General features: G+C 41.4%; 2 protein-coding genes and 1 long non-coding RNA gene across 7 annotated transcripts in view; all 3 read left to right on the top strand.

Annotated features, from left to right (window-relative positions):
- Positions 1-411: 411 nt before the first annotated feature.
- kiaa1549lb (KIAA1549-like b) lies at positions 412-61,487 on the top strand. Of its 5 annotated transcripts, none has more exons than XM_086185394.1 (22): positions 412-944; positions 23,919-24,284; positions 27,150-27,641; positions 27,739-27,854; positions 33,874-34,093; positions 34,334-34,467; positions 35,007-35,175; positions 40,670-40,729; positions 43,452-43,603; positions 44,065-44,236; positions 44,778-44,941; positions 45,329-45,364; positions 46,609-46,799; positions 49,807-49,937; positions 50,779-50,903; positions 51,653-51,882; positions 52,802-52,934; positions 55,411-55,791; positions 55,878-55,972; positions 56,262-56,410; positions 56,510-56,661; positions 58,512-61,487. In XM_086185394.1, the coding sequence occupies exons 1-22, from the start codon at positions 722-724 to the stop codon at positions 58,773-58,775; spliced, it is 4,155 nt and encodes a 1,384-aa protein (XP_086041520.1). In that variant the 5' UTR covers positions 412-721; the 3' UTR covers positions 58,776-61,487. The 5 variants fall into 5 exon arrangements, with proteins under 5 accessions (XP_086041520.1, XP_086041511.1, XP_086041498.1 ...); XM_086185385.1 differs by having other exon boundaries at positions 46,579-46,799; XM_086185372.1 differs by having other exon boundaries at positions 23,919-27,641.
- Positions 61,488-68,224: 6,737 nt separating this feature from the next.
- On the top strand, positions 68,225-85,983 carry LOC147269469 (uncharacterized). Its single transcript, XR_015111444.1, has 5 exons — positions 68,225-68,454; positions 69,219-69,337; positions 72,771-72,888; positions 83,438-83,523; positions 85,670-85,983. It is a non-coding gene; the product is annotated as an uncharacterized LOC147269469 (long non-coding RNA).
- An 8,819-nt stretch (positions 85,984-94,802) lies between these two features.
- The window catches only part of spon1a (spondin 1a), a 57,856-nt gene continuing 49,662 nt past the window's right edge, over positions 94,803-102,996 (top strand). Inside the window, exons 1-3 of the mRNA XM_086185308.1 lie at positions 94,803-95,254; positions 96,048-96,154; positions 101,638-101,771. Coding sequence (XP_086041434.1) covers positions 95,023-95,254; positions 96,048-96,154; positions 101,638-101,771 — 473 coding nt within the window. The 5' untranslated portion in view covers positions 94,803-95,022. The remainder of the gene's footprint in view (positions 95,255-96,047; positions 96,155-101,637; positions 101,772-102,996) is intronic.

The following is a 102,996-nucleotide window of genomic DNA, read 5'->3' as shown; positions in this document are numbered from 1 at the left end:
GGGGTCATGGTGTGAGGACAGTCGGGCTTGATCGCTTTGGCAACGCGATTTGTTTTTTTCTGGATGTGTGGTGACATCTAGTGGAAAAGAAGCGACACTACAATAAACTGTACCCAGACGATTCTGGTCCAGATTTCTTCATTCCTCCGGGGGGAGCCGATATGGTCTACCTTTTTGGTTGTAAAGGCGAACTCAAACCATCGTACTGGTGTTTAAATCCACCACCAACCCTCCTCCTGCGCAGCCCCGTGATTGTGTGCACCAGCAGAGGTCATCGTCCCACCGACCGCTGCTCAGCTTTGACTTTCTCCAGACAATTACCAGCGCAGATGCTAATTTGCTTAGTTTGACCGGGGGGGGGGGGGGGGGGGGCTTTACATTTTCCATCCAGCTGCTGACATGTGTTTTTATTTGGGCCTCGTCGTCACCTGAGCTCACCTTAATGTCTCATGAATCAAGAGGACGCGTGAATCCGGCAGTTACCGCCGACAGCTAGATGTCAAACCTTTGGCAAAGTGTGCGCGCCGCCCTGCGCCACACACGGATGGGTGGACCGAGCGGAGCGGGGCGATAGGGCGCATCTCTCCACTTCCCTTCAACGCCGCTTTCCCCCCTCCAGCCCTGGACACACGACGAGACCGCGGGCCCGCTGTGTTTCCCATCCGAGACTGCTCCAAATGCATTATTTACGACCGAAACTTCAGCAACTTATCCACTGGATATGGCTCCCGCTTTGAGGAGAACAGGTCACCCCAAAGTGGTGATTGTGGGAGCCGGAGGAACGGACCCCGCAGGTACCAGTGGATGCTCGCCTCTAAGGAGGGATGTAGAGGGGGGTTGTTTGAGGACCAGGTGGCGAGCCGGAGGAGCGGGGATGCTGGCGAACTGTCTTCTGTCCGTGGGAATGCTTTTACTTCTCGTCCGGTGCGCTTTGGCCGCAGAGGGTAAGCGCAGCGCCTGTAGAAAACCTGCTAATAAGATGCATTATCATGTGTCACATCTCCTGTCTGTGGATTGTGAAGTGAGCATCTTTTGTTCCACACAGGCAGCATTTTGTAATCCGTACATTATCTGCTGCTTGGTGCATGATAAAAAGGTCCTCCTGGTTGCCACTACATCTTTTTTATAGGGGAAAAAAACACCCCAACTAATCTGTGGTCCATCATCCCTGGGGGAACACAAGCTCTCTACATGCAGAATCTGCGCAGTCAGGGAATAAATGGGTGCTACAGAGACTGAATTCTATCCCTGAGATGATCATATGTTGTGTGATGTTGATGATACAGGGCTGCAGGGTGCTTGTATGTGGTGCAACTCTCTCACCTGTCAACTCTTTTGTCTCACTGATCACATTACACTGCACAAACCTGGCTTCTCCTCTGCAGCTCAGCAGCAGCAGCAGCAGCGGCGGCGGCAGCTCTCATTACCTCAACTTTGTCTCTCATTTAAACTTTTTGTTGTTCTGCATTTGTTTGTATTCTTCCTGCCCGAGGTCATTAAATATTGTCTGTAATAAGCTGAGGGGAGTTATTTTGGGAATGCGGTGCAGTCACAGGGCAGTCAGTGTTTCAGAGCATCTGGGTCAGCACTAATGACACTTCTAATGTAGCCAACTGTAGGTTTATTGGTCTCCAGAGGTTGGAGAGGCAGCTGGGGTGAGGTTGGCTGACAGGAACCCTTGAAGGAAAGACCTGATCTGCTTGTTTACTGATTAGCATGCAACAAACCCCACCTTTGCTCATCTTAGCGTGTCATTCCAAACACTAGTGAACAAAACAAGACGCTTCTTGCAAATAAGTGTGTGTATCTCAGCCCCATCATCTCCCTTCAGAGATATGGATGTTGTAGTCTCACCTCTGCTGATGCACTGCTAGCTCAGTCTCCTCCTCTTCTCCTCCCTCCTCCTCCTCCTCCCTCCTCCTTCTCACAGTCAGCACATCCATTCTTAAACATATTGAGCCCAGCAGCAGCAGCAGCAGCAGCAGCAGCACCTGAATCAGACCCTCCACATTCGGTGGAAATGGTATCCTTCAAATAGACCTGCAACAAAGACCAGATAAATCTGATTCATCATTCGAAACCAAATTAATCTCCAGTTATTTCGATTATCCGTTGATCCTCTCAGTCTTCTTTCAAGCAAACATGTCATACATCTGTGGTCTCCTGGCTCTTACATGTACAAATTTGTTGCTTTTTAGTCATTTGTGACTGAAAATAAAGAGCTGTTAGAAGAAGAATTTAGAGCGCGTCACTTCAGTTTCAGGGAAAATGTAATGAGCAATTTTCTTGACATTTGATAGACTAAACAATTCATCGAGCAATCACGGAAATCGTCAGATGAATTGATCCTGACAATAACCGCAGTGATGAATCCGCACATAATGGGGATGCAAAACAGAGTTGTAAAACAGGGATGCGCAGTAATGTTAACACATTATACATCATTTCATTCAAGATATCTCTAACTTCGACGGTCTGTATTCATATCGGCTAGGTTTTGCTCAAGCCTTTTCTATTTTGCTCATCATTCCTATTATTTATTCTCAAATTCACAATTTTTACATGTGTTTTTCAGGATGTAAAGACTATTGTCTTGATAAAGATAATATCGCCACTCATAAGTATCCTCTATCGTCCAAATCAGTTGCAAAGATGTCAGATCTCCGCGAAAACATGTGCAACAATCACATTTATTTGGTTCTTCGAGGAAAGAAAAGTTACATGAAGTTGTGTATCTGGTGAATGTGCAGCGCGCGCGCGCACACACACACACACACACACACACACACACAGGGACATTCATTTCAGCTCAGTGCATCTCTGTTTGACGGTCATCTGATGCAAACGGACCAAACAAATTGAACCAAAACCATAAACTTGACCAAAACCTGAAAAAAGGAGCCAAGCTCTCATTTACTGTCACCAGTGTGTGCTGCTACTGGTGTGTGCCGTGAATAATGCACTCTTCAAAAATGATTCAGGTCATTTGTACATCTCAACTATATGACATGTTAGTTTGTGATGCCAGTCAGCCCAGTACGACTCTCTTAGATGATCTTGTCTGTCAGTATTGACCGGCTACAACATGCCTTTGGTTTGGAATCAGCATTTCAAGTTCAGGAGTCGTCGCCTTGCAGGTTTCTGCTCCAACACACCTGATTCACATTAAGGCTCGTTATCAGGCTCTCGATGTGAGTCGTGTGTGTTGGAGCAGGGAGCGTCTACAACATGCAGGTCAGTGGTCTCCAGGGTTGAGCTGGTTCAGTGGACTAGGGAACACACGCTAGATATTTTAGCCTTTCACGTTCAATGTTAAGTTTGCCTCCATTGTGTTGCATCTCTCTTTGTCTCCTTCCTCCTCTTCCTCCTCCCGCTGATTGTTGTGCACCTGAGAGAAATCAGCGCTCAGGGGGAGATAGATGTTTTCGCCAAACAAAATATGTAGACTCCTATCGAATATCTGCAATTTTTAAGAAAATACCTTACATATCAGATAAAAATTCAATTGATTTTTGTGATTGACACCTCCATTGGATTTGACTGACTTCTGTATCTTTAAGCCGATATTGTGATACTTATCAATACTGGGGAAAAAAAGTGGCTCAGCAAGTTTTATTTTTTCCCCTCTCACTCAGCCCTGATGGACAATTAATGACTGTATCCGTGACTTTTGGATGAAAAAAGCCATATATATATATATATATATATATATGACTATTAAAAACAAGTCAAATTTAGTTATTTTATTGAAGTAGTTTTGGCTTCATTAGTAATTAATCTGCTGGTTGTTTTCTCCACTCATAGTTGGTCTGTACAATGCCATAAATCATGTACAATTCCCTAGAAGTTGAATTTTATTTTGATATATTTGTTAAATGTACCAAAGCAGCTCTCGATATATTCAGAAGAGTTGACTTCTAGTTTTTACTCCATTATAATCACACTTGTTGTTCCTTGGTGTTTTTGGTTTGTTTCCTATCCTTTTGATTTGCGCGTTTGTGAATTTTAATTTTGAAAAATCACTTCCCTGTGTCTGTTTGCTGTACTTCCTCCCTCCTCTGTTTTCCAAGCTTCTCTGAGTGGTTCACCTGTGTCTGGTTGATGTCACCATTGGAGTTGGTTTAGTTTCCTGTTACAGTCAACATTGGATCGTCGTGTCACTGCTGTTGATCCCTCTGGTTATTGTCATATATCCACCCGCCCTACGGTTTGCGTTTTGTTTGTTTGTTGTTTATTTTTTTGGGTCATGATTCTCTGAGCTCCTTTATTGTTTCCCTCTGATTGGATTTTCCATCACCACCATAAAACTCTGACAGCCATTGCATCATGATATCTTTTCATAAATACTATTTTACACTGTCTGGTGTTGGCATGTTAGCTGCTGCTGGAACTGGAGCTGCTAACTACCCCTGTTTGTATGAAAGTGTGAGGTTTATTGAATGAAAAGCATCCTGGATTGCAGTGAGCCTCCCTCCTTCTCCCCTTCTGACTCACGACTTCCTCTCTTTAATACGCATAACCAGTAGTACCGCATGTGGTTTCTATGGGAAAGCCAATTTTTTGTCTCCCCCCAGCTGAGTGTTAGAAGACAGTTGGGTGTGGGTATCTTGTGTAACGTGGCTGCAGAAATGAAGCTTTTTCATGCGTTTGGATTGATCTTTAATTAACTTGCAGGATCTTGTGTAGTTTATAGCTTTCTTAATAAGCACAGCAGCAGCTCAAGGACACAGATAATGCAAATCTAAGTGAAGGCTCGTTTCCACCGTCAAACTCTGTTTACTCCTGCTCCTAAAAGCTGCCCGTTACTTATGAGTTCTGACAGCTTGCCTTTGACAGGAGGTAACCTCGCATATCTCTGGCTGTATGAGACTCCATTCCTGAGTCAGTTATCACTTTCTGCTCGAGAATTCATTAAAAAGCAGCACAACTGTAGAGTTCGAAGTCTATTTGCAATGCTTCTGGGGCTTTTACCTGTAAACTGACTGTTTAAATGCATCAGTTGATCAGGGAGCCGCACGTCGTTACATTTAGCATTTTTTCCTCTCTAAATTATGCTCCTACCTGTGTGCTTTTCTTTCCAGTATTGCAGTTTGCTCTCTACATCTGCAGGCTTGGTTAATTCCCAGGAATTGTTTGTAAAAATAACAACCGTGACTCATTCTTGGTCTGGTGACCTGGCTCTGTGAGCTGCAGATTGTCTTTGCACAAAGTCGACGTGATTTCCCTTGTTTCACCTCACTGCAGTGATTCACTGTACAACAGCTAATTATGTTGTGGGTCGGCATGTCGCAAGGGCAGAAGATGTGCAAACAGTGATCGTTTGTTCTCTCGTTATAGCTTCAGCTAAGTCGTACCACGAGGAATTCGTCTTTTGACTGGTGCTCAATCATCATGCTAACACTCGTCAAAAAAAGCGATGACAGATTTCAAAACGGCAGCGTTTTACTCAGATATCCTCATCCGTCTTCATGTCATGGAGACGTTTCAACATGGAGACTGTGTGGGTTCCGTTCAACATTATGCAGCAGTTAGCAGTCCCTATAATGAAATATGCTGAAAGGGCAGAAACCCACTATCGAGTAATTAAAAACATATTAGTCCTGCAAATCATTGTGGAGAGTAAAGGCACAATTTTGTTATCAATCCGTGCTATAAGTTCCCGAGGCTTCAATTTATTTTAAAGAAAGTCCAAAGGTCTGCAGTGAAGTCATACTTCTCCTCTTGTAAACGACATAGGCATCATTTTAGAACACTCACAGATGTGATGATAGGAAAAGGCAAACAGGGCCTCTAATTAGCATTGTGGACCATCTGCCTCACATTATCCCTTGTAGTTCAGTGTAATCAGGGAATATTGTGTGTGTGTGTGTGTGTGTGTGTGTGTGTGTGTTTTTATGAGCAATCTCCATGTTTACCTCCAGTATCTCTCGGAACCTTAGCAACTTTCTATTCTCGCATCTCTCCCTCCTGTCTTCGGTGCAGGATGAAGGCAGACAAAGGTTTGGCTCGGCTGCTGCTTTGGAAACGACAGCAGGCTGCACAATAGCAGCATGAAAGCAATTATTGACCTCAGGCCTGATTCACCAGCAGTTTTAGGAATCTCTAATCCCAAAGTATAGCTTTAAAGTTCAACAATTTTATCACAGAACTAATGTTTCTGTCATTTTTCTAGCAAAATTCTCAATGTCTCTGTGGGTCTTAATTGTGAGGACGTGTTTTTTTCTTTTTTTTTTCGTGGAATTGTAAACTCTTGTAAGTGTCCAATATCCAAGGTATTTGAAGGGCTTAAGGGAGTGATAATGGGCATTATTGCAAATTTGCTGCATTTTAGAAACAATTAATTGAGAAAACACTCAGTGGATTTATACACTAATGGACAATGATCCTCAGTTGCAGGCTCTTGACTCCAAGGACTGAATAGAAACAATTTATTCCATCTTTAAGACTCGAAAACCGAAGTTGCACGCAAAAGGAAAACACTAATTTGTGATATGAGCTTATTTGCCATCTTCTCCATAGCCAGACAGGATAGATGCATAAATACCATTTACTTCTGTGATTCCTGTAGGGAGCTGAGACCTGTTGGCTTAGCACAGTAAAAGATGGGCAGGTTAACAGAGCTCCATCAGAAGTCATCAAATGCACATTTCCCCAAGATGGTCTTTGCCTGTGTTGATAGAACTAAGCTTTTGTAGAACATTTGCTATGAAATCCTATCAAATTGCTAGTTAATGTCCTGTTAGAATTGGGAACTAGCTGGAACTACTCTGCTTAAGTAGTTTTCCTGATGCAGCACCTCAAACATTCAGCCACCAAAACAAACCGTTTGGTCATTAATGCTGGACAAATCAACACCCTGAACAAGATATTCCATCATAAGGAGAGACTGAGAGAGATATAACATTTATTACATTAATAAGATAGTGTACACTGTTTAGATAGAGAAAACAAGAGGCAGGATGGAATTTCCCTCAGGGTCCAGACGCTGCTGGTGGAGGAGGAGGAGAGTGAGTAGATGGCTATGGAAGGTCTTGGATGAGTCACCAGGAACATCGGGGATATTTCCAGAACCAACTGAAATATGGGAGGTGGCAGAGTGGAGGTGTGTTGCACAACAATAATATTCGTAATAGACAATAGCAGAGATTGCATTATATTTATAGAGCAGGTATACTTAGTCTATGGGTAGGGATGATGAAGTGATGGACTGAGAGAAACGTCATGCGTCACAAATTTGACAGTTGGAATAATCAATTGGAAACGTGAGTTGGCCACGAAGTCATTTATGTTTGCTCTTTCAGAATAGAACAGGATGTCTAGTCTAATCAGAATGGAGTTCTGTGAATGTCTTCTGGAAAAGAGGAGAGAAATACTGCCACTGTTGTTGTGTGACCATATTTATGTACATTTTTAAGCAAGAATGTAGGTGAAACCCTGAATGTGTGGTTGTTAAAGCTTAACATTTGCAAACCTAACGGTAAGCTTTTTGTCTTTGGACTGAGTCTTGACCAGTCACAGCTGCTGGCCATGGTAAGTTAGTTGTCCCTAACCTCATATCTTAGAAAAGTTGTGTTAAACCACTAGAGACATTTGAGTCAGCTCTTCCTGTCCCATAAGTGATGACTGCCCAGTCAAAGACGCCCAGCTAGCATGGCGAGTGGATGCTAGCTGGGCTCAGCCCTCTGGTCAATAACAGACCTGCATCCCTAAATCCTCCCCGCAGTGGTGAAACAAGAGATACCATAATTTATAAAATGAGCTTGGAAACTAAAACCTCCATTGAGCTAGCACTTCCTGCTTCTAGAAAACTACGACAAACTACTGGCATTAGCTTGCCATTACTTGCTGTTCGCCAGCTGCTGCAGCCCTGTGTTCTGCAGAGTTTGCTGTGATTATGGCTGCAAATATGAGACTTGATAAACATGTTGCAGTTGTTTAATAAACATAACCTTTTAATTTCACAGTCTTCATAAAAGACAAGATGGTGGATGCTTCAGGAAATTGGTCCTGCAGTAACTCCATCCATTTTCTATACTGCTTATCCACTGAGGGTCGCAGGGGGCTGGAGCCTATCCCAGCTGACACTGGGCGAGAGGCAGGGTTCACCCTGGATGGGTTGCCGGTCCATCGCAAGGCCATCAGGAGCAATTAGGGGCTCAGTATCTTGCTCAAGGATACTTGGTACCGGGGGAAGTGAGTGTTGGACCAGCGACCCTTCGGTTGCTTGACGGCCACTCTACCTCTGAGCCGCGCTGCAGTAACTCATGTAGCCATTTTAGGTTGTCTCGATGAATGGGACATTGTTGGTCCGTGCCCTCTTTCTTTCCTACCACAATTATCAAAGCATTTCCACATTGTCATGTAAATTAGGATATGCATTCCTTTGTGGACTCTAATTGGATTATGTAGACATTGGAGTTTGGATGGGAAAATTCAATGTTATTATCTTTCAACTTCCAGTACAATGGCATTGTGATGGCGATAGCGTGATATTGTTTTGCAGGATGTCATTGTTCAATGGAAGTATTCGGAACAAATTCTTATAAAACAAAACCTTTGTTTTTTTCAGATGACTTCTGCATAGTGTAACACTCTCCATTCCATTTTGATAATTACAATATACAATTTTAAATACCATTTCACTGCCAAACATTGTTCCATAAATATCAGAGAAATATATGTGAAGTTAATTACAGCCACATCACCTGGGCCTGAATTATTCTGTGCTTCAAATTTATTCATGGAATTATTCATTAGTCCATGTACTTATCAGTCAGTCTTGGACATTACTCATAACCCAGTCCAAAAACCTGCATCGTCCCCAGGTCAAGGCTGTAGAATGCGATGGCCCTGAAACGTCAGTGTCGCACTGGTATTACCAAGCCTATGATTTAAGATCACAGTAACATCACAGATTCAGAGACGCTCTGCTGTCTAGCTTCCACGAGCAGGTTGAGAGAGACGGCAACCCATTTGCTGCAAAGACGGCAGCGCCAGTGCAATTTCAAGAGTACTGACGAAGGATAAGCTGAACTCGGAGAACATAAAAGACAGAGTTCATGAGTTTTTGAAGCCTTTCTTAGTTCAGTAATCAAGATCAGTGACCAAGTTTTCTTTGGATTTTGTCAAAAGTTCCCCAGACAGAATATTAAAACAGTTTTAGCTCATATTCTTCCTCTTATCGCATTCGGAGGTAGCTAATTTGAATAACGTTCACAGACTAAATTAGGGTATGTTGTGAGGCGATGGGTGCCACTAAAATTTTAATGCATAGAAATGTAGTCACAGAGAACCTTTTTAAAAAGTGTCATACATTTTCAATCATGGGCATTTTTAAAAGGGAAATTTTCCCACAACTACAAACCTATAGCATTTGTTTGATTTTTTTTGGGGGATTTAAAAAAAAAATGCTCTCGCTTTAGTGCTTGGAAGTCACCTCGTAAGACTTAAAGTGAGAGGGGTCATATCCCCGCAGGCTGGTTCATTCAGGGATAATCCGAATGTCTCCCTGCTGCCTCTGGAGAACCAACTATTTGCATTCAGACATACACAAATAAAGCATCTCAACTGTAGCAAATGTCTACAGAGCCAGTTTCCCTTCATCCTTCACGGGCGTCTTATTAGCCCGTCGTCAGCCCCATCCCCTCTACACACACACACACACACACACACACACACACACCATCGTTTCAGTACATTTTGTCTGGAAGGATCAGTACTTTTGTTTTTATATTTAATGCTTTTAGACATGGGGTTGGTTTATTGGATGTTTAATGTGATGTAACATTCAGTGTATGGCGACAAGGTGTTTGCTGCTGAATTACAGTACTATGCAAGACGTGACGACAGTAATTAAATTAGTACAGTTTTCTACCGACTAGTGCATGCATGTGTGTGTGTGGGGGACGTGTGGTTTTGTTGCCTGTGGCCCCCGATGCACTTGATTTTGAGTGAAGGTCAGAGTATGTCTGCAGGATTAGATCATATACATCTCCGTAATGACACGGTACCTGAGAAGACGGTGAACGCCATCATGAGATACAGATGGCAGCCATTTAGTTGTGGGTGGCGAGCATTTCTATCGTGGTGCACATGTTTATGTCTCAAAAATGACAGAATATCCAGTTTAAGCTGAGTGTGTAAGGAAGAGACAAAGAAATCCCCCAAAAAATTCTTCGGAAAATTGAGGTTTTCTATGTGTTCAGCTTGAAGGTAGGACAACATTCTCTTAAAACAATGTTGTTGTTGTTTTTTTAACGTTATGCATCTTATTATTTTTGAATATTATTTTTAGGCCCAGGGCTGCACGGTGGTGCAGTGGTCAGCACTGTGGCCTCACAGCAAGAAGGTTCTGGTTGGAGTCCCGGCTCAGGCACGGGATCTTTCTGTTTGGAGTTTGCTTGTTCTCCCTGTGTGGGTTCTCTCTGGTACTCCGGCTTCCTCCCACAGTCCAAAAACATGCAATTGGGGACGAGGCTGATTGAATACTCTACATTGACCGTAGGTATGAATGTGAGTGTGAATGGTTGTTCGTCTCTCTATGTTGGCCCTGCGATGGACTGGTGACCTGTCCAGGGTGAACCCCGCCTCTTGCCCGTTGACGCTGGGATAGGCTCCAGCCCCCCCGCGACCCTTAATGTGTAGGAATAAGCGGAAGATGACGATGGATGGATTTTTAGGCCCATGTTAGATGGAGGTGGTAGAGAGAGACAAGAAAGAGGGTGAAACTGAGTCCCTCAACTCCTGGGTCACCGCTATGCCCTTTAGTTCTCTTTTCTGCAGCACATTTTGTTTGTGTTTTATGTATGTATTTTGCATATAGAGCTTTGAAAACTTTTAACCTGGGTTAAACACCATGTTGGTTAACCAACCTCTCACCTTGAAAAAAGATTTGAAGGATGTTTGTTGGGTTGTTCAGCTGAGTTTAATGTCTTGAAGTCGCACACACTCTTCAACTGATGAGTGAGTCTGTTTAAGACGAAAAAGAAGAAATAACCATGAGGACAAGTAGTTGTCTGTCTTTAGCTCTACCCGAAATCATGTGACACTGAAGGAGTCCATTAGAGCAAAATGTTGATGTATAGTAATCTTGCCTATTTCTCATTCTCAGAAGAACCTGCTTGGAGGAGACTACAGTGGCTGGCTGAGCAAACAATTTTGAAAAAAATGGCTCCTGTGGAGAAGTCCATCCTCTTAAATAGTATCCGTCTGCCTGCCATTAAACTGGTCTGAAATATATCTGCAATACTTTAATGGGCTACTCTAGACAAACATATAGACCTGGTCAAAATATGGTAAGCCTTTTAGGACATTTCTGCCAAATGAGATCTGAGGAGAAGACAAAGCAGATGGTTCTGTCAGCTCTTTGGGACCTCCAACTGTTTGCATTATTCTCCAGCATCTTGGATGGCGTCCAGTAGAATCATTGAAGTACCTTGAGAGTGCCTGTTTTATTGAATTGTTAATATTTGTGCCTTACAGAATTCATTTTTTATTAATAGACTCTGAGAGTTGTGTTCATAATACATTCAGGCGTTTGCCCAGACGTTTGTGAACTGTGAGACTCAAACGTAGACGAGGAGTTTTTGTTGACCTCAGTTTGACACAGAGGGGAGAACGTAGCCTCAGACAAGGCTGAAGGTTACCTCTGGGAGATTTGTCTTTCAAAAAGTTGAATGTATGGCTTTTGTTGGTTTGTTGTGATACATGTACAAATCTTTTAAAGGCTCTATATTATGCCCCTCTCCCAGATTAGTACGTCCATTCTTGGAGCGTATTCACCAACATGAGCAGGTGTTTATGGTCCAAAAGCTCCTTGTTCCAGCTCTACAGGCCATGATTCCAGCCACTTCAGCCAGTTGGTGTGAAACCGGTCTTTTGGGCTCTTGCAAACAAAAAGACGACAAAAACAAAATTCCCCCCAAAAAAACTCTAACTTTAAAAAAAAGCAGCTTTACTGTTCAAGACTGATGTTGGGTTTTCCTGCCAAAACTATGTTCTTGATTTTTTTTTTTAAATTTAAATAATTTTACAATGTAATAAACCCTTCTGCATCTGGATGTGAGCAACATTATCAAAAAACTGTTCTCACTTTCCGTGGAGCATCTGGTTATTTGTTTACTATCAGATCTTTAATCTGGTGTCGCTCTCTGTCAAAATCTTCTCTCTAAAATCTATGTTGGAGTCATGCATGGCTTTGGGAACTCAGGATTTTTGGTTTTTAAATTCCACCAAAACATTAAATGTGAGTTGCACAGGAACTCTTTGTTTTCTTGACTGTTCTTGAAATGTCCATATTTAAATGAATGACGGTTATTCTACAGTTACGATCAAAAACAGAATAAACTAAAGAAGACGTTGTTTTTAAGAAATAATATAACTGAAAAAGATTAAAAGTAGGTTTAGAAAGAATCAGAAATAATCTGTAGAATAACAGGGAAATCACCCCATGTAGTAAAAACATTGGTACGGTCCTTCAATAGATGCTACAATGTTCTATCTGCTCTTGTGTCGCGTGATGCAGATTCTCTCACATCATACCTTCCTTGTACAAATATCTCTAAAATGAACATGCAGACGTGTTCATAGCTATTTTTGACCTCATTAAAGATGATGATGATAATGGGATGTCCAGGAATCACGGCAGCAGCAGCAGCAGCAGCAGCAGCAGCGTGATGCAGCCACAGGCCTTGTTCCACTGCGATGCATTCAGGATGAAGTGGAGGCTTTCGTGTGAGAGCTCATCCATCATCCTGTCTGCTGGAATTGGGGGTGATCTCTGTTTGCACCAACTGTGCGGGGTGTCAAGGCTGAACGTATGATCGCGGTGATGTGAAGCATGAACGATGTCAGCGTCGTCGCTCCAACATGTGGTGTTGGACCTGCTGTGCAGTTGAGCTGCCACATGCAGCTGTGTCCTTTTTTTTAAAAAATTCTCACCTGCTACATCAATTTCTCTTCCTTCTTATGTTGCCTTCTAAAATGTAAACTTATTACCATCGTCTGTTTATCTTCTGATTTTACTGTAATTATTGATATTATTTACAGTCCTAAAAGGCTGAGAAAACAAGCAAACATTTGTGTTTGCTAGAGGCATTTTAATAAAGAGTTTAATGAATTACCAAAATTAATGTTATGTTTTTCAATGTTTTGATCCAATCCATTAATCAATAATAGTATTTGATTTGGCTGGAAGTGGGCAAGTTTATTTTTGCCTGATGTGTTTTCCTTTAAAACATCGGGAAAGATTCAGGAGGGACCGTGATGTCCTTGTGTCTCCAAAGGTAAATCAGGTTAGTTTGTGCCTTGCAGCTTGTAGTGACTCCAGATTACTGAGCCTTGTGACTGTATGTGACATTCTTGTGCTCAAATGAAGTGTGGATTTCAGAGGAGAAACTGGGAGATTAACAGGACTTGTTATCCTTCATTGTCCTCTTTCCTCATCCTCATCCTCGTGCCTCGCCAAACCTCTGCTGTGCCGAAGTCGACCTCGTTAGATAAAAATCCCGTTACACATCAATCATGTTATTAACATTACTAACGTTATTTATTCACACAAGCATGTTGTCCTCTCGTAATCAATCCCATGAAAGCAACATTAAAGGGTAAATGATTTTCATTTGGGTTGAAAGCAAGAGTTTTTGGGAAAATGTGACTTGGATTTTCATTAAAAATTCTTAAGTGCGTGCGTGTGTGTATGTGTGTATGTGTGTGTGTGTATGTATATATATATATATATATATATATATATATATATATATATATATATATATATATATAGTGACAGTGTACATGTACATTTGAATAAGAGGTTGGTGATGTTATAAACTATCAGTGTATATTTACAATCGCATATCAAGGTAATTACATAGGTTATTGTTTTACATGCTAGATGAAGAAATTTGTGGACATAACGGTACTTGATCACAATTGAATATTTTCATCTTTGAGGACTTCCAGAACAAAAACAACTCTATAATTTCCGCACCAAATCTCTACCAATGGGGTCGTTTCTACCGACACACATTGTCACACCGCCAAAGCCTCCGTCTAGTGCTTTGCTCTGGGGACAAACGTACCTCACAGTTGTCCAGGAGAGTGAATCGTACATTCATATGTTGGCAGGAGGAGCCTTGACTTCCTCTGAAGTGTCTCTAAGGGTCCAATTAGATAGTCGGAGGACGAATCATGTGATCGTTCTCTATCTGTGATTCCAGAGTATTCTAAAGAAGTCCCGTTTCATTGCTGCCAGCTCTGTCGCAGCAGGTGACCACGAGTTTACTCCACCCGCTCACAACCCTGTGATGTGATGGACATGTGAATAGAAGCCTGCAGCCTCACTGAGGTCACTCTGCAGGGACCGAGGCCCTTCTTAGTCATGTGTTTGTCTTATGTCTATGTTATTTCTGAATGGAAGAGTGACGTGAAATCTGGAGCCTTCTATCAAGGGTTGATTTCCATATTTGGCCCTGATTTGTCATTATTCATCCAAACACTATGACAATATAACAATCTCTGTACTTTCAGAGGTACTACGGCTTATCACTGAAGTAGTACCCTCTTTTTTTGTTTTCAAAAACGTAAATATATGCATATTATGGTCCTAGGAGGTAGTTTAGAACATAAAAGGACTCCTGCTGTATAGCTGTATTGAGAGTGAATGATTCCATGAATCAGAGTAGCTCCAAAAACAAAGGTAACAGAGATGCAACATCAACAAACAATTCAAACTTGTGTTTGAACGTACACAAGTTCAATCATATAACTTTGTTTCACATTAACACCAGTGAGTAGCATCTTGTCTGCTGCCAGGCTGATGAGTGAATGAAGCCAATATCGGCTGATATCGATGTAGAGCTGATAAAAACAATGCATTCCTAGTACGCAGCGCTTGTGAATGTGAAGGTGATCTCTTGAATAATTGAAGATCTGGTGTAAGTCATAATAAGTCTCAGGATTTTCTATTTTCATGCCCTTCTAGCATGGATTGAAGGCGTGTTCACACGCCAAGAGGCGACTCTGAACTCAGTAATTCATGATATGATGTACTGTGTATACGGTATGATAGGATGCCAAACGTTACCTCAGACAGTATTCATCTGCAATAAGCGACATATATGTTCAAAACTACATACTCAGGAGGAGACCTTCATGTTTGTGTTCCCCCAGCTGATGCCCTCCCTTGACCCCCACCTGTCGTTTTACAGCCACAGCCCGCCATGTCAAATGGTATCTGTAATCCCCAGGCCCATCGCAGTCCCAGCAAGTCCTCGTCTCCTTCTGTCTTTGATATGCACAGCCCCAGGAGATGGCCATGAGCCAGTTTAATGCAGTCACTCTCCCTCTCTGTCTTACACACTGAGTCTACATTAGGCTGCAGGACACGACTTTATCCGAAGAGGCAACGGCGTACAAAGCATTTCTTCAGATTAATCAGACATACCATGATATAATTAAGCTGAGTTTTATAAGCCTATAATATGAGCAATAAATATACTTAATCACTGGAGGACGTTGGCATGTTATGCTGTAAATTTTGGATTTGGACAAACATGGTGAAATGTAACGTACTCTACAGTTGTTTCTGCGGCGCTTCCATGTGAGAGTATGTATTTACATGTACTCTCATCTCTACCTGTCACAGGCTCTCTGTTTTCAGTCATGACAGCTCCAGGCCAGCACCTCCTCTGGGCACGCTGGCGAGGGGAAAGATGACTTATTTTTGCTGGTTTGAATGTAATAGCATTACTCATACTGGCTCGCTTCAATGGTTTACTGGGACACCTTGTGGGTTTTTGTTTCACAGGGGACATTTAGTCATTAGCAGGAAAAGCACAGGTGTAGATATGAAAATTAATTATCAGTGATTTTTTTTTTTTAAGCTTAGGTTTCATGACTTGAGTGCTGTGCATGCAGCTTGCTGTCACACTGCCATGCTTACTGGGACCCTTGTAGAAAACGCACAACTTCTTCAGATAGGAAAAGCAAAAATGTTCGTCCTGATAGATATTTATCACAACCACATGCAGGTAATTTTCTTGTAAATTCTCCCTCCAGTCAAATGGGTTATTCTGCTTGTCCCTACAGTTGAATTTTTGAAGCGGTTTTGAGATTGTTGGAGGCGGTCCCATAAGAATGATATGTGACATCGCAAATTTGTTGGAAGCTGATCCTGGTCCAAAATTCATCAGACACTGTGGGACTTTGAAGCCTGTAGCATGCAAATCGTAAGAAGGGTCTTTGTAGCGGAGTAGGTGACATCCAGTGTCCAGCAGTTAAACATGTGAAATGACTAATATTTGTATTTATTCGCAAGGTTGTGAGAAGCATTATTTAATTTCAAATTAGAATTGTTTTTTTTTTCTGCACAAGCACTTTATATATGTGTAGAAGGGATCGTTCCATTTTTATAATAAAAAAATCCTATGGGTTTTTTCTGTTTAATGCAACATGTTTTTCTGTAAATAGCACATTTCCAAACACCAGCATATCTATAGCATTGCTTGATTCTGAGTGTCTGAAACTGCTGGTGCTCCACTTTAACTCCATTTTAAGCAGTTGAACTTTCCAAGTTAAACTTTGGAATAATGTTTTAGCAGACGTACAAGATTGCTTACTGAGAACAATAAGGCTGCCATTGTGCTTGGACTAATAGGTGTCCTCCACACCTCCTGTCAGTGCCAGATTCCTCAGCTCAGACGAGCACTGGGATCCAGTTTACCAATCTTTTCCACATAGAGCAGAAATGGCTGTTCACTAATTCATTTGCTCCTGCTGTTTTAACAAGCCTGATATCCGCAGGCTGCTGGCTAGATAGCATAAACACACAAGCTCAACGTGCACAACAGTGCACACATCACCAGTCTGTTCCTCTCTGTGCAACAGTGACATTCAGTCTGAGCTAGTCAGCTTGCCACCTGATGTTTGGAGTGCATAATGTGCAAATGTTCACATATGTGAGTCACAACAACTAATATATATCTATATATATATATATATATATATATATTAAAAAAAAACACTAGTCAGTTATGTTACTGTTTAGCTTCCTTCCTTTAAGTTCTTCAAATGGAGTATCCAGTGCAGTGTTTTTACTTCTGCTGAGGCTGGAATGTGATCACCGATGTGATCATAAATTAATGAACTGATGATTCTGATGAAAATCCTGGATCTTGAAGACTGTTCTAGGTCTTCGACCGGAGCTATTGTTTATCTGTCATAGATGAATTTTGATCACATTCCTCAGTGATGTTTAATCAGGGAGACCTATTTTTGATGTTTTGGAGGAAAATTTATGAACAGATTTTGAAGATTCATATTCAAAACCATGCAGCCGCCTTGGCAGAGGCCCAGCCCTGTTTGTTTCGTTTGAATTATAACTCCGTGTTCCTGATACAATAGTTGTTGATGTGATTGTTTTTGTAGGAAACTCATCTTCAGATAAGTAATTGGACTTGGACACACACTGTCTTTTTCTCTCTAGAGTGAAATACTTCTGGAACCTCTTGCATTTATTTGTGTTTATGATTTGACCGTTCAGCAAGTTAATATATCTTGATGCCTGAGCTCGGTTTCTTTACTATGAAACTAGAAGAGATAATGGTTCATCAAGACAGCTTTGCGGTTGCACGATAGTAAGCATGTTACAAGTGGGCACTTATTAAATCTGGAGACGGTTTTGCAAATTCTGCTGTCAAACTGCATGAACAGACTAATGCAGTACAAGCACAGTTCTGAGTCACTCAGCGTGGTCACTCATTAGTAAAGGAGACATTTGGAGAAAAGTGAAATCCTCAGGACACATTCACTGGGTTTATGTGCACAATTGGACATTTAATTGGACTGCTGTCTTCCTCCCAATTTACAAGAACTGGGGAAGAATCAATTTATCGACATACGTCCACCTCCAGAACAGCTTACAGCTGCTTACAAAATCCGGCTTTTTTTTTTTTTTTCCAAGAAACCTTTTTCATCACAAACAAAAACAAGTTAGCAAGTAGTGAGCATAGCTCTGGTGGAACAGTGGCCCTAAATTCATGGATGGTAAAGAAAAACTGATCTGTCCCTAAGCTTAGACCTTGTCTCCTTGTATGTCCGGTAATGCATTGTTTTCGTCGAGCGGTTACTGTTCAGCCTCTGGGTTAAAAACAGAAGTGGGATTTGCAGAACATGTACAGAGCACTGAGGCCAAAGTCTGGCAGATTAAAGCGTGTACATGCCAAAGGTGATCAATTTCACAACTGCATTATAAAGTTATGTTTGATTTAAGACAAGGTTGATTTTTACATGTAAAAGTCCTCACACAATACACAGCAGTATCGTATCACGAGAGAAAAGATGTGTAGAAAATTTAAAAAAACCCAAAACAAAACGGCACCTTTCAGGAAGTACGGAGGCCCAGAAATCAATACGTTTTGGCTGCTGTTCCTCTGTTTTTGCCGAAAGGGTTTTGAGCCAGTGGATATATGATCTCTCAGGTGAGACTGGGAGACTGGAGAGAATCAACCCCCGTCCCCTTCCAGACTGTTTGCTAAAAGCCCTGAATAATGTTGCTCTTGTATTCTATGATCCATTTCCTGTGTGGAAAACAAAGTGGCACTTCTAACAGGATTTTCATTAAGGAAGCAGATACAACAGTGATACTTACTTAGTTATTCAACCAATGCTTTATTGTTTATGAAATTTCTTTTGTGTTACAACTCCAAAGCCAGTTTCTTTCCCTTAGAACTGAGTATAACAGTTAAATGGAGCTGTAGGTGAAAGGCAGAGACAAGCAGAGTGGAGAAAAGCTTCTCTGAGCAGTAATACGAGCGGACATTGTCAAAGAATAAGTCATGACTACAGCATCCCCAGCTGCACCAGGACACAAGTCAGTATGTCGGCATGTCAGCCTGAAAAACACAAAGGGCTTTAGTGTCAGTAGATAGGCTGACTTATCTGGAGTGAGACAGAGAGATGGAGGACTGGAAAAAAATGTGTGTTTAGGTTTCCATCAGTCAATTTGTTGTGTGCTGGGTTTTTTCCTCTCAGAATTTGTTTATCTATTCTTTTTATCAGGGAAAAAGGAGATTTCTGGTGTTGGCAGGCTTCTACAATGTCAGAGACGTGCAAATGTAGATGTGCTTTTATAACTGTTATGAAACCCCCAGAAACTAGATGTATGAAGGAATGGAGTGAATTACTCCATCAGTTTTCACTTCTGCCAAGGAGTTAGTGTAACAACTGTCATGTGCTAGTTTTTCAGGCTGTCTCACAAACCTGCGGCCGGATTTTGAGGAAACTGGTGGAATGCTGGGTAATATAACATTTTGATCTGGATCAAAAAGTAGGTCCTAAAGATTGTTACAGCCCGTAGCGGTATTTTTTGATGAAAAAAAGAATTTCAGTCACATTACTGAAGTTCAAGTGAAATCTTCTTGTTTGTGTTCTGAATCTATAATTTTGCATATTCTGTACCCACATAGCCACTTGGGTGGAGATACACACTCTCTGATTACTTGTTCAACTTATATCTCTTTATTGTTTCTTCTTCTCTCTACAGTTACTTTTTGTCTCTAAACATTGATTCCCAGTTCTCAGCTGATTTCATCATAAATCTATAAAACAAAGTTCTGGCGATGTACATAATTTTAGATCAAATCCAAAGTGTTCATATGGTTACAATCTGCGCAGAGCTCTGCATCTACTCCTGATTCTCAGCTGTTATGAAAAAAAAATCAGAGAAACAATACAGATACATCATGTACTGTATGGCTACTTGGCCTGATGATCTCGAGCCGAGTTTAACTGCAAAGGTTGTGGCATCGTCCTGAAAGACACTCAGAGGGTCAAACCGTTCCTGGACCTCCAGCACAAAGTAATGATGTGTTCTTTGGCTTGAGTGGAGCTCTGGAGACACCTAACTGACAGCAAATCAATCACTCAGCATCAGAAACATTACCCCCTTGTTGGAGGTAATGAATGGGTGGATGAATGAATGAGCATCTCTCTTAATACCATGTCCACATCTCTGCATGCTTGCAGGGTTAAGTGTTTGTTGGGCTGTGTTCCAGACTGCTGATGCATGTCTCATCCTGCTGTGCCGTTTGCAACCTCGGAAGAATTTTTTTAAAAAAAGCATCGCAGCGGGTATGTATGTGTGTGTGTGTGTGTGTGCGTGCGTGTATGTGTGTGACATCCTCCCTCCAATCCTTACCGTCACCTCAGCAGTGCCTGGCATCACTGCCGCCACCCTCCTCCCTCCACAGACAGACAGGATGCCTGGATACCTCTGAGTCTTCCCTCCAAAGCAATCATCTTCATACTCTGTATTGGACAACAACAGCCCAAAGCAATAGTATATTCCTTTGCCTTCCGTAACCAGACTAAACATAGCAGGGACATCTGAAGCACTTCCTCAGAAACAATTGATCATGCCTCTAAAATGTGTCTCTGTGCTGTCAGGGTTCCATCCACCTCACTATGAATTATACTCCCTTGTTTACCAATTTCTGCACATAGGAGAACAAAAACAGCTCAAAGCAAAAGCAGAAGCAGTGTTTAATGGAGCAGCATGAGCCCTGCCAGCATCATGTCTGTATCCTGGTAACTCTAAGATAGTGCTGGCTGCAGAGGGGCTAAACGGTGTGGAAATGAAGTCTGCAATGTGTGCGCTGTTTCAGGGACAGGTGGAAATCCCGCAACCTAATAAAGACCTAGACACGTGTTTTTGATCAGATCATATGTGTCAATCGATCCCTTCTAAAAGGTGATCGTCCCATCGAAAATGTGCAGTTTACCCCAAAATGAACTATTTCTGCTCTCAAGCTGATGGAAGTTTGCGTCAAGTTTTTTTTTAGTCCACAAACCACTGCTGGAGTTTCACAGGAAAAGGCCAGACAACTGAAGTGAATAGTGAACAATTTTCAAACTTGGAAAAAAATGAAATAAATCCCCCAAATCCCTCCGTACCGCTCGTCCAAAGCAGCGCGAGTGTCCTGAAGCCTCGACTAACCCAGTTATTTTGAAAAACATCACTGACGGCATGTTTTGGGCTTCACGTGTGCGCAGCCCCAATTTAAAAAAAAAAAACGGTTTTGTCTGATCATCAGAAAATAAAACAAATGTCAACATTTGGAAATCAGCTGCAAATGTTTGTTAGATATCTATCAAGTAAAAATACCAATCACTGATTAAAATTGTTAATTTTTCAGTTATTACCTACCTGGCTTCATTTTTTCAGCTGTACGGTCCTTATATTGTCACCCCTTCCTTAAATGTGCAAGTAGACATATTACTTGCAGTAATGTGACCGTGTATTATTATGCTCTCCAGATGGAAGCCTGATAGTGTAAGGAATCATGAAGATAAAGTGGTTTTGTCAAAACGCCCTGCAGACATGTGGGTTGAAGATACTTCATTGGAATTTTCTTCCAGAATGACCTCAGATTCAATTGCTTTGGTGTTCTTATGCTGCTCTTTACCAAGCGACTGTGCTTGTTTATCTTGTCTTAGTCGTGGTAGGTCTGTTTTTCTTCTTTGATTCTCTCTCTCTCTGCAAACCTTGTCCTTTCCGGCCCATTGTTGAAACTGTCCCATATGCTTAGCTCTGTCAGAGCAGGTGGTGAAGCACAGGTGGAGCCCACAACTCCAATAGGATTGGCTTCCATCCCACAAATTCAATTCATGTTGCCATTAAGCAGGGGGAGGTGGGCCAGGACCCTCCCTTTCATTCAGATCAGCCGGTTATTGACTGAGTGACATCATTGTGGCCTTGAAGCAGGTCACACATCCTCTTATGTTTGAAGCTTTTCATGAATACAGAAATATATTTCCTCTCTTCTCACTCTTTGTTTTACATCATCGGCTTTTAAAGTGGCTTAAAATTGCAGGAGCAATTTCACTAATCACATTTACCACATCAATCATTTGTTTACAACGGGAATCAAGTGCTTTCACGCATCTAGCATGTCTTTAAGGAATGAGTGCTGGCTGTTAATAAAAAACATTGTTTTATTAATGTGAAAATACATTATGAAAAGCATTATGTCAGTTCTCTTGGTGACATGTAGTCGTACGTTTGAGTTGATTTGGGGCAGCGACTGGTTCTCCTATCATTGCTTGGATTTAACAGTCCAAAAATATAGAAACAAAAAAATATTTTTAGATTGCACTACAGTGTTGGCTACACCGCCTAAGGCTAACCACCATGCATGACATTTAGAAAGCGTGGACTCAAGAGCCTCCATAACTTCCAGTATGTGCTGGAAAATGTATGATACCTGACAGGAAAACAGAACAACCAAACATGCTCAGTGTTATTTTGCAATCCAGTTTGTTGAAAGAGTCTGCCTGAAGTCAGGTCATGTCTCTCCAGCTAGCAGGAGTTGTATGTGAGTGTTATCTGGCTGCACTTCAGCAAGGGAAACATGCGGGGGGACTGCAAAGCTTTGTAAGTGGATGAAAGAATCCCTAAGTTGGAGCCGAAATGAAAGGTGAGAAGGGGACAAGAATAAAACAGAGACAACTCTGCACTAGCCAATCACCTCCTGCATCTTCATGATTGTTACTTTCATTGAAACTGCAAATCCACCTCCTTCTGGATTTTACCAAGCCATGATTTCTGCAAAGGCAGATCCCACTTCGAGTCCATTGTGCTGTTTTATCGGAGCTTTACTTGCATAAACGTCCACCATCTCTTGAATAATTCTATTATTTATGCTTTGAAGGCTGTCTCTTTGTTTTTTCTTCGCTCCTGTGGGAACACATAAATGTCTGCCCTTGCTGTGCTTTGTGATACTACATGAAAGATGTACTGAATCCATAAAACCCTGTGTGTGTGTGAGCGTGTGTGATTAATTTTCACCTTGGTACATAGATTAAAATGACCATCATATAAGTATCCAATGAAAGCACTGTACTTCAAAGTCAGTTGTGCATTTGTCACAACTTTAGTGGTTTGTCAAACACCATCAGCAGTCTGTGGACTTTTTCAATGTTTTGAGTGACGAAGGTGTTCCTGTGTAACAGCACCTTTATATCTTGCTTTTCAGAGAAGGTCATTCTTGTGTACATGCTGGCTGAATTAATAGGAACACAGATTATCACGCTGACAGTTAATAGGAATATCAGCACGCCATTTTATTCTTGTCTTTTGTGGGGAATTGACAGCTGGCATTTACAGCCACTTTGTAATATAACACCCTTTATAATGGGTTTATAAGTTGTAACTAATGACCTTCTTGAATGTTAATTATTACAGACTCCTTTGAAGGTTTTTCAGTGGAACTGTATTGTCCATGCTTCATATTTTGTAGCTGTTTTTATTCCATTTGGCCAGCAAATCTTTGAAAAATCCACATCTTCAATCCACTCTTTACAATTTCAATATAGACTTGATTATTTGCTGTAAATACTGTTTGCTGCTGACTATCATTTACAACAGAAGATTTGATGGCTTATTAGGACGTGAAACAGCCACAGTTATCTATGGCCGGATTATCTACATTGTTTGTATTATGAACAAATTGAATTCCTAAACACAACGGGCGTGTATTACAGGATTAGAGGGTGTGCGAGGTAACTTCAGGGTCAACTTCCTTCTGCTTCAGCCAAATATATCACAATGGTAACTTTGCACTACAAACCTAATCTGCTGACTTGATCGAATAAATAGAAGACCACAGTCTCCTTCCACTCGCAGTGTGGTTGTTGGGGTTTGTCAGGCCAGGCAACTTGAAGAAACCCTGGACACTTGCTGATCTCGCTCCTTAGTACTGCCCCCTGTTACAGAGAGTTTTACACAAGCTGATGTTACGTCTGTAAACCCTTTTTAGAGAGAATTCTTGAATTTTGTTGTTTTGCTTTTTCAAAGATGCAATTCTAAACTGAGAGAACTGAGTTTTGAGCTGACATCTCTGACTTCTCTGTTGTGTTGACAGAAAGAAACACCTATGATGCCTCTGGCTCTTTACCAAGCGACCCAACAGTCACAGCTGCTCCTGCTCATCCATCAGCTGACACGTCGCTGGCCAAGGAGATGCCTTCCTCTGTTGTGCACTCAGATGGTGACTCAGAATCTGAGGGGGAAGGTTTATCAGGCCGGCCTGCCTTTTCGTCTGTCTTAACTGTCATGGCGGGAACTGTCAAACATCCTGTGAGTGTTGCTCATAGTAGAACCTCACCAACTATCACCAGGGATGAGACCCACACCACCCAATGGCCTTCACACAGTTCTAGCCAAGGCTCAAAGATATCCTCCTCATTGCCATCAGCGGGAGCCAATAGAAAGCTCCCTGGGAGCTCAGGTCAGACTTCCAGCATGTCCACAGCTGCCCTGGCTTTATCTCCACCATCAGCTGACCCATCTCATGTGTCTGTTAAACATGGAGACAGGATTGTCTCATTGTTTTCTACATTTTCATCGTCACTGTCGTCATCAGCTCCATCCTCCTCTGTGTCACCATCTGTACTGTCTGTGTTTTCTCCATCATCCTCTACTCAGGGGAGCAGCAAAGCTTTCTCCTCTCAAGGTCAAAGGATAGAGCTCAGCTCCGTCCCTCAGACAGAAGCAGTAAAGTCTCTGAGTTGGACAGAAAATCCAACAACTGCGCTGTCCTTCTCACATTTACTTCTTAATCTACCAGCCGCTACGCAAAGCACAACATCTGCCCCATCTCACTTTCATCAACGTGATGAAGACCCATGGCATAAACATGAAATCCACGGTGTGAATGGAGGATATTTAAGTTATGTAAGCACAAAAGTGAAAGGTATTTCATCACATGTCACTTCCAACAATGGACAAATTCTTTCAAAGAATTTACACGGAGCCACTCAAACACATAATCCAAGTATGAACTCGGATTCGACCAATAATGGTGAAATAGGCACCTTATTACTCTCCGATCAACCAAGTCAAACTGATCAAAGGCAGCCGGAAGCTTCACGAAATCCCACATCAGTGCTGCTGTCTACCCATCCTAAAGGCTATTCACTTTCTAGTCATGTCACAGAGCAGGTGCTGAATGGAATAACATATGCAGAAAGAAAAGAAAAAAAGAGGGAGGAAGGGAACCAGACTTTTGTTCACGAAAGAGATGCAATCACATCACCGCTACTTTCACATCTTGTAAAATTTTCTGCATCATCAGCGATGATATTTAGCACCTCTGGATCTTTTTTTACAGTTTCCTCTGAGACCAAACCAGGTACAACATCTCTCTCTGAAAGTGCAATCAGGAGAATAACACCTATCTACTCTGGCACGGTGTCACCGGAGCATACATCTAAGCCTGCTGATTTACTGATGGCAGCAGGTCACAGTAGCCCTGGAGTTCTTGCCATCAATATAAGTTACAGCCGGGGAGAGACAGCAGGAGCAGAGCTCAGATCTGTTCCCTCTCAAGCTCACTCCAGTTTTTTACTTTCACTCGCACAGACCACCAGAACAGGAACAATCTCCTCCACAACAGATTCACCTCTTTTACCACGTAATGAAGGCATGCAGGAATTTGCGACGGTGACAGGGTCCACAACTCAGGAGCCCAGAGGATGGACGACCCCAAAGATATTTTCTTCTAACAGCAGGACATTTCTTTCAAGTTCAGAGTTGCCAGATTTGACCTATAAAACAATCCACAAAAGTCTTTCACGCACCACTCGTCCTCCATACTTATCGCCCTTGTTTCCCTGGAATGGCCCGAACCAAAACAACACTGATGATAGCACCCACAGTGAGGATCACATCTCCGACCAGCCAGAAACCTCTCAAAGACCTTCTCAAACAAGATCTCAGCTTCCTTTTTCACACACATTTTATACACCTAACAAATCTGGTAAGACAGTAGTGTCAACAGATGAAAAAGCTTCTGATAGAAAGTCACAGAGAACAAATATCTCTGAATATTCAACCATCAATGGGCAAACAAATGCAGTTAACATAAAAATATCAACACTCCCAAATGTTCAGAGGACACACACCAAGAGGCAGGCTGAGACGAGCTCAGACATTAACTCATTCCCTCTTTTATTTAATGGACAAGAATCTACTCTGATCAGGGCGTTATCTACAAACGGTGTCCCGTCAGAGAGTTTCCCATCTTTCATGACTACAAAAGATGTTTTGATATTGAATAAAGGTTCCTTTAAAAGTACATTTCCTCTGCTAACTTTTAATGCTTCCTTACAAACTCTTAAAAGTCTTCCTAGTAAAGACGGCGTCATGCTCATAAACCATTACCTGCAGTCTCCTCCTTCGTCTGGGTCAGAAATCATCCCAACACGGAGAGCAAACAATTTCGCCCGCTCTCAGGGACCAATCACCAGCAGTGATAAATCACATTTTTATTTAGGTAGACAAACAACCATACCCATCGCTTCCCATGCTGCAACGACTTCGTCCAATAATGGGCAAAGTAGCACAGAGACATTAAATGCTATTTACAGCTTCGGCACTAAAATTATGGCTGCATATACAAAGCCAGAGCCTTCTCAAAGCCGTCCCTCAGACCAGGCACGGCCTGGCTTTGATAGCGCAAAACCACGAGTAGATGGACAGCAGTTAAATTCATCTGATCCAGTAATAGTCAGCAGTCCATCATATGCATCTTTAACATATATTAAAAGCAAATTAGGATCTAATGAAGTGAATCAGAATTTGTCCCCAGTTCATTTCAGATCTGCTGCGACTGCCACCGGAGGCACTCCATCAGCTTCAGATGGTTCTCTTCCCTTCTCATACCCACCTAACAACTCTCTAATGTCTCTACGAACCACCGCTTTCACCTTGCGCAACAAGCGCAGCTCCCCTCAGGGAGATGTTGACTCTTCTACATTTGATACCGCTCTCTCACGTTCAAACTATCCAGTGCAAAGTTCTTCTGATTTTGATGTTAAAGTATCTTCTTTTTCTTCTTCATCATCTTCAGAGACGTTTGGTAGTATCACAGCTTCTCAGTCTTTCCCTGTGAACCTCACCGCTTTGCTGTCTTCTGAAGCTTCATCATTGTCATCATCAGCTGGTAAAATCCAGACTCCAGCATCATCCCCAAGTGTAGCATCATTATCTCTGTCCATTAAAGCCCCCCCGCCCACCTTTCCACCTCTTCCACCCCGTCAGACCCCTGCCGTAGAACGCTTGAAGGAAGTGACAACATATTTTGTTCTTACAGCCGTGGAGAGGGATGACTTAACCGTCGGAATATCCAGAATGGTTGCGCCTACATTTCCCAAAGAAAAAGAGGCCATTCCAGCCCCCTCTCAATCAGCTGGATTTACTCCTTCTGTTGGGCCCACTGAGAGGACACCTCAGGTATCACCTCTGACCCCTCGACAGGTCACCACAACGGCCTCAGTGAAGCTTACCACCACAACTGTAGCTTCAACCACTACAACAACTGCAATCCCTGACACTACCACGCCCTCCATAAGAGCCACCCCCAGAACCCTGCAGACCACCACACTACAGCCTACACCAGTCCCCAGGAAAACTACAACCAACATAACCATCAGGGCTCAAACTGGCAGGCGAACGTTCACACCACCCATCCCCAGAACAAGTCCTCCCAGAGGGAGCACCACCATCTTCATCTCCCCTTTTACCACCACCACGGAAGCTCCACCGCAGCAGTGCAACATAACAGAGAGAATGTGGGTGAGAACAGGTAAACACTTTTATTACACTCCAGAAAAATGCCAGAAGTTGTGTTTTTCTTTGTTTTATGCTGTTTTTCCTTTTTTTTTTCTGTCAATCTCTCATAGTTGTCTCCATTTACGTGAGAAGGAACCGACTTGACAGCATCCAGAGGCAGAATTTACGCAGAGGACTAAGTCAAGGCCTCCGAAAAGCTCTAAATGACAGCTCCGCTCAGGCACAGGCAAGATTATTAATTACCCATTTTAGTTCAACTAATCAATGTGTCCCCCTGTCTGTGAATATGGGTTTTTTTATGGGCAAATGAAGAGTAGCATCATTGGTTTTATACAGACTTTATTATCTGCTCATACAAGGATGGCGAAATGTGAAATCCACACTTTATTTTTGAGGGTGTTTTTATATAGTTTGTTTGCTGCAGTAGTTCAAATAAGAGTTAGTCCACTTGGAGCTTTTTCCCCATGGTTTGGTTTCTTTTCACACAGAAGAGAAACAAGATGTGTCACCTCAAAACTTGCGAAAGCGTTCACTGGGCTTCTAAGTCTGATGTATCTGGGACGGGAGTAAGACATGAAAAATACAAGATCTTGTATTCTGGACTAATCCTTATTTTGACAACTTTTCATTTGCACATATTTTCAGCTTTTTTCTTCCACGTAAAGGCTACAGTTCGCGGGTCTTTTTTGTTGCATCCAAAAATGCAAAAGCGTATTTGATTGCAGGAGCTGCTCAGCTCAAAGATGCAGACTGCAGTTGCAGTTAGGATTATGTTCTCACTCTATGCACCACACCTGAGTTGAGTTGTCCTGCACCAGGAACTGGACTTGGACCACCTCTTTACCAGGTCTCAGTCTGGTTATTTTTGTGCACATTTGGATTGATTGCTGCATTGGCCCCTGCACAAAAGACTCCGCACCCAGAGGACAAACTGTAAGGTTCAATTCAACCAAAAGTCCACACATACACACACTGCTGCCAGCTAAAGTAGAGTTAGAATCCCAGTAATTACAGATACATTTTCAAATAAATTCATAAATAAAAATAAGTAAACAAATAAAAAGTGTCATACAAACCTTGTTCTGGTTCGGTGTGCTGTAGGATTATAACCACATCAGACTCTGTGAGTTTAGTAATAACTGACATACAGTGTGCCGTTTGATGTGTATAATACATTTCAAATATAAGCTGAGAATTGACATCCACCTTTTTTCTAGTTCTGGAGCTGCGCAGTCTCAGCAAAAATAATCTGTCAATTTTCTTGTCAACAGATTCAAATGATTCTCTCAACACAAATCTGCAGTTTTACTCGTGCGGAGTCATTGGACACTTCAACCAAGGACCCTCATGTAGGCTACAGGAGAAGAGATGAGGATTAATATAGAAATTGGGTTGACTGAATGTGTCCCAGATGGCAACAGATGATGTCAAATATTTGAATAGCTGTACCAACATTAAAAGAATATGTAGATCGAGACTGTAGAATTGCTGCTGCTCTGTTTTCTTTATATTTGCAGCGACGCGAGAGTTCATGGAATTTATTTAGCAAAAAGAACAATCATCTTTTTAACATAGCAGACGATACACCAGATTTGGCTTTCCACATTTTCCACATTGCAAAACTGATTCAAATAGATCCAATGCACCAACTGGAGATCTTTGTGTTTGTGGATTACTCTTTTTTTTGTAACCGGTCTTAACTCCTACTGTGCCAAACTCTCTAATACCTCTGTTCCATGTGACTTTGCATCAGGAGCACCTCTTGGCTTCGAGGGGCTACACAAGCAGGTGTCAGTGATGATGAGAGTGTTAGCGTGAGACTGTGGGGAGAGAAAAGATTGTGAGGGAATAAGGTTGGCTAGTTGTTTGGAGCGGAGACATCGTGCATCGCTGCTGTACATCAGCCTTGTCACCGTATTAGTCCAGGCAAGACTGACTTGAGAAATAACAGATACAAATAAATGGGGAAGTTCCGTTTTTTTCTGGATACGAAGCGCAATCACATTTACTTTTCTCATCAGATTTCAACTAATCATTTTTATGTTGAAGGGTTTGCTACTTTTGTTGTGTTTGTTTTTGATTTTTGTTTTATATATCTGTAAAGAAGTTTCATTTCATGTGTCTCAAATTTCATGTCATTTTCTCAATAAAAATATATTTTTGAAAAATGGATTTTATAAACTAAAGTACTTGCCCTGGAAATATTGCTGTCATAAGGAACCATGCTGTTCCAACACCTAGCAGGAACTTTTGCATACTAAGCGAGATTCGAAGTAATTGGATCAGTTTACACGTTTTACTCTAAACCTGTGAAAAAATGGTTCCAATCTAATTTGGCTGTAAAAACCAGCAGCACCGCTCTGACAAAAAGAACAAAGCAGCAGTTTGATCCCTCCTTCCCCTCCATGAAACATTTTCTCTACCGCTAGTCTCCGGTGGGTTGAAGTGACTTTAGAGTGTTGCAATTTTGAGCAAGTGTTAAATGAATCTATTTGTGTGCGAGTGTGTTAAGGTGTATATCTGCAATCCAGTGAAATGTCTCTGCGTTTTGTGTTTCTCACTGTGGTATCAAATAATTGAGATCGAGGCCTGCGTATTTGTCCTGCCTACGTGAAGGTCAGTGCTCTCACATGTTCGCCTTTCTCTCTCGCTCTAGTCTCTTAAGGTGCTTTGCCTCGCTGCACTCCTGTCACCCATTTGCTCGAGCTCCTTTTAGTAGCACTGCTCTGTCGTCCAATGGGAAGCAAGCTGTTGGCAAGGGAAATTGCCTCAGTGTTTAATTATAGGTTATAAATGGTTGGGAGGAGAGCAACGAGCTGATGCTAAAATGATGATGGGACACAGTATTCAACCAGGAGAATGAACCTTTTAAAAGACATTTTAAACAGTATTCGTTACTGTTTTATATATCGTGTTTTCTGCGACTGAAAACTTTTGAATGCCAAAATAACTGTTGGATTAAACTATTGGCAGTCTATTGTGCTCTTTGGCATGGAGTTAGCAGGTGTGTTGCCAATCTCTGGCTTGCTGGAAACTCAATCTCTCAATAACACCTTCATCTGGGTGAAGCCTGAGAGGATGAAGTGATAATAAAGGGCTCTTTTCACAGCGCTTGTAACAAGGCTGAATTGTGAGGATGCAGAGTGGAGACTCTCAGCTACAAAAATCATAGACTTTCAGTTTTTTTGCCAGTAGCTCAGAGGGCTTTAGATAACAAACCTGAATTGTTTCACCTCGTTCACGCTCACGTCGACTTTCATAGCAGCTTTCATTGTTTTGTATTTTTTTGGTTTCAGTTCACCAAAAGAAGTCTTACAATCCCATACATGTTTGCAAGTGTCATGACATACACATGAGAACACAGTAATACTCCTCTGCCTCTTTGTGGGGATGAGAAGGAACATAGGCCCCTTTGTCCTAAAGACCTTATTCAACAGTCACTGCCTGTTCATGCATTGTTCATCTTCGGTCTCCTCTCTCTTCTACAGAACCTCTTCAGTCCCTCCTAGTTCACAGCACATGTTACAATTTATAACCACATTTCCTTCTGATTACTTGGTTTGGCAAATAGTTTGAATGAACTCCAGCGACCTCAAATCTCCATACCTCCATACTCATTGGGTAGTTGAGACCACTGATGCTGCTGAAGCAACCATGTCTTATAGTTAGTTAAACTTTTTTATGCTTCATTTGTAGTTGCAGAGCTCAGAAATGACTATGTTTACCTGCTGCTTCTGTCCACCATGCATCATATATTCAGAAGCCTACCTGCCATATAAATGAAATACAGTACACTGTGTTATATGCCTTCTCCTTTAGCAGGATATCTATAAACTATTGGACTGACTTTAATTAAATTTGGTGGAAAGATGATTAATATAGCAAAAAACAAGTGGGTAACATTTGAAGGACATCTGGATCAAATTGTGAATCCTTAAGATTGTACCAGGCCATTGGCAGAATAAAGCTAATTATAGTTTTGGATATGTCACAGATGAATTTTGAGTCCATGTAAAGTTGTTTAAAGAAGAATGTTTCAGCTTCTGGATATCATCCTGATTATATGTATTGATCCATCTGTGATTCAGAAGATCATTTGTCAATATAAATAGCACTATGCCAGAAAAATGTGAGCATATTTTGATGAAATTATCTGAGGCATGTTACAGTACACAGGCGGTGGTGGTGCAGTGGCACCTCACAGCAAGAAGATTCTGGGTTCGAGTCCCGGCTCGGGCACGGGATCTCTCTGTGTGGAGTCTCCATGTTCTCCCTGTTCCTGTGTGGGTTCTCTCTGGTACTCCGGCTTCCTCCCACAGTCCAAAGACATCAAGAGGGGACGAGGCTGATTGATACTCTAAATTGACTGTAGGTGTGACTGTGAGTGTGAATGGTTGTCTGTCTCTATGTGTTGGTCCTGTGATGGACTGGCGACCTGCCCAGGGTGAACCCTGTCTCTCCCCTGAAAGCTGCTGGGATAGGCTCCAGCCCCCCATGACCCTTAACAGGAAGAAGAAAATGGATGGATGGATGGATGCTATAGTACTTCAATAAGAGAGATGCGTGCTGAGCTCCTGGAGACAGGATGGATCTCCTATTACAGTGACATTGATAATACTGGAATTGATGCTACTGTGTTCATGTGCTGTTTCCACATCAGATCCTTGGTGATTGAAGGTATGGGCTCTCTGAGTGCTGTGTTCTATGTGTCCTAAATATCAAATAAAATCCATCCATACATCCATTTTCTTCTGCTTATCCTGTTCGGGTTGCAGCGGGGCTGGAGCCTATCCCAGCAGCCTTTAGATGCGACGCAGGGTTCACCCTGGACAGGTCAGCAGTCCACCACAGGGCCAACACATATAGACAGACAACCATTCACACTCACAGTCACACCTACGGTCAATTTAGAGTATCAATCAGCCTCGTCCCCTCTTGATGTCTTTGGACTGTGGGAGGAAGCTGGAGTACCAGAGAGAACCCACACAGGAACAGGGAGAACATGGAGACTCCACACAGAAAGATCCTGTGATGGAGCTGGGACTCAAACTGACAACTTTCTTACTGTGAGGTGACAGTGCTGACCACACCATGCTGCCATCAAATGAAATATTAGATGAAAAGCATGCACTTACTTTCTAATTTATTATGTATACCTTGATAACACAATTACGTTACAGCAGTCCTGCAATAAATCATCTCTTGATGAGAATTATAATGGTTTTATTGAATTTGCAAAGGTGTTCATTTATTGTTTTTTTGTCATTTTGAGGCCAGTAATTTGTTGTGCTATTGAGCCATACCAAGAGGTGTTCCTGATATTTTATCTGTCTTTTATCACCTCGAAAATGACCATTAAGCTAAATAAACAGCTCTCTCAAAAAGACTCAGTCGAGTCTATTACAACCCCTTTGCACCGTGTGCTTGACTCCCAGATTGTGCATCGTTTGCTGAGTAGACTTGACACTGACTTGACTGTTTAAACAGAGCCCCTCATCTTTAACATGTCACTGGGTGATCCAGTCATCAAGAACATGTGTGGTCCAATTTTGATTATAAAGATCAGTGACTTAACACAAACTTCTCTTGATGACTGTTTGTGTTTAGTCAAAGTGCCATGGGGGCATTGGAAAACATTTCAGGGCTTCCCAGGAAACCTATGATATCAAAGCTAAAATTTCCCCTTTCATTTATGGTCAAATTAGCAAGTTCTGATGCAACAGTGGAGTTAAAGTGGAGGAACGACGCCTGTCTCTTTTAGCTCTCTACATCGACAGCTCAAATATGATTAGTGAATTCCTCTCAGACTAGAAATGGAACACTCCTAAAATGTTGTCCCTTTCCTACAGATTCTACATTCATATGCAGTTGTCTGTTTATAGTGATAAGTGGCTTCTGAGCAGTGCTGTACTGTGACAGATTAATTAGCAAAGCCAGATAAGAAATGTCTCTTCATAGCAGAGTAGCACAAGAATTACTGTAAGTTAGAAGTAGTCAAAGCAAAGTGCAGCATTACAGTACAAAACTATGTCACTCAAGATTTAGTCATGGAGGCAGGTATCCCCTTTATATGGGTTGAACTGCAGTGTCACTGAATTTCATTGTTTTTATAAGACTTGCAATCATTTTCTAACGTTTATTAGCCAGAAACCTAGAGAAATGTACTGCATCTGAATGTATGTTGTGATTAAAAACGTGGAAAATACAACCTATTGCTGTTCAAACACACTTAATTTTTGTTTCAGCTGGAGACTGTATTCGGCTCTCCTAACATGACGGTGGCTTATCATGTGACTGGAGGGGACTTGGTTTACTCCCCCTCCGTAGTGCTGGATGGTTTGGACTCCTACGGTCGCGATAAGCTGATTGCAGACCTGCGACAGTATCTTCCCATGGTCACAGCCTTGCCCCTCCCAGTGGCATCGTGGAGACCAAGCCCAGCCACTGGCTTCCAACTGAAAACAGGTCAGGATGAAAGAAAAAATAAGTCGGGGATTAGCTTGAGACTTACTTTTATTTGTTCCTGCTGTTTTTGTGTATCAGAGCTCCTTCAGTAGAGAAGAAGAAAAATACAATTGGGTTGCACATCAGAAGAAGAAAGGACAATATTGCATGTTGTGAATTTAAAAAAAAAAATGTATAAAACCTGTAAACCTTTTACCTCAGTGTACAGATTCTTCAGCTCATTCCATTTTCGTCCTCCAGTTCTGCAGTTTGTGGGAGCGGGCGATGATCCGCGCTCCTGTCGGTTTTCTCAAATGATGGAGCAGAGGCTTGAGAAGGTGTTCTCTGAAGCACAGTCCAAAGTGCTCAACACCAATAGCAGACTCTCTGTCCAGGTACTCGGGTGAAAGTGTGCCACCTTCCCTGTCACAGTCTGTAGAGAACTGAGTCTTAGCAAAGTGCTGCAACTAAAAGATGCACCATGAAGCGACCGTGTGGTTTAGGTGATAGTGAAGCCACAGCCTGATCCAGACTCTGCATCATTTGTGCTAAATAATTCCGTAGTTTGTTTGGTTTCAAAATAACAGCTTCTTCTCAGATGCAAATAAATCATGTGTAGGGAGGCAGTGTTTGTCTTAAACTGACTGAGCTGCCACATTAAACTGCATCATATATTAAAGCCAATTTGACAGTTAGGCTTCAATGAAAATAAATAAATAAAAATACTCCATTTTATGCCTTGCCAGTGGCCCCTTGGGCTTTGGGGTGATTTTCATATTTTATTATTCAAGACAAAAATTATATTCAGTGCGTTCAACTGTCTGTCATTTATTCTACAAGATTTGCATTTATCTTTTAGATTTTCTCAATGTCAAAGCCGTTTGTGTGACTATACCTAATCTACGTGTTCTCGTCTTTCTCTGGGCCAACTCAGATTCTGAGTGTCTCCCAGGCAGCCGGTTCTCCTGCTGTGTCACTGGTCTACACTGTGAAGAATGGGACTGTCTTCCTGAATGGCACCACTGCCTCAAACCTCCTTGGTCGGCTGTCAGCTGAGCTGGTGGGCTACTTCCTCTTCTATCCACCACTTATCATTGCTGAGCGTAAGTCAAAAATTTGCATTCTGAAATATATCTGTTTGTCAGAAGCAATTCCACAGCCTTATAAGGAGAGATGTCAGAAGCGCTTCTCATTTTCTATTTGGTATTTTTTGCTCTTCAAATACAACTTGGATTCGATATAAAAACAAAAAACAAAAACAAGTGCTGCTTTGCATTGTTTTTCCTTGAAATTCAAGACAAATATTTCAAGCTGTGTCTCTCAAAGAATGCTGGTCATGTATTTCTTGACTATTCAAAATGATACACTGATTGACTTTAGTAGTGGAAGGCAAGACCCGTCCAAGTGAAAATGATTGTTTTTCTGAGTATTGTGCACACTCAGACTGGACTATTTATCTATTCAACGGTACAACTCAGGAATTCAATTGATAAGCCTGACTGACATGCAGTTCCTCTCTAATTGGATATTTGGGACTGCTCTGTTGAGTTGAGACACTTTTTACAATCACAGTAGTTTTTTAATGATTGAGTCACTCAAGATAGTTGATGGAAAGACACAACTAAGCCATTCCTTTCATCTCAGCTTCCTTTGAGGTCACACTCTGCCTCTGTCTGTGCTGGAGCTGCACTCAGAGGAAAACAAATGAAGAGTGACAGGGAATCAGCAGGAGTCTAAACAGTCCTCCCAGTAGAGACCCGCGTGCAGCCTGCTTCCATCACCCCTATAACTGGGAAAAGAACTGTAAACTGCTCAGTGGAGGGAGATATGGCAGACTCTGCATTCTGAGGTTGAAAAGAAGTTACTTCTGTGATACTTCAGTGATCCCGCGGGGAGAAAGTCCCAGCTTCTTCACTTCCTTCAGAGCGAAGTCATATTGTAGGATCAGCATCAAAACTAAACTCCTGTAACTGCTAGGGATGTAATCTCATGCACAACGATTCTCGCAAACTGGGCCACATGGCCATGATAAGTGGGAGATACACATGGCCAGGCTAACAAAATATATACTGGTATCAGATCAGAGCCGAAATGTTAAATGTAATCAGTGAAATAAGAAATGACGGCGAGAAGACAAGCATACATGTACACGTAGTCACACAAAGCAATAGAGATGTCAGGGAGAGGAGGACTCAGTTATGAATCTGCTGGATCAGGAAAGGATGCATCATGACTTATAAATTCAGAAGTCAAGGTTTTTAGTCTCCAGACAACAAACTAACCTCAAAGTTATCAAAGTCATAACGGTTCAGCAGCATTTCCAAAGGTTTGCAGTTTCAGGCTTTGAAATGTCAGAGTTTTGTAAATTTGTGGTGCAGTCTTAGCTGATGTAACCTTCATAAGGAGCGGGTTGTCTCCCAGAGAGAGCCTTCAGGTTTCTGGTGCTTCAGCTGGCTCCAGCTGGTTTCCTTGAGTATGTTTTCAGACGCATTTTTACTAATAGTGCCCTTTAAGGTAGTAGAGTGGCTGTGGGAGTGGTGGGAGGGTGATTGGTCTAATCCCTATCTGAATTGTGTTGAAGTGTCCTTGAGCAACACGTACTTGCTCCTGATATAACTATTAGTGTATGTATGCGTTTGCTTAGCTAGCACTGCATGTAGCCCACATTTGCCAATAATGCAGGGATGTGTGTGAATTAGAGTTGAGTCGTCAGAGGAAAAGGAAAGCACTGTAAAGCCCATTCACAGCCGCCATTATCATGAACACAGTGAACTTCGCTTAAGAAATCATGAGGAGGAAACTGATGAGGATGAACAACAGAAAGATATAAACGGTATCTTCTTTCTGTTATGAGCAGGGTGAGATCGCTGGATGATGGACGAGTTAGCGGCGCATCGTTGGGACTTGTGTGTGTGTCAGAGTGACATGGCTACAGGAGGATACTCTGGAGCCAGTTGCTACTAACCACAGCTTTGAGACAGTTTGGGCAGACAGGAACTGTAACCTGTTTAGCCTCATGAAGTGCTGCTCCTTTTAGTAATAACATAAGTCACATAATATGAGTGGTAATGTTCCCCCAGTTGGCAGTGTAAATTAATGGTCAGTTAAATCCATATGCAGTTATTTGCACTTGTCTGTAAAAGCCCATAACAGAGCCTGGCTGGCAGATTAAGCCTGACATTTGGAAACTACCTGAACCATCTGCAACATTTGAGATTATTTACTCTGTGTGTTCAAAAGCAATGCAGAAACACGACTTAATAAAAAGACATGTCTCTGGTGGATTACGGCATTGCTGCAGTGTGTACTCGACACACTATACAGGTGTGTGTTTTTTGGCCAGAAGAAGGTTCTATTCCTCAGCCATATTTATAAGAGCCTTCACAGCGGGGAAATCTGACCTTTGAAGGATGACACCGAAATTGGGACGCAGCATTAGTTTCACCTAGCTGTTGACAGATGGCAGATCTGGTTTGCACAATCGAGTATCTTTGCTAAGTGAGCATTAACTCAAAGCTCCAATTTAATCATTCGGTTCGAGAGCAAAGAAAGAGAGAGGGCTTACAGGTACATTTTGGAGAGTAGAAAGTGACCTGTAGAAAAACTCAGTCAGACATGAGTGTGAAGGGAGGAATGGAAGAGTGTGTGAGAGAGCTTTTGTTCTGTTTGTTTTGTACCTCAGTACCATTAGTGACGTTACCACTGTTCACAGGAGGTGTGAGCATATGCTGGCAGCGGCTGCCTTCTCACTTCAAAGCCAATTATTGCAGTAAATAATTAACAGTGGGGGATTCTCCTAACACCTTGGGCTCTGCTCTGACAGAGAAGGCCCAGGATCTCACTCCACTCTAAAGCGCCTGTTTGTTGCATCGAGTACACCATCGGTCCTGTGGAGCTTGTGTAGGCTGGATTGCTGCGTTCAACTCTTTTACTCCCCTTCTGCTCTTCAATGTCTCTCAGGTGGAATATAAGTGGGGCTGTTCTAAAAATTTCTTTTTTAAAACTGTCAATAATGATGTAAATGTAAATAAATGATTTAAACCAAAAAATGTGATACAGAATTATGTTGGAAAAAAAAACTAGATTTCAAGTCAAAGGTTCTCCCGTCTAACAGGCTCATAAGAGTGGAAGTCAGTGTCAGACCCCCTCCTTGATTAAAGGTTGCTGCTATAATAGAATCTTGTCAAATTCAGTAAATATGAGACAAACAGCTGGTGGTTGTAAACAGCTGCAGCTCTACAAATAGGAAACAAACATAAACTCCAAAGTGCTTCGACTGAGCCACATAACACACTCCAGCCAGTCAACAGCAGGGGGGCTCATGCTCGTGCTGCTCCTGCCAGCTACTCTCCTACTTCCATGTCCTCACCCGATCCACCATGATGGTAATTAAGCGTGAAGGACAATGGAGATATTACCTTGCCACATTGACATGTTCATATTTGACTTGCTACAGCAGACCTCGCATTCTGTGCCTAAGTATTACACGTCTTAGCTTGTGTAACATTACTCCTCCTGATCACGACGGCGGTGCACATAGATGCAGCATTGTGGTGCTCCATGAAAAGTGGGTTGTGCTGCACTGCAAAGCTGCAGCATGATATGAATCAGAAATAGATGGAATCACCTCATGTTTGATGGCAAGCAGATAACTGCAGAGATCATTGAGGGCACTTTGGATGACAGTCCCTGGAGAGAGTAGCTGGAGGCGGAGAGAGGGAAACAGAAGCAGGTAGCGATAGCAGGACTACAGTTTTGCTGCGCAAACTTTTGCTCTGATCCCCGTTTTCGAAAATGTTTGATCTCTTTCTGTCTAAACGATTAAGCTATTACCGTCAAAACACAAGCACCTTCACATCAAAGTCTAACTTGGGTTTCATCTGTGTTGATTTTGTGTCTGGAGGGGTCACCCTGGGTTCTCTGGCAGTGTTCAGACCTGCGTTAACATCCATCCTGAATGATCTGATCACAACTGCTGGACAGCTGTGAAGACGCTGATGATACACTGAGATATGATCACTCAGACAGACTGACTAACTGATGACATCACACCACCAAACACTACTCTCTACTAAGAGCACTGAAATATGAAATGAAATAGGGAAAGTATTTGTGAATATTCTCAGTTATCCAGGTCATCGTAATCCTCAAAAAAAATGATCAAACTAGGCAACTGGACTCAATCCTAAGAAGACGATCTTCACCTACAAGAGGATTGAGTCCAGTTGCCTAGTTTGATCATTTTTGAGAAATAGGGAAAGAGAACAGATTTGCTCCATGTGCAAAGAAGTCTCTAACTGTAGCCGCTCATTTGGGTGATTTTGCTTTTAAATTTTTTACCCTGCTGTTTACCTGGTTTTCATGGAGTTGATGTAATGTTAGCCTTTTTGCTACTGAAGTTTATCCAAGAATCCATCGAGGACATGATCGCTTATAGCAGTTGAAGTATTGACTTTCTGAGCTTCATTTTGCTGGCTATATTGAATATGAATTATACCCATAATTTGACTGCAGAAAAGAGCTGGGGGCCCATATTTTTTGACATTATGAGCATTTTTAATTTTTTCAATTCCAGTTGCGTAAATGCACAAGTGTTGTTGCCTTGACAATGTACATACATGACTTTGCTTCCGAAAGAGCACCCAAGGGAGATGTGAGTTTCTCTGGCTGCCGTGTTTAAGTATCACCAAGCTTTCTCAAAGGTCAGTGACTATATTCCGCATAATTCAAACTTTTAGACAATGTTTTTCAACTGATTTTACTGACAGCCCTGCAGCCATATCCATTAACAAAACCAAAGCCTGTACTCTTCCTCTCCCAAGCTCTTTCCCCCAACACTCCTGTGTCCTCTGCTGTTATGGCTGAGTGTACATGAGTCTGCTTTCACAGACCAATGATACAGCATCCCCCCAAAACACTGCACCAGCCTCCAGCACAAGAGCTTAATCAGGCAGGAAATAGATGTGAAAGAACATAGCAATGACCAGAGCTCAAGCAGCTGAAAGCTCTCCTTGCCTCTGTATTTGTCTGGCATCGAGTGATAATGAGGCTTTTTCGAGATTTTTGACACACAAAATGCAGAAAACTGTAAACTGCTCCTCCTTCAATAAAAGATTCACAGGGTTTAGTCATTTTACCCACATTTATAAGCACATATTCTCTAAATAATAAATGCCTCACGACCAGGAATGCCACTTGTTGGAATGATAATCATGCTGTTGCTGCAGTGAAAATAAAACAATCCTGTTGTTATTTTTCATAGTTATATAGGCATTTTCAGGTTGTAATCCACTGATTAAAAAAGAAATTGGACTGACAAAGCTCTATGTTGACACATGCAGATTAACACCATAAACAAGGGAATGCTTTTTTGTGTCCAGTGGGATAAAATGGTCCCACATACTCACATTTTCAAATAGACAAAAAAAAAAAATCAATCTTTTTATGTGAAATATACAATAGACATGAAATGAAAAATCAGATACATGCATTAAAGATTGAAGACTAAATTGAAAATCTTAATCCTGAAAGAGTCATGATTTTATGCTAAAAATGTTTTTTTCAGGGAGATACAACTGTGTCTTTATTTCCTTGCAGCTCTGGAGTATCACAATCTTAACACCTCAATTGCTACGAGAGACTTCTGGGTTATCACAGGTAAGATGTTTTTGTTCTATTCTATTCTATTCAGTGCCTTAATGTCAAGAGCTTATTGTGGGCTAACTTTTATTTCGTAGAATGCATCAGTTATATGTAGAATCCTCACTTGCTGCAGTGTGTTCATTTTCAAGGTAATGAGAAAATGAAAATTTTATCTTCATCACCAACTTCACAATAAAACCACCTACTGAGGACTCATTTGTTCATGTTGCCACCTTCACCAGAGGTAGACAAAAAGGTAGAGACCCTTCTCTCCTTTGTGTGCGCAGCAGAGAGCTGAGACCCACAGAGACCAGCTGACTGCTAGTTAGCTCGGTGCAGTAAATGGTAATGGGTGGTAACCTTCTTAAAATGTCACAAGCTGGATAAGGTTCACGATCTTGGCTTGTCCCGCGATAATATTCCTCTCAGTCATGATTAGAAGAGGCAGTTGCTCTATTCGTCATCAACAAACATTTTGTTTTCGTTCACTGAGGTAAAATGGGGCTTTCGAGCTGCAGCGTGAAATTGCTACAGTAGTCCCGTCTGTGTATCTCATAAATATTCATATTAATGTCTCATATTTTTAAATTGTTACTTCATAGTGAATGATTATGCACTACCCTAGAGAGATCGTCTTAGAGAAAAACGCACTCCATGTCTTTCGAAGGAGGAATGCTAACTTCTCCCACCCACTGCCATTCATTGTGCTAAGCTAGCCAGTGGTCAGCTGGTCTCTGTGGGTCTCCACTCTCTAATGCTGGCCAGAGGAGAGAAGGGTCTGCTTGTCTGGCTCAGGGGAGGATGGACAATAAGCATATTTCTCAAAGATGTTGGCATGTTCCTTTAAGCATTTATGTAGCCTGTTTAAGAAATCCATAAATCTTAATCATCAGAGAACTTTGACTAATTCCACTAAACAATGGAGCAAGTAGTTTTAGTGGGCTGTTTTGCTGTGTGTATTTTTTTCTTTTGGCTTTATGAATCCTTCAAATATGGAAGAGCATCAATTCATCTCAGTGTTCAAGGGCACACACAATGGCATGTAATGAATGGGCCTTTCAGATCAGACTGTGTGGCTCCTAACCTTGCACTCCCTGTGATGAGAGGCCAAGTCACCACAAGGTCATCTCCTTGATAATAGGATTTACTCATACTGAGCAAGATGTACAACCTACCAGATATGTTGCTTCGTAACTCTTGATGAAATGGATCGGTGTAAATCTACATGAGGTGATTATTGATCAATAGGGGACACGATGTCTCTGAAACAAACTTCTTCATTAATCTTTAGCTTATCAAGTCGTTTTGGGAAACAACAACTTGACAACATTTTAAAATATTTTTAACTAAGTTAGATTTGTAGAAGTGGCAATACTCTTTTGCAAGAGACACGTGAAGAAAACAGCAGCATTTAAAGCAAACTTAAAAAATATGCTACCTAGGAATACTGTGGTATATAATTTGAATACAAGAAGGATAATAATTCAAACACATCAAATGACGTCACGTCACATGTTCAGTGTCAGGGTTTAAGTAGGTGAGATATCTGAAAGAGAGACATCTCCTTACTGTTTTTATGTTTCATGCTTTTAATTCAACAAAATAAATCAGATTCCAGATGCCAGTTACTGCTTATGTATCCCTGCAAGATGGAAAATAGCGAAACGTCATGCTGCCTAGTTCTGTGTGGACCTTAGCTACAGATAATAAATACATATATGATGAGTGCTGCTGCCACTGCTGAGCAATATGAAAGTGCACAGATAGGAGGGGAGCATACCAAGAATGGACCTACATAAATAAAAAAATATGAGTACCCCTGTCTGAGAGGGCTAATTAGAACCATTCCCAAACCTCAGAGTAGTATGATAGACAGGATCTGACATGTACAAACACTGGGCAGATGCATTCAAATGTAGAAGCAAGCATTCACTTCCTTAATTCAATAGAAAAGCAGGTCTTTTACCAAAAATAAAATCCTAGATTTAGTTTTAGCTTCACACATGTTTCAAAATGAGCTTTCAAGATTCAAGATTTCTTTATTGTCAATATGCATGTACAACAAAATTGAGACTGAGTGTCCACTCACTGGTTGGATTAAAAAAGTCACTTATAAGGCTGTGAATGCTACTTATAGATACGAAATAGTGTTGCATATCAAAGAGAAGTACCTTCTCAACCATTATCAGTAATACAGTACACTAGAGTGCAGGTGCCAGGTGCACAAGACAGAGGATGCACAGACTCGAATGCCGTATATTCATCAGTTGTGAAAGTCTCAAGTGCAACTAGGAAACATTTGGAAAAGATGAGGAATTTAACATTTGCTTCCAACTAAAAATATCCAATTATATTTTGATTATTTAACATTTCACCCTGCAAACTCATGATTCTTGAGGCAGTGACTTAAGTCTTTACAAACTTCACTTTTTTGTTGTCTGTGACTGAACAAGGTTGAATGAAGATTGTAGATAATGAATATATAAGTATAAATGAGTTTGTCCTCAGCATAGAAGAGGACATAAGATTTGGGAACATTTGAACTCTCTTTCTAATCAAAACCTCTCATAGGCAAGCACAGTCATGGGGATTGTTTTGGGTGCTGTACCTTTTCATAAATACATCTATGCCTTTTTCTTTACCCCTGTCTATATCTTCTTTTTGTTTTTATCCTTTCACCAGCAATTCCCTTTTATAAACCGCCTCCCCATCCTCTTTCTCTCATCTACATTTGCAGTGATCCAAGATGTGGACAACGGTAGCCTGGAGGGACAGTACCAAAGCTTTGCCAGTCTAATGGAGCAGCGGCTTGCAGAGTTGTTTGTGTTGGCAGGCCAGCAGGGCACTCGATTCAGACGAGCTACCACTGTAGGCAGCTACACCGTCCAGGTAAGAAACTTGCCCAACAGTCCACGAGGAATGACAGTTCTCTGTAGGAATAAATAGACTTTGATGCATTTGGTTACGGAGAGAAAACAGTGGCTCATTATATATTGGCCAGGATAAAGGTCTGACAGAGGCAATAATCCAATATGGTTTTGGCATATTTCATGAGATACGTACTCCTTGTTGCCAACTTCTTCCTACACTTTCTTTATTACTTGTGGTCTGTCCCTGACAATAAGGGTATTTTCAGCTCATCTTTTGATTATTGCTCATCAGAACAAGCCAGTGGTTGAATGTTTCACTTAAGAAATACTCTCTGATATCCACAGTACTTCTCTAATATCTAAAACATGTTTTTTTGCTGTGTTTTCTATCTGTAATGTAACCAGGCATGCAGTAACAGCTCATACTGAGTGTACTGTAGTTTAGGGAAACATCTATCCTTCTTTGTCTTCTCTGATCAGATGGTGAGCATCCGTAGGGTGTCAGGATTGAAGAATCCAGCAGAGATGACTTACTACATCCAGCACAATGGCTTTCCTTTACTGGGGACGTCAGCTGCGAAGGTCCTTAACACGGTGGATTCTCAGACCATGGCGCTCACCCTGGGCTACTTTGTTCAGCTGCAAGCAGAACGTAAGCACAGCATCCTAATAGCACTGGCAAGTAGACAAATAGACAAGACATTGACAGACAGACAAAGAAACCAAAACACATGACTCATGCTGAGATTAGAAAGTAGAGCTGGTGCTGGGCTGAGGGGAACCGAAGAAATGGTTGAGGAAACTTTGCTCTCTAATCTCTGAAATGCTGCCTGCAGGACACAGTTTGTTTGGGCTGCAATGCTGTTCATGGCTGAGAGAGACAGAGAGAGAGAGAGAGAGAGAGAGAGAGAGAGACAGAGAGAGGGACAGAGAGACAGAGAGAGAGAGAGAGAGCTGCATTCTCATAGATTGTTGCCTTCAATAGCTGATGCAGGCACACTATACATCAGGTCGTGCTGTCACTCAGCATGTTTTTGAAAGATGCATCTGGATGTTTTAGCAGGAAAAAGCAGGCTATTTATTTTACTTTTAGTCAACCATTTAATTAACAAACTCTCACTGTTGTTTATTTCATTATGCTGGATGTCATGTGATAATGAAGTGCTAATGGTGAACATCTTTTGTTTTTTCAGCTGTGGTCAAGAACCCTCCCAATAACCTTTGGATACTGGCTGCTGTGTTGGCCCCCATAGCAGTAGTGACACTTATTATCATCATAATCACTGCTGTGTTGTGTAGAAAGAACAAAAATGACTTCAAGGCTGATGCCATCGGCAATCTTAATCCACGAGCTAAGGTACCTTCCTACCTTCCTGTCTTGACGAGCAGGGCTATGTCGGTGTGCCTGGTTTCTAGTAGTTACAGCAATATGTGTTCAGGTCCTGCTTCCTTATTTATTCCTTACCTAAATACAAATGTAATGAAAAACAATGAAAAAGTGTTATTATTATTATTATTATTATTATTATTATTATTATTTAAAAAATAATTTAAGCATTTCTGCTTTATTTTGATGGTTTCTTTTCTTTTTGGAAAAAACTGCTGTTTTTCCAAGCTGGAGGTGGCATGAGTCTCCATGACAAACATTCCTTCCCTTTTCATCTGGGAATGATAAGAACATGAAGACAGAAGTCTTCTATTTGATGTAAGATAGTGTTTAAGACACTTTTTTTCTTATTTTCAGATGGCGTATCGGAGAGATGTGGGCTATTATCACCAGGTATCTACCGCTTTCTCTTTCTACCGTTCCAGTTGTAGGATTTGAACGTCATTCTGGACAGAAACCGACTACAGATAAAAACTAGGGTTGAGCAGTGAAAAGCTGGTGCTAACTGTTCTTAAAGATGTCAACAGACAACACGTTTGATAGAAGCTTAACAGAGAGTGTTTATTATGGAGATAGGGGATTAGGACAAGAGTGTGAACTGACACTTGTTCATCCTCTTTTTTTCCACCAGTGAACATCTCTGTAGACAAATGAAAACACAAAAAAACATCCTTAGAGCATCCCAGCTTTACTGACAGACTACTGTTGGAGTCTGCAGTTCTGCAACTTTTCATCATGTAAGAAACACTGAAAAGCTTCACTCCATTAGATTGAAAATGCAATTTAGTTGCTGCTAAAAAAAAAAAAACCAAACAAAACGTTCACATTCCTGGCAGAGTATATAGCCAGCTCTCCCTAATGAGTAATTTAAAAACCAAGGAAAATTCTTAAAATGCCCCAAATAGAGTGATTTCATAATTTCCCCAGTGATGCCAGCAACAGTGGTGCTTTTAGTTTGTGACAAAAATGTACATCTTCACACTCAATATGTGTGTCCGATAGTCGCGGAGAGAGAGTGAGAGCGAGAATGTGTGTTATTGAGGGGAGTATCACATATTGATTTGGCACAGCGGCTTGGCTGCATTGAAGCAGTGATGTGTATCTGACAATTTATGACACTGCCACGAGAGCAGTGCTAAATATTTCAGTGTGTGTGTGTGTATGTGTGTGTGTGCATTAATGTCTGGCTCTGGACTCCTTTAGTCCCTATCTTTCTCTATAAATGGTCATTCTGCGTTAGGTCGACGTCTTCCTCCTCCTTATATTCTAATGTGTTACAATGTTTAACTTCATTAGTTTATTTCTGTGAGAGTCTGCAAATCTCATCGTGTCACTGGCTACTGTGAGTCATTTATTTGACAAGAATTTGGAAAAAAAAGATGAAAAGGGCTCCAGTTTAATCTGTACTTATCTATTTCAAGGCACAGCAGCAGTAATCCGAGTTCTGTTCCTTAAATCCTCTGGACACTTCTAAAAAGATTCAGCTATTTTCAGATGTCTGTCTACATGACAGTTCTTCTGGTTGTCTTCTGTATATTTCTTTGTCTCTTCTATCAAGAGTTTTTGTTTCTTTGATAAGGATATCAGTCTTACTTCCTTTTTTTAAGTCCTCCATTTCCTCTCCACCTGCCCATCAGCCCGTCCAGGGGTTTGACTATGCCAAGCAGCATCTGGGCCAACAGGGAGGGGATGAGGAGACCCTGCCTGTCAGTCAGGATACTTTAGTCATGTCCCTGCAAATACGGGACACACCACTTTCACTGGAGAAGGCCCTGCACCACGAGGGCTCCGTCAACAAGAAGAGCCTCACCAGTGACAAACACAAAAGGTATTATCATGTCTGTACTAATCCCCTGTAACCTGTGTCACAGAGAAGACGAACTTACGATTATGTACATTCTCGGTGTTCAATACTTCAATGGACTTTGAAGGTTACAAAAGAAAGTCCAGATGGAAATGATAGCACTCTCTCTCCTACTCTTCCAGGTTCTTTGCATTTATAAATATGTTTCTTCACTTCTGGGTCACCTCTTTGTGACTCCAGAGTATAGAAAGAACCAGCTATGTATCATCAGCTCGAAGCTTATAGCGCCCCATGGTCACCATACACAAACAACTGCAGAATTGTTTAAAAAAATGTCATTTACAAATTCTCAAATGCGTCAACCGGTATAATCCAAGTGTCCCTTATATAAATGTAATAATATAATCACATCAGAAGTCTGTGTGATGTAGCCCTAACTGAACAAGGTAAAGATGGAAAAACCAGTGTGGCATTGCTAAGTTATGATAAACTGAAGTACAGACATGTTATGTCTTACTGAGTTACTCTGAAGTTAATTTAGAGTGAATGATTTACAGTGAATCATATTCAAGATTATGATTATTCAAAATGATAAAGGCAAAACTATTTATCCTCTTTCCTGCCAGGTTATCTTAAGTTTGTCAAGCTCAGCTCAGCTCTACAGTATATAGTTAGACTTGGCTAAACTTTCATTACACTGCGTCACTCGCGTCAGGAGGAGAACAACCGGATGATAATCAGATGCATCACGTCTAATAATTCAGAGCGACTTTAAAGTAGTACTTTAAAGTTTCACCTTCAACAGAGAGTAAAGGCACGCGTTCATCCAAAGGGTAATACATTTGTCTCAAGGCTTGGACCATCTCATTCAGAGAGCTCTCAGACAGAATAAAAACAGGCAGAATGATAAAACACAAAGATCCCGCGAGCCCTGTCCTGTGTCCTCACGCCACTCTGATCCTGAATGATAGAACAGAGATCTGAGTTCTGTGAGCAGGTGAAAATGACCCTTTCCCTCATCTGGCAGCCAGCACTGCTGTTTTTGAAATGAATCAACATGTTGGGTCAGGAGAGATTGTTTGGGGGGGGGGGGGGGGGGGCAAATATGGCGTAATTTTAAAAAAAAATCATATAAGACAAAGACATCAGATTAAATTTATGTGACAGAATTCATAGACAGGAGGTGTAATTGTGATTTAATGTCTCCATTTATATCTTTTGTATGCAGGACAATATCCTTGATTAATGGGAACCAATAAATTAAATATACTGTGCCCGAGTCACTCATCGGTCATCACCTAGCGCCAGTCTGATTTTTGCAACTGAATGTGACCGTATAACGACAAGAGGGTGGAGCTCCTCTATCTCTATCTCTGATTGAGCCCACTTTTTTCGTGAGTTGTCAATCACAAAGCTACTACTCCCTAAAGCACACCCTGCTTTATCGTCCGTTTTACTCTAAATGGGACCATAATTTACAAAATGAACATCATGCTGCATTGACGAAGTCTTAAACCTAGTCACTGAGAGCAACTCATTCAGAAAATGCTCACTGATCCAATAAATCTAGTGACAAGGAGGGTCGTTCTCTCATACACCTCCACACAACCAGAATAATACTAGTAACCAGGAGGGTCGACCCCTGCCGCACCTGGAAGGTTTCAAGCACTTCTGCATTTGCTTCTCAATCGAGAATTTCCATCTTCATCTGTTCCACACTCTGTATGATAGCCTGGTAGACTGGTAAACCTTTACTAGCTACATGAACAACTTCATTTCATCAGTGATTGTGCACTGCAAGATTAAAATCTGTGAAACATCAACAGGGAATCTACCTGCCAAAACACCTATTATATATATATTTGTATAAATAAATAGTTTTAATCTTCTTGATGAGTCAAAATGAAGCATTTCAGCTTTCACCTGTCGGATGAGGATGTGAGGTTACATTTTTATAAGATCTTATTTAACTTAAAACATATAACAGGTTCATAATAAATCCTGGAATATGGTATAACTAATTGATTTAAACAGGCAGATGTTATTATGCGCATTGGGTAGAGACAAATCTAAAATTATGCATGCAGGCATGCACTTCACAATTACAGCTAATGCGTATTTTGCTCTTGAAACTCATCACCATTGATGTCATGGTCACACATCGATTAACCTCTAAACACAACCTCAACCGTCACAGGATAAAACGTGCAATTCTCTCATGCAGCCAAAGCAAATGTATTCTGTACACCTCAATTAGTTATTACACATTGCACGTCTTTGTTGAGGATTTGACTGTTGCACGGAGCATTCTGCAGCACCGCCTCAACCAGAGCTGGGAGGGCAGCCGCTGCTCCACTGTCTCTCTCTTCTGTTATCATTTTTACCAGACAATTAGGGGATAGACTATGGTGCTTTGATGTGACTGTCAGCCTCGTGGTCCTCTGAGCCACGGCTTGATCAGCTCTAATTCCAACCACAGTGCAGCGTTTGAAGCGAGTGAAACGAGAATTGGATAAAGCAAATGTTTGTCCAATTAATGGACAAAAACTCTTCTTTCACCCTGGACAAAAACACTGGTTTTAAAATACAATTAACCCGTAGATGTACATACAAATTCATATTTAGACGCGTATAGCGGAGACACACATACAAACACAGACAAAACGATGAATATTGATAAATGAGCTCGACCACCTGATGGCTGTTAAATGTTTTTGCGTGTCATTGCAGTTTCTAGCCAATCTAAGGATATCATTTGTATCATTCCGCTGTGCATCCAAAAATAACAAAATAACGGTTCTGATTTGATTTGAATGATATTCTGTGTTAGCAGACTGCGTTATGGTCGAGTTAATCAAGGACAGTTTTTCATATTGCCCAAAACTAACAGTAATAACACATTATGTTTACTGATCGCAGTATTGAGAGAGGGAATAAGGTGAGGTTGTTAAAGGGAGAGATGACATAACCTGGCTGTGAGCCCAGCTTTCCGAGAGCTCACCGCCTTTCTTGTTGCTATGGTTACTTGCAGCAAGTTGCCGAGTGAGGACGGTTCCGTCATCAGCAACGAATCAGAGAAGCTGAATTCCGGCAGGGGCTTGACAGTGCCGAAAGTCACAGCGCAGCAGAAACTGACAAAGGAGGAGATGTGCAAGAGGGATGGTGAGAATTACACGCAAATATTACAAACAGTTAATTCCACAGTTCAATTGACAACAAGGTCATTTGTGCCACAAATGCCCCAAACATCATGAGAAACCTTTAAATAGTCTCATGTTCTCAGGTGCCTTAAGAGAAATGCACTGCCACTGCAGCTTTTTTTTTTTTTTATAGCCGTAAAGGTAGCCACTCAGCAGTATGCAGAGATGGACTCGATGAATATGCATGAGCCAACCACATGACTGACATGATACAGTATGTCAGACTAGTGGAGGCTGTGACACCCAAACAAATACAAACACTGTAGAAAGAAAACAACTAAGTTTCACCTCTGGTGCCCTTCTAAGATGCTCAGCAGTTTAAGTTAAAAGCGTTGAACTATATTCTGTTTTATTCTTGTCCACTTATATTCCACGTGTCAAGGGTGTGATTAGTCAAACTCACATACTCTGATTCCAAATTGCATAAAGCTATGATTTTCTTAATGGGTGGATTTGAATTATTCATCAGCTGAGTTAAGAGGAGCCAGTTTATCTGTTTCAGGATCAGGGATGAAATTTCAGTGTCAGTTTCTTTCATCTATCAGTGAGATGTGATACCACAACTTCGGAAGCAATCTTTATGATCTATTGTCTCCATCTAGTGCTTTATTTGCTGACACAGATGAATGATGTTTGACATAATCCTGCAGTATTAGACACAAAGAGGGAAGGTGGAGAGAGGAAGAGAGGGGAGGCAGGGATACAAAGAGGGAGTGTTACAGTTTGTTCCCCTTTGACTGACAATGTAATGATTAGAGGTATTTGTAGTCTCTTTATGAGTGAACTCCCTCTCTGTTCTTCAGATCCATATGACACCTCCTCTGGCTCCCTGCAGCTCATTTCCATAAAGCCCATGGCGGCTCAGCCCAACTACTCACACCCTGCATCCTCTGACCGCAGTCACGACTCAGCCATCGTCAACGGAGAGGTAATACACGTGCATAGGGTGCTGCTGTAAACAGTCATAAACTCTCTCTTGTCTGCTAAGATTAGAACAGAGATTATTTAGTGGTATAGTTTTTACAGTCGTGCTCGCAGGGATGAGCTTCATGAAATCCAACCACAAAAACACACGAACAGAACCTGCTCCAAATTTTGAACCACTGTTGTTTTATGAATTCAAATCAAGTTCGGACAACTGTGTGTGTGTGTGTGTGTGTGTGTGTGTGTGTGTGTGTGTGTGTGTGTGTGTGTGTGTGTGTGTGTGTGTTACACTTGGCATACACCAAAGAGTGTACAAAACTTTCAAGGTATATTGGTACATATAAATTTAGAAAGTGGACAAGAATTACATATTTTAAAAAGTAACAACATACAGTATATGCTTACTTGTAGTCACGCCAAAGTATAAGTTTATGAACTAAAAAAGGATTGAAATTAAAGTAGACTCGCTGAATACTTCTGTATTCACCTGTAGAGTAGTCATCCTCTGTGTACTGACATTGACTTTGTACCGCAGACAAATTGTGAGTGTGTTTTGTCTATTTATAATGTATACTTGAAAGTGAGCTCATCAGAATATATCTTGGTTTTTGAACATCACAGTGTCATGAACCCTGTGATTGCTTATCTGCACCTTTCTTTTAAAGACAAAGCAGAACAATACCGCAAGAAAAACAAAGGTGTTTTTGTTTTGATCTCCCCATGCTCCTTTGCTCGCTGCACTCTTCTTTGCAGGTGAACTTGGCTCTGAAGCAGAAGTCAGACATCGAACACTACAGGAACAAGCTGAGGCTGAAGGCTAAGAGGAAGGGCTATTATGACTTTCCCTCCATAGACGGCAGCAGCAACAGTCGAGCCCTGTCACAGAGGCAGCTGCACTGCCGTGAGAGGGCAGCTGGTGAGCACGGCGGACCGCTGGAGCTTGACGATGAGCGAGGTTCCACCTATGTTAAATCTCGCAGAAGGTGAGAAGAGAGTAGAAAAACAAGTTGAACCGGTTTATGGCTGCTGAGCGTAAATAGAAAAGATCATAAATGGGTTTGAAAAACCCTCTTCAGTTCTAACTAATTATCTTACATATACATCAAACTGCCTTGGTAGTTGTCTGAATTGTTTGATCCTAGCCTTGATCTGCCATTATGAAGCCAAGAGGATCGTTCTGCTTCTTCTTCTTCTGTGTGAAAGACTCTCATCGTCTTGGTTACTGAGGATTCAGGTCAACGGTGCTGTCTTTTCACACTATTTAAAACCACATTAGCTGACCTCCAAAAAAACAACTGTTAAAAATTGGCTTGTTTACTGCTGCCTCCCCGTGCCTGCATGGGTTCTCTCTGGGTGCGCCTGCTTCCTCCCTCAGACCAAAATGATGCAATTTATTTTAAGTGGAGACTCGAACTTGCCGTAAATGTAGGTGTGGATGTGAGTGTGATTGATTGTCTCTACATATCAGTCCTATGATTGACTGTCCAGGGTTTGCCCCGACTTTTGCCTGGTGACAGCTGGAAGAGGTTCCTGCTGTCCAGTAAACCTGTACAGAATAAATGGTTTAGATAACGGATGCAGGCTGGTTTACTTGGAGCGACAGCTAGATTTGAATCCGGACAAATATATAATTTACATTTTACTCAAGAACTCCATCATAAACGGCTTATTAGGAACATTTTGAATGATGTGGATTGAGCTACATTCTTGATTTGCGTATGACAATTTTAAATGATTATTTTATCTGTAGTTCTTCTTCTTAAAGCAGTTTGAAAATAAATCCACTTGTTCACCATGTCCACCATAATGAGACAGTTCATTGTATTGGACCACGTCACAACCCCCCCAGGTACATTAAAGACATGGCATAATTGCTGAATCTAGTCTAACTCTGATTGGCAGGCACTCTCAGGTAGGGCAGACAGCCTATCGCAGCAGACAGAGCCTGAACAGTCCCAGTCCTGGAGGAACAGAGATCGACCTGCTTGTGATGAGGGAGAGACCCAGGAAAGGCATCCGTAACAGTGGCTATGATGTAAGTGGCACGTCTGCTGAAGAAGCTTTAAAACCACCCTGGAAAATATGTATATCAAGGAAAGTGTAATTTCGAAGTTAGATTTTATTTTACTTTTAAATAATAGTTTACAATATTTTTTACGCTGTACACACGAGTAATACATCCAAATCCCATGTGGTATAAATTGTATTAATGATGGGGGTGTATTAGTTATGTACAAATGTTTTTTTTTTTGGGGGGGGGGATATATGATGCATATAAATGATATATTAGATATAAATTATGTATTTTAGTTCTTTTCCAATAATTGGCTGCTCCTTGTTACCAGCGATAATAATAACCACATGATAAAAATCTGTGTCAATTATTTTTTTTTAAACTAGTTGCATGGAATGTAAAAATAGACAAAATAATTATCAACTGGCTTGGTAGTGCTAAATCTGTGCCTTACTGCCCTATTTAAGACAGCCCAGCCACGAAGACAGAAACCAGACTTTTTCTGCCCAGGTGTGGTTTCAACTTTCACGTGTGCCACAGCAAGCTGAAGGAGGAGAAGTGCTTCATTCATAATTAAGAGTTCAGATTTATATGGTCCTGTCGTTTTGATATATATAATGCATCTCAGAATGACTGCTTCATACCAGCTGTCTTTTATTTTGCCGTTATGGTTCTTTGGATGTGATAAAGTCAGATACTAGCTTGTTAGCTCTCAAGAGTTTGCAAGTTGACCACTCCTAAAATTGTTTTCATTTTTAACTTACAGGAGTAAACTGTGTTATCCTAGCTGCATATGATTGTGTGAAATTATATTTTACTGAGAATGATTCTTTCTTTTCAAAAGTCTAAGTAGCTTACATCAAAATAGCCTGCGAGTACATCTGTTTGATTGCAAAACACAGGCATCTCGGGCTCTAGATTGTTTGGTCATCTGGGCAAAATACCACAGGTCTCAAACAAAGGAAGACACAGTGTGCTGTATATTATAGGAATAGTGTGTGACCTTTGTCTCCCCCCTCTGGAATTGGGGGTAATCACAATAACACTGAGAATGCGAATGAAAGTTGAAAGTTGCTATCCACCAGTGAGAGACCCGGTGCTGTGTATTTGTAAAGCATTGTAAGGCACTGTAACTGATTTTTTTTTTTTTTCGGTGCAGAGTTAGTTTTGATTCTTTTCTTTTTTTTTTCCAGTAACCACTAAGCCAACATAGCCTACCTATTTTCTAAAGATGGTTTTATCAACCTGCTAGCTAACTGTAATGGTTGCACATTCACAGCCCACATACTTCCACTGGCTCGTTTTCAGAAATGGTCACAAAAAAATTTCATATTTAAAATATACAAAATTGTTAGAGTAATTTCCAAGGTGAGTAAAGCTCGTCCTAGTGAATGTGACTACAGACACAAATTAAAAATGAACAAAACTCCACTTGGCTGGCTAAGATAAGCTGAATGAGTACTCTTAGAAATTGTTCTCATTTATATGTTATAATTAATGCCATTTATAAAGAAGGTTCTTGACAGGATTTCAAGATGATGTCCTCTTATTGTCATAAGCTAGGTCAGTTAGAAATATGACACAATCACCTGTTAACGCGACACGGTCCGCTTTTTTAGAACTCTCAGCCTTGTTGATTACAGCAGGACCAGTGTAGCAGCAGGCCCCTTGACTGCAGATGGAAGTTTCTCCCTCTCCATGTTGTAGGGAGGGCTGATTTATGAGGTGCACCGCACATGGTCTCTTGTGGCTACCATTTATTCGTACAGGAAGTAGGGCAGCCTCAACTCGTGTTCATTTGTCACCAAATATAGGGACCAGCTACATGGAGATAGAGGTTTTGAAAGGGAGACAGAATGGATACCAGGAAAAGAATTAAAATGTGAGAAGCATGGAACAGGTAGATGAATAAAAGAGAGTAAAAGTGTGGAAGCAGCTGCTCTTCTAGTCACCAGGAAAAAAAATTTGGTGGGCACTGCGTTCAGTCAGCCAAGTAGTTCTGGCTATGAGTCTGATTGTAAAATTACAATATCTTTTCATTTTTATATATTTTTTTTCATAAGGAATACTATAATGACCCTAGTTGTATTAATAAAGGCAAATAGTGCATATTAGGGTTTTTGACAGAGGTTTGCTAACATCTCCCTTCCACTACCATTCACTGCGCTAAGCTAGCACGCAGTAAGCTGGTCTCTGTGGGTCTCATCTCCTTACTGCCCACACAGGAGAGAAGGATATCTATCTTCCTGTCGGATTCTGAGTAGGATAGTGAATTAAGGTACGTCTCAAAATGTGTCTTGTTCCTTTAAAGTTGCCATGAAAATGGGGCACTTCACTTAAAAATGGGTCTGCATTTTTAAATCATTATTCAGGTATGATGGATCATGTGTTCTTTTTTTTCTTTTCTGGTTAGATACTATATCATTGTGTTAAACAGATGTATGATACGAAGAGGCAACTCAAAGTTATTGTTTCTCTTATAAATGTTTTGTTTTAGACCGAGCCTGAGTTGATAGAGGAGACGAATGTTGACCATTTAGTGGGTCAGAGGGGATACATGTATGGCCGAGGCTTGAAAGGCCACTCAGAGACATCCACCCTGAGCTCACAGCCGTCCATTGATGAAGTGCGACAGCAGATGCACCTGCTGCTGGAGGAGGCATTCAGTTTAGCTTCAGGGGGACAGTCCACATCCGGAAGACACTCCCACCACCACCACCACCAACCTCCTCCTGAGCAATACAGCCCTGCACCGCCTCCCCTTCCCTATGCAGATGTAGTGACCAGTGCCCCGGGCACTATTAGCTGTGGACAAGGAGGACTGCAGTGGGTTCCATCTTATGGCACCGATATGTATCAGTGCAGTGTGCCCAAGCCAGTAAGTCGGATGAGATTATTTCCTCTCTCTTTAGAACTGTGTTAAGAGTTTATGTAACCTTAAATACTTTTCGCTGTCTGTTTAAGGCCTTTCGTTTCACTCAGCTTCCTGATATGGGGATGAGCTCTCCACCCCCTTTACCACCTCGCACTGGACCTCCTCCCGGGATCTCTTTAAGACGGTAAGACTCAATAAAGTCTGATGTGTACGGACTCTGCAGGTAGCACCCTGGAGCCTAATAGATACTCTATCACATTTATATTCAGGGAGTCAATATTCTCTTGGTAATGTGCTGTGTCCAGGGTGATTTTAGGCCTTGTATTAATTTTAATATTGAACCAGTGCATTGCAAGATGGCAAGAATGTTAATAAGGTTTTCATTTGTCCTCATGGTGTGATTCTGCCCTCTAGTGGCAGTACCTTAGTATTGCAGTTTCCATTCATGCCTCTGCAATCTGTGTCCTACTCAGTTCCATTTCTGACTTGGGGCCCAAGGGAAGGAGCACTGAGACATCTGTCACTGAAGTACAGAGTCCACATGACAACAATCCATATGGGCCAACCACTAGAGCAGCACTTCCATCTATCACTGCAGAGCAGCCTGTGTCCAATTACTCAGGTGAGCCAATAAGGAGCCAAGGTGACTTTGCATTTTAAAAGGAACCTATAATATGCTTTTCTTGAAGGAGGACATTCATTCCGTCTCTCCTCTCCTCAGGAAACCCAATAACAGCCGTCTATGCCATCCCAGCCACCAGGACTGGCTACTCGGAATATTTTGTCTCCACACCACCCACCTCCTACCACAGTCCCTCCTGGATGTCGTATCCACCTGAACCTGAGGATGTACCACCACAGTGGGCAGACTCTGTAAGGGATGAATAGAAAACATACAGTCGTAATGAAAGAAAAAAAAAATTAGATAGCAAGTACACAAGCAATTTTCATGCATTTATCCCTGCGCCCCAACATCTTTTTGTCCCAATAATGAGCCTCTTTTATTTCACAAATCAAACAATTTTAGTGACTATTGTTACAAACAGACCAAAAAGCTATATGCTAATGAATTTGAAAAGAACTGAATCTGTGCCTTACCACCCCTATTTAAGACAAGACATGTTTTACTTTGGTTTTGGCCTTCAAGTGAAGGAAGAGAAGTGCTTCATTCATAATTAAGAGTTCAGATTTATATAGTCCTGTCGTTTTGATATATAATGCATCTCAGACTGACTGCTTCGTACTACCGCTCTTATTGTTCCATTATGTTTTTTTGGATATGATTAAGTCAGAATATTAAAGCTTCCCAGAGTGATGGAGCAGACCACTCCAGAAAGTGTTCCCATTTTGAGCTTTCCATTTGTAAAAGGTAAAAAAAAACAACCCAAAGAGAAGCTGTGATAGAGTTCCACTGGACTGCCATTGACCTCTCAGGCCTGTCCAGCTAGAGCTGAAAAACACAGTTCATTAATTACGTTTGTGACTTTTTTAAACTTCAAATTACATCATTTTAGAAACCTTTTTTCTTACTGTTGGCAGTTTACCAATGACCACTTAAATAAGAACAATATGTTCTAGACTTGAGGTGCAAACATTTTTACTAAAGACTTGAGAAATAGGTGTGTTGTTCTCATTTGCTAACGCTGATACCAATACTGGGTTGTATCGCTTCACGTTGCTTCTTAATTTTCACACAAAATACTTGGTTAGTCACTTGAAAATATCACTGATCACAAGACATTCTGATGTGCTTTTTCAGTTTTTAAACATAATAATTCAAGTTTCTAATCCTGAGAATATCTACCGTATCTGTGGGTAGACAACTCCTACTCTAACCCTTAAAAGAAAGAGGACGTGCTGATTGCTTTTAGTCTTAAGATTCGATTGCTCTCTGTTACGCAATATTATTAAAACAGTCTTACACAACATCATTAAGAGCTCTTTCGTGCTGGCCATCTCCCCCTCCCTCCCTCCACCCCCCCACAGAGACTTAATTTCTCATGTCCTCTATTTTCCATTAGTTTATTTGGGCATCCAGATTGATGTCAAACATGTTTGAAATTAAATCTGCGTGACTCTCACTGGGCAGTTGTGTGTTTTACTGAGCTCACACAATGTTAGATACACTGTTGTCTTTCATGGTTAGAAGAACTGAATATTGTGGAATAATAAACAAGTCACAACTTGAAAATGGGCAGGCAAACTCTGCTGTTGAGTTCTCAGTGCTCTGAGTCATTAGAAGCGACAGAATTTTTTTTACGTCCACGGAAGCTCACAATATCTCTTGGCTTTTTAGCAAAAACATCCCCGTTACTGTCGAATTACCATCAGAACTGCAAACAAACATGTATCTCTGTTGTTACTTTAAGCTGTTCCACACCTCTCCAGAGGATTAGAGTCGAGGATTTTCCAAACACAAGCGTAGCTGCGCACATTTGTGAAATTTGCGTTTTTGTGTGTGTGACTTAATTCTAACAGTTATGTAAAATTCAAAGTAGACAATCATTCATTACATTCATCCATTTCTTCCTTTGTTATCTACTCCATTGGTAGGGATTTTTCCTAAACGCAACTGTGAATATTGTCCCTTATCACCCATTTACGTGTGTCCTGAGTAGAAGTGCAAGATGTTCGCTCACTTTTTAGACTGTCAGCCTTTAGTTTGTTTCATGAAATTAGGGAAGTCACTGTGATTCCGGTGTCCTCTTTACTTTGTTTTCCAGGTGCCCCTGCCAGGGTATGTAGAGGCTTTTCCTCATCCTCGCTACCCACTGGGGAGTCCCACCAGGCTCCCCCTGCAGTATACCCAGGCACTTGAGTCACAACCCACTGCCCCTAGCACAGCCCCCCAGCAAAGCCTGCCACAGGTGGGGAAGGAAATGAACAGCATGCCCCTGAGCAGCCTCTCCACCTCTGCACTCGTGCAGGCGATTCGGCAGGAGGTGGCCAAGCTGGCGAAGAAGCAGAACGACATGTTTGAGTTCTAGTCTTAAATCTGCTCTCTTGTGTGCAGGAGAGTGTCAATCATGCATTTTCCTTCAGCAGAGTCACACCAAGGTGGTGCTCTGATGGACTGATTTTTGATGTTTGTACTGTAAAATGAACTGATCTATGATTGATTCATTGATTTTCCTACACCCGTGTTTTTTTTCAGCAGCTGACACAATGCAACATGAAAATCACATTTTTTAAAAAGAAAATCCCTCCCCCACTAATGATGTCCTAAGTTACTACACACATCCCCTTGTAGATATGTCAATATGATATGCTTAATATGGAAAAGATAGCATTTTTTCCCAACATAAGACATTTTTGTTCATTTGAAACAAGACTAAACGTAGCATTGTCGTCTGAACTGAGAGGACCAAATACTTCATGACAGATGCTCAATTATAGACCATCGTGTATATGAGCATGTACAGTATAATTATGTATTTGATCTTTTATAATCATCAGATTTAAGAAGACTGGTCTGCTCAAGCTACAGAGTATCATATCCGACTGCCTCCTCACACTTCAGAGTTCAAGGAAAAACTGATCATGATTGGTTGTCGAATAATTTTGAGAACACCTGCTAAATAATAATTGACTAAATACACAATATTTGTGTCCGCCTTAGTAGAACCCAGTCAAACATCAACTCTAAAGCTGCTTGGAGGTGTAGTCCTGTATTTTGGTGGGAATTTAATAAGGGTTATGAAAGACCATTTAATGATTAGGTTCTCCTTAAAATGGCGCAAAAAAAAAAAAAATCTTTTCAAACTTTAAAGATTAAAAATTCCACTAAGGAGCAAGTCCAAGAGCCTGTGTCTCAAGATTTTTCTCTTCGCTGCCTGTAGAAGTGCCACAGTTTCTTGTGTGCATCTATCATTTAACTCTTTCTCCACCAGCCCTCTTAGAAGAAACAGCCAGCACCAGCGATTTTAACGAACAAACTGATCTTTCAACACCCTGCAGTTTATCGGGTTCTGTGAATTTTTGGACAATATATTCACAGAAAGAAAAGGGTTTTTTTTAAAAAAAAAAAACAACAACTTTTGGGCATCCGATGACGATGGTACCAATACAACCATTTTAAGACAGAATACTGGTTTCACATTCTAATTTTGAATTTTACTAGCATGTGGGAGTGGCTACTGCAGATTTCTTAACTCTGCAGGATGTTTTCCTTCAAAAACTGATTGTAAGTACCTCTATTATTTTTTAGAAGCGTCACCCTCAGAGAGCTGTCACTATTGGCTCTGCTCCCATTTTTTTCTTCAGCGTCAGCAGTCAACATGTGGTGATATGAGAGGATGATGAAGTCCAGCAGTGTCGGCCAGGGTTCCGGCCCTGGCTTCTGGGTTTGGTGTTTGCTGTGATGCATTAGTGCCTTCCTGCACCTTTACGCTTTGATCTGATGTTAACTGCTTGTGGGGCCTTAGTGTCACTGTGGGCATTGACTACATCAGCTTTGCCCTTTTATCTCAACAGTGACAGCTCTTGGAGGATGAACCATATACATAATAGAACATTGGCTATGTAATGTAGGCTAACTCCAGATGAGTAAAGAATCAGCCCCTGTGCTTCACCAGCATTAGCTGAAGGAAACGCTGAGCTCAGGCCACACAGTGATTATATTCTGCAGGGGTAGACCTGGGCGGGAGCCTGTGCAGAGCACAACAGGGGACAAAGAATATTTCTGTGACAGCTCTTAGAGGGATCACCCTTTATTGTGGTATACAGAGCTACAATGCATAACTAACACTCTGCAATCTTCTTTTTCTGCATACTGGAGGTCCCTCTCTGTTTTGGGTTACCTGCTTTGCAAAATTGTTCCGCAAACCCCGAAATATAACATGGATCACGAGAAAGTCTCATTACTGTTGGGGAAAGAGTTAAATGTATCAGTTGGCTTCCTTCAATCCTCAATCTTCAAAGATGCAAAAAAACCCAGATTGTTTTAGAGACACACATTTTGTTTCAAAGATCAGGCTAAAAACCACCATGTAACCATAAAACTCCTGTACTCATATTTCACTGTGAGATAAAAACCTTCATTACCATGAACTCAATTCTGAATGCAGAATTACTGGCTTGGAAATGAAACATGCTGAAAAGTGCATGTAGGTCTGAAGCAGGGGTGCTGCGCCATTTTTGCATAATGTTATAGATCGCCTACTTGTACTATATTATTGAAACTCACATTGAATGCTTCGCTGCAAATACCCTAATCAATGCTGTCATCGGAAAGCTGTCAGTTGCATCACGAGGAAGACAAAATGCCTGGAAATCATTAATTAGAGCAACAATCCTGAATGAAAGTCAAAAAAGGTCCTTTGAACAAAACAGAACTTTTTTTCTTCCCAAGATTCATTTGAATTATGAACCAGACGAGCCCTTCATGTCTTACGAACTGTACAACATTTTTGGGTGTACCAGAAGTCGACACCTCTCAACATTCTCATGTTGGATACCTGAGAAGAATTTAGTGACAGATTTAAAAAGGTATGGGATGGTTATTGGTTTCAAAAAAAGAGAAAAATGAGAAGAGAAGAGAGCTCAGCCTGTTAAAATCTTCGTCTTTTTGTCTTCCATGACTGGTTTCCTGATTTCCTCTTCATCTGCTTGATCTTAATAGATTTGATGTTCTTCATAAATGTATCTGACAGAGAGACCTTAAGACAAATGGAGAATGAAAGAACATTTAGCCTACATGATTACAAGTAAATAAAAGATTTTATTAGTATAAGAGTCCTCTTTGATGCGTCTTTCCTCATGGAATTTTCATTGCAGAGTTTAAAAAAAATTGTCAAACTTTTGTGACATCCAGTCACATCCTCTTTATTGGTATGAATTTATAGTACTTTAATGATGATTGTAGATCTCGTCACAGATGGGAGAAATGATTATTTGCAGCAAAACCACAGGGGCTGGATTCCTCTCAACCAGGTGGAAATGACATAGAAGTTGAGCCACAGATGAAGGTGAGGCCTCCAGAGGCCTCAGATGTTAATGCAGACAGCTATTTTTAGATTGAGTCTTGAGACAAAAATCCTTCCATCCACTTTCTACTGCTTATCCTGTTAAAGTGGGGGGGGGGGGGGGGGGGGGGTTGAGCCTATCCCAGCAGCCTTCAGTCAAGAGGCGGGTTTCACCAGTCCATCGCAGACAAACATTCACACTCACAGTCCCACCTACGGTCAATTTAGAGTATCAATCAGCCTCGTCCCCTCTTGATGTCTTTGGACTGTGGGAGGAAGCTGGAGTACCAGAGAGAACCCACGCAGGAACAGGGAGAACATGGAGACTCCACACAGAAAGATCCTGTGCTCGAGCTGGGGCTCAAACCTGGAACCTTCTTGCTGTGAGGCCACAGTGCTGACCACTGCACCACCGTGCCGCCCGGAGACAAAATTGCATAGATTATTATTTTGAGTCACATTTTAGTCATGTCCTAGGTTAAGTCTGAGGAAATAAAGACACAATCCAGTTTTAGTCAATAAAAAGTGATTTTTTTTCAGTTTTGTAAACTTTTATTTTTTAGGTTATGGTGGTTTAAGGGTTTTATTGTGACAAACTAAGCAGCGCTTTTTGAGAACAGAGCAACACCTTCCCTCACACCCATTCTAGCCTCTGAACATTCTGTCAATTTGTGTCTAACCTCCAAATGAAAGCAAAAAATTCTTAGTGTATGGACTGTGTGATGTGGATCTGCACCAAATTTAATTTGAGGTTCAGTACTTTGCTGCAGTTCCACAAATATGAAATTTTACCTTGGAATTTTAGCATCAGACAGACAGACTAAAAACAGAGTACACTGTAAGGTAGGAAAAAATCTGAAGGACAGAGGTTTTGCAAAAGAGACTGCCGAGGGGGCAATTCAATCCATAGGACTGGCAGGATGAATGTGAGTGGGGAAAGTGTAGAGTTGTTGGGCCAGCACAACCAGGACAAGAGATTCATTCATAGATTTGACAATTAATGCATCAGAAGAAAGGACTTTCGGCCTTTGAGGCCTAACACGCCTCTCTGAAGCCTGCATTAGGAGTGACCACACTATCTTAAACAAAGGGTCGTAAAAAGGGGGATCGTCTCTGGCCATTGACCCCGCCAAAACTCGCGCCCCGCTTGACCGGAAGTTCGCGTGCCGCACCACCATTGGCTGAGAGCCAGTATCACCCCACAGGAAGTGACATCACTGGCCTGACCAAATAAAGGTACCGCACCAAGAAAGGCTCGTCCTCTTCGCACCTTGGCCTAGCAGTGCACCGGACGGCGAGAACCCTGCAGGCGGACACCTCCGCCCCCTGTCCACTTATCCAGACCAGACACCGTTGAGCCACGCTACCCGCGTGAACTGGATCCCTGGTGAACGAAAGCTCGGCCAAGCTTGTTCACCCCTCCACCAACTTCAGCAGATCCGTGCAGGCTGCCCTCGCTGTTTCTGCTAACCTCTTCCCCTAACTAGGCATTTTCTGGGCAGAGAAATAGCTTAGTTTATGTTTATATAGTGTCTATGAATGCACTGTTTCATGACGGAAGTCCTGTGAACAGCAGACACTATGATACGGCATTACGCTGTAACTACTAATGTTTATTTTTTAACTGTAACATTTTCAAAAAGGTGCTACACATTTATTGATTCTAAGGAATCCTGCAACACACATTTTTGGGTTTACTTCTGCCTTTTCCTAAATCTATCTTTCTCTCTCTCTTAGCCGTTTGGCTTACTAACTGAAAGCTCCACGCTTTATACCTCCATGGTGCTAACTAGCGGCTAGCTAGCCTCAGCTGTAAGCCTCAGCTGTAAGCCTCCACTGCCGACGCTGACTGGTTGCTAAGCAACCATGTTCTTCCCCCTGCCCTCCTCCTTCTCTCTTTGGTACACTCATATACACTCACTCACACTCGTGTTATCACTTTGTATCTTTTGGTTAGATTGAACCGTTATACCAACGTGTTGCTGATCAATTGATGCATTGTGTTTAATAAACACTTTTATTTATAAGAGAGAAATCGTAGTGTCTTTGTAACTGTGGTCACGTGTCAAAGTGATAGCCAGGGCTCGGATCTCATCCTTCTAAGATCAGAGTCATCCCTATTTAGTTGATATTACCGAATATTGACCGTTTAGTGGATAAACTCTGTTTGAGACTGATAACTTTACTCTAACTTGGTCAACATTTTAGTTTCCCTGAACTAATCAGGGTGGTGCCCCGAATAATTAATATTTAGTATTAATGAGTCATTTTATTTGATAATCAATAATTATATTCATAATTATTGATTATTATCATTTTGACCAAATCGCTCCTCAACGCACAACAGAGTGCTTGACCCTCCCTTATTACCTCAGCCTGGGTGCCATTTAGCAAGGCCTGACTGCTCCAGGTGAATGCTGAGGAGTCAGCAGCTTCCAGGTGTGAATGTAGTCAGGCTGCTCCTGCAAAAGAGAGCGTTGTACATAAAGTTTGAAAAAAAACAAATACAGGCCATAAGAAGGCATCCAATGCAGAACTGTTCCAAAGCCCTGATTTATATACTCCACATCACTGCCATGTGCCATCAAGTCAAGGTTCCAGTAACTTTCTGAGGTGGCCAGAGGGGGCCGTTTCCCAGCCTTCTGTGGAAGAGAGGATGATGGTCCATCTCTTTAGGGAAGCTTCACCCCCCCCCCCCCCCCACACACACACACCCTCCACCCCAGCTGTGCTCAGAAGAACAGCTGAGGACAACACAGAGTACTCCAGGCCAGAGGTAATAAACATCGTTCTGCATAACTTTTATGTTGATGAGCTGTTAAAGTCAGAACCCTTTGCAGAGCAGGCAATGCTCTTTATTACTGAGATCCCTGCTGTCTGCCAAAGAGGAGGCTTCCATCTCTCAAAATGGGCCCCCAACACCCGTACGAGAGCTGTCTTCCTTTCCAGAATGAACAAAGAGGATGGAGGAGGTGAATCTGGACGGAGTTGTACTCTTTTTGCACATCGTGGTCTATCCTGTTGGCATTTATACTGATGGGGAAAAAAAAAACCCAGTTGATATGGGTTTGAATGAGTTGGTATCTCTGTGCCTTTTTCTTTGGTTTGTTTCTGTGAAATGTTGATGTGCCAGGCTTCCTATGAATACTGATTAATGCTTAAGGCGAAGCAGTCAGCCACGTGCCAGCTTGCTGCTGCTGTCAGACCATATAAAAGAAATAAATGTAGCCACTCAGTGTTTTTACGACTGTGGCACCAAAGGCACCATGGCAATGATCTGGCTCGCAGGTGAATTTTTTTTAACTCCTTAAAAGTCCAGAAGAAGAATCTCTTCGTAGAAAGTATGTTTCTGCACCATGAAGAGACACATGAAGTCACTTGTGATCTTAATTTGCATAATATTCATATTCTTCCAGTAATATTGCTGTTCAGTTTGTTTCTGATTTGACATTTTCAGGAGAATCAAATTCTAAAAAAAAAACAAAAAACAATAACGAGACACAAATAACAATTCAGAAAAAAATGTAGTACCAGTTAAGTCAGAGAAAAACAATTCATGTTAAAACATTAAAGAAAAAAAATGTTTACTGCAGTTGTAATCAAGTGTGCTGAGGAAGCAGCACGTGTAGTTCAACATCTTCCCACCAGGGCTCAGCCTAACGCCACGCTAACAAACCACTGTGAGGAGCAACCTTATCTAATGGCACATTAGCCGAGTCAGAAAATGGCTAATTAGATTTTCTTGCTGGGATAGAAAGAGATAGATTGAAAGAGCATGATGGGGCATTCACTGAAAGTACCGTGGAGAAAAAAAAAAGGCAAACACATCTAGCCTATGATGCCTTTGATATATTCAATTTTTTGCTGATATTCTGCCAGGGCTGTCCATTTAATCACACTCCTCATCATGACTCGACTTCACTGAGGTGAAACCTTCACGGAACTCAGGATATTATTAGTACAATCCAATTAGGAAGTCAAAATAGAAGCACTTATAATGGCCATAATGGCTAATAAGGAACTTCTCTACTCTGAAACCTGCTAACAACTTGTATAGAGTCCACAATGATCTATGCACAGCTCCCATCCCCCCCTCAATGCTTGAGCAGTTATCCTTCATCTTTACTATTTATATCAATGCGTTATGAAGTAGTTTGTGCCGTTCACAAGGTCCATGTCACCGTCTCATGCGATCTTTGTCAGAAACATATATGTTCCATGATGTATTTTCGTGTGAACATACATATCAAGTGTATCGTGTGTATTGATAGCTGAGAGTTTCAGGGTAAATGCGTTTGATGAATGCAGACTGCAAAAGCTGGTATTTGTTTGGCATTCCTTTCCAGGTGTCATGTCTGGAGTTGCTCTACTTCGATTTACTTCCATTGATTTACTCATTTTACTCCCCTGTTTAATTCATTGACTGATACAAGGACTTGATCTTATCTTCTCTCCTAGGTAGAGTGCAGATAGTTAATAAGCTCTAATTAGACGTGATCTCACTCTGAAGGTCCATTATCTCTAATAAAGGCTACTTAAAGTAATTATAGTTCAGCCTTTCGAGAAGACATCAGCAAAGAGATTTTATCATTACTGCTCGGTCTTTGCAAGGGCGGGTCAAGGGAGAAAAAGACATGAAAGTAAAAAAAAAAAAAATTCTGTGACACTAAAAGTGATGTTTTAATCCATGCTTGGCTGCACTTTCACATCATTCTCAAAATGTGAAACCAGGGAATCAGACAGATATTTGTGATGCGAAGCACTACCACCATTTTAGAGGTTTTAGAATGAATCAGAAGGGCTAAAATCAGTTGAATGATCTGATAGAAACAGATACCCCAAAAGATTACATCTTTCTCCTTCATCCATATAATGTGACTTCGGTGAAAATGACATTGTTTTCCACTGTCTGATCTCTTCCCTGTGGGTGTAATTATAATATGTGAACTCGGGGTGGTGGATTGAAAGTCAGACTCAAAACCAGACTGACTAAGTCTCATTAACTGAGGCGCCTCTGAACTACACAGCAGAAAGGAGCATTAAAATTGCATTATCAACTGCCGTGCCTCTGCTACAGATATTCTAGTTCAAATGAATCATGACTGTACAGTAAATACAACATTGTAACTTTTTCTGTGTCAGTGCAGTTCAGCTCTAAATAGACAAACCTTTGGGGTTTTCTAAAACAGCAGTTCTATGTGGCTTCGCCTGCTATTTCATGTAATTCTATTGATTATTTAGCTGCCTACTCTGGTCGGTGCTTCACAACATTTTCAAGTCCACGTAAGTTGTCCACCTCCTCAAAAAAAAAAAAAAAAAAAAAAGATCAGACGCAGCTATGACCTGGTTACTGTAAGAGTGGTTAGAGCAGATTCTCAGGACAATATAGCAATATTGCAGTTAGCGTCTCTGTCTTCCCCCACACTTTGCTCATCATGCTTTTGTTGTCTTGGCTGTCAGACAACAGGTAATTCTGATCAATCCTACACAACCAGTAGGTATTTATTCATCATCTGCTGTTCAGAAACTGTGCCTCCATCTGGCCTCTTGAGATAAATTAAATCCTGTTTTGACCACGCTTTCAACCTTGTTCTAATCTATATACTTTTCTCAATGTATCATTGTTGACTCTTCACCTTAATTTAAGGTGTACTTCATTCGCCACAAAACACCCCAAAAAATACAATTTTTTTTTTTTGGGGAAAACATTGTGCATAAATAGTTGCTAATAAACTTGAAAATGTATGACGTGTGGAAGCGAAGTCGAGCTGAAAACAGCTGATATCTCAAAACTGGAAGCCAAAACCACTCATATATCAACTGCTACTGACAAGAGAGCACATTTTGGAAGTGCTGAAAATAACAGCTGGCACAACACAGCCTTTTTACTTCCAATTTGCAGTCTGATTTGTTTTCCTCATTGTACCCAATTAAAATGCAAAAAAATGTTTTGTTCAGGTACCGTATGAGCTAAATTGCAAAAGTAGGAAAAAGACAGCACCCTGAAGGTAGAAAGTGTTTTAGCTGGCATGAGCACCAAACAACACCAGAGTAGAGGGTTTCGTGTTTACAGAAAACAAAGAAGACACGAGAGAAACGTGCATAACAAACACCCTGAACGTGGCGCAGCAGCAGTGTAGCAAGAACACAGCAAAGTGTTAAAATCTGAAATGAATATCCCTCAGTTTGTGTTGGTTCAGGACCTCCTTACTGCAGCCAAAACATTTTCAGTTGAATATTCTGATGTCGATATTTGTCTGTCTTGACAGCCCTCTCCCCTCCCAAGGTGCTGTGCTGCCAGCAGCGGGTTCATCTCCCTGCCTTCCTCCTCGTTTGTTCTGGAAGCATCCTGCTGCTAGCTGCAATGCTAACTTAGCCAAAAAAGTGCAAGTGCTTGTGAGGAGCACGCAGGTTTCTGCAGGGAGCTGTCGGTGATTTTCTCAGCTGTCGCTGGACCTGTCCCATTTAGGCAGGCCTGGGCCCTGGTAGTCTGCATACTTGCTCACTGGATGGTTGTGACACACTAAATGGAACAGGACCTAATTATTAAGATCATTTACACCTGTGTTCGCCCTGCTGTGACGTGTGGAAACACCTGCAGCGGAAAGACTCTGCTGGAGAGACAGGAAGGTTTCGTCCGAATTGCCAAGTGGCAACCCACGACCTACTGCTACGACGTTGGCTGTCTGAAACCACAACTGGCGTGAGTAGCGACGTACTTTGCAACCTAAACTCCGGCCTAAACACGCCCACATTGTAGGTCGGTTCAGGCATGGTTCAGGTGCATCCTGCGGGGCAACCTATGGCCCACAATGCACAGCGGACTTGTGGACGCGCAAACCTGCGCCACCAACAGTCTCCTATTCTTATACAGCAACAACATTTACAGTCATTGTTGATGACTAAATGCGTGTTCACACCAAACGCGACGCGTGTGAACACACCTGTACACGTGCTTTAATGTGCTTAACAATAGCGAATGAATGACGGGTCCGCTCCGAGTGGAGTGCAGTACGACAGTCACGCCAGCAGGTGGGGCTTTCGTTGTTGCTGTCTACTTAATTGCGGTAATTGTGCTCTGCCAATCTTCGCGGGTGTCTGAATTGTGCCGTGTAGCAGTAGGTCGTAGGTTGGCACTTGGCAATTCCGACGCAACCGAAGAGGATGATGGTAATGATGACGCTGGGGAGCCATTAGATAAATGCAGACTGAGACACATTGTTTAGTCTTGAAGGCTGTCGTGGATTACAATACTTGCTGGGATCGATTCAGAGGCTGGATGAAAATGTTATCGTGAATTGTTTTATTATTTACAATTGTCATATGTGTATTATCTCTCTGGCTTTTTTATTAGCTTTTTGTTTTTGTTGTTGTGTGTTAGTTTGTTGTCATGTGTGGGTTGATTATATAGTTTGAGTGTGGAGGCTGACTGACAATTCTCCTCCTTTACTTTCTTCCCTGTCCTAGTTTGTCCATCTTATTGCTGTAGTCCTTGTTTGAGTCCATCATTGGGGGAAGTCTGAAATATCCTTTGAGCCGTTAAATTCATCTTAACTGTCAGCAGGCGGTTTGGACTGTTTTCTAAGGTAAATCTTGCATCATATTAGTCTAGAAATGTAGCTGCTGGTAACCAGGTGATTTGCATTTAAACAGTTTTATTTTTATTTTTATTTAAGGTTATCTACTTTTTTTTTAAAAATCAAATCTTATCCCTCAAGGCGTTTGTTGGATGTGGGAATCAGTCAAAATGTCCCATTTACTCTAAATTGAATCCTGCGTGCGAGCACACACACACACACACACACACACACACTTATCCTGCACACTTTAGAGGACCTTACTTTTACTTCCCTTCCTGAAAACCCTGCTCGGTTTAACTTTTTCTACTTGCCTGACCGTAACCTGATCTTAACCTTTTTAACATCTCTAGTGTGATCATAATCAATGCTAATCATGTATTTTTTGAGCACTTGAACATGATCTGTGTCAGATCTTTTCATTGAGCCAAAAGTAAATGTTTCAAAAACATTCATTTTGATGGTAAGTTTATTTTGTACCAGGTAATGCTTTTATTTTGAAGGCAGTGAGATATTAGATGAATCTGATTCTTGAAGTAGGCTGAAAGGGTGTCTCAGTGGCTGTTTATTTTTGGATTGGTGGGGTTTTTCTGAGCAGGCAGTTACGGAGCCCAGGTGAGTTCTGGTACAATGAAGCTCCTCCCCCTGGAATCTTCCCCATCGAAGAAACTAAACGAATCCTGAAATCAAATGCGGTCACAGTCTGTATGCTTCAGTTGACGGGACAGAACCACCGAACTCATGATACTCAGATGCATTTTAAACTGTAGAAACCGAAATGTAATGGCCTTGGTCCTGCTCTTTTCTTTGTTTTATCCCTGCTTTGGAATTTTATGCATTTGGAAAACTAACAGAAGCCAGCAAAAATAAATCTTTACAAATTAATGGCCATAATTTGACTCCATTTATAATTAAGTCTAGGCACAGACCTATAGACCACAAACTGTTGAGGATACATTTAGATAAATTTAGAAGTAGGTTGGAAGCCATTTTGTGGTGAATAGCAGGCCGAGTTGTGCCTTTGTGACTTGGCCATAAAATTATAACTGTCTCGCTTCTAATTAAAAGCAACTGGGAGGCTTTGGCTGGATGGGATATGCAGAGCTTTGGCAAAAGAACGAGCGGAGAATCTGGCAAAGCTCGACTCTAATTTGTATTAATAAACCCAGCACCTCTTCACTAGGAAATTAAAGGGTGTAAGCTGTTTTCTTCGTTTGACCCCTTTTGCTTGCTCCTCCCTTACTGTTGTCATTCCTCTACTCTGTTTATTAATTTGTGATTGATTGTAATTTTATAAAAGGTTAAAATGCTTGAATTTGCATCTACATTTCCCTTCTTAATGGGGGAAAAAAACCCAGAATGGCCACAAGTCTCCACGTCACATGTCCTACATGTGTGCTTTTTTTTATCAAGGCCTTGATTTCCTACTTTGGCCGTCACATCAAGGCGTCCGTCAAGTGTTTTGTTTTTCTCTGGGGGGAAAGTCTCCCCTCAGCAGACGACCATCTAGTGTTTATCTCTGTACATGCGTCAAATATGGATATATATTTACATTATAAGAATCTTTAAAGTCTGTCCACTTAAGACTAGATGGTGGGTCACTTCTCTGAGCGGTGGCTGAGGTGGGATTCGGGATTATTTTAGTAGGATATGTGATTGTTGAAAAGCAGGTGGCCCAGTACTGGGGATGATCACCATTGCTGGCTGAGTTTCATGGGGTGACAAAAGCCCCTGTTACAGAGCCTGGTATGAGTGTCGCTCTGACATATTGTCGAGGTCGTGGAAGGAGAAATGGGCATGAACTATGTGTTGCCCAACACTGCTGTTTTAAAGCAACTTCAGAGTATACAAAATACATGGAAATGGCCTGTCTTGGGTCATTTATTGCTTTTGATTTTTGGAAAGTAGAAAAACTTGTAAAATTCCACCCAAACTACTATGTCTCTTCAGCTTAATGTCACCACATCATTATAGAGGCTGTTCTCCATGACGTCCTTTTGCTACGAATATTCTCAGACCTTTATTGACTGAGTGTCCCCTGAAAGTGTTATTAGACCCTCTGGGGAGGCCTACCTCAGGGATCAAGGGGGGGATCAAGATCCAGATCCAGATCCAGTATTGACATGAGCTCTTTTTACATGTTGCACCATCTGTAGCAGAATTACGGAATTCTCAGTAAAAGGATGAGCTGGAATGGCGTTAGGCTGGCTTTGGCTTTATGTGTGTGGACAAACAATACCAGTAGGGCCATTTGTGCACCATGACTGTGGAACAGCAGTGATAATGGGGATGTAGCGTTACTAATCTGGCCTACCTTGGAGGTGTGTCTCTGGAAGCTGTGAATCCAACAAATCAGGGGAGGTGGAAGTCAAACGTCTGAGGAAATGCAGGGGAAGTCATTTGTGAATGGAGGGAATGAGTTTTTCTGCTCAGCTGTTTGAAATTGAAAAGGTTATGTGTGTGTTTGAAGCTGCTTCATCCTGACTCGCATCTTCTTCCTCACTCCCTTCCTCCCGTCCACTTGTTCTCCGCCCCTTTTGATAAATCTGCCTTCACTGTAACTTTCCAGCTGGTCCTGTCGAGCTTTAGACTCTCTGAGGAGAAATCGGTGCCAACTTAGTTTGAGGTTTGCTATTATGTGACCTCTGTATTTTACTGTGAATGTATAGAAATAACTCTTCTGACAAGGCCAATAAACTCTCTGTTGCCTCTACTACTAAAGAGGCCACCAATTTTTTTCCTATGTAAATTACTTTTAGTCATTATTGCTTACTTCAAATCAGATTTGCAGTCATTTTTTACATGTAGTATCCATGCAAAGCAGTCAGTAAACTAATAGAGCAGGTTCATGGTGCAGTTGTACTTGCATCTACCTGGGGCACCTTGCTTGCCAGATTCCACTTTACATGCTGTGGCTTTTCTTACCACCGCTGTCAGGAATAAAGGAGTGATATGAGGTGAAGGAGCAAATTAAAGCCAGAGTGGCTTATTGAACACGTAAATCATTCCCTGGATAGAGGGTATGTTATTTCATCGCTAATGGGTCTCTGCCACTGCTCTCTAAATCACAGTACACATCGCTAGATATACTATATTGAGGAGAACTCCTGTAGGGAAAGAAAGAGAACATTACACTTGCTGCTTTCCGTTTTGTTTCCCTTCTCAAGCAAGAATGTGGGGATCACACAGAATTTAAAAAACAACAAAACCATGCACTACTCTAGTAACCTGTCTGCCCGCTCTTCTGTCCTTCTGGCTGAATGGGGACTCTCTCGCCATAATCCCTGATGTTGGGCAAAGACACCAAAAGTTCACACTGCTCCAAGCAGCCATAATGTCCCATCTTGTTCTTGTGAATTGATTATTCAAACTAAAGGACATTGGATTTCAATTCCTGTTATTTTCAACAACATCCAAAGCATCTCATGTTTCTGAATTTCAGATGCTACTGTAGGCGGGGTGTTCCTTTCTATATGCTAATGCAATCAAGAGCGCCATGTGAATACTTCCACCTTCAAGACACCTCACGACATGTAGGCCATACCAAAGTGGTTGTAAAGGTAACTGATATCTCTTTGATTGTGTAACTGTGTCATTGTTTCATGTTCGCTTCAAACAAACTTTAAAATGTATTTTTCTGAGGAACAATTACGACCATTTACTCCGATGTACACTTGTTCAATTGAAAATGTCTTTATTTGCCGAAGATTTGTTAAGTGCATAACCAAGACCTCTAGTGGCTCTTGATGCTTAAATTCATTCCATAGTCAAACAAATGACAACCATTTCATAGTGTGTGTATATATACATGTATATATGTGTGTGTCTATGCATGTAATTTGCTAATTTATGGCTGTGCTGTAATTAAGTTACTGAATTAGTGAATCAACTATTCAGTAATACGTGCATAGTTTCTACCCGCCGCCTGTGTGAAGGTTGTTATTGATGCTGACCCAGTCTGTCTGCTCTCTGTGACTTTGGCTTTGTGCTCCGAGGCTCCTGACTCGTCATGCCTCACTAGCCTTACTGCAGCAATTGCTAAAACCCCTCAGCTGGAAAAAAGCTTCATTAGAAAGGGGAGATAGTTAATGAACTCTGACCCCATGTCCACATCTGACATGGTGCGCTCACTCCCACTTTTCACTAGTTAGCAACAGTAGAGCCCCTCCACCTTCGGATGTCACTCTTGCCTATCCCCATGTAGCTGCACCTCCTGAGATTAGTTCTGTCAAAATAGTGTTTAATTGTCTAAGGGTTTTTTTTCTCTGTGATGGAGAAGTAGCTGGCTATTTTGGGGGCAGCTGTTTCCTAATTAAATAATTTTAATTAGTTCTCCCTCCCTGCAGAGTGCCATCAGTATATTTTTGGGGTGATTACTATTCACAGTTTGCAATAACAATTTTCAATTCTCTTAAAAATAAATCATATTCCTTCTCTCAAGTTAATAATCTCTGCTTTTGAAGACTCAGGAGGGGACTCTTGCCCCTGAATGGAAATCAGGACAGCAACTGTTTTAGTGGCTTTAGCACTATTGAATAGATTTTCTAACAAATTGGCCAGGATGTAGACATGATGAGACTATGAAATGGCCAAGACACATCCTTATATGGTATCAAGTGTAAGGGGATTATTCAAGTTAATATGCATCCATATCAATATGCATCTAGGAGTCACTGTTGCGAAGGAGCTGTAGCAGTGGCCTGCACTCATACTCATTAAGTTACGGTAACTATCTCCCCCAGACCTCTTAATCTGCAAGACTGAGACTGGGAGGGAGCAGTGGGGCAGGCCAGTCACCCTTCTGAAGAAAGCCATTTCAGCCACTTGTATCAGCAGTCACATTCTTTCAGACATAGCCGCAGCTCGTGACCGTGGGTGAGTGCTAAATTGACTGGTAAAATTGAAGTTCCGCCTTTAGCTCGTGTCAAGAAAGTTAGCATTTCCTTCTTTCTTACAACAGCAGACACTGTTGTCTATTGAATTGGGGCGTTGAGCGTTTGCTGGCTCAGATCACATTGGAATTGCACCTTTCAGGATCAAGCTGCATGGTTATCATTGGTAGTATGGAAGATATTTTCTCATGAGGAAGGATAAATGGCTGCTCCTCTGCAGTTTCTGGCAGTGAGAACTAATATTTTAGCCATATTTAATGTAGGATGTTTTCCTAGGAAAGTTACCCACTGTACATTGTAGATGGAAAAAAACAAAATGCTGTTAGGAAACTTTTTGGGCATTCATATTTATAATTTCATTTATAGAGCGCTTTTCAAGCAATAAGCACAAAGTGCACATAATCCTTCGGTGTATCTCTTGGAGTTGTATTACATTTTTACTAGATAGTTTAATGTGATGCTTTTACAAAGATACAAAAGTGATGAATCTGCAAATGCTTGAACTAAATCCTGTGATACAACACAGGTATAATGTTCTTTACTAATCTGGTTATGTCAAGTCTTTGTATTTTAATATTTTGATAAATTCCAGATTTCATGAAAAAGTTGTCTGGGGCCACTTTAACTAAACATTAAACTTGTGAAAGTACTTCTCATTTTTGTACTCTTTTCACCTCTGACCTTAGATTCGCATTTAACGCACCGACTGGTTGGTTGGCAAGAAAGATGGAAGGTTATTACTCACAACCTCCAGAGCCCTCTGGAAGAGGCAGCAAGTCAAACGCACTCATCTTAAAGTTTTGATTACCAATCCACTTCCAGTAGATCTAGATGGATTTGGAGCTCAATGCATGAATGATTCCATTAGTCTTTAATAGAGTTTTTATGAGATGTTATTTACAGCAGGGCATCCTTCTAGGGCACAGTTTGTAATCTGACCTTCACATCAGGACAGCTGATTTGTTCATGCTTGGTACAGCAGTATTTAAAAACTACTCTCTAACAGTGACATCTTGGTGTGGGAAAGTTCTTAATGATAAAATGAATTAAAAAACATAGTAGATCTAGACTTCAGCACCTGTTACACTGGCGGAAAATCCTTGTAAAACCCAGCAACATCAGGCTGTTGTCTGCAGTGGGAGAGAGTTAATTCAGCATGAATCCTGGGTCAAACGACCCTGTTGGAGACATGGGTATCAAGCAGCTCCAACTCTAATCTACACTGATGTAAATGCAAAACCCGAATGTAATCATTCATCCTACTTCCGGTGTGATGCATATATCCTATGAGACCTTTTCTCATCTTGGCCAAAAATTCAAGCACTGCATTTTTCAGTCGATGCTGAGTTTGAAACAGATTGGCAGACAAGATATAAAATGGTAACCACCAAAAATACTGCTTTCTACTTTGTTTATGATATGACTCACTGGGGGAAACTCTGAAAAATATATAGAGGCAACATATCTATATATGAGGGGAAAGTTTTTTTTCTCACATTTAAAGAAAAATGTATAAATGTGTATACGCAGCCTAAAATGGGTATTTCGTACAATCTCTGAAATCTGCTTGTCCTCAAATTAAGTCAGCGTTGCATGCCATAGCTCTTTGATCAGTTTAAAAATACCACAGTGCCGCATGGTCTCCAACTGGATTGGAAGATCTGTCCTGTATGGCTGTAATCTTGAGCAGCTCCCACCAAGGTCCAAACATTAGACCAGCAAAAATAACTTTACTGTCCAATGAACCTTTCTATTACTGGAGTCAGAGTTGCACTGGGATCCTCACCGTGTGCACAGTGACCACTGTGCTGGTAGTCTGCCATCCAGAAGTATCAACTCATGGCTGTCTCCCATTTCACATAGCCCATCTCTTATATCTAAAATGAACTTGGATAAGATTTCTTTGGTCACCTCACAATCTCACATTTTTATATTCCTTTTCTTGACTTTTTTTGGGGGGGGGGGGGTAGCTTAACAGCAGGTGTGGTGTTTTCCTGTGTGAAGATTCTTTCACAGTACAGTAACATTAAAGCCAGCCCACGTTCGGTGAGGCAATGATTCGTACAATTGGTGGCCTCTTTCCATATGAGGTGGAATGATATCTAATTTTCAGAGTCCACAGCGTGGAAATTGTAGTTCTATCACACCACTACCCTCGCCAGTGCGTACTGACATCTTAAACTCAGACCAACTGACACTGCTGAATACCAGGAGGGGTATAGATGTGAGATTTGCTTTAGACCATTGTATCAAAGGAATGGGAGGACACCTCTGTGTCCTTGGGCAGCTCTGAAGGACTGCATATTAAGTTTTATTGCCCTTTAATCATCCGCTGCATCCAGTGCTTTTATGTGCTGTCACTTTATATCTAAGGACAATCTACTGTTTTAAAATCCCCTTCAGCCTCTGTTTGACCATATGCTCTTAAACAGTGAGACGTCAGGTTGAGCTTTCCTCCAGATTACCTCATGTTTGGATCATTGCACAGACTTTATGAATACATTAACAATGCTTGGAGGAATGGTTGGTTGTTTTAAGTGCAAAAATCATCATTTTTTTCTTTTTTTGATTGAGAGACAGGTGTTTTTGCATTGGCAGCAGATCTTTTCTGGGATGCATTTACATATGATGTTTGATATAGTCAGAGGCATTCCGTACATCATCCTGCCCTTATAGAGAGATTTACTGAATGCAGGGTTAAAAATATGTTCACAATATCTCACTCAAATCAGGCAAAGCTATTGATTCCAGCTCCAGTCCCTAGTTAGGCTTTTTATAAAGGAATGAAAGTAAAAGCAAAGTACAGATGACATGAATCAGACAGATAAAATGATTTCAAGTCCTGCCAGATTAAAAATGTTTACATTTCTGATTTTGCTTCAACCTGTCTTTTTTTTTTGGAACAATTTAATCAAAAACATCACACACACATGAATACTTTTACTGTTGAAGCTCCATAAATGATCTTGCTCTGATCAGTTTCCTTGTATTTGATCAACAGGCAAGACATCATGGGTGAAATTAGAATTCACTCCTGACAGTAGTCAAGGTCATTACATGATTGTCATACCTATCATGCTTTTTTTCAGAATGACAGTCCTGTGATACACAAATTTACTGGGCCATATAGTACATCCCCTTGTTAGTATGGATCAGCTGGAGTCTTTGATTGCTTTGTCCTCTCCGCTCATTTTCTCATGAATCTAATTTAGGATCTTGGAGGTGAAGAAGGAGGAGGTTGTAGAGGACGGTTCAGAGTTATGGCTTCTTTGCGGGGAATATGCTTTCTTTTATTTAATGACTCCTCAGAGAATTGATGCATATGAGGGTCTTCCAAAGGCCAACTGGTCCCAGGTTAGGATCCAGAGCAATTCCAGGAACTTTTATAATTTGTCATCTTCAGTATATGGGACCCTCAGATGAGGTCTGCAGGGACACTTTTTGGGGGGTTGGGTGTGTTTCTGACCAGCAGCTGACAGAGGCAGCGACATAATGATGCTGAGCCCTGGCTGGTACTGTAACCTGGGTCTGGAGAAGTAGAACGTCACCTCATGATGGGGAAGGAGTGAGAGCTGGTGCAGGAGGTGGAGCAGTACCTACTAGACATTATTGGTGCTGGGCAATGAATTAAATGTTTTCAAAACAGCACAATTCTGTCACATTCTCTTTCACAGGGGTGACGTATTTTTTTAGGCCTACCCAGAGGTTAACATTTTTAGTGGCCCTACATGGAAGCTGGCATCACCGTGGTTTCCATTGACCAAAAGCCAATGAGATTTTTTACACTGGACATTTATGGGACTGAAATTCTTTATTTAGAAAGCTTATCTCCACAAATGAACGCCACTTCCGTGAGTTTTTCAGCATAAATATAGTTCAGATAATTTAAGATGATGATCTTAAATCATACTGCTTGGCATCTCTGGGGAAAGCTTATTCCAGAGGGGTGGAGAGGAGTTGCCAGCTGATTCTCATTTTTAAGATTCATGGGACCAGCTCTTAATTCGAGCAGAAGAAAGGTCATTATAATTTACTCTATTTCATGCTTATTTGTGTCTTGAATGCTTACAACTGTAGTCAATGGATGTGGTTATTTGTGGTTCTGTGGGATTACAGGGCAACAGGGCGATTGCTATGAGCCATGTGGTCCGTATATAAAATGCTAAGCCCAGTAATGATTCCATGGGTTGGTTGACATAGAGCAGGACAGAAGAAGGCTCTTGGTAAGATGATCTGCAGCTGCCATTCTTCTCACTTAAGTTTTAAATACACACGCCTGATTTGGTTATAAAAGTGTTGATTTAGTGTGTGCAGTGTATTAAGTAATAGTTATTGTAAACATTGCCTTTTAATATTTTTATCTTGGGAAATGATACATATAATTAATACCTCATGCTAAAATGTAGGGGCGGCATGGCTCAGTGGTAGAGTGGCTGTCTAGCAACTGAAGGGTCGCTGGTTCGATCCTCACTTCCCCGATGACCATGTTAAAGTGTCCTTGAGCAAGATACTGAGCCCCTAACTGCTCCTGATGGCCTTGCTACGGACTGGTGACCTGTCCATGGTGAACCCCGCCTCTCGCCCAGTGTCAGCTGGTACAGGCTCCAGCCCCCGTGACCCTTAACTGATCTGACAGCATTTCTTTGTGGACAGCTTTGTGAGCAAGAATTCACAACCACTTATTTGAAAGGAGAAAAAAAAAAGTTGTTCAACGTGCTCTCTTCTGATATGCTGAAATTCAGCTCAGTAGTTATCAGTGTAATTTACAGAAGAATAAAATATACCTTCGATGATGAATGTCTATTTCTATGTTTTTAAATGAGAGGAAACCATAAAAAGCTATTGACGGATAGAGTGCAGCCTGAGGGTAAAAGGGAAATATTAGTTTCCAACCAAAAATGATTCCTATACCCCCCCCCCCCCACCCTACCCCCCAAAAAAGATTCTACATTTGCTCACTTCACACAGTGGGTGAGACTCGCCAGTAATGCGGCTTCATCCAAGGCCACACTGTCCATGATTAACATAAATATTAATTTATAACCGTTTTGTTTTGCACTGTCATGAATGTTAGGTTTTTTAATGTTCTAGAGCCATAATATTGTGTACTATGACATTTAATTGTGGCAAGTGGAGAGGGGTGGTTGCATGATCTAGCGTGGACGAGCATGCAAAATTCAGTGGATATCCTTGGCAACAGACCATGTCTTGAATATGTTTTTGTCCATCTCATACACTACAGTTGGGTTTAATGACTGCCATGTTCTGTAGCTGTGCACTAATAAAGTGACCAGACAAAGAGGTAAGCGAGTCAGAACACGCTCGGGGACATCTGGGAAGACAGGCTTTTGTTCCTCTGGCTGCATACAAATGAGAGCTGGTAATAGTAGACCATCTATCACCTGAGGTTTTTAACATCTTGATGAATTGGAAGTGATTAGTTAGTAATTCTAGTAAATTAGGTGACTTAGACTTTATCAGATGTTTTATCTACGGCTGTGGATCAAATGGTCACATCCACTGTAAGAGGCCACTTCTCTGATTGGCTGAACACTGGCTTTGTTCTTTGCTGCTTACAAAATTATATGGTTATATCTGCAAAGAGCTTTGTGCTTTGAAGACTTGGCTCAGATATTGGGCACATACTGTGCTTCATTAACACTTTGGATGACCTTTGGGTTGCTTTTCTGTCCTTAACTATGAAATAACTATAAAAATCTCACTTTGTCTGGCTGGTCTTTTTGAATAATTTTCACAGACGCATCTGTTCTATTTGATTAAAAATGTATGTTGTGTGATAAAATACCATCACAAGTCAAAGGTTTATTTTTATTGAGTCAAAAATCTTTCATTATCCATGATACTCATTGTAGGTGCTATCTGTGTAGGAATCTGGGTTTTTATGACATAAGAATTTAGTATGTTCCATGGCAGTTAGAATTTTATAATTATTTTTACAGGGCTTCAGTAATTTCAGGGATTTTCATAATCTTGCACTGAGCATGTTTTGACGTGAGCATTTCCTGCATTATTCTATCTGTGGTGGTGCTTGGTCCATACATACAGTTACAGCGTCAGCCCCAAGTCCTCTTCCTGGTCGGACACGCCTGGAAAACCTCCCGAGGGAGGCGTCCATGAGGCATCCTCACCAGATACCCGAACCACCTCAGCTGACTCCTCTTGACATGGAGGAGCAACAGCTCTGCTGAGTCCCTCCCGAATGACTGAGCTTCTCACCCTATCTCTGAGGGAGAGCCCAGCCACCCTGCGGAGGAAACTCATTTCGGCTGCTTGTATTCAGTTATGTTGCTTTGTCTTCCCTGTCAGGGGTTTTGTTGTGGTTTGCAGCTACCTCCCTGTTTATTAATCAGCAGCTAACACCACATGCTTAACCTCTGCAAAATTTGAGGGTGGTTTAAAAGTGTCAAAATTTGCCACTGCACAAGCTGTTCCTCAACCGAGGTGTGAATGCTGTCTGTCCTTTTAATGGGCAAAGTTTTGACCCAAAGCCAAGTGATGTCATTTTGTGTGCAGGTGTCCAGCCATCCATCCATTGCGCTTATCCTGTTAAGGCTCGCTGGGGGGCTGGAGCCTATCCCACTAGTCTTTGGGCGAGAGGCGGGGTTCACCCTAGATGGGTCGCCAGTCCATTGCAGGGCCAACACATATAGACGGACAACCATTCACTCCCATTCACTCTCACAGCCACAACGGTCAGTTTAGAGTATCAATTAGTCTAGTCCCCATTTGCATGTCTTTGGGTTGTGGGAGGAAGCCGGAAAACCAGGAGAGAACCCACACCAGTATAGGGAGAACATGCAGACTCCACACAGAAAGATCCCATGCCTGAGCCAGGGCTCAAACCCGGAACTGTCTTGCTGTGAAGTGACAGTGCTAACCCTGCACCACCGTGCTCCCCTGTGTACAGGTGTGGCAGAAAATATTGGGACCAGTGGTCAGTAGTAGCCATGAGCCGTCCACTCACATCACCCTCACCGGACATTAGTTCCTATACCATGGCAGTGATCAAGAAAATTGATTGCCATGGCATTACTTACCTGCCGACATTTGAGCTGCTCAATAACACGTCACCGCCAGATTTGATCCTGTAAATACAAGATAAACGATCGCCACCTTTGAGCTGTTCTTGTGGATTCTTAGGGATGATGTTTGCCGTTGATATCCATGTCTTCAGGCAACATTCTTGATGTCGGCATGTCCGAATCAGAACACCTGTCCCACCACTGGATTCTTACCAAGTTGCTCATCAATTCGTACTTCTGTGTAGTCCCCTGGCATTATGAACTTTTTGAACCACTGAGCTGCTCAGCTTGTGCAACTGTATTAGGCCTGGGAAGCAGGGTCACAAAAAGACATGATGGAGTAGTCTGCAGAGAGAGAAAAGGCATTAGTGGGCTTGAAGATGGATGCACCCAAGGCTGCTGTCACCATCACCATGGGTGCTTCAAACTATGCCTTTGGTGTAGTGCTGGAGCAGTGCCTGGCAGCTGCTTACAGTCTTCAGCCAAAAATTATATGGAGCTTGGCTATTAAAAACAAGTAGAAGAGGGAAGATCTACATTTATGACCCTTTCACTAACATTTTATGTTTTTGACCAAAGAATTATTTCTCACATTAGTGAAATCAACTTGCAAATTCTGAGTAGGCTTTTGTGGCATTGTGTCACCTTGTATTGGAAAATTCTGATTTTTAAGAATGTCAATAGGGATTCTTCATCTATGTTGTGTTGTCACCCTATTTAAAGGACATGCTAGTCCCTCCATTTGATGGGAGGGATTTGAGTTGGAGAGTATAACTTGATAAGCTATGCTTTTGTTGTATCTTCATCTTGTCTTAAAAACTGGTTAAGACTTTTGTGGTATTTTTTTTTTTTTGTCAAAACTTTACAGAAAAAATATTGTTTACCAGGATTTGTGATGGTGGTGTAAGTGTAAGGCCCTGTTTAGCCCTTTATATTATTGTGCTTCCTGTGTGGCCAGACTAAAAGTGAACAGCCCCTGTACAAGTGTGAATGCTCTCAGGGGGCAGTGAAGAGGAATTCCAGGCCACCTTGGCTGACCTTGAAATAAGCTATTGTCCCATAGTTTTCTTAATGTAGAAGATCTTTCCTTCAATGGATCTATATCGGTTGACTGTACCTTCATGAACCCATTATTCATTTGTTCCATAACAGATGTCCATGCCAGTGACTTAACCTAATGTTACCTTCTGACCACATGAACAGGGGCCATAATTTAATTCAAGTTCAGCTGTCAAGATTAATTCGGTGAGATAATGAGAGGAATTACATTCCTGCACAGACCCGTGGACACACTTGGGATTTTGCAGCAGCAGAGCTGTCAAAATCGACTCTATTGAACTGCCATGTGTGAGCGTGGACAGTTGGCCAATCCATGTAGTTGTTTGACTTCTGTCTTCTCGCCGGGGGGCCTTCTTTCACTAATGAAGTTCCTCACAGCATCACTGGACATTTACCCACTCCTACATCAATAAGGTGAAGGGCCCTGGAGCTTTCTGAAGCATGTTTTTACAATACCTTGATCGATTGTGTCAAGTGCACTGGTAGTTGGCTTGATAGCTTAGCAGGGACTTCATTCAGAAGATCGTATAATCAGTTAAACAGTATTAACCAGATCATTTCCAAGGAAAGGAAACTTGGACAGAAGCATGTAATTACCAAGGTCAGATCGTCAAGCACAGGCTTCACGAGCACAGCTGTCTTGGCAGTTTTCTCTTTTCAAGGAGAATAAACGGTAAATGGACTGCATATAAAGTGCTTTTCTCCATTGCACTTTACAGTTTTGGCCTCAATCACCCAGTCTCATGCACACACACACACTAATGGTGGGGGCCATGCAAGGCACCAGCCCTCTCATCAGGAGCAATTGAGGGTTCAGTATCTCGCTCAAGGACACTTTGACATGGTTTCCGGAGGAAGTGAGGATCTCCCCTACACAGCCACTCTACTTCTGAGCCAGGGCATCCCATCCTACAGCTTAAATAGATTTTCCGGTCCATCTTTAAATTTGCCAGTGGATAATTTAGCCTGAACAAGCTACTGCTGGTGCTTCTTGTCTCGTAATACCACTTTCTTCCTCTTGAGGAAACAGTCACTGTAGGGACCAGTAGAAGACGCACGTCACCAACCCAGTCCCCAAGTTTGTCAATCACCTCTTCTGTGCCTGTCTCTAACAGAGGATCCAAATAATCAACATCCCCATGTGCTCCAAGGAAACGTGCTTTTTTGCTTTATGGCTTGACAAAATGGCAGCAAACTGAAGGTGAGAAGCGCTTTAAATTAAATTACGATCAGATATATTTAATAATTTACTACTTGATTCTTTTTAAATTGCATGTCACTCAATATAGCTTTCTTTTGTTGTAGTCAATAGACACAGACTACTTGCTTTGGTTACATTTCAGAAAGGTGGCTACATGTAGTGGCGATACTGCAGCGTAGCAGGAGCAGTCTTGGCTGTAATTATTTGATCTGCTCAATTGTATCCCCTGAATAAAGCATACACCAGAGTGCACTGAGTGTGAGTGGGAGTATGGCCAACAATTTACATCCACATCAAAAGACCATGCAAAAAAATATGCTGGCATGTTTCTAAGCAACACACACACACACACACAGATATGAAGGAGTGGGAAAATGTTTTTTTTGTAGTACTTCAGCCTCCTCTGATCCCAGAAAGTTCTCCTGGTTTGTTTCCAGCTACAAGACAGCTCTAATACTCCCTGTAGAACCGCGTAGTCTCGCTGGAAAGAAAAATCAGGAAAACAATGATATTAGTTTCCAATATATATGCAAACAGCCTAAAAATGTTTGTCTAATAACTTGGTTGGACTCTAATCATGTGACTAATTTACTTTGTGACCACCCTCTTATAGACTTTGCAATATGAAAATGTAAAGCTGTTTGATGAAGTGTAGCTTTTTCTGCCAAAACAAAGATTTTCAGTCTACAACATACTTTTGTCCATTTTGTAATGGTTGTCACAATTTTTCCAAAAAATATTTTTAGCATTTATGTAAATATGTACTCAAAAAATGAATATTTTGTATTGTTGTTCCTAAATACACATCCTCTGTCAGGGAACATGTAATCTGTCTCTCCATGTTTCCTGGATACTGCTGGCCCCTTAGACGAGACAGGGATGACACAGGGGCAAAGTGCTGACACACAACTAATTTAGGCTTGTAGTGAAAGACTGACACAAACATCTTGTCTGATTCAGTCATTTTTTTTCTGCCGGCTTTTATGATTGTGATTGATTTATTAGTTTTTGCACATGTAAAACAATAAATAATGTGAATTAGTGGAAAATATGCACAATTTACATATAGACATGCCCATGGAAACGCCTTGGTGTAACATCTAAACGCCCATCTGATAACCCTCACAAAAACACAAGTGAAACTGTGGGATTACATGTAGAAGTCTATTAGCTCGTGTGTGGCACATGGGACAAACAGGCTTAAAAGCATGACTAACAGACACAGCAGTAGGGTAAAAAAACAAAAACAAAACCCTCCATCTTTCACTTAAGCACAAGGTTTGGTCCACAGAGATCAGTCCAAAAGCAGGCAAACAAAACATGAGGGTTGTATGGGGAAAAAACTAAGAGCCCAAAAATATTAAGGACTGGTTTCCTCAACCAAAACTGGAAAGTCTTTATATAAAATTCAGTGTCGTCCAGAACTAGTCCAAAGCTGCCTCTAGGAAAACGGCACTGAGCAAACACAAATCAAGATTCTTTTTTTCTTTTTCATTTTGCTGCTTTTATTTTGCTTGCTGTACTCAACTGCGTACACGGACATCTGTATGACGACGTGACCGGACTTAAGAGCCATTTACTCAACCTATATTAGGGTTAAATTCAAGCTTCAATCTTGTTGAATCTACAAGGCAGCCAACTCACCGCTGAGATGATGTTCCCTGTTTCTCCCACTCCTACTATAGCATGCGCGCACGCGCACACACACACACACACACTGCTTTTGTATGTAACATACTGAAGACACCTAACACGTCGTAGATGACTACTGCCCCAAGCAAAGATTTGATCTGAAAAGGAGGAGCAGGGAGAATGATTTTCATGTGAAGGTGTTGTGATTTGAGGAATTGGATGTTGTGATGGGGAGATGCAGGGAGATAATGCCCCACCATTATTATCATCTCTGAGACCGAGAGCTATCCACCACTATGTAATGGAACATACATGTTCAAACACAATACATCTATTTCTTGCCGTGGGGTTATTGTAACAGCCTGTGTGAGGAAAAATTGTGGGTGGATGGGTGTGTGCTCATCTCAGAGTAGAAAGCATTCACTGCTCCATAGCTCTTGTGTATGATATGCGTATTGGAAATTGATTGTAGTGAGTGCTCAATTTACATGTGTTTTTCCCTTTTCTTTTTCAGATGTATTTAACAACCCCTACAAAGGGATGAAAGGAAGGAGGTTGACTACAGATGAGAAAAAGTGATTGCTGATGCAATGGTTTGCATTTTCATTAACAGTATGGACAACAACAAGGAAACTTCCTCTTTATTTCTGTTGCTTTAGGGTTACTTTTGTATTAAGTTTACTATCCACAAATTGTAAAACCTGTTCATTAAACAAATTGATGTTGACCTTTTCACATCAGTGGGTTCAGAACTCAAATTGCAAATGGTATCAATTAATTTAAGTGTGTAATTTTTTGTGTGCAATGAATATACATAATTTGACTTTACCCTGCTAAATGTTGTTTCTTTGTTCTTACTTTGATGTTTACATCACATTTTAACCCTGTCAATGAAGTTGGTATATCTTGTTTTTTTTTTAATGTCTGTACAAAATAGTTTACAAATGGGAGGATTGGAGGGTTTTAATCTCCCTGACTACATGAGACCTCAGTTTGAATAGCTTCATTTACAATGGTGGTGGCAGCAGCAGACAACATTTTACCACATTAGGTTGAAGTAAAGCGTGCTGATTGTATACATATTACTGTACTGAGAAACAGGGATTGCCTTTTAAATAATAAATGCATCATAGGAAAATATCAAAGTTCTTAATGTTGAAAGTCTTCTGCTGGGAGAGAGGAAACGATCACTTCCTGATTGGCTCGTGTTTGTGATCAATAACAAGATTAGTTTGAATGTCACATTTCTAATCACTGCAGCTGTTTAAAATTCATAAATATAGTATTTATCCTCAAGGCCTTTTGCTCCTTGGGAAGCTCACAATGATCATATTCCTCCTATCCATTTAAACCAAATCACATTCAATAGCATGCTTTTTAATGTAACACAGAATAACTGTTAATATTAATAAAATGGGGACATCAATTATAGAAGGGGTTCTGGTGCTGAGAGATTGAGAACCACAGGTATATTGAATTTAAAAAAAAAAGGAATATATTTTAGTGTATTGTAGGTGAACAGCTTGAGATAGCTTTAGTACTAGAAATGTAGAATAACATCAGTGCATTACTTTATTACAACAAACTGGAAATGAATCTGTGTTAGTATGTGAAGTCGTGTGAGGTCATGCTCGTCAAAGCGGGCGTTCAGTTTATATCATTTAGACGGCTGTAAGGACACAGTGTCGATATAAACTTGAAGGCCAAGACATCCAGCTGTGTTGTCTGGTTTAAATGTCACATTAACATCTATGCTGTGCCATAAATGCTGTGGAATCCTCCAACAGTGGCAAAAGCACCAGACTCTCAGAGCAGCATCTTTTAAACTGTTTTGTATAATCAGTCTGTCATTGGAATACCTCAGTCAGTGGTCCGTCGTGTTTCCTCGTAAAATCCTAACAGTATTTGTACACTCAAGAGCCCATTGACCTGCTGTGTTCCACTTGTTTATGATGGGTACTATTTTGTTACGGGTGTTCTGAGTGGGGCTTTGACCTTTTCTCAGTCTCAGCTCTCCACTTGCCACTGACCTTTTAGCTATGAAACTGCAGTTAGCTGAAGATGCACATGTGTTCACTCCTCTTGAATGTCATGCCTAGAGGCGCTACAGGTCCTGTATGTCTCATGTGAACCTGTCACACTATATTAGCACTCAAAACGATGCCATGGCACCCATTACCTCAGCAGCTCACGCAGTGTCGTAAATATGGTAATATAATGTACAATTTTGTGTGCTTTCGAGTCAGATCACATGATTAAGGCTAATGAAAATGAAACATATAATACATTCAGTGGTAGGTACATTAGGTTTATTGCTGTAATATACCTGATTCCTTCATATACTTAATTTTCAAGACTACGTATAACAGGATGAATATACATTCCACCAGAATTACACATTTGATCTTGTTTTCCATTCTCAACATTTTACACACTATGTGGCACAAATACTACGCACCATTAGTGTTGTTATGCTGATGTATGACACAGACTGACGTCCACGGATGTGAGTAAACACATTTTTGTCTAGAATCAGTTCGACAGATTTTGAACTGAAACATAGAAGAGCTGGTGGACTGCATTTCACTCACTGTTTTTAATGAACCTTTTACATGGACATCCGCTGGCCCCGTCTAGTGGGGATGACACAGGAGCTGCTCATGGAACGTGTGATGGAGGGCCTGACGTATTCAGATGACTGGCTGACCTGATGGAACACAACTGGGCTTCACCATCAAGTCTATCAGATTTGCTCCAAAGCTGAGCCAGCAGATGCTTTTCCTCAGGCTGTTTTAACTCCAGCGCTACAGCTGTAGGGCTGTCAGAGAGCATATGGACTCAATGCTACAGTGGACTTGACACATGCTGTCCATGTCCAAGGTGCTGAACCATCACATCAGCCCTTGGGATGTTGTCCGCAGCACACCCAGGAGTGAGCGCTGAACAGCTGCATCTGGGAAGCAATCCCCAGCTCCTTTTTGATGAGTCAGCCACCTTCCAGCATCCCTCAACAGTAGATTTAGGTATAAGGTGCTGGTTGTCCTGTGTCCCACCCAGGGCTTCTTGGCACACTGTCTTTGCAATAAAAATAAAATGAGCTAAAACCTCATCTGCAGGAGACTGAGGTATTTTTTCCCTGCTGTTGAAAGGTATGTAACCACTGGATTGTGGCTGATGTTAGCTGAGACTCAGGAGGGCCACTCTAGCTCTGTGGGTAAATGGACCATGCTCTCAATTGTCTCATGTTATAAGTGAAACGTGTGTAGAAGATGAGCTCTAAAGTTAGCCATATGTTAATAGAATCACAACCTCCTGGGGTCGGAAAGTGTGACAAGAGCTCCATCAAGCCTTAATCATCCTGCTGAGACGGACATCATGCATGGATGCCAATGAGCAACGCATGGATACGACAAACTGTAGGCCAATGCTTAAAGCCCCCTGCACATGCAGCATAATGTTAGCCTGCCTTCTTTTAAACCTATCCTTAATTTAAACCTTCATCTTCATCACCCCTAAAACCCATTTTTGCTCTCATGCTGTGGCAGTTTGTATTTGTTTTACCTCACGGATGACAACTCCTGAGAGTCAGGCTATTCCTGCATATCTTGTGAGACTATTATCTTTGCTTGGGTTAACAATACAGTAGACTGCCTTTGATCATCATTGCTGTAATGTCCAGATTTTATGTACGAATGTCTAACCACATGCATGAAAAGACTTCACTCAGAAACCTAAAAAAACCCTTCATGTACCGGTGGTACTTTTTGCTGAGGTATAGTCTGTTGTTGTTTCTGACACACTCACTTAATAGACTCTGACAGGGTGTTGGAATCTTTGAAAGCCATTTGGATACACCCCAAAAGCTAAAGGATTCAATAAATAATGCTTCAGTGGGCCCTATAGCACCTGTAGGTGATCTCTGTCACCCTTGACAGGGATCGGCAGGGTGACTGTAATCATTTGTGATTGCCCTCGCACGTTTGCAGGCTTAGCCACAGCATATGTTTCATTCAGGCTTTTATACGGACATCAAAATACATTACCTCCACAGCACAAGAGAGGCATGGAGCCAGAGTGGCAATAAAGACATCTTACTCAGCTCAGTTCAGCAACCCAAGAATGCAGATGAAGTGACATCTGAGTGAGTTACGCACATCAGTGTACTATGGATAAAATATTAATGTATATAAAGCTAAAGGACTATTGTCCACAACACAGATTTGCTGTCTTCTTTCCAGAATGGACTCGATACTGGTTTTCTCCTTCAAATTAAGTGGGAACTACATGGTGGATCTTCTTAGCATATTGTGCTATTACATGCTTAATATGGCTTTAATGATTCTGCAGTGGGGGGCTCAGTTGGTTAATCAACAGGCTCTCCTGCTTCACCACGATCAAATGAAGGCCTAATTTGATTTTTCCCTCTTGACCTCTATTCCTACGTGGAAACAACAAAGAACAGGGAAGTTTTAAAGGGCTCACGCAGGAGTAGAGAAATTCTGAGTTGTGTGTGGGGGGAAAAAGACAAAATAATGCTATAATTTTTCTCTTGAGGATGTTAAGTAAAACACACGTGTTATATTATTGCTGAGGTAATAAAATATACACACACCACATTTAATGATTTATACTCAGATGCAGAATTATCTTTTGTTAAATTATTGATTTTTTTTGTTGTGGATCGAAATAAAATGTTTCATTAAAAGACATGGCAGTAGAAGACATTTTCAAAAACAAACAAACCAAGTAAAAGAGAAAAACACATCACCCTCACGTTTTGTTGCTACAGTATGCACAACCCATTCTGTCCAACCGATGAAGCCTTTATAAAGCACTTTCTTGAGAATTAATAACTTGAATTCAACATCCATTTTCTTCCGCTTATCCTGTTAAGGGTTGTGGGGGGGCTGGAGCCTATCCCAGCGGCTTCCAGGCAAGAGGAGTTCACCCTGGACAGGTCACCAGTCCATCACAGGGCCAACACATAGAGACAGACAACCATTCACACTCACAGTCACACCTACTGTCAATTTAGAGTATCAATCAGCCTCGTCCCCTCTTGATGTCTTTGGACTGTGGGAGGAAGCTGGAGTACCAGAGAGAACCCACACAGGAACAGGGAGAACATGGAGACTCCACACAGAAAGATCCCGTGCTCGAGCTGGGACTTGAACCCAGAACCTTCTTGCTGTGAGGCGACAGTGCTGACCACTGCACCACCGTGCTGCCTTGACTCCAACGTTCTATTTCATTTTCTTTCAACTTTCACTCTTCAATCAGGTCATTTTATTTATGAATCCACAAAATGTACCTTGAGGGACTTTTCAATGTATACAGGAGTGTTTCTCAAACTTTTTCTAGGAACCCACTTTTTTTTTTAAAAATGACACGTTATCACATCAGACTTCACAAAAGTTCTTATCTAAAAATCAGGAGAACAGCAAATCTGTTTGTAATTCAACAATTATCCTGAAAATGTTTACAGCATTTCCACATTGTGAAGAGGTAAGCCACCCTTCTTGAAGACATATACTTTTGAGAAATAATCTTTATCCACAGGTTATTCATAATCCTGTGAATGTGATGGTCATCATAGCGCTGGTAATTGAGTGTCTGTCTTGTTCAGTAAACACTTGTTCAATCCTCAGCTGACAGTGTCCAAATGCCCTTGACCAAGATGCTGAACTCCTAATTGCTCCTCTCACTGTCCACATCAGTGTAGGAATGTGTCAACAAGCTGGCACCTTGTATGGACCTTTTTTGTGATTACTATGTGTAGGAGATGAGGTTTCAGAAAAGCTGTCCTTGGGAAACGGGGTGGAAAATAACCTTTCCTCCAGTGGCAGGACAACACTCTGCTGACAACTGCTGCAAACAAATCTAAAAGGTTTTAAAAGATTTCGGTTGAATATTTGTTGAGACGCAGCTCTTTGATGCATCATATCCCTTGCCAAAATATCATATAATCTGAAGCTATTTTTATCTGTTGTGATTTTTACTTCTCCTGATTTAGGAAATTGAAGTGTAGAAAGTCTAGTGGATGAGTAAAAGCTGGTGGTATTAAAAGAAAAAAAAAATGACATTAATTTCATTTTATCAGCATGTCAACCAGCCCCAGACTTTTGCGATTACATCATGACTTTTTTTGTCATCCTACTTTTGTTCAGAAAAGGTCAATGCAAAGTGAAGGCTATATTCATCACCGCTGTATTCCACAAAGTTGCACACAGACATTACGACACAGTACATTGAGTCTCCTTGTGTTGCATCTGAGTAGCCCCCCTGGAACTGTGTTAGGGGCTATGCGCCCAAATCAAGGGTAACTCAAGAGTAGTGAGAGACAGAAAAAGACAGTTTATATCCAATAAGGTAAATATTGGAGACATAGTGTGTGTGGGGTGGTGTTGTGTTGTGTTGTGTTGTACTTGTTAAATACTTAGGCATAGCATACATATTTAACAGATTGAGGACATTTTTAGAAAGTGAGGACATTTTAGCCGGTCTTCACATCTTCTAAGGGCTGTTTGAAGGTCAAGACTTGGTTTTAGGGTGGAGGTTAGAATTAGGCTCTGGTTAGGTTTAGGGTCAAGTTAAGGTCAGGCAGTCAGTTCAGATGGTTAGGTTTAGGGTGAGGAATGTATTGTGTCAAGTACAAGGGTGTGTGTGTGTGTGTGTGTGTGTGTGTGTGTGTGTATGTGGTGTGTGTGTGCAGATACAAAAAAGATGGTTTCTCATGTGATCTCATGATATTATGATCTTGCAAGGTAAACACACACTAGCTTGTCTTCATTACACTCCTCAGCTCATCATCTGTTCACCTGCGGCTAAGTCCTTGTTTGTAGTTTAGTGCAAGTCTCCTTGGAGGTCTGTCTTGAACAAGTTTCATGTGTCCCAAATCCATGCCTTCCAGCCTGCAGCCTGCCTCATCCACTTCTGGATTCTTCCCTCTGTCTGTGTATGTCTGCCCGTCTTCAGTGTTTCTCACTCAAATGCCTGTCCAGCTCCTTACACCCACTGGGTCCTACTCCAAAGACTGTCATCATGAGACTTTTTGTAAATCCCTCATGGAACATGCACAGCAGGCAGACATTGTTGGGATATGTATGCAGGGAATAACCTAAGAATTTAAGGTGGAAAAGAGGTTGATCTCAGCAGGGCTGTGAAGAAAAAAAACTCCTGCTGTCCTGACACCTGCTGGTGTTGTGTTCTGCTAATCGGAATCTCTTACTTTCCTACTACATCTTCCATCCATCAACCCAGTGGTAGATGTATGGAGCATATAGAGACTCCATTTGTCAGTACCCACCAGAACAGGCTGTGTTCTCATTATATGCCTGCTGACCCTTCTCAAGACTAAAATAAACTCCGGGGGTGTTGCAACAAAATGTCACAAATGATAAAATGTAGCCTTCCTCCTGAGCAAGATTAAAAAGCTATAAAATGAGGGGGATTACGTCAGCTGACTTCATCGCTTCACACCTGCTAGTGCGTCTGTGTTGTGTAATGAGAGTGTCATGTTTTTATTTCATTGACTGGAGTGCTCCTAGACAACAGGCAGCTTTCAAAAACTGCACGAAAAGAAGGAAGTGAGAGAGAGAATATGAGAGGCAGCAAGCGAGAAAATATTTGATTTCTTAGGCTGCAAACAAGGCAAAACATATTAAATTAAATCAAATTGTGTCTTAAATCTTTGATGTACAATAGAAAACAATAAATCTCGGCAACCAAAAGTATATTGTCTTATTCAAACATTAACGTGCTCACCACTTGATAGGTTTGATCGCGCCTGGACACAGAGGACACTTTCCCTGATAATGATCATAAGGAGCAGTTGAAATGTATTGACATTTGGATTAGTCTGAAGGTGAGCAGCAGGCGCGTGTGCACAGAGGCACACACCCGGTATGAACCCACAACAAGCAAACAAGGACAACTAAAAACGAGATCGTGAATCTTAGAACACTTAACAAGAAGCAAAAAAATCATTCAAATTCTTCAGAAAAATATTTGAACACTTGGAGATTTAACGGCCTCACATATAACAAGTTGTTAAATCATGTAATATTTGCTGGGCAGCACTTTCAGTTTATAGCCTCCTGCCCTGCCAGCTCTGCCCCGATCATCTCTGGTCTGAGAGCAGCCAGGCTGCTGTTATCTCTATCTCTCTAGTGAATGACACCATCAAAATGGAGTGAGTGTTTCAGCACAAGCGAGCCAAGATGCAAACCAACGAACAAAGCTAAGTGTAGGTTCATTCAGTCAGACTTCTTACACCCCTGTTATGTTGTTCTGATTTTTCACACGTGCTCAGTCACATCATGTCACTTCTTACTCAGTAGCGCAGGGACACAGTTGCTGGCCAATAATTTGCTAATTTCTTTTTAAATATGTCTCTCTCTGCTCAGTCTTTGTTTGCTGTTGTCATGGTTTGGTAAACTATAGGCTGTTATTAAAATGGTGCAGTTGGTTATCATGGCAAGTGATCATGTGTTCAACATTCATTTCTAAATGACTGATTACTATTCCAGCATCCGAGAGTTCCTGGTTCTGTATGCACCCGAGTGATAAAAACACTGAGGGGAACAGATCAAGACAAGGCAAGTCACCAAACCTAAATTCCTACAACATTTCTGTTACAATATCTTGGTGCACTAAGTAATATTTTACTGTTCATGTCCTCTCTTGCTTGGAACAGGTGGAATTCTACTATTTTAAACCAAGTAACCCATATCAGTGTCTTCTCAAGCTGGGGGGCCATCTTGTTGTGGGGGAGTGAGAACATGAAATCATGTTCCAGTTCATAGTGCAGCACTCTGGCAATTCTCTAATTAACAGCTTCACCTATGTAATGGTGCTTCATCTGAGGCATGTGCAATCCATTTTATTTAAACGTAAATTAGGACAGTCATAAACTTTGAGACCATATTTTCAAGATCATGCAACACCGATAGCAAAGCAGCAAAATGACCTGCATGTGTGTGTCTGGGAGATCCAGCACAGCCAGTAAAACACGTTCAAATGGCTTCAGGTCGGATCATTTTCATTTCTGACGTTATTGAGCTCAGCTGTCACAATAACAGGCCTTTCAAATCTCATTCTCTGTCCTTTGGTAAATTGCGCTGAAGTCCAGCAGTTTCTTGCAGCCTTGAACGTTCAAAAATGTTATTTTTCCATTGATAACTTCATGCATATAGGGTACCCTTCTCGTTTTGCTTGCGGTTAATTGTTAAAACGCTCAAAGTATGGCATCAATTCACCGTTGAATAGAGATAAATTAACATCATAGTCGTCGATCAGCCAGTGAATTCAGCGCTGCGTGTGAATAAAAGCTGCTTTAATTAGTCACCTTGACAACCCTTTGGCTTTACCTTTGCGTGTCTCTGTGCGTGTCCGTGCCTTAGGAATCTAGAGTGAACACACACACACACACGCACGCACGCACGCACGCACGCACACACACACACACACACACTGCACAGAAAGTTCAGTATGTCAAGCGTGTTGGCCGCTCGAAGCGGCAGGAATGTTTGTCTTTGTTGGTCGAGAGTATCCCTCTCTAGCAGGTTTGTAAATAGACCTCGCTGTGACCGTGGAGACAGCCACGCAACACTCAGTCTCCCCCGGACCCTTCTGTCGTGCTCACTGTATCCAGCAGTGTGCACTTCTCCTCCAGCGAGTGCGCAGCACGTCTCAGCCAGTCCTCTATACCTCTCTCTCTCCCACACTCGCACCAGGATGGGTCTAACCTCCTAGCAGGAAAGAAGTCTCCTCCGGCACTTTTGTTTACCTGAAACGGGATCTGACAGAAATCTCTGACCCCCCTTACATCCCCTCTTCTCATCTTGGGCAAGACTCTGGGAATCTAGGATGACAGCAACCGCGCTGCATTCGCGCGTTATGCTCCTGCTGTGTTTCGTCTCCACCGCAGCGTGCAATACGTTTGCATTCACCGAGGAGCCCTCCGAGAGAGCCGGGAAGGCAGACGGCTACTGCAGTCGGATATTACGGGCTCAGAGCAATCGAAAAGAGGGCAATAACGAGTTTCGTCTGCGAGTAGAGGGAGACCCGGAGAGCTACCAGCCAGGGAGCACATATAGAGGTTTGTGTTTGTGCGCCTGCTGGATTTACGAGCATTTACTGTCAATTAAACACACTCATGAGTACTACTAAGTTTCTACAGAATATGTAGGATGAGTCTCGGGGGTGTCCATGAAATTAAACCATATTTGCTCAGTGTTTATTGTTGTTTGAGCCTATGAGAAGAGAATGCATGTAAAACCTTGATTGGAATCGTTTCACTGTAATTTGAACACTCAAGTAAATGGCATATAATTAAATTCTCAATATTTTCGAAGTTTTACCCCCCCCCCCCCCCCCATGTTGGTTAAAAGCTTTTGTAAAAAGTGAAAGTTACTAGGTGGTGATGTCATGTGCCATCTGTACTATATATCTGACTACTTCTCCTATGATTTCCAGTTTAATATTCAGATTTCCCCTTAATTGCATTATTTTGAAGGCTACCACCAATGCCATTTCTCCACATTCAAATAAATAACCTGTAAATGTAATCTCTAAAATAACACTTTTTTTTTTGCTTTTATTACAAAATGCATGTATCATTATCTTGAATATCTTTTGGACAAACTGCAAGGCTGAGGCAGAAGAATTATAATTAAAATCGGAGTCTAATTATCAAGAACAGCCAGAGTGCTTGATTATGCAAAAAAAAAAAGAAGAAAAAAGCAGTTTGCATCATATCAGAATTATTTATTCTGCATAAATCAGCACATTATCTGGCCTCTAGTTTATTGTGTCCATGTCAGTCAGCCAGCGTACAGAATGAGGATTTAAGATCAGCTTTGACTCTGACGACTGATGCTTCGTCCATTTAGTGTCTCTGAGTGCATCCAGCCCATCCTACTTCAGAGGGTTCACCCTCATTGCCCTGAAGGAGGGTGCAGAGGGAGACAAGGACGAGGACTATATTGGGAATTTCCAGGTGAGTTTGCAGCTGAAGATGCGACTGCTGTTATTGTCAGAAAATAAATTGTCTGTTTTATCCTCTTGAAATACCAATAATTTACATTTGTATAGCACTTTTGAAGGACGCTTTATAAGACAGCCAGCAGATAATACCAACAATAAAATGAATAGGTGGGATTTTAACTTGCTGGAAGTCGGATGAATTAACTACCAACCCATCCATAAAAGTCATGAAACCTGTCAATTAATCAGATATCTAATGAACCTCAGCACTCACGAGAAAAGGAAACCAGCACAATTAATCAAACCTGAATTAATATCAACATTTCTCTGGACCCAACTGAGCGAGGCCCCTGTGAAAATGGAAGAAATAAATCACCAGGTTTTACTGTAGATGTGGGGATTTTACTGATTTTCTTCTCCCAGCTTTGCTGTCCTCACATGTCAGAGCGTGATTACTCTCACCTCACCTCTCCTAATAGGCTTGATGTAATGTATGCGAAGAGCATCCTCTCAACTGCATGTATGCTCTGAGAACATGAAGCTGGTGGAGTGGTGATGGCAGCAGGCACATACACAGGAAGCGGCGTAATTGGGAGCCTAATTGGCATTTTATAGGTGTAGATCTAGTCTGACTAATGTAGAGAAGGGCTGAGAAAGCAAGGACAGACATGCTCGTGTGATAATGACCATATATGTGATACAGGGCCTAGAAAGAAGGGAATAATGGGCTGTATCAGGTTACAAATCGATAAACATTTATTTACAGTTTAGGTGGTATCGTGCAGCCAAATGTAAGATGCAGTAGGTTGATTCTAGAATAACATGATTAACTGCAAGTTGAAAACTATGAAACTTTCACTCAATATTGCTTTCTCCCTTTTTAAATTCATCTGTCTTCACTTGTTCCTGTTCCGCTCTTGTGCCTTTTGTCTTACTTTGTCTCCCCGCTATTTATTTCATCCGAGTGGAGGCTGCAGTTTCAAGTAGTTCATAGAGCTTACAGTGTACAAGATGACATCCAGTTGTCAAAGGATTTGAAAAGAACTGAGCAACATAGGAATTATTTTTAGCAAGTACAAACCAGCACATCAGGCGACAGTATGTGTGTGATTTGAAATTTAAAGGAATGCTTGAAGGCATTCAGTTAAAAACAAACTTAATTCCATATCCTGTCCAAAACCTCAAATCACTGAGTATGTTTTTAGGCTGTAAAAGAGGTAGTTGTTGATATTAACCCTATTATTCTATTGAAACAGTAGTGCAATACATGGAGAGGTTTGCACAGCAGCCCTCCAGCTTCAGTGATCACAGTCGCTGTCATGCTGTGGCACTCACTGTGAACTTGAGCCTTGAATATTGGAGGACATAAAAAAACTGGAACATTTTATTTTCGTCCCGTGTGCACCTCACATCTCACTGCCCAGCGTCAAGGCTGGCAAGGTTCTTTCTGTTTTAATTGTCCTTGCAATTGATTTCATGCTGGTGTTACTTAGTGCCAGCCTTGAGCGTGCTCCTCAGCCAGATGGCAGAGCACGGCGTAGTCTGACCGGCCGCAAAACTTTCAAGTGTAAAAACGGGGAACACTTCATCATTTAGTCACGTTCAGTCACTTTTCTCCACACACGGAGGAGTTTGAGGGTTGCAATGGGGCCCAGAGAATGATAGACAGGATAGGTAGATGTCTAGTCAAATCAATGGGCTGTGTAATTACCGGGGCCTACATTTGAAGGGACCTTTTAAGGTCTCTTTCATGGCTGCAGATAATCTCCTGTCTTGTATCATGTGACCGAAAGTGATAGGGAAGAGTACATGATGGTGGAAAAAATGGTATTGTGTTAATCTGATTAAAGTGGACTTAAATAATACATGTAAACATGTTAGTCGGACTGAAAACTTACCTTTTGAAGTCAGACTAATGTGGTTGGGAATCGATTATCTCTGCTATACGCTTCAACCTGTTTCACACTGGTCTAGGCCTTCTGCACTTGTCCCCTCCGGAAGTCAGACAGTTCACCGCCAAATACCTGGTGGGTGGCTGAAGTTATGACATATTTCTAAAAGGACAAGGAGAGAAAGGTTCTGCTGTTTCCGTTTGAGTTGTCCATCTGTCTTTAAAAGGCTTTGAATTTAAGTTTGCCATTTGACAGGGACACTGCTTACTAACTTGTTGGGTCTGTGACACAAAAGATGAACCGGAAGAAAGTGTGATTGCAGCCAGCTGGAAGGGGGCATAGTGCCACCTACTGTTCTGGATGTGGACATGTTTAAATAAACATAAATTAAAAAAAAACAAATTAATCAATTCTTCCCGTGGTTCACATGTATTTGGACTATGACAATAGTCCCACTGAGAGACATACGCCTCCATCATGACCCCCCACTGCACGCACACACACACACACACACACACACACACACACGCACGCACGCACACACGCACACACACGCACACACACACACACACACACACCATTCTGAAAGAGTTCTGGGTGGGCCGGCATCCAAGCATTGAGAGGAAAGAAAGAGAAAAGCTGCAAGAGAAGATGTCAGGCTTTATTTAACATACAGCTCATTTGAAATCTGCTGGTGTGCCTCATCTCAGCCGTCCTAGGACAGCTCCTGACTTGATGAAAAGCACTTTTATTGAGCCCTCTGTGGCGGTCAGCTGCTACTGTGTGTGTGTATGTGTGTGGTGTTTTGTTGGTAGGAGCATAAGTAAACCAACTGGTAATGCAGGGTGCGATGAGTGAACCGAAAAATATGTGGATATGTGATGGGTGAAAATGATGCCATTTCAAGGGCAACATGTGGTGTAATCATAGACATACTCATAATGGGTGAATTATTTTCACATAATCCCAAAATACTGGTTGAAATGGATCGCAGGTTTTTGGTAAATTGGCTGGTTCGCGGTTGCTTTCTACAGATGGTGTTTAATGCATTCCCATGAGGCTCCACTGGTTTTAACATATGTTGTCATCCGGTCAGGCCAGCCAGCAGAGGATGCCTGTGAGATACCATGGAAACATTTAGAGGGTGGGGGGTGAGGGGTATAATCTGTCAGTCTGAGATAGGCCACACACACACACACACACACACACACACACAAACACACACACACACACACAAACACACACACACACACAAACACACACACACACACACACACACACACACACACACAATCTACTTTCAAGGGGAACTCATTCATAACATTGGATGACAAAGAAAATTCTCTGCTGACAGCTTTATGGAGTGAGAAAGTTCTCGTCTTTGCTGCCCTGATGTCACTTCCTATGAAACAGATCCTTGGTTTTGGCCAGTGAAAATGAGCTTGCTGACTGTGCTCTCTCACCCAACTTACTTTACTACTTTTTCATTCATTTTGAAAGCAATGGAATGTTTGATATGTCAGGTGTGCACCCGAGGGAGTGGGCTGCATTTAAGATACCACTTTTTCTACATATTTATGTTTCTGGCATAATCAAGAACGTCAAAGGAGGGACACCTCGTTGACATTGTTACCTTAATGTTAGGTAGTGACAGAGAACGTGCTAAGTAAACTGGCCTCCTCTTGTTAGCTCTCTAACGAACACACAAATGTGTGTATTTACTGAAATTATCGGACCGAATGAATCAAATTGTTCCTGAAAGGAGTCATTTCACAGGTGAACCTTGACTCAGAACAATATATACATCGACAGCCACAAGAGTACAGAATTACGGTCCTACGGAGGAGCTAGCTAGCTTCTGGTTAGCCCTCTGCTAACTTGAGTGTAGATAAATAAGTTAATTTTTCATCTCTTCTGGAGTTTTCTAATGTTATTGGACCAAAAGAATCAACTTCTGACTGTAAAACAAGTAATTTCCCAGGGGTTATCCCTTTGCCCCTCTGTACCAATCTGACCTCTTTCACCCTCATACTCCACCAAGCAGGCTAAAACTGGGGTCATCAGGTATGGGTCTACAATCCATGCACCCCAAAGCCATGCCCCGATTCTCAATATGGCATCCTCTAATCTATGAAACTCTCTCTCTGCTGAGATCTGCTGAGTCGAATCGCTGGACATTTCTAAAAAAATCCTCAGAAAATCTTTCCAGCATTCAACCCTTTAGTTTCCTTTTACTCCTGTCAGTCACAGTTATCTGTTTGTATTTTTCTTCTCATCAGTTTTATTATATTTACCTCATTGTAAAGCTGTGAATCAGTGAATCAAAGTAATAATAATAATAATAATAATAATAATAATAATAATAATAATAATAATAATATTAATAATAATAATAATAATTATTATTATTATTATTATCCACCCCTTCAGAGTTGTTGCTTTCTTTGAGAGGCATGCTCCTGCAGTCATAATGCATAACGTGACGGACATGGGAGTCAAAAAAGTCTGAGAAACACACCCTCAAATGCAGTCATTCAAGTTTGAATTGTTTTTACTGGAGGAGAAAAGACAGAGGGTTAGATGTACAAATATTTAATGCTTTTTACATGTCCAATTAAAATCAAGAGCTAAATGTACATTCTGGACAAGTATGCAGGACAAAACCTGGGAAATATATTTTTTATGTAGTGACACTTTTTAACATTCTGGTCTTAGTTCTGCTGTCATTTTCCAGCATAATCCATTTCTCTGCTCTCTATAGAGTCCCACTCAGTGTGACATGTCAGCAAATGTTACAGCTGATTCCAGCATATTATTACCACTTCTGTCCTTGTGAATGACAGTGTGCTCTCGCCCTATTGAAAAAGAGAATGCCATCTTTCACCCTTTCACTTAAACGGATTCATTGCTTTTTGGTGTTAAATGTCACATCGGAGTGAGATTCCAACTTGTAAATGGCGTTAATGTCAACATCCAAGTCATAATTATGTGTGATAAATTCTAAATGACACCTCATAACACTGAAGTGCCTGAAACTGTTAAATTGGTGCCTTCCATCATCGTCATCATTCATCAACTTCTCACATTTCTCTGATAATCATCTCACAGGTCATTTTGGATCACTTGGAGGTGTCCGAATATAATGGACTTAAGTCCTTTAACAAACACACAACACATCAATCAATGGAGTGCATTTAGTTTAGCTTGATAAAGTACATATGCTAGCAGGCGCATTATGTAAGCTTTAAACATGCAGATTACACCTAATGATAAAATGACTGAGTTCCAGACTAACACTAACTTTCAGGTTGTTTACTCTTTGGTTTATGTTGGAAAGAAATCACTTGCTTTGTCCAGTAAATGTGTTTTGCCATTTTAGTGGTTAACTGTGTTTCTAGGCAATAGAGATATTTAATATGAAGTGATCCAGCACCTGATAAGTAGAATTACTGGAATTACATGCAGATGTTTCAAGTGCCTCAGAGGCGAGTCTCATCTGAAGATGATTTCATTCTTTACTAATCACTGTGTGTGTGTGTGTGTGTGTGTGTGTGTGTGTGTGTGTGTGTGTGTGTGTGTGTGTGTGTGTGCGCGCGCTCTACAGATAATTGATGAGGAGGAAACACAGTTTATGACCAACTGCCCACCTGCAGTAACGGAGAGCACTCCTCGTAGACGCACCAGCATCCAGGTGTTTTGGACAGCGCCCCCTGGTGGCTCCGGCTGTGTCGCCCTCAAGTACGTTCATTGCATCTGATGCTAAACCTGCGCAGCAATATGTGTACTGTTAGTGAAGAAAAAATGCTTTTGATCAGTTTCTCCACTCATGTTTCAGGTTTTTCTTTCATCTTTATATGGTTTGGCATTTGTCTGCTTCAGCTTAGAGCTGCAAAAAATTCATTGATAAATTGATCAGAAGGAAAATAATCCATTTGGCTATTTTGATAATCCACTAATCATTAAAATGTCTAAGATTGGCAGGTTCCAGGCTCAAAAATGGAAGGATTTGATGTTTGTTTTTTTTTGGTCATTTATGATGTAATATGAGAAGTTTTTGGGGTTTGGACTGATGGGTGGACCAAAAAAACTAAACGCAATTTGAACACCTCACTTTGGGCTTTGGGAAAATTCCGATGAATATTTTTCAGATCTTCTTGGTGTTTTGCAGATTAAATGATTAATCTTTTTTTATGAAAGGCAGCTGTTGGAATTGTAAAGAAAATCAAGTTAATCCAAGTCCAATGTGGTATTATAGCCGCCACTACCCCTCACTGCAACGGTTCAGCAATGGTGTCAAACACAAGGTTGTAGATATTCTAAAAAGGGTGATTTTTCCTTTGCATTTTGATATAGCTAATTTACTCATATTTCTTATTTTCCAGTTACATTTGATGCTTCATAAGTTATTCTTTGTGGTAAACTTTGATCATTTATTTTATCTGCGACATCAGCTAATGTGTGAAGAGCAGTGCCCCCAGATCAACTGTTCAGTCATTTTCTCAAACGACATTTCATGAAATTTTATGGCTCTGCGCCGGCACGCCGGACAATGAAATGAATTTTATATTTAAGCGGTCAAAGGTCATCTCCATCACGAAATCATTATGTTCTACAAAAAAAATCCCAATGCTGGCTGAAGCTTAAAACTGAGAGGTGATATTTTTAGTTTCTGCATATATTTTTGAGAAGATGTTTTATCATTCTAAAATATATAGTATGCTTTGGGAGACGTCCATGTCAGTTTGGCAGTCTGAAGCTCTAACTTGACTTTCAACCAACACTATAGTTGATTTGACTTTGTTGACCTGCAAAAGGGGTAATTATACCCTAGTAAAAATAGCTCTAGTAGTCAAAAATAGAGTACGCTGTCCTTTTTCTGTGGGACACTCGGTTTTAGGCAATTCCGTTATGCGAGAATGAACATTGCCATTTAAACGATGGCATGAAACAGGATGTGCAGTTT

The sequence above is a fragment of the Aulostomus chinensis genome, chromosome 2, assembly GCF_037954235.1.
Source record: "Aulostomus chinensis isolate RoL2024-O1b breed Wild chromosome 2, RoL_Achi_v1.0, whole genome shotgun sequence".
NCBI classification, from domain to species: Eukaryota; Metazoa; Chordata; class Actinopteri; order Syngnathiformes; family Aulostomidae; genus Aulostomus; species Aulostomus chinensis.
Note: the sequence above shows the minus strand (reverse complement) of the source record. Positions and strands in the feature narration are given on the sequence as shown.

What these genes read in the sequence shown, in the direction of transcription:
- kiaa1549lb (XM_086185363.1), top strand. Translation starts at nt 722, where the DNA reads ATGGCTCCCGCTTTGAGGAGAACAGGTCACCCCAAAGTGGTGATTGTG. An exon ending in ATGTGGGCTATTATCACCAG is followed by an intron (nt 45,365 to 46,578) that starts GTATCTACCGCT and finishes CCTTTTTTTAAG; the next exon opens with TCCTCCATTTCCTCTCCACC. An exon ending in CACCACAGTGGGCAGACTCT is followed by an intron (nt 56,662 to 58,511) that starts GTAAGGGATGAA and finishes TTTGTTTTCCAG; the next exon opens with GTGCCCCTGCCAGGGTATGT.